Source organism: Nomascus leucogenys, chromosome 25, assembly GCF_006542625.1.
Source record: "Nomascus leucogenys isolate Asia chromosome 25, Asia_NLE_v1, whole genome shotgun sequence".
Taxonomy (NCBI): Eukaryota; Metazoa; Chordata; class Mammalia; order Primates; family Hylobatidae; genus Nomascus; species Nomascus leucogenys.
The window spans coordinates 27,237,099-27,358,994 of record NC_044405.1 but is presented as its reverse complement, the minus strand read 5'-3'; the positions used below and the strand labels follow the sequence as shown (position 1 = coordinate 27,358,994).

At 50.2% G+C, this 121,896-nt stretch overlaps 1 protein-coding gene across 5 annotated transcripts; it reads right to left on the bottom strand.

Annotated features, from left to right (window-relative positions):
• Window positions 1-903: 903 nt before the first annotated feature.
• Window positions 904-82,247, bottom strand: ABCG1 (ATP binding cassette subfamily G member 1). 5 transcript variants are annotated; one of them, XM_030806077.1, is made up of 15 exons: window positions 82,082-82,247; window positions 75,473-75,716; window positions 33,636-33,753; window positions 31,325-31,457; window positions 27,830-27,880; window positions 22,336-22,481; window positions 20,669-20,792; window positions 19,453-19,567; window positions 17,395-17,579; window positions 17,156-17,257; window positions 15,151-15,319; window positions 14,180-14,280; window positions 13,813-13,971; window positions 10,554-10,672; window positions 904-9,073 (listed from the first exon to the last, which is right to left on the bottom strand). In XM_030806077.1, exons 1-15 carry the CDS (start codon window positions 82,121-82,123, stop codon window positions 8,845-8,847), a joined length of 2,037 nt encoding a protein of 678 aa, XP_030661937.1. In that variant the 5' UTR covers window positions 82,124-82,247; the 3' UTR covers window positions 904-8,844. The 5 variants fall into 5 exon arrangements, with proteins under 5 accessions (XP_030661937.1, XP_030661940.1, XP_030661941.1 ...); XM_030806080.1 differs by lacking the exon at window positions 82,082-82,247 and adding an exon at window positions 81,340-81,504; XM_030806081.1 differs by lacking the exon at window positions 82,082-82,247 and adding an exon at window positions 81,340-81,504 and having other exon boundaries at window positions 17,431-17,579.
• Window positions 82,248-121,896: the final 39,649 nt, after the last annotated feature.

Here is a 121,896-nt window from a genome sequence, read left to right as displayed (position 1 = left end):
GAGTCCCCAAAGCAGAGTGCCCCTCGAGGGACCCTGTGTCTGGTGAGAATGCCCTGGTTGGGAGCAGCCTCAGGGAAGTTGGCCTGGCGTGGATGTCATGCTGGACGCGGGGCTGTCGGTGACCTGGGTCCCCTCAGCAGGTCGTCTATGAGGGACAGCTGAGTGGTAGGCGCATCTCCAGTGGCCAAGAACCCTCCCTGCTCACTAGATTTTTGCTCTGAGGCCCTGCAGGGCCCTGGGCTGTGACACAGCTGTGGAGGCTGGAAATTCTCCCCTCAGTCCTCCTTCTTGGGGGCTCAAGGGGCACCGTCATGTATTGGAAAGAGTTAAAGAGCCCTGGGGCTTCAAAGTTCCTATCAGCAAAATGGGACAATTGCAGTGGCTGTATCAGAGGGTTGCCGATGGCTGCAGAAGCAAGGTGCAGGCTGAGAAAGCTCCTGTGTGGTCTCAAATCCTAAATGCCTCTCCCTGAGGAAGGGAGAGCCATGGAGTGGCCAGGAGCCCTGGCTGGATGGCCAGGGTCTCACTTCTGCGTGCACCACCAACCAGCTCTGCGGCTTTGGCAAGTTGTGTAATATCCCTGAGCCTCGGTGTTTTTAACCTGAAAAGTGGGGCCAGTTGCGGCTCTCCAGCTCTGATGACGACGGTTTGATGAGATCGCACGTGGAAAGGTAGGGTACTGTGCCACCACGTGGTGTTCCATGGAGTCTGGAGCTACACGCATCCTTACCATCACTCTTATTTGTCTTCTTCACTGGAATCCATCATGACACTGAAGAGAGAACTGCTCCATTGACAGCAAGGGCGGGTAGGGGGAAAATACTAGATGCTCTACCAGACCTGACTCCCCCAGCAGGTCTGAGAGCTGGGGCTGTTGAAAGCAAAAGGAAAGAGAAGCAGAAATCTGAAAATAATGATGCTTTATTTGATTGACATCACATCATCATAAATGGCATCTAATTTCAGAAAACGAAGTTCAAGTCTGCAAAAAATGCATGTACAAATCTAAGGAGATAGGTCTACAGAAATAGACGCGTGGCTCTGTGGTCTGTAAGGTGGAGTCAGGAACCTCACATCCCCAGGTTCAATGTTCCAGTGGCATGAGACAACCAAGGAAACAGACACCCCAAAGAGCCGATGTTATTTTTGAATTTATATATATGTATATACATGTACATATGTAAATATGTTGCCTTCATCTGTAACAGTGCAAACCTCTCACAGCGTGCAAAGCAACAGTGTTTCCTACAGTCAAGTAACTAAATCAGTGAAAAGTTATCCACACAGCATTATAAAAACATTATATAATTACATAGCAGATATACAGATATATGTACGCGTTTGCACGCTGATTAGAGTTACTTGCATTGACTTTTGCTTTAGAATAACAAAGGAAAATCTTTAAATAGTTCTTCATCAAATAAAAGGTAACAATTTGTAACAGATTCAACTATGAACAGGTATTGCATCAATATGTCTACAAAAGAAAAACACAAATATATAAAAACAAAGGCAAAGGGGTCAGCTACACATATTAACTTACCAGACATACATGTTCTATTGAAAAACTGATCCCCATTCACACCCTCCAGGTGGGAGGATAAGACTATAAAAATGGGAAGTCCCCAGTGTGTGGGTGTGGTGGTCTATTTTATTAGCAATTTGGATCATAGGATGTTTTGCTACTGTTTTTAGTTGGCCAATGACATAATAGTGAGATACTGATTATTAAGCTTGGGAAGCTGGTAGGTCATGGAAAAGAGACCCCAAGATACACAATGACAGACATGTAAAAATGCAAAGGTGTAAAAATGAAATCACTGCCATGGTTACTACTATATTTTCAGATAAACCAAATTGTGGTACCATTCAGATTAGGTGACGTTCAGAGATCTCCAGGAGTCCATGGATATGGGGTTGTCAACCCTAAACCCACGTACTTCAAAATTTCCTAACCTTCCCCTTCAAAGCCAGATGCATTTCAACCCGCAGGAGGGGGCCCATTAGGGCCCCCCTGAGAGGCACGATTGTTTGGGTAACTTCCCCAGAGACGGACATGTCTGCTGCTGCCTCAGCTGCAGCACTCTCATTGGGCAAGCTGTTTTCTAGAAGCTCGTAGGCAGGTGCAGTGAGCAGTGAAGAGTCAAATTAATGCTGAGCGCCGGCACTCAGAGCTTCAGAAGCATCCTTAAAGGGAGATTTGTCTGGGGGACTAGAAGACTGGCCCCCACACAGGCCACCAGGGAGGGTCCTGCCTCACTGCTCGGGGGCTCGCCAGCCAGGCCTCAGCATCTCTGCCCCACTCACCAGCCCTCATGTTAATGGACCACATGGGTCAGAGGTAACAGCAGGTGGCTTACACATTTCCAGGGATCTGATCTCGTAACCTCAGGGACCATAAAATAAAAAGCATTTCTTACTGTGTGCAGTATCAGGCCCACGTTTAAAGTCATGTGCAAAGTTTAGGCCAAAGGCACTCAAAGTGATCAGCCAGATTCTCTCGTATGTTTGTTCAGTGCAGACACACAGACGATGGCGGCGTGCTATTGAGAGAAAACAGCTGAAGGTAATAATTTTGAGTTTTGCTGCTTTTTGGGTATGTGGCTTGAGCTCATGCCTTTCCCGAGATCTCGGGAGCTAGAAGACTGTCCCCAAAACCATGAACCCCAGTGAAATAAACACATATGTGCCCGTGGCTGTGTCCTCAACCTGGACCTGAAAGGCAGGTGGCCATGGGGGTGGCCTTCTGGAAAAGGGGAGGGGCTTGGGCAAGCTTAGCCCACAGCTGCAGAGAAGCCCCTCAGGGCTGGCTCTGCCAGCGGGTCCAGCACGCCCTCAAAATGCAGAGCCCTCATCCAGCCGGCAGCCCCTGCCTGTGTTTGCGAAGAATCAAGGTGCTTTTGTGCTTCTGTTCCTTTCTCTTCAGCTTTACAATGGCCATTCTACATGGAAAAGCCCCCAAACGGTGCCTCTATAAACAGTAACCCCTTGCCAGGCTGGAATGTGGTAGCCAGTGGCATGGACAATTTTCTCCTTTTGATGCCACGAGACTGTTTCTGAGAACAGGGAAGCCTCAGTGTCCTGACCCCAGCCTCTGCTCACATGTGTGTCATTCACATAAACCCCAAGCAAAGCAGGGTTCCTGGGTGGGCCTCGGGCACACTGGGGCAGGCCACACGTGTCTGTGTGAGAGGTGATTCCGGTTGGCCTGTTCAGAGATAAAACATAAAAAACTGGGCTAAGGCTGAACCCTTCTGTTTCCTCAAATATGGAAAAAGCAAATGGGCAGGATGTAGGATAGCTATTAGGAACTTTAGGCCAGCACAGCAGAAGGATGTGCGTGTGTGCCTGTGCCCACATTTCCTTCCTGCCCAGGACACGTGGATTTTAAGGACAGCCTTAATGGAGCTTGTAAGTGAAAATTAGACTGTGCCATGGGGGTGCAGGGTCTCTTACTTCTTCCCTGCTTCTGGTCCCAGGGAGGCTCCCCAAAAAGCTCAGCCCCACACGTGGACATCAGAAGCCCGTATCTTTGCAGGGGGCGATGATTTTGGAGGAATCTCCCTGACGGGACAGCCCAGGCACAGTGGCTCAGAAAGGATCGTGACTTTAACGTTACTGGGACCCAGGGCGGCCAGGCAGTCCAGAGAGGCTGGGCTTACCGAGGCGAGGGGGAAGCATAGTGTGCGTCGTGAGCTTGCGTGCACGCCTGGGGCAGCCTCCGATTGTGCCTGCCCGCCATAGGAGGAGTGCAGGGGCCACTGCAGGTGGATTCTGTGACCTCACCCAGCCTGGCTCTCTGCTCTGTGTCCCAGAGGTGGGAGGGAAGCTGGATTTGAAAGCCCGGTTCTAAGCCGCTGCTGTCCCGGAAAGTCCTCACTCTGAGGGTCACTGCCTGGCCGGAGCTCGGGGAACCACGGGCTAATGCAGCACATAACACCGAGCAACTGCTAGGCCCTGCTCACCTCAACTTTGGGATCAAAACCTCGAGAGGGGCTGCTTTCCCCACTAGCAGCTGCCTCTACAGAGCTGAGCCTGGGAGATGGGTTTCCAGCAAAGCAGAGTAAGGAAGAAGCTACGTCGCCCTGCCCCAGCTACTGCCCCAGAGCCCGGGTTGAGGGAGTCCCTGCAAGGGTGGAGAGGACCAAAGGGAAGGTGTGGCCCAGTGCCCTCCTGCTAGCCCTGCCGCGAGCCTCCTCCAGGCAGATTTCGAGGTCATGGCCAACGCCACGAGGCAGGAGGACATGGGTGAGGATTCTGGGAGAACAGAAAACACAAAACTTTAAGACAATTCAACATAATACATGAGCATCATCGAGAAAGGGCTCATCTACAGCCACGTCTTGGACCAGAACATGAGTGACAAATCAGTGCTCTTCCCAGAGGGACAACAAACGCATTCTAGACGCAGCCTAAGAATCCATCGACTTAGGAGAATGCAAAGCCAATCACTTGAAGCATCTGATGCTGAACACAGGTAAAAAGTTTTATATAAAATATTTTATTAGAGTCTTTATTCCTTAAAAGTATCTAACTTTATACACTCTGCACCTCCCCCGCCTGCCCAGTTGGGTTGTTTTGTCTAACGTTCATTGCGTTCTCATTCGGCTGGCATTTGACTAAAGCCTTAATGGGTTTTGACTATACTTTTCCCATCTGCACCACAGACCTGGAATGAGAGAGGTTTTTCTTTTCTTCTTGCTGTAAAGGCTGATTGAGGATTCAGAAGCTGGTATTCTATGGAGATGAGGGAAATATCATAGAATAATACTATCAGACACACGCCTGGAGCCAAGTCTGCACACCTGCATGTATGTGTGTGTCCACGTGCATGTGTGTGCATGTATGTGTGTCCATGTGTGTGTGTGCATGTATGTGTGTGCGTGTGCTTGCATGTATGTGTGTGCATGTGTGCACATGTGCTTGTGTGTAGGTAGACACATACACACCATACACACACACACACACCAGCCCCTCTAGAGCCTGAGCTAGTCCACAGGACTGTTGCAATAGGAGGAGCAGGCAAGGGCAGAGGACAGCCCCTCTCCATGGAGAGGTACCTGTCACGAGCACTCTGATGCAAGGCCACTGAAGGGCGTTAGGCCTGGGTTGCCCTCTCATCTCAGCCATCTGTTTGGTGACAGAAGGAATCACTGAATGAACAGCCACTAAGCTAGTATTGCACTTTATGCCTTACAAAGCATCTCAGATACATTCATACGCCATGAACAGGAGGCAGTAAATAAAACAGGGACTTCAGGGTCCAACTGGGCTGGAATCCCAACTCTGCTCCTTCCTCGTTCTGGGGCCCTGGGATGTCATGGAGCCTCTCCTCGCCTCCGTGTTCCACATCTGCACCATGAGCACGGCTAAGCCAAGTGGCCACGCGGTTCCCTCCCACCACACTGGAGGGCAAGCCCATGTTGGAGTCCCCTCCCCCTCACCCCCAGGGCCTGGGACAGCACCAGGCGAGAGGGGTGGGTCAGTAAGGGTTTGAGGAGTGGGCAGGGGACAGGGGGTTCCGAGGACATCCAGCCTAGTGCCTGGAAACAGCCACGAGGAAAGGTGCTCGGTGCACCAGAGTCGTGCCTTCTCTTCCCACTGCAACAACCAAGCCCGGTTTCTGCCCCATGGGTGTGGTCTGTCCCTGATGTCAGGCTGGGGGAATAACTTTTTATGGGTTTCTAAGATGAGTTTTCACCTCAAAGCTCCATGTACCATTTCCTGGTCCTGAAGGCGCCTCCCCCAGGTGATGTAATCCAATTCTAGCACCGACTGCATAAAACTTTGCACAGTTACTCCCCTTCCTGGGGACAGCTTCCCACTTCACCCACACAGGGAGTTTTGGAGAATTCAATCTCCAGTGGATATTCAGCCAGAGGAGAAGAAAGAGAGGCACAAAATGCTCTGGATGAGCATAAAGGCAAAAGGCCCCAGCAGTTTCACTGAAACCTCCATTTTCACCTCTACTAACCACTGGGGCGGCTGCCAATCCTTTATCCAAGGTTTAATCCTTTCTTCTAATGGAAGAAACTCAATCAGAGACAAAAGGAATATCTGGGTCAATGCATTCAGAAATTACTGAAACAAATTAGATTTGGGGAGTTGGTCTGGGTTGAACGTCCAACATGTGAAAGATAGCACATTGCCGTGTGCCTCTTAACCACAGCTAGTTAGAAAAGTAAACCAGTGAGTTGCTTGATGTTATCTTAGGTCATTGGAATAAGGCATTTTACCAAACTACCTTAACACAAAAAGCAGCGGGGAAATATCTGGGAAGGTAAACAATGGCATTTGAGCCAATGCTGCCAAAGGTTACGAGGAAAATGCCCAACCAGGGACCCTTGCTGAACCTGGAAGAGGGAGGCCGGCTGCGCCCAGGACAGATGCATCCTCTCCTCCCTTGGCAGTAGGCTTTCCTCCAGTCTACAGGGGAGGGCTGAGCAAAGCCATCCTGGGGCGTCGACTGCAGAATCCTCACCTACTCCACTTCACCCTTCAAAAAATAAACCCATGTGATCTCACGTATCCATTCCCTTCTTGCAGCCTAACAGCCCTCACGGTTCCTAAGCTCCTCCCCCTTAGAAGTACCCCCATCAAACTCCTACGAGAGTCATTCCATCAGAGGGCTTAGGTGCTCTCCGAAACCAGATTTAAAATCTAGAGGCATCTCACTGTTTCCTCCTGAAATTGATGAGGCACAGCAAACGAGACCAAGCTGCTTCTGGGGCAGGGCTGTGGGCCCCATGCAGTGCAGTTCCTGGCAGACACACCCCTATTAGGGCCACGAAACCACACCACTAATCCACAAGGGGAAAGGCTCACCTGGAGGGAATGGACATTTTCAACACTGACCTCACTCGATGTAGTTCTGAGCCATGAGCAAGGACTTTTGCCTTTTTCCAATTCTGCATTTCACCAGGCTATTCCTAGGTAGGTCTTCCCTATGTGTAATGTCTTACAAGAAGATCTGTTTTGAAATTAAATGAGGACTTTTTATAAAGGCTAAGTTTGATTCTGGTTAAAAACTTAATCTGGAAGGCAATGCCATATTTGTATAGAACAAGCACACTTAAAATTACACTTTAATATCTATCTCAATTGTGTTTACTATAAAAGGTCTAGCAGTAAAAAAGGAATCTCTAAGAATTAGCAAACTAAATCCATGTGTAAATAAAATTCAGACCCTTTTCATTCTTTCGAAGTGGGAAATAAGAGCTTCAGGGACATCACCAAGGAATCCCACCACCTTTGAGCTGGCATGGCCCTGGGCATGATGTACTGTAACTATTTACAGATGAGGAAAAATGTAGCTCAGAAAGGTTCACTGATTTGCCCACAAAAACACAGCCTTTCCATCGGAAGCCCTGATTCTAGGAGAATGATATTCTAGAAGGAGTAAACAATGGCATTTTCCTAAAGATGGACTTCTTTGGCCAGAATCACCCTCTCTGCATGTAGTCAAACTGCCTCTGAGAGCTGACAAACTCACAGGCAGCCTTGTTATGAATTCAAAGGCCACTTGACCTCCAGATAGGCACCTGTTCCTGCCCTAGCGGGATTTGACTTATGTGATTCAGTCATAGGAAAGAAGTGGTTTCCAATATGCAAAGTTTACACAGGCCTAACACTGAGGGGGGTGATGTGGCTGTGAGGTCACAAAACCCAGAGATGAAATCTCCCACCACTCGAAATGTGTTGTTTGATCAAGTTTCAAATGCCTCCACATGCTGACATCTACTGACTTCGTCCTAAGCCCTTGGATGCTGATGCCATCTCGTTGGCCTCCTCCCCTCTTGCACAGTTAGCCCATCTTTCACTGCTGGCCGCTCCTGCAGAGCCAACCCTCAGAGGTCGTGCCTGAATTTCCCTCAGCCCTGTTCTTCCAGGTTCACTGGAGGCAGCTGAGGTGATATAGGAGGAAAGGGAAGCTGTTTGTTTGTTTAAATCAACCTAGGCAAAACTAAGGTAGTCAGAAAGTTAGGAAGAAACAAACAATATATTTTGCTTAAAATAAGAAGCACGTGGAAAATGAAAGACTTTGAAAGAGTTGGCCAATGTCGTCTTACAATTTTTTGTATAGCTTTTAAAAATTTCTGCATGGCTCAGTGGAGATGGCGCCCACGTCTTCCCTCCACCTGGAACCTGCCTTCAGTCTTTCACAAGGGCTGTCTATGTATGAGGCCAGCTAGGTGACTCGGTGAAACCCCTCGCCTCTCTAAGCAAAGTACGTGATTTACCCTGAATCGTTCTTCAGCAAGTACTAAAAAGGTACAGTTTCTTAAAATGAATGCGGTTGATCGACTTTTGGCTTGCAAAAATGACTTCTCATTGGAAAAGAGACACACCTTAGAAAGATGAAACTGTGAAAAACAACAGTCATAAAATGGAATCGCTCCGTGCTCGGACTCTCTGCCCCGAGACATCTGCCTGCGCAGCCATCAGCTGAGAGCTGCTTGCAGTTCCCCATCCAGGACCCACGGTGCCTGGTGCTAAGGAGCGACTGGCCTGAGGAAGCCTCTCATCACCAGCTGTGTTGCAGTTTTAAATTCTGCCCCAGTTGTGGTATTTAAAATTCTGTATGTAAAAAAAAAAAAAAAAAAAAAAAAAAACCACCAACCTGCCTACATCTTCCTAGTTAAAGCTAGAAAGGGGAATGGAGAGAAGATTCAACCCAGCTGGGTGGAGCGGCTGAGCACCAGACACCCACAAACCCAACACGGTTCTAGGGGTTGGATCAGAAGAGTCTCTGTGTCGTCGGGCGGGCACAGGCTTGCCTCCTCGATTCTAGACGTACCCTCGGCCACAGCGTCTAATCTTCCTGTTTCCTGGCATTCAGGTGTTTTACCTCTCTGCCCGGATTTTGTACCTGAGGACAAAATAGGCAATGAGGCGGAGGGAGATGAAGAAAATCCCGAGTACGATGAAGTCCAGGTACAGCTTGGCATTTTCCACGTCCAGCTCCCGCAGGATGGCCTCTGACTTCTGGAAGTGGCACGTCTCGTCGATGTCACAGTGCAGATCTTCCCGGTCTAAGCCGTAGATGGAGAGGATGACCCCTTCGAACCCATACCTAGGAGGAAAGGCCGGGCATGAGGGAGGACGCTCTCCCAGCCAACCACGCCGTTGGCTGAAGGTCAGTGCTGTTCACCCTCCCTGCGATTCCCAGCTTGGCTGTCCTCCCTTCCCAAAGGGCCGCCCTCCCCAGAACACTTCCTCACCGCCCACCACCTTCTTAAGACAAACACGTGCAACAGCTCCACTACGTTTTTCTTCCAATTTTGTTTCCTCCAGAGCCCCCAGCGAGAAAACAAGTTGAATGAGCGGTACATATTCATTCCCTGGTGAAATGCACTGAGAAGTCTTTTGTTCACTTCAGAGGTTACATGCTTTCTAACGGTTGGAGGGAATCGTGGGCCGGCCAACTTGCAAGGACTGGAGAGCATTTATATGAAACATTCCTGCCCCCTCTCTCCCTCTGCTCCAGCCCTGCCCTGTCAGAACAAAAGCACTCATTTTGAGAAGAAAGACGTCGGTTTCTGATTTCGTGGTGGTGCAGCACACACAGATTGTCGAAACTCTGCACAAGTGCTTCGTCTTCTTGAACAATACACCTGAGTCTGAACTGACATTCTAGAAAAGAAGAGCTTGTTCCCAGCTTTGGATCTTAGTGTCACATGGAACTTCTGCAGCTTGGAAAATGGGCGCTGCCTCTGGTGGGGCCAGCGTGCCAACACCCCACTCCACAGAGAGCACGAAACCTTGTAGCTAAGGATCCAAGGCACTGGGCATTCTCGTTCCAAGATATTAGGATGTTTAAAAAGATGTTTAAAAATGACTTGTTTCCCACTAGATTTCTTTTCTTTTTTTTTTTTTTTTTTTTGAGACGGAGTCTTGCTCTGTCACCTAGGCTGGAGTACAGTGGCACGATCTCAGCTCACTGCAATCTCTGCCTCCCAGGTTCAAAGGATCCTCCCGCCCTCCCGCCTCAGCCTCCGGAGTAGCTAGAATTACAGTCACGCGCCACCAAGCCCACCTAATTGTTTTGTGCTTTTATTGGAGACGGGGTTTCGCCATGTTGGCCAGGCTGGTCTCGAACTCCTGACCTCAAGTGATCTGCCTGCCTCGGCCTCCGAAAGTGCTGGGATTACAGACATGAGCCACCACACCCAGCCTCCACCAGATTTCTTATAAAGGTTTTACAATCAGCACTTGTTAGAAGCACTGTTCACTTCGGGGAGGGAGAACGTTCCTAAAAGATGGAAGCGCTTCCACCGAAGGCAGCTCTCGGCAATGCCCAGAACACTTTGGCCTGCCATGGCTCTCCGGGTGTGAAGCGCTGGTTTGTGTGGCCTCCTGGTTTAGTGTGGGTGTGTTGGTGAGGGTAGGAGGAGGTGGAACTAGCCGGAAGATGGAAGGCATGGATCCTCGGATGTGTGATCTGCACTTGGCCAGCTGCCCAGAGTGGCTTTTGTGAGCCCCTCACGCTGCTGGAGACGGTTCTTTCCCCGTCACCCTCGGTCCCCACGCCACGCGTGCCCTGCGCCCGCTACCTGACATAGGAGATGTAGGACATCCACTGTAGGTACGTGGGGATGGTGTCGAAGCTGACGAAGAACCCCGAGAACAGGAGCACCGGGATGGCCGTCACCGGACCCACGAAGGTGGCCACCTGGAGTTGGGGGCACACAGGACAGATGTAGCAGAACCTGCAGCCTGGCCTCCTGCAGAGGAGGCTCGCCCGCCCCAGCTTCCCCCGGGCAGGGCAGGGCACCTTCTGGGCAGGGTAATGAGGGTGCTTAATGGGGCAGAAGGTGCAGCGTTTCCGAGGTGTGAGGTCACCATCTCTGAGGATGGTGTGCTGTGACGTGGCAGCCCCAGAGCCTCCTGCAGCCCAGGATGAGCTGGGACCCAGTGGATGTCCCCAGGCCAGAGAGGTGGGGACACACCCTCCTCAACAGACTGCTGTCTGCTCCTCCACAGCTGTCTCTGGGGGGGTTAAGTGCCTGGCCCGTGGCAGGTGTGTGACAGGCACCCCTTCGGTCGGGGCCCAGGGGAAGGACTGCAGCCTCCACAGGCGGGATGCGCGCCTGCCTGTCAGCACCTCCGGGAGAGCAGCCCAGAGACGGAACCAACCACCGCGACTCAGGGTTCACGGTGAGCACAGGTCCAGCCGGGGCACTGTGAGTGTGTCGGGGGTAGGATGGTGTGTGGAGTGTGTGTGTGTAGTGTGTGTGGTGTGTGTGGTGTCTGCAGTGTGTGGTGTGTGACGTGGAGTGTGTGGTGTGTGGTGTGGTGTGTAGTGTGTGATGTTTCTAGTGTGTAGTCTGTGTGTGCAGAGTGGTGTGTGTGCATAGCATGTAGTGTGTAGTGTGTGTTTGTGTGTAGGGTGTGGTATGTGGTATGTACTGTGTGGTGTGTGTATGTAGTATTTGTGTGTAGTGTGTAGTGTGGTGTGTCTGCAGTGTGTAGTGTGGTGTATGTGTAGTGTGTGGTGTGTGTGTAGTGTGTGGGGTGTGTGTGTGGTGTGTAGTGTGTAGTGTGGTATGTAGTGTGTAGTGTGGTGTGTGTGTAGTGTGTGGTGTGTAGTGTGGTGTGTGTATAGTGTGTGGTGTGTGTGTGGTGTGTAGTGTGGTGTGTGTATAGTGTGTGGTGTGTAGTGTGTGTGGTGTGTAGTGTGTGGTGTGTAGTGTGTGTGTGTAGTGTGGTGTGTGTATAGTGTGTGGTGTGTAGTGTGTGTGGTGTGTAGTGTGTGATGTTTCTAGTGTGTAGTCTGTGTGTACAGAGTGGTGTGTGTGCATAGCATGTAGTGTGTAGTGTGTGTTTGTGTGTAGGGTGTGGTATGTGGTATGTACTGTGTGGTGTGTGTATGTAGTATTTGTGTGTAGTGTGTAGTGTGGTGTATGTGTAGTGTGTGGTGTGTAGTGTGTGGGGTGTGTGTGTATAGTGTGTGGTGTGTAGTGTGTAGTGTGGTATGTAGTGTGTAGTGTGGTGTGTGTGTAGTGTGTAGTGTAGTGTGGTGTGTGTATAGTGTGTGGTGTGTGTGTGGTGTGTAGTGTGTAGTGTGGTGTGTGTATAGTGTGTGGTGTGTGTGTGGTGTGTAGTGTGTAGTGTGGTGTGCGTGTAGTGTGGTGTGTGTATAGTGTGTGGTGTGTGTGTGGTGTGTAGTGTGTAGTGTGGTGTGCGTGTAGTGTGGTGTGTGTGTAGTGTGTAGTGTGTGGTGTGTAGTGTGTGTGTAGTGTGGTGTGTGTATAGTGTGTGGTGTGTAGTGTGTGTGGTGTGTAGTGTGTAGTGTGGTGTGTGTGTAGTGTGTGGTGTGTAGCGTGTGTGGTGTGTAGTGTGTGTGGTGTGTAGTGTGGTGTGTGTGTAGTGTGGTATGTGTGTAGTGTGTGGTGTGTAGTGTGTGTGGTGTGTAGTGTGTGGTGTGTAGTGTGTGTGTAGTGTGGTGTGTGTGGTGTGCAGTGTGTAGTGTGGTGTGTGTAGTGTGGTGTGTGTGTAGTGTGTAGTGTGTGTGGTGTGTAGTGTGTAGTGTGGTGTGTGGTGTGCAGTGTGTGGTGTGTAGTGTGTGTGGTGTGTAGTGTGTGTGTGTAGTGTGGTATGTGTGTAGTGCGTGGTGTGTAGTGTGTGGTGTGTAGTGTGTGGTGTGCAGTGTGTAGTGTGGTGTGTGTAGTGTGGTGTGTGTGTAGTGTGTAGTGTGTGGTGTGTAGTGTGTAGTGTGGTGTGTGTAGTGTGGTGTGTAGTATGGTGTGGTGTGTAGTGTGTGGTGTGTAGCGTGTGTGGTGTGTAGTGTGTGTGGTGTGTAGTGTGGTGTGTGTGTAGTGTGGTGTGTGTGTAGTGTGTGTGGTGTGTAGTGTGGTCTGTGTGTAGTGTGTAGTGTGTGTGTGCATGTGTGCATGTGTGCTGTGTGCAACCGCGCAGACAGGGGCATCCCAGCCCTGGTCTAATTAGTGACCCCCGCGGAGCCTGAGCGCCCTAGGCAGGGGTCCTGGGGGTGGCTGAGCAGGTGCACTGGGGCTGACCTTGGGAGACATGGGTTGCAGCAGCTGGCATGGGCCTGGCACCTTCCTGCAGTGTCATCTTTGGTCCCATGGCAGCCTTGTGAGACGGGCTCCATGGCAATCCTCATCCAGGGTGAGGGCACCTGGGCCCTGGGGGCCAGGCAGCTGGCTCATGGTGGACTGGAGGTGACCCAGGAATACACTTCACCCAGCATGGGACCCTGGGGACCTCAGGTGTTCCCAATCCACCCAGGAGCACTGCTTTTGTCCAGAAGGACAGGCTCAGGCTGAGCGTCCTGAAGCCACAGAGGTGGAGAACCTGCAGGTGCATGTGAGTGGCAGGTGGGGGGGGGGGCAGGGTGGGCGATGGGAGGAGGAAGGGGCCCATGGAGAGGCCGAGGGGACCCCACAGAGGCAGTGATACATAGGTGTTGAGAGCTTGGCTCCCGAGCCAGCTGTGTGACCCCCTGACAAATCACTTTGCCTCTCTGGGCCTCAGTGCTCCCCTATGTAAAATGGGGCCCGCGCAGCACCTAAGCGTGGCTGTGCTTGGGGCTACAGGGGCTCAGATCTGGGAAGCGCTGGGAAGAGCGCCCAGCACGCAGTCAGCACACGTGAGGTTGCCTGCTGTGCGCACTGTGGAAGCCAGCTGATCCTGACCCCCGACAATGCGGGCCCTTCCCGTGGGAACGACCCCATCTACGAGGGTCAGGGCAGAAGTAGGGGAAGGGGTGGCAGAGCCCCTAGCTCAGGCCAAGGTGGCTCAGGGAAGCCCAGCCATCATGCCCTCACTCAGCGCCTCCTGGGCTGGCACCTGCAGGGACGTGGAGGCGGCTCCGATCAGCAGGCCCAAGGACTGTGCCACCAGGGAGGTCATGGTGCCCAGCGCGGCAAACAGCACAAAGCGCACGGCGTCGGACGGCTGCGACGTCATCCAGTACACGATGCTGCAGTAGGCCACCGGGAACATGATCTGGAAACAAGGGCCCGTCAGTCACTTCCCACCACCGAGGGCCAATAGCAAAGCTCCCGGGCAGCCAGCCCTTCCCCGCAGCTCCCGCCAGAGCTCCCGAAGTCGGGCCACGTCACCCTGCATCCCTGGCAGGCCCTCTTACTCAATATCAAGGGTGTACAGGAGAACTCTTGCCCCTGTTTCCAATTCCAGCCCCTGGCGAACACACCTGAAAGGGCACATCCGCCATGGTCTTGGCTAGGTAGTAAGCCTTCAGGCTGTACCAGTAGTTCAGGTGTTCCCGAAGAAAGACTCCCATCTCCAGGGGAACTAGGAGATAGAAAAGCAAAAAACAAGGGTCAGTGACCATGCGCAGCGAGCCCGTTTGACATCCCAACAGGCGACCTTGAGCTGAGCGGCTGGTAACCCAGCTCTGGCCTAGGGCACTGAGAGATTGAACAGAGGATGTGTTTTGCTAGCCTGAAAAATGCCACCCGTTTGTGTAACCTGAAGAGTCATCGAGTGGAGAATCAGGATGGGGAGTATATCTGTGAATACAAAGCATCATCTTAGTGATGAATGCAAGGATTCATGCCTGACCTTACTCTTCCTGAGTCTGCCTCTTCTGAAACTCGGCATGAATGTGTGCCTTCCTGTGAGCAAGGCTGCAAGCTGCTCTTGGAAATCAGGGGAAGCTCGGGGAAGAGGTACCTAGGGAGGAGCTGTTGATGCTGAAGTTCTGGAGAAGCAGCCTCTGTGTTCACTGTCAGCCCAAAGTGACCAAGGGCAGTCTCCTTGGGGACAAACTGGAATTGTGTGGAGATCCATCTAAGAGAGCTTATCTGCTCCCGAAGTGGGCTGTGCAGAGCCATCTTAACAACTGAACTAGGCAATGCTTAAGTAGTAGAGTTGGGGGGCTCCTAATTAGTGAATCTTTGAGAAATCTCCCTCCCATCAGCCTTCCATCATGCTTCAAAGTCTTCCATTCGGGATTCATTCTTTTGGCTTTAGTATTGTATTTTCTTATCTAACAGCAAATACAATACAACTTGCATCTGTCAACAAAGAAGATGATATTTTAAAAAAAACAAAAACATTGTGTTTAGAAAACTCATCTGTTGGTCAAGGCATGACTTCAGGCCCCCATGCTTGGGTAGGAATTGAAAATAAGGAAGAAGGGGTCTGCGGTCTGTCACTCACATGTCAGAACAGTGGGCATGAGGGCCGCGAACATGAGGAACAGCATAGAGAAGAAGAGGAAGCCGGAGTTGCTCAAGACCTTCTTGGCTTCGTTCCCGATCCCCAAGTACAGCAGGCCAATGAGGAGGCCGATCCCAATGTGCGAGGTGATGCGCAGGTGTGTCAGGACCTGGGGGCAGACCCACGTCTTACCCGGCGCATGCGCAAAGCCATCCTTGGCTCAGAGAACAACCCGGCTGTGGCCTTTGGAGGCATGTGACCCTGAACTCTGTGACAGCAGGTCTTAGACTTTATCCTGTCTTCTCCTCCAGAGAAACAAGCCAAACCCTAAAGCAACTCACATACACACACACACACTCACACACACACATACATGCCTGCTCACACACATATATGCACACATGTCAGGCTTTTGTTGTGTTAAAACTGACATAATTACTATCCTTTGTAAAAGATTGAAAAATGGAGAACAAAGGAAGTCTACCCTCAGAAGAGAGGAAAGGTAAAAACAATGGTGAGGGAAAAGTGGCTGTATCAGAGGCTCCAAGAACTCTGGTGTGGACTGCGGTGAGCCCCTCTGTCTTTCAAATTAGGTCCCAGAAGCCATGCCAGGCATTCAGCCACTCCTAAGTAGGTGGCCAGATTGTCCACTTCTCTGGTGGAATTATGGTTCCCGTGTATTCACCACCTCCCTCCCTCTAAGGAATTGTCCAGCCCCCCGCCCCAATCCTCATGATTCACAGTGCTTTCCTGAAGGAGAAATGGACTCGCCTACAGCCCTGGTTTCAGGCTCGGCCATGTGACTTGTTTAGGCCAATGGCATGTGAGTGCAAGTGATGATTTGCCACTTCCAACTGGAAGTTTTAAGGGCTGTCATTTGGTTTCTCTCTTGCACTTTTCCTTTGACATGATGAAGAAAGCCATGTCCAGATAGGAGCTGTCCCAGGATGAGAAGACTTATGGGACAGAGCCATGATACAACCCACTGTTGCCACCCCTAACACAAGCAGGACACAAATATCGATGGAGGGAGACACGTACATTATGGGAGTGTTTGTTACTGCAGCATTACAGTGAATGCTGACTATTGCAAATGGAAGAAAAGTAATTTGAAAGTTTGGTGATATGGTTTGGGTCTGTGTCACCGCCCAAATCTCACGTCAAATTGTAATCCCCAATGTTGGAGATGGGGCCTGACTGGATCTTGGGGGTGGACTTCTCCTTTGGTTCTGTGCTTGTGACAATGGGTGAGTTATTGCGAGATCTGGATGTTTAAAAGTGTGTAGTGCTCCATCCCACTTTGCCTTCCACCATGATTGAAAGTTTCCTGAGGCCTCCCCGGCCATGCTTCCTACACAGCCTGCAGAACAACGAGCCACTTAAACCTCTTTTCTTTATAAATTCCCCAGGCTCAGGCATCTTTCTTTCCCTCCTTTCTTTCTTTCTTTCTTTCTTTCTTTCTTTCTTTCTTTCTTTCTTTCTTCCTTCCTTCCTTCCTTCCTTCCTTCCTTCCTTCCTTCCTTCCTCCTTTCCTTTCCTTTCCTTCCCTTCCTTTCCTTTCTCCCTTTCCCTTTCCCTTTTACTTCCTTTCTTTCCTTTCTTTCTTTGTCAGATGGGAGTCTCGCTCTGTCACCCAGGCTGGAGTGCAGTGGTGCAGTCTCGGCTCACTGCAACCTCCGCCCCCTGGGTTCAAGCAGTTCTCCTGCCTCAGCCTCCTGAGTAGCTGGGATTACAGGCATGCGCTACCAGGCCCGGCTAATTTTTGTATTTTTAGTAGAGAGGGGGTTTCTCCACGTTGGCCAGGCTGGTCTGAACTCCTGGCCTCAAGTGATCTGCCTGCCTTGGCCTCCCAAAGTGCTGGGGTTACAGACATGAGTCACCATGCCTGGCCTCAGGAATTTCTTTATGGCAATGTGAGAATGAACGAACACATTCCGTCAGGACGAGTCTGAGAAAATGACCCACGGCTTCCCCAGCCACAGGAGAAGATGCGGGGCAGCCTTACCGAGTCTCTCATGATGCTCAGGAAGGTCCTCTTGAAGAGGATGCAGAACTGTGTGAGGCAGCTGGCAGAGAAGCTGTGGCAGCCTTCCATGGACGAGGAGTCCTGAGGACACACGCAAGAGCGGAGCGGGTGAAAGCCAGTCTGGAGCCGCGGCTCCTTCTTGCTCGGAAAGAGCTCTCATGCAGCAGTGCCCAGTGCCACATGCAGCCTTCCCCTGGGGGCTTCGGGATTTGCATTACCTTTCTCAACCCCTTTAATCGTTTTGTCTGCTTTACCTCTTCAGAGGGCCGGTGCCAAAGAAAAGGGTTCACCTCGGCATCACCCCCGAGGTCTCTCTTGTGGTCGGAGTCACACATGCCCTCCCGAACCGCTCTCACCAGCCGACTGTTCTGATCACCGTACTCGCCGGATGCAACCTCCATGACTGCAGGAGACAGGGACGGGGGTCAGCCCAGGCTCCAGGAAGGACACCCCAATCACCCAAATGCGAAAGTCGTTATCCAAGTGGGAATGTTTTAAAGTGATTACATAGATGCTGTGTGGCGGTGCTAACGGCATGACGTCAAAATCATTTATCAACCAGCGTGTGGCTCTCAAACCCCCCAGCAAGGCCCTTTATCATGTCAGGAGACGGGAAACGCAAACACACACTGTGCTGTCAGTGGTCTGAGAAGTAATGAGCTCCTGCATCTACCGACTGCTCATCCAGCCGGTACTTACTGAATGCCTGCTCTGGGCCAGCCTCCAAGATGGAGCTGGGGAGGGGAGCAGAACGAAGGACTCCTCCCTGAGGGACTCCTCCTTGAGAAGCTTGTGGTTTGGCAGGGTGTGAGGAGAGCCGCAGCAGTTCTACAAGATGGCAGAGAAGGATGTGCCCATCGCCACACGAGTGGCTGGCACCCTGGGGACTTGGAGGTCCTGGGACCCTCGACCTGCACCTCTCAGATCCCAGTGAGAGTCTCCTGCACCGGCCCTCGCCCCTGCTCCTGCCTCCAGCATCCCAATCATCACCTCCCCACTCCACCCGTGGACTCGCTCCCCTAAGGTCTCCCTCCACCTCGACTTCCTCTGCAGCCTGCAACTCCTTCCACACTCCTGTGGCGACTGGCCTCCTTCCCTCTGCCTACCTCTGCTTTCTCCCAACCCCTCTGCCCTCTCCTGCCTCTGTGTCCTCCCTGTGCAATGCCTCGCCTCCCACTCCAGTAACGTTCTTGCTAAGGCCCAAAGCTCCCCAACACTCTTGCCTTTTCCGCACTTCCCTCTGGCAGAGCCAGCTACCGGCTTCCTCCCAGTGGGTACGGGGGCCACCACACCTCCTAGATCAAGCCACAAACCAGGACACATTGGCCCCACCAGAAAGTCATCCTCAAGGGCTCCAAATGAGCCCACAGCACTGCCAGGCAATGTTTCCAGGCCCCTCTGGTCACCCACACCCTCAACGGTGGGCCACACTCCCCTCACCTCCCGCTCTCTGGTCGGACGACATTGAGGAAATGGAATCCCCAGAAGGGAACGCCCTCATCTCTCCAGGACCTCTCTGCATCCCCACGCACCGTGTTTCCTCTCCTTCCTGCCCGCCCTTCCCTCCAGGTTCTCACCTCCATGCAGGCTTCAGACCTCACCTCCCCTGCCCCACTCAGCAGCATCCGTTAGTGACCCGTTACTGATCTGTTACTCTTCCTTGTGAGCGAGCGCGAAACCAGAACCATAGCCCTCCTGGGGCTCCTGTCACCCCTTAAACCACACTCCCTGCACCCCTCGCCCTCTCTCCTCTCCGTCACAGCCTACTCCTTGTGAGTGAGAAGCACTTCCATGAACAGTGTCTCATGGAACACAATTTGGGAAACAGTGTGGTAGAAAATACGGAGTCCTGGGAATTGCGTGAATCAAATATTTTAAAGAAAAACGACAGATTAAGGCTGATGGCTGGAAGGCAAAAGAGGAGGGAAGTCCACCTGGACTGGCACCATGCACCCTTATTTGAAAAAGCATCTTTGCAGAGGTAATTAGGACTTAGGGTGGGCCCTGAATCCAATGACTGCCGTCCTCAGGAGAGGAGGCGATTAGGACACGGAGACAGGAGAGAGGCAGAGACAGGCTGGCCAGATGATTTTACCTAGCGTCTAGAGGAAATGAAACCTAATTTTTTTGTTCTTTAGAAGTGTTATCACTGGATGACACTTGAGCCATTTGTGGTAGTCAAGTGGTTTCTGAGTTGGGGGCGTCGGCTAAAAGTGAAACCCACAGAGGAGGAAAATCCCCTTCCTGTCCCCCGAGCTGCTCAGGACTCCGCTTACCAAAATCTGCTGGGTTGTGGTAGGTTGGGCAGTTCAGACCCAAATCCCTCAAATATGGCACAAGATTGCAGACTTTTCCCCGGTACACACATTGGCCTTGACTCAGGACATAAAGCTGGAAAAAAGGAAGGAGAAAAAGGGATCAAGCCCTGCCTTCCTCGGAAGGCAACCGGAGCCCTCAATCAATCAATCAACCAATCAATCAACCAATCAATCAGTCAGCCCCGCGATCAGCCACTTCCTCTCCTGAGAGCTTTACATCACCCCCAAAGGCCCTATTGACATCTGAAGGGAAAGCCATGATAAGCCAGGGAAGAATATTGCACAGCCAGGATGATTTGATTATATTGCTTGCTGTTTATTTTTCATGCTAACCCCCTGCTCAGAAAAAATTCTGGAGCTATACACATTTTATCCCTTTGTGACTATTTTCGCTTAGACTAATACCAAAACCTAAGTTTTTTTGTTTGTTCGTCTTTTTTTTTTTTTTTTTTTTTTTTTTGATACAGGGTCTTGCTCTGTTGCCCAGGCTGGAGTGCAGTGGCACGATCTTGGCTCAGTGCAACCTCCACCTCCTGGGCTCAGGTGATCCTCTCACATCAGCCTCCCCAGTAGCTGGGACTATAGGAGTGTGCCACCACACCCGGATAATTTTTGTATTTTTTTTTCTTTTGTAGAGACACGGTTTTACCATGTTGCTCAGGCTGTTCTTCAACTCCTGAGCTTAAGTGATCTGCCCACCTCAGCCTCCCAAAGTGCTGGGATTATAGGGGAGAGCCACCATGCCTGGCCAAAACCTAAGATTTATAAACCAAATGGTACTGTGCAAATGCTGTAACCTGTTATTAATTCTGGAAAACAAGTGTCCCCCCTCCCCCATTTTAACAAGGGAGGTGATGAAATTCTACAATGCTGGTGACACCCAGGATCCCACGACCGACCACCAGGACAGAGAGAGGACTCTGCTCACCAGCTTCCACTCCCCAGCCCCCTTCGCTGCATGTGGTTCCACAAGTTTCACAAAACCTGGCACTTAAATGCTCTCAAAAAATGAAGACACCCCACGAGCTAATAGAAGGCAGTGAGAACCCAGGGTCTGGTGTCATGAAGACACCCCACGAGCTAACAGAAGGCTGTGGGTACCCAGGGTTTGGTGTCATTCAGGCTGACCTGAGTGCAGCGGTGATCTGGCGGGGAGGGCCCGGGGCCTGCGTACCTGGTCGAACAGCTCGAAGAGTTTGGCGCTGGGCTGGTGGATGGTACAAATGATGGAGCGACCCCCTTGAGCGAGCCCTTTCATCAGCGAGACCACCTGGAAGCAGGAGGCGCTGTCCAGGCCGCTGCAAGTCAAGGGGCACCGTGAGATGCCTGTGGGCGGCAGGAACTAGCCACTGCCCCAGGTTCCAGGGGTCCAGGGAGTTCCTGTCCCAGAGGGCTTGGCATCAGGGGCTGCAGCTGCCGCTGCCCCGTCCCAGGCCGGGCTCTGCTTTTGCTGTTTGTTTTGCTACTCAGTGGCGGGGCATACAGCAGGGCTTTGCATGTTGCATTTTATTCCTGGTAAGAATGGAGGGACCCCAGCGAGCCTTGCTGCCAGAGTCCAGGACTGGCGGGGGGTCCCCACTCATCTGGGCGAGGGGGTACTTCACAACTGTCCAGGCAGGACAGAGGTTGGGGGGGGTCCCCACTCATCTGGACGGGGGGGTGGGGACTCCACAACTGTCCAGGCAGGCAGCTGAGCCTCAGGTGGTCTAGTGCTCCACAGTCACCACCCCCACTCCCCACCTCCCCACCTCCCATCTATGGGGCTGGCGATGGGGGCGTCACCCCATAGAAGGTGGCCTTGCACAGCCCAGGTGGGCTTTGCTCCAGCAGGTGTTTCACTGTCCAGCAGGGTCCTGGGGGGACCTCTCTTCTCCTTTCCTAGCCCTTCAGATCTACTCCTGCTCCCATCCCCTCAACTCTGAAGTGACAGGCCCAGGGGACAGTGTGTGTGTTGGGCAGTCCCCCGGAGCCCACCCATCTCAGGGCTTTCAGCCTGCAAGATGCTATTCAAGGGTTCATTGTGGTCTCTTTCCCTGAAGTATCTTATAGACACTGTGGGCTGGTACTGTGCAGGCCCAAGAGAAGAAAATAGGTGAGCCCCGCCATCCCACCGCCCAGAAGGCCGCTGTCACAGTGCTGTCAAATCTAGCTGGACTTTGGGGAGGTGAGTGAGTGGCAGAAATGAGACAACTTAAAGTCTGGCTGAAGTCACGTCAGGAGCAGCCTGGTTCCTGGCCACCCATCCTGCCTGGGACAACTGAACAGGACACATGCAGGAGTCAGGCAAGCTCAACCTGCGGCTGGGGGCACCAGAGCCAGGACTCCGGAGTAGTGATTCCGCAGGGAGCCGTGAACATAAAGGGCATCACGCAGGAAAAGGGTCAGAGCGCCCATGGGTATAGAGAGCTGGTGAGCAACTGAGGCAGGATTCTGTCCTGCAGGCATCTCTGAGCCTCTGATGTGCTAAACTGCAGGGTGTTCCCAGAACACACCTGAAGACACACCGTTTCCCAGGGCGTCCCATGACCTTGGCCTTCAGAGTGGCTAAGCCATGGGGAACTTGGTGTCATGGAAGAGATACGCATCGTGAAACGACGTTTCCCCCAAAGCCATACCCCCAGGGTCAACACATGCCTTGCAGGCCTGAGCACGGAGTGAGTGAGAGAGGGGGCATAAGTCAGCTCTTCTGCCCAGTGGTCCCAGATGGAAGGAGGAACCGCTGGGTGAGCTCACCTCACTCCCTCTGAGGCTACATCAGGATGTCAGGGTCACCTGGAAGAACTGCTGAATACAGGGGGTTCTTCCTGCCCCTGGACACCAGCCCAGATGCTCCTGCCTTACCTGGTGGGCTCATCGAAGAACATGACTGGAGGGTTGTTCACCAGCTCCAGCGCGATGGCCAAGCGCTTGCGCTGACCACCTGACAGGCTCCCGGTCCGCGTGTTGGCGCAAGACAGCAAGCCCAGCGCTGTCAGTATCTCCTTGACCTGGCGGCAACAGAACGAGAGACATTGGGAGCTGCCCGCCAAAGCTCACCGCCTCCCATGGCCCACGCAGGACGACCTGCCGGCCGCCCTCAGCCTGCTGGACACACCGTGCCTGGTCCACATGGAGGCCACGCAAGTCGAGCCCACTCCAGGCTGCCCGGTGCCAAGTGGGACAGGTGCCATTTCCACGTCAGCAGCCCTGATGAGGGACAGAGACTGCCCAGAGGCTCTGCACTGCCCAGAGGCTGTGCAACAGTGCTAGGGTCAGACACAAGGGCCTGCACCCCCATCAGTCATGTGGCCTCTGGCAGGTGCCCGGGGCACGTTCCTCACTGCTAAGCCTAGCCCCGTGCCCAGAACGGTGAAGGTGTCCAGTCAATACTTGATGAATGGACACATGAGAGGATGCACAATTTCTGGTGGCTTCTGCCCAGAACGAAGGGGAGGGTCGCTGTGATGGTTACTTGAAAGAGTGGATGCAGAGTGCACGGAGCAGCATGGAGTCCCCGGGGGCTGTTCCCAGCACTCTTGTCATCGCTGAGGTGGGCATTAAGGGCAAGAACACAGTCACACATGCCAGGGCTCTCGGGGAGGGGGACAGAGTCACTTTTGTTCTTGTAAATAGGTTTGACTTGAAAGCAAGGTCACTGAGGTGCCAGGAAGGCAACGAAACAGATCTGCAGTGCCCCTCAAAGCAGCTATGACCCACGGTAGCCACACCACGGCACAGGCTCTGGGAAGCAGGCTGCATGCCAAGATACAAGCAGGGCACTGTGCACGGAGCCCTCCCTGTCTGCTCCAGATTATTGATCCTGTATCGACTCAGGGAACACGAAGGTCAGCAGATTTCTGTGCCGGCTTGGTACTGCTTTCAGCCCCGGCATCGTCTCAGAAGCAGGCCCTGGATCAGCCACTGCCATACCTGCCTCCCTACCCTGGGGACAGCCCACCTGGAGCTCCCCCCAGCGTTCACCCAGCTATTGTCCCCACCCTGCCAGGGCAGCCCTGTGGTGGCCGGCCCCTGGGAGCCATAGCAAGCGGACCCTACTCCAGCGGCTCCTCCAGGGAGATGAAGTCATCCGAAGGGAGGAAGAACTCATAAGGAAGAAAATTTCCACTCTGAGCTTCTGAATTATTTATGCACGGTCAGTACAAAGTGCAGCCTTGGTGACACAAAGAACCGGGGCACGGCTGCTGGACAGGCCGGGGCAGGTGGCAGTACAGGGTCAGCCAACCTGGGCTCCAGCCCTGTCCTGAACCTCCTTGCTGATGCCCTCACCCCAGCCCTGGTGCTTCCACTGGATGCCTGGCTCTGAGGGCCACCAACCCAGAAACAGCTTCTGGAAGGCTGTCTGGAAAAGGCTGGTGGGTGGGGAGCGTGCAAGGGGGGCAGGGCCCTTTTCCCAGCCACGTCGACTGCTGGTCTTCCCAGGACGAGGCCTCCAGATCTTCTGGAACCACTGGGCAACGCTCTCGGCCGACTGAGTGGCTCTGGTGCTTCCAGGCTCACTGTGGGGGCCCCACACATGTGGCACATCCTCTTCTCTCCCTCCACCCTCACGGAGGGGATGCTGGAAGCAGAGGCTGCTGTGGGTGCCTTTCCCTCTGCACCCCTGCCCATGAGCTGGGCCCACCCCACTTCTTCCAGTGTCTGCTCAGGAGTGATGCCACCCAGATGGGTTCTGTTTTAAAGACTAGTCAGAAAGAACAAACAATGATCTCAGTTATTTATACATTTTCCCTAAACAAACAAACAAACAAAAAAACTGCAAGGCCGCTTGTAGCTCCAGCCCCCCCGGGACTTCCTGGCGGGCGCTCCAGGGAGGGTCTCAGCAGCCCAGGTTCTGCCCGTGGAGACCTCACTCCTGAGGAAGTGGCCTTGCTGGAGGGCTCTGGAGGGCTGAGGCTGCTTTGCTGGGAATCAAGGAAGGCCGTGAACAACACAGCAAAATTCTACGATCTTCTAGAACATTCCATTCCATTGTGTTTCCACGAGACAGAGAGAGAACTTTGACCTAGGTGCACATCAGGTGTTGGAGGGAAGTGAGTGAAGGCACGAAGTTGCTGCCATATTCTCCTGAAGCAAACCTGATGGTGGGCCCGATGGGGAGGCATGCACCTGTGCCATGGCTGAGGAACAGCTGGGTCTGCTGGTGAAGAGCATGTGCAGGACGCAATGTGGCCTCCAGGTCCTGTGGGGAGGGCTCTCTGCAGTGCTCAATCCAGCCGAAGAGGAATCTGAGGACGGCGCCAGGGGCTCACTCCTCAGGGATGATTCAGCCACATGAGCTGATATTTTTGCCCTTGTAAACCCAGTTGAAAATAGCTGGAGGCTCTCATCTGGGCTGTGTCTTAGGCAGGGCCCAGGCACCACGAGGACACACACCTATGGGTACCACCCGCCTTCGGGCCCCGTGTAGCTACTCCTGGGAGGCGCCTCCATTCTCCACCGACATGCCGGCTTGTTCTGGGTCTTCCGGCTCCGGCAGGCCAAGGGCCTGGCTTGCTGTGGCCTCAGCACGGAGCCTGCTGACCGGCACTCACCGTGCACCCAGCCCTCAGGGAGAGCGACTTTCACCAGCTACGGTGGAAAAGGCCGGTGACTGTCGCCTTATGCTGCAGGGAAGCAATCCCACAGCCCCTCCCATATGGATCACGTGGGCTCCATCGAGCTGAGAGACCTCAAAGAATCCATCCAGCTCGGGGTGCACTGCCCCAAAAGGCAGGTGGGGCCTGGCTTCCTGTCCCCACGTTACAGGCGAAGCTCGGCTTGGGGCACAGCAGGCAGTGGCCCAAGGCCATCCAGTGGATTCCAGGAGGCCAGGGTGGAGGGCTCCCCCGTGTGCTCAGCTCCACTTCACCCCACGGCCTCTCCGTGTTAGCAAGTCTCTCCGCCCTCCGCCTCCTGCGTCTGCTCCCCCCGCCTCTGGGGATCCCTGAGCCCCCCTCCATCGTCTGCTCTGTCCTTGGGCCTTTGGTTTGGGTCAGAGAGACAGAATTCCCCCTCTCCAGCGCCTCCCCCTCCAGAGCTCTCGGCTCCTCCTCCACGCCGAGCATCAGTGACCACTTCCACCGTCTCTCCTTAGAGCCCCTACAGCCGCCCCTCGGCTTGCAGGCCAGCGTCTGGAGGGGTCTTTGGGACCTCGATGGAGGGCTATCCGAGACAAAGAGATTGGATTGTGCTTCCGACACCCCATGAAAGCAGGGAGGCTGGGGGATGGGAAGGAGGGCCCTGAAAGGCGGATCCGGGGGCACTGCAGTCCTTCAGGCTTCGGGAGGAGCAGCTTCTTGAGTCTCCGGGTGGAAAAGCCTCTGGTTCGTGGGGGCCCTGCACACTCTTGCCGGCCTCTCCTCTTGTCCTGTAGCTGATGGCAAGGAGGGCCCAGGACTGGGGGTGGCAAAGCTGACCTCAGACAGGGAGAGTGGAGGTCGCCTTGGCTCAAGCCCAGGGCCCTGTTCTGTTGATTTGGGTTCATCTCCCATGGGAGACTTTGCCGAGACTCAGCTCTGACACCTGCTTTTCTCCGTGTTCTTCTGTGTGCCTGGAACTGAGGCTCTCGTTTGTTCCATTCACTGCCGTCACGAAGTTTCCACAACAGAAATTCCCACCTCAATTCTGGAGGCGAAAGTCTGAGATTGAGGGCAGCGGGGCTGGCTCCTGAGGCCCCTCTCCTGGGCTGGCAGATGCCGCCTCCTCCCTGTGTCCTCATGGGGCCGTCCCTCGGTGTGTGTCTGGGTCCTCCTCTCCTCTTCTTACAGGGACACCGTCAGACTGGACTGAGGCCCACCCATATGACCCCATTTGAACTTCATTACCTCTGTAAAGACCCGATCTTCAAATACAGCCCATTCTGGGTTTCTGGGGTGTAGGCTTTAACATATCATCTTTTGGGGGGAATTCAGCCGTAGCACTCATCTCCCATAACTTGGTATAAGTAACATTCTCGGGCTTGGGAGGTGGTGTGTGTGTGTGTGGGGCGGGGGGGTGGGGTGTCTACGTTACATTGTTTAGAAAATACTGTCCAGAGGGGGCTCTCGCCTTTCTGCCTAGACAATAAACTCATAAGGCTGGGTCTTCTCCCCCATGAAGGGCCAGGAACACATGTGATTTCCACATTTTCTTTCTTTTGGGTTCCATTCATCCATTTTCTTTTCAATCTCAGAATAAAAGAATTCCACACAGAACATTTTCTGTAGCAACAAAGAATTGTTTTCCTTCTCTCAGACATTAGGCTCTTTCCACCTGCACCGGGCATTTCACCCCCCAGCCCCAGTGACATGGGCTGAGTCCTGAGTTTCAAAGGCACAGCTGCTGGGGGAGGAGGAGCATTAAGGTTGTCCAACTCTTTTTTTCCATACCAAAGTGGTTTATATTTACTTAATATTAGCTATTACAGATGACCGGAGAGGGGAAAATGCCGGAAATAGAATTGCTATGACTGTTCCTCAGCATGTTTGACTCTATCCCATCAATCACTCCATTTTATACCAGAACACAAAGGGCTATGTCGAGCTATTGGCACTAACCCGGCAAACCCCACTCTCAGCCGCCGCCAGACTGTGGTCCTTTAAGGGTGTTGGGAGAGAAAGAGAATCTTATAGAAGGGAGGTTTCCCCAAATTCCATCTCACACTGAAAATCCCACCAGCACTAGCTGCAGTGGAGGGGAGGACAGTGGGTTTCCCGTGGAGGGTGTGTGAGTCCAGGCTGGTGGCCTCCTTCCTCTGTGTGGCTTTCTGCTGCTCCCCCTGGCTCTGCCCACCTGCATCTGACCCTGCTCCCTGGGTTTAGGAAGCCAAAAAAAAAAAAAAAAAAAAAAAAAAATGGCTAAAGGAATTAGAAAGTCTTCATCATCCTGGAAAGGTATTTATTTTCTTTTTTAAGAGGCTGGTTAATAACATGTAAGAACTAAATTTCTTCTTGCAAGTGTAGGTGGGTGGAGGATGGTTATTTTTAAACGAATGACTAACCATCCTCATTGTTATTGTCTTATAAGAAATTTAATATCGATCATATTAAACACTAAAAGGGGCAGCACTCTTGGTCTAACCCTGAACCTGGCATCTTCTGGTCCCATGAGTGCCAAGTCTGTTGTCCCTCACGTTACATTCTGACTCCTGAATCTGAGAATCAAAGCCATGGGCGTGTGCACCAGATCTGCCTTTCTTGGCCTCTGGCTGCCGCAGGCCACAGCACTCCCTGAAATGTCACCTGTCCCACACATGGAAGGCAAAGCAAAAACACATCAACAAACAAAAGCCAGTGCCAAAGTGCTCCGGCAGGCACACCTTCCACATGCACTTCATGCACTTTCTGGACCACTTGTGGGCCCCGAAAAACCCACTTACCATCTCCCTTCTGCCTTCATCCTTCTCCTGAAGCTTCAGATGTGCCGACACCTGCAGGGGACAAGGACAACAGTGTGGAAGCAGAACAGACGGCCATTGGCAGTGTTAGCCTCATGCCCGCACTGCAGGCCATGGTGCAGCTAGCCAAGATGCAGCTAGCCACGGTGCCACTAGCCACGGTGCAGCTACCCACAGTGCAGCTAGCCACAATGCCACTAGCCACAGTGAAGCTAGCCACAATGCCACTAGCCACGGTGCTGCTAGCCACGGTGCAGCTACCCACAGTGCAGCTACCCAGTGCAGCTAGCCACAATGCCGCTAGCCACCGTGCAGCCAGCTGATCACCATGGAAAACCCAAGGCGTTCTTGGCTTCTGATGCCCCCTGCTTTAACAATGGTAAGATCGCAGGAGAGCAGTCCATGTGTGATGCTTCCTGCTATCTCAGTTGAATTCTCTGCTGTACCCAAGAGACAAATCAGATGTGGGCCATTTAGAGGTAAGAAAGCCCCAGGCATCAGGGGCTTGGTGACCAGCCTGGGCGGAACCAGTGGTGCGAGTTAGGAATTCCACAAACCGCCTGTTAAACTGCTGAGGCTTGAACTTATCCACAGGGAGAGTCATTACAGCACAGGAATTTACGAGGGCGACACACCAGGATGCCGCGTTTTGTTGTTGTGTTTTTTGAGATCACATTTGCTAACACAGCACTGGGCTCCTGGCCCTGCTTGGGAAAACCCAGAGTAGATCACCATGCGCAGGACGGGCCTTGCTTCCACCCTCCTGCCTCCTGTGGCCTCGGGCAAACACGCAACCTCCATTTCCTCACCGGCACAACGGTGAGGTTAAGCTCTGTCCACCTCATTAGCTAGAGAAGTTGCTCTGAGGATCAGAGGAGAGGGTGAGATGCAGGGCGGTGGCAGGTTGGCGGGCGGGGTGTGAGGCAAAGAGGTCTCAGGCCCCAGAGTTGGACAGGGTCAGGCCCACGCTCCTGCCATGTGACACTGCCTGCCATTTCTCAGTCTGCCTGGCTGCAAGGGTGAAAAGCTTAAAAATGCATAACTGTGTCTGATGTGGGATCGGGACTCCGCAATGGGCAGCCAATATCTCCTCCGTGTGAGACAGGACCTTGAGTGGTGACACATACCATAGCCTCAAAGTATTTCTCCACGGCCTCATGAAATTCTCAGAATCAAAATCGTGCTGAATTTGATTGTGAAAATAGATCATTTCACAGCAGGTTCGGTGGCGAGGTTGGGAGAGGACAGCAGGAGTCCCTAGTGGCATCTGTGGAGAATGTAGCCATTGAGCTGGGGTCCCAATGAAGGGTCTCGAGCATGTGGCCATGGGGTTCATTCAAGAACTCACTGAGAAGCCAAACTCGGGCTACCCAAGACGCAGGAGCTGTTCAGGAATAAAGAGGGTGTGCATGGAGCTTGCACTTATGGCATATATGGAACAGTGAACATTAGGGTCAAGAAAAACTTCACAGCTGCTCTGCAGCATCTGTTTGCCAACTCCTCAGAGGTCCTCTGTGCCCCATCTGAACATCCATTTGGAGGCCAGGTTAGCAGTCAGGGCTCCATGGGGCATACACTGTCCAGGGAGGCTGGGCCCAGGGGAATGGTGTCCGCTCACCCACAGAACACACAGGACCAGGGAACACGAATGGGAACAGCCCCACAGGTTCCTCTGTTTCTGTTTCTCCACAAAGAAGTTTAGGGAGCAGATCATGTGTCTGTAAACGTAACCTGCTTTTCTTTGCTGAGCTGAGAACCCCTTGGCATTCCCCTTCACATGACACTCTCAGACACCATTGGGAAGAAGCTTTGCCCAACCCAAGTCAGGGTCTCTCCAGGTGGAAAACCAAGGCGAACCCCCATCTACTGACCAAAGCACAGAGCAGACCAAGCTGAGGATGTCCCCTAGGGTGTCAGGAGAGACATGAAGCCTGGGACTCTTCTTTTGCAGCAAACAAGGAGGAAGCAGAAATATAAACAGTCCCCCACATAAAGCCAGCCATGACTGGCAACTGGAGCTGCACACTGATTTTCAATCTCCTCTTAATGGGAGGATTCTCATGGCTGCCTCTGCTCACAGTTAGGCCCATGTGGTTTCAGTCACCATGTGCTGGGCCTTTAAAAAAAAAAATGGCCCCTGCTGGGCGCGGTGGCTCACACCTGTAATCCCAGCACTTTGGGAGGCTGAGGTGGGCAGATCACGAGGTCAGGAGTTCAAGACCAGCCTGAACAACATAGTGAAACCCCAACTCTACTAAAAATACACAAATTAGCCGGGCATGGTGGTGGGCGCCTGTAGTCCCAGCTACTTGGGAGGCCGAGGCAGAAGAATCGCTTGAACCTGGGAGGCGGAGGTTGCAGTGAGCTGAGATCGTGCCACTGCATTCCAGCCTGAGTGACAGAGCGAGACTCTGTCTCAAAAAGAAAAAAAAACAAAAAAAAACCAGGCCCTGGAAACCCAGAGCCATGGCACTTGGCTGGGTCACGGTCTGTCCAAGGAGCACAACCAGCTATTCCAGAAACCCAGGCAGAGGATACCCCCTGGACCCTTCTGTGGCCCCAAGAGGGGAAGATGTTTTTAAACTTCCGCAAATACTGAACTTATCCACAGAGGACATAAGTGAAGACACCGTGGGGAAGCTTACTAGGAGTGAAAAGAAACAGTGACCAAGTTGAATTGATTAGGCACCAACTGTATGCCAGAATTCTACCCCACCTTCCCTGTATTTTCCCTTTCAATATTTACACCAAGCCCGTACGGTCTTGCAGATGAGGACACTGAGGCTGTGAGGATAAAGCAGGTGCACAGCAAGGAAGCTGAGCTGGCAGTTAAAGGTGCGCCTTTGAAGGCAGACAGCTCTGGCCACGTGTGGCCATCAGCAGCCGTGTGACCCTGGGCTCCTGGCTTAATTGGGGGAAGCTCCATTTCCCACCCACTTTCTTAGGATGACCTATCTGGTGTGTGTAGAGCTATGTGCTCGGGGCCTGGGACCCAGGAGATGCTCGGCCACTGCTGGTTTCATTTTCCCACCTGGGAGGCAGGTGAGTCAGAGGAATAGACCCTTGGTATCCTGACCAAGGCACCAGGTGAGTGGGTGCTTGGGCCAAAGACAACGGAATGACTCAAGGATGGCCGACAGGAAGGAGAATCCCAAGCACTGGCCTGCAGGGGAAATAGGATGGTGGCTGCCCTGGAGAGGATCACCCAGGCCAGCCGGGTTAATAACCTTCTCAGAAACTTGACCCCAACCCTGCCAAACAAGGTCTATTAAACTCACAGTCTTGGGGGGTTTGGGATGATGCTGCCTGTCCCAACAGCAAGTCTGGTGTTAGAACTCCGCTGACCCTGTGCAGGCTGCGTGGCAGAGCCCTTGGGTCCCTCGCAGATGGGCATTCAGCCAGTGCTGTGTCTAATGTGGGGGCTGGGGACAGGTGGCAGGGGCGGGGCGGGGCGGGGCGGGGCGGGGCGGAGCTCACCATCATGGCCTCCTGCACAGTGAGGTGTGGCAGCAGCATGTCGTCCTGCATGATGTAGCAGGACACCTTCCGGAAGCAGCGCAGGTCCCGGGGCAGGCCGTTGATGAGGACGGCGCCCTTCATGCCCGTCTCCCTGCAGAGCCAAGGACAGGAGAAGCCATCAGCCGGGCTCCTGCTCCTCCTCCACCTCGCGGGGCAGCAGAGGGGAGCCAGAGAGGGGGGCTTGCCTCCCAGCATCTTCCCAGCTGGACCACTGGCCACAGGGACCCTGAGGGGCAGAAAGGGACCAGACCTCGCTAGTACTGCAGCAATCAGGAGGAAGAAATTCCACAGAGAAAGCGCCCGGTGGGAAGAGGAAACCTCACACAGGCCTCCGTGGGATGGCGTGTTTATTATACTAAGGGTAACGGCAACACTTTCTTGACCTACCAAACAAAGATACGCAGGGATGGTCCTATATGCGGCCGTGAGGTCGGGATGCACAGCCCCTGGATTTGTGGGGGTCTGTAACATTGTCTTCTGAACAATTCTGTGTGTAGCTCAGGCTGCACCCAACTGCCCAAAGGCCAGACCTCTGCAGACTTCAGGCCTGGGAAGGAGCACCAGCAGAGAGGGGCCTGGGGCCCGGACCGGCTCTGCTGAGTGGATGGCCCTTCTCCACCAGGGAGAATTCTCTCTGCTGAGCAGGCTGAGAGCCTCCTACGTGCTCATGTGAGGTGCACCAGGCACACTCATTCACTGGCTGGTTCATCAGCTCACTGCAGACCTACTGTGCGCCTCTGCCGCCTGCCGGTCTGGGAGCATCAGTGCAGCCTGGGAACTGGTGCGTGCCACAGGCAGTCTATATGCTATGCTTCTAAGGATCCAGTCTTTCTAGCCCTACCTCCTAGATGTTATGGAGAATAAAACAGGCGAATCTATGGAGACTAATGAAAGCATGTCCAGCTTCCAACTTTACTCAGCTTGTTACTATGACTGTGGGCCTGCGGCCAGGTCCCTCCTCTCCTCCAGGCACAGGCTGGACTCAACTGGCTTCCCCTGGATCCCCAGGTCTGAAGGCCCCATCCTGAGTGGCCTGCGCCAAGCACCCATACAGGCTGCCAGGAGCTGTGGGTGTATTGATGATCTGAGAAACAGCCACCCCTGCAAGAATACTCCACTCCCCTCTGGCCCTGCATCACTCTGAGAATTCAACTTTAACCTTTAGATGTGACTGTCACAGGCAGGAATTTGCCATAAGTGAGGTTTTTTCAAATCCCAATTTTCTGGCATTAAGGTGTAATTCAGAAGCTCTAAGGAAAAGGGTGATATTTGCCATTTTTTCAGTAAATGAAATTATTACTATTATTACTATTTGCCAAAGTTAGTAAAGAAAACCAATCAGACATGAAAATAACTGACTTTAACAGAGCATTTTCTAAACGCTTCTGAAGATTCTAATCTAAGTTTTCTAATCATTCCCACATGGATGACATTGGACACAATGGTCGCCAAACTTGTTTTTTTTGTTGTTGTTGTTGTTTGTGTTTTTGAGATGGAGTCTCGCTTTTGTCACCCAGGCTAGAGTGCAGTGGCACGATCTCGGCTCACTGCAACCTCTGCCTCCTGGGTTCAAGTGATTCTCCTGCCTCAGCCTCCTAAGTAGCTGGGATTATAGGCACTTGCCACCACGCCCAGCTAATTTTTTCTGTATTTTTAGTAGAGACAGGGTTTCATCATGTTGGCCAGGCTGGTCTTGAACTCGTGACCTCAGGTAATCCGCCTACCTCGGCCTCCCAAAGTGCTGCAATTACAGGTGCAAGCCACTGCACCCAGCTCAAACTTCTAAACAACTAAGACCATCACAAGCCCCAGCCAAACAGTTCTCATTCTCTTCCGAAAATGCCTTGTCTCTCTTCAACTTGCATTTGCTCCTGTTCTCTCCAAGTTCTCTGGCCACCCATCTCCCTGAACTCGACCTTCCTACCTCCTCCTGTCCCTTTAGCCAGGCTGAGCTCATCCAGGGTGCTGCTGTGGCCACTGTGCCCAGGGACCCCTCTCTGAGCATGGCTCTCCACCCATCACATGTCCCTTGGCAAGTGCAGCCTCTCAATGTCACTCTCTCCCCTGGACCCAGTTCCCTTCACAGATTCCAGAGCTTCCTGATCCCACCTTGTGCTCTGCTGAAGCCTGTATATACAGAGCATTAAGAAGCTACTGCTGTAGACCACAGCCTGCTCCAGGTGACGGGGCTGATGGAAGGAGCTCCACTGTTGCCATTGCTGGCCTGACACCCAGGTGAGAACTTTGCGCCCTGGGCAGGGATGCTCACCTGTATCCAGCCAGGATGTTCATCAGTGTGGACTTCCCGGCCCCGGAAGGACCCATAATGGCCACCAGCTCACCACTACTGAACTTCCCAGAAATTCCTTTCAGAAGGGTCTTGTATCCTGCAAAAAGCAGATCATATTCATATTCGTTTCATTTTGTTTTATCTCTATGCAGTAAATATGCAAATGTTCAAGTACACATGACCAAGGCCAAAGGCAACCTTTGACATGCATCATAGAAAAGGCTGCATTCCAGGGAAGAACATGAACTTCGTGTCTTTTGAGTTCCCTGGTCTACTTCTTCAACTGCATTTCACGGGTTATAATAATGATAATAATTACCAGCACGTGTGTAATGCTTTAGAGCTTACAAAGCACTTTCCCACTCATTGTCTAGTCTATGGGGAATCCACCATTTCCGTCTCAGAGTGAGGAAGCGATGTCCGGCAGACCCAGGTGACCTGCCCAGGCCCTCGGCCAGTGTGGGCAGAACCCAGCTCTGAGCTGCAGCACTACCAGCTTGCTCCTGCCCCGATATGCTATGCATGTGTCTGTATTAGTTAATAATTCACTTACTGCATCTACAAATTATTTATGCTTTATATATTTATGTAAGTATAAATTATGTATATATAATTTATTTATAAATAATCAACATATGATTAAATAATCAATATATTATTAATCCCTTAATTAATAATTAAGAAAGTTTGTCATTTTGCAGCCACACCAAACTGCTTTGGAATTTCTGCCAAGTATCCATCTGAGAGCTTTATAAAAGGGGAAAAGCTACACATCCCAAGCAAAGCCACATTAATTTTTTTTTCAAATAGACTGTTTAAAAGTGCTGTAAATAATAAAACAGAAGCAACTGGATGCATAGATAATGTCTCCCAATCCAGGGGCACTTCTCAGTGTAGTATCAGATCAGAAGCCACTGTTAAATGATCAAGAATCATGTGAATGCAATTTTAGCTCCCACATGTTTCAGAGGACCTAATGAGACAGGGACCCGTGGGGTCCTTGGCCCAGTCCCGTGTTTTAGACTTTCTCCCGGTCCCCAGCTGGGCACCCAAGCCTGTATGTTTCCAAGAGTCTGGCCCAGGGGAGTTTGCTCCCTGCCGTCTTCCTGTCTTTCGTAGACAGGACACTGGAAAATGCCGACCTGTCACCAGGTGCTGCCTTAATTTGGATGTGGAGTCCCTGAGGCCTTGTTTAGGGGAGTCAGAGAGCTGCGGAAGCCAGTCAGGAAGCTTGGGACTGCCACTCATTACAGACAGGGCGGTTGTCGCCCCAGGGAGGGCCAGGAGAGTCATCCCAGTGGGGGTAGGCGCACAGGAAGAAAGGGCTGGGGCTGGAGAGCAGCTCAGAGCTGCAGGTGAACCAGCTCGTACAACAGGACTGTGGATGACACAGCACTTGAGGCCTAAACAGATTAGCGGGGCTGGAGGAGGACTGGGAACCCCAAGAATAGCCCTTCTGCTGAGCCATGGGTGCCCCTCAGTGGACAGGCAGACAGAAAAGCTGGGGACCACAGAGACCCTTCCTCCACAGGAGCAAGCTCCCTGCACCACGGAGTACTGCAGCACTTCAGGGACCCAGGCCCCCGAGGACCCAGGCGATATCCCCAAGAAAGCACTAAATGCTGGGTACCTGCTAATTACCGTCTCTTGTCTATTCAGGGTGGAAGTGGTGCTGCTCCCCAGCAAACCTCCCTTAGGCTGTGTCCTCTCAAACTTATGAGCTGCCTGAAGACGCCCAGTCACTGAGCTCAGCAGCAGCCATCATCTGACCATGGCCATAACACACCTGAGGGTTCATGCCTCGGGCTCTAAGAAACCTCTCTCCCTCCGTCCAGGGCAGGCAGGGCCCACCTCTCCTTCTGGGCACAGCCTCTGAGTTCTCACCTTTGACAGTGCCCGGGGCTGACCCTCCATGCTGGGGCTCACTGGGGCACCCAATGATCACCCTGGCTAGAGGAAGCACATATAGGCTGCAATGACCCCTAGGACCCCAGGAACAGGACACAGCGTGGAGGCTGGGAGCATTCGGCCCTCTCATGGGGAGAGCACGGCAGGTGGTGTCAGGCTGGTCTTGCTATTGAGAACCACCAAACTGGAATTTGCACCAAACAGAGAGTGCATGCAACTGGGGCTGCAGGTGTCCACTCCACCTGGCCCTCATGGGGTCCAGCAGTGGACACAAGACCCAATTCAGGGCTGTACTTCTCGAATATTAGAAACTTGTTTTTCTTTCTTTTTTTAAAAAAAGACATGCATTTGGAATTGAAGAATCTTAAAAGTGGCTCTGGAAACAAAGTCCAGTAAACATTAGTCTGCCCTGCTGTGGGACAGCCCGGGTACAACAGCGACCTTGTGCAGGTCTAAAAGTGAGTCCCGGGCTGAGGGGCCCAGGAAACACCAGTCAGAGGCTTCCTGTGGTAGTTGGGTTTCCTGAGTATCCAGCACGCGCACACACACACACACACACACACACACACACACCCCCCTCTATTTATGTAAGGAAATCAGCCTCCCCGCAGAGCCCTGTGCTTGGTTCCCCTTACAGAAATATAAAGTGAAGATGCGACCATCCCGCCCCGCCTGCCCTACTTTCCCACCCCTGAGCTCTGCTCAGCCCACTTCTTGGCATAATGGACACGCACCTGCCTCCCTGTCCTTGTGGGCTCTCTTTCACAGGGTGCGCTGTCTTCCACTGTTTTTCTGGCTGGGATAGTGAGCGCCCAGGATAACAAGTGCAGAGACTGCCAGAGCCAGGCCCAGGGAAGGCCCATCAGCCCCGTGCAGGATGCCCAGGTTCAGTATTTGAAACGGCCAGATGCTAGCCCAGAGCAGAGCTTAGACACATCACAGACCAGATCAGAGCCGCAGACCAGAACAGACAGACCAGAACAGCCAGACCAGAACTTAGATAGAACCCAGACCAGACCCCGACAGAACCCAGACCAGACCCAGACAGAACCCAGACCAGACCCAGACAGAACCCAGACCAGACCCAGACAGAACCCAGACCAGACCCAGACAGAACCCAGACCAGACCCCGACAGAACCCAGACCAGACCCAGACAGAACTCAGACCAGACCCAGACAGAACCCAGACCAGACCCAGACAGAACCCAGACCAGACCCAGACAGAACCCAGACCAGACCCAGACAGAACCCAGACCAGACCCAGACAGAACCCAGACCAGACCAGAGCCCCAGACCAGAAACTAAATGGAACTCAGATAAAAACTGCAGACCAGAACCCGTGAGAGCGCTAGGCGGGCAGGGCCGGCCTCTGTGAGCCTGGGTGGAAGGAAGGCTCCACTCCCCATTTATCTTTAATCAGTGTCTGTTTCCCCCTTTCCCTGCACCAACCCTAAAGTCTTTATCAATTGCTGGGTTGTCTCTGAGCACTGCATGCTAAGAAGAAATGATGCAACTTAATCCTTTTTTAGGGGACATAAATTCATAGTCAATTAATCAAGGCAAAAAAAAGCCATAAGTTCAACCAGACTCCTCTGGGAAATGGAAAGAAATGAGAGGTGAGGGCCATCAAGAACCAGAGGAGATAATGGGGTCTGAGCAGGGCCCCAGGCGCCAGACACCTGCTCAGGAATTAATTCCCTAAGTGACACCAGCAGGCTACGTATCTTCTTGGGGCCCTAATGTCGACATCTGTAAAACAGAACCGGACAAGATGGTTTCTAGTGTAGTCTTAACTACCCTAGAAAGGAAGCAAGTGCTCTATGAGCCTGTGAAAATCCTTGCTCCTTAACACAAAATATGGGAGCTTAGCAAGGGGCACAACTAGCAGTGCCCGGGGCTGTGGTCATCGCCAGAGGACAGAGATGGGAGGATGATAGAAGAGTGCTCCAGATAGGGTGGCGACGGACTGTCCTTGGAGCCGCAGACCTGCATGATCAGAGAGGAGCAAATCCCTTGGGATATTCCAAAGACAACCCACAGAGTCTATCTCTGTCCCTTTTACGGTTTGTTCCCTAAGATGATGCATACTTGGGAGAGACGGGAACAGGGCAGGCTGCTTCTTCGGAGCTACTCACTATAAAAGGAGCAGTGGAAGCACCTTGATCCCAAACCCTCCTAATCAGACTCACCTTGGCTGAATTTCATATTGCAATTCTGTTGTTTTATCTTATTTTATTTATTTATTTTGAGACAGAGTCTCGCTCTGTCACCCAGGCTGGAGTGCAGTGGCGCGATCTCGGCTCACTGCAAACTCTGCCTCCTGGGTTCAAGTGATTCTCCTGCCTCAGCCTCCCGAGTAGCTGGGATTACAGGTGCGTGACACCATGCCAGGCTAATTTTTTGTATTTTTAGTAGAGACGGGGTTTCACTGTGTTAGCCAGGATGGTCTCGATCTCCTGATCTCATGATCCACCCGCCTCGGCCTCCCAAAGTGCTGGGATTACAGACGTAAGCCACCACGCCCGGCCTCATATTGCAATTCACAAATCCACTGTCAAAGCAAAACCAAGAGCAAGCCCACTTATCCAGGCTGAAGAGAGAAGAACCCTGTCCAGGAAGGGGAGGCCTGCAGATGAATCTCTCAAGCCACGAGGGGCAAGCTATGGCAGTGCGCGAGGGGGCTGCCTCACTAAGGGGGAGGCCAGGGCCAGCAGGACGCCGCTGACTGCAGAGGTGGAGAAAAATGTCTCCAGGCCATCCCGGCCTGCAGTCCTGAGCCAGCTCGCAGTCCGGTGTAGTGGACCAGAGGTGCACATCTGGAAAGCCTGAGAAGTCAACAGCGGTCAGGCCGCCCTGCGGTGTGTTAGAGCTGACCCCTTTCCAGGGCTCATCCTCTCACAGCCCTAGAGGCCGGAAGTCCTCACTGGAAGTGTCCTCAGGGCCATGCTCCCCTGAAGGTGCTAGGGGAGGACCTCCCCTGCCTCTGCCAGCCGCTGGTGCTCCAGGTGTTCCCTGATTCGTGGCTGCCTCCCTTGATCTCTCCTCTGTCTGCGCGTGGGCCTCTCCCCTGTGTGTCTGTGACTGTGTCCAAATTCCCATCTTCTTATCCAGACAGCTGTCATATGGGATCAGGGGCCTGCCCTACTTCAGCATGACCTCATCTTAACTAATGCCATCCGCAGTGACTCTGTTTCAAGTAAGGCCACATTCTTAGGGAGCAGGGGTTAGAACTTCAACATACCTATTTGGGGGACACAACTCAACCCACAGCAGAGCACAATGCTAGGGAGAAAGCGTCACCCGGGGCTGCTGCACTGGATGCGGCCTCCAGGAGGAAACTGACCTGTGAGTGCCGGAATGAGGGCCGTGAGGGCCTGAGCACTCTGGACTCTGTTACCAGGGGTGCAGCCCTGCCCGAGCACAGCTGCAGCTCCTAAGAACCCCTGTGTGCACTCGGAAAGATGGTGTGAAGCTGTCCTGCATGGGGATGGGGGGCCAGCACAAGCGAGCACCAACAAGCTGGCTCTGGTCCCAAGGAGCTCAGCCGAAGGGCCCAAGAGGTGGGCACCCAAAGTCCCTCACACAGTGACTCCAGAAGAAGGTGGCTCCGAGGAGCCTGCTCAGATCTGACTGTACTCAAGGAGAGGAGTGTGAGCCAGGCTGGCCGGGGAGCATGGCACCCTCCCACCCACTGTCTGCCACCACGGGCAGAAACCATGAGAGCTAGTGGCCTCAAGGCCAAAGATGGAGTCCTGATGTTGTCAAGGCTTCCCAAGACCCAACCCTCCCTCCCCGTGCACGTGCCCCCAGTCAAGACCCTGGAGAGCTCCCCAGAGCACACCAACCAGCACCCCAAACAGCGCTCCTCTATCCCATCTCTCCTGGTCCTCCCCTTTCCCCATGTGGCCATCTCTCCCCCACCTCCTTCCCTCTCTCCTCTGTCTCCCTCTCTCTCCTCTATGTCTCTCCCTCTCTCTCTCTCTCTCCACCTTCTCTCTCTCGCCCTTCACCTTTCTTTTGCCAGCATCCTCTGAGAAGTAGGAACCTCACCTTTCCATCTCTAAACATTCGGCCCTGGCCCAGTGCGGATACTCGAATGGCACTGAATGGATGGATGAATGGATGAATGGATGAACAGATGGGTGGATGGATGGATGGACAGACAGATGGATGAATAGATGAATGAATGGATGGATAGATTGACGGATGGACGGATGGATGGGTGGATGGATGGACGGACGGATGGACAGAGGGACGGACGGATGGATGGATGAACAGATGTTTAAAAACCATGCAGATGAAGCATTTAGTAATGTTTACAATTAAGTGAATACTAAAGAGTTTCCTGAGTTATCGCCTCCTTCAGAATGAGCCACTTTTAGAACATTAGAGATTCAGAGACAGCCTGTGCAGACATCCCGAATTCCAGTGATCATGAGTATAAGGAGGCAACGTTGGAATGAAGCTGCTCCTCCTAAAGGCCAGCTGGCCAACCCCAAACCAGGCACCCCAGATGAGCAGGGCATCCGACAGCCGCCACATGACGCACGTCTTCTTCTGCTTCCGGCTCTGTCACTGCCCTGGAGGCCCTGAGAATGTCAGCTCCATGAGGACGTGAGCAAGACCAGCTTCTTGATTATCATGCCCCACGAGCCTGGAATGGAGCCTGCATGACGGTTACTGGAAGGAAATGTTCGTGGCACTCACAAGACAGGAAGGGGCTCTTGGCACAGATGAACCTCGAGCAACACCCCGTCTCAGGCAATGCCGTGGCCTTGTCTTCTCTTCCCACACCTCCCTTCTGACGGGACAGACCCCTTTGGGACCAGAGCCATCAGGCAATGCCCAGAGGCCACTGCAGGCCCAGCCGCCTGGCCCCTCCCCACAGTCTAAGGGCAGGATCAACCTACTTCAGGCATTTTTACGGGGTCGCTGGCTCCCTCTGTCTTGTGTTACATAAGCACAAACCCCTCCCCAAGTGGGTGAGACAGAAGTCATCAGGAAACCTGCAGCCAATGGCCATGGAAATGTGCCTGCTATGTTCACTTCTGAGTAATTATGTTTTGCTGTAAATGTGCCTGTTGTGTTCACTTCTGAGTAATTATGTTTTGCTGTAAATGTCGCTGAGGTGTAGAAAATACACAGAAGTGCGCGGACTGTAAACACACAGCTTCACGTGCTTTTCTAGAATGAACACACCAGGGTCCCAGCCCCCAGATCAGAACTGGGACGTGGCCCGCTCCTAGGAGCTCCCTCACGCCCCCTTCCTGTCACTTCAGGGATAACTACTTTTAAATCTAAAGTAAACCCCCAAAGGTGTTGATTTTTAAACAAAGAAATACAACTTTTCCAAAACAAACAATAAAAAAGACAGTTTCCTCCCTTGGAAATGAAGGCAACATTCCCTTGCCCATGGAAAAATCAAGGCACCTTTCTGAGATGGAGATTGCCCCCCAGTAATCCCGTGAGCCCTGTTAGCTGCTGTGGCTGGGCTATACCACTTGCCAGACAGCCCCTGGGACAAGGTGGTTCGGGTCTAGAAGGAATTTCAGGAAGGCAGTGAATGTTTACATTTCCTACATTAGCTAACAGTGCTTCACAAAGAGAACCGATACCTGTCAACTGTCAACACCTAGGAAGAGTCAGGGGACATGGCGACATCGCTCGGGGCTGGGAGAGTTTTCCTCACTCTGTAGAAATGTGCCCTTGAAGGAGGCACAGGCAGAGCCAGCCCAGTCCCCGGACAGAGGCCATGAGGCACAGAACTGGCCTCGCCAGGCCAGAGCTCACTGGGGTGGGCGTGGCGCCAGCCTTGCTCCTGTCACTCCGCTTAGGCCTCACAGCAAGCGAGTACTACGTCCTTCTCCATCTTTTACAGGTGACATACAGAGCTTGGAGAGGGTTAATGACCTGCCCAAGGCCACACGGTAGGTCAGCAGAGGATCCAAGATTCCAACCCCTTCTGCCAAACCTGGAGGCGGCTCTTGCACCCGGGGCCATCAGTGCCTTTGCCAGGCCCCGCAGTGCGGTTCCCAGCTGTTCCCCTCCTCTCTCCCTCCTCCTTCCCTCCTCCCTCCCTCCTCCTCTGAGTGGGCATATTCTCATTGAATCAATACAGTCAGCTCAATCCAGAATTGTGCATTTAGTCTGATATTGCATGAAATATTGAACAGAGGATCAGAAGGAATTTCAAGCCTTTCCCCTTATAAAGAAGAAACCCCGTGGGTCCCCTAAGGCTAAGAATACCACCCAGGTGTGGGCAGGGTAGCTCGCAGCGCTGATGCAGTGAGATGCTCTGAAAGCTACAGCTGTAAGCATTCCTATGCCCATTCAAAGAGATCGTCACTTGTGCAACTGACCTTTATCTTTCAATTTATTTTTCATTCCACAAAACATCCTCATAAAAAAGGAGAATTCTTGCCAGGGTGTGGGAAGGTCTCCTGTCCTTTGGGGAGGACTCAAGCCCTGTTTACATGAAGGACTCCTTGCAGCCTCTGCTAGGAAGTATCCTTCCCCAAGCCAAATGCATGCTCCCTAAAGCTTCGTGTGAGAAAAATCTCTCCTACTACCTGCCCAGCAACCAAGGGATCTGAGCACCTAGGGAACCATTAGCCCCCCAGTCCTGGTTACCTGCAGAACATAATAAGCAAGTGACTAGCTCACTCTGGTTTCACTGAACGAGCTGCAGTTTGGAAAGGGGTCGGCTGCCTCTCCAGAGACCCTGGGGAAGATGGGTCATCGGGTTTTGTTTCCCAGCAGCACCAACAAAGGCGTGTTGTCCACCTGCACCGGGCTGGGCTGAGACCAGGTGAAGGGGGCACCGGCAGAGAATCAGGGCCTTGTTTTGTGGTTGTCCAAATGTCAAATGTCACTCTGATATCTCAGCGTTCTGACCTCTCCGTGAGTTAAGTACGCCATTAACATAGCTGTGGATAATCAGCAGGCACAAGAGGCCGTCCTGTGTTTACGGAGCTCCGCGGCCGAGGCCGCCGCGTGTTTCGCCATCCTTGCCCTGTTCACTCACCCTCCAGCTTCCCGAGCGGGCCGGGCCAGGCAGGACATTCCTCTTCCAAGCCAGAGCGAGGCAATGCATCTCTTCACAAGCGGGCAGTCCCGGATGTACAGAGGGATGCTCGCTTGGGTTTCAGTGGAGAGAGGGGGTGGGGAGCTGCCCAAGCTTCCCCAGGCCCCTGTGGATTCTGTGCCCCTTCGACCAGGCCAGGGAGTCTGCGATGGAGTTTCCTACCCTGCCTGTCTGTTTTCTCAGGAGTCATCCTCTCTCATGGGAGAAGATGCCACGCAACAACCGGCCGCTCCCATCGCCCCACATCCAGGAGGTCAGCTTTCCAACCGCAAACATCAAAACACTGCCACCCCGGCCTGAGCACAGCAGGGTATCTGAAATCCCCTCACAAACTCACAAATGCCTCTGTTTAGTAAACATGCAGCCGGCAGGACTCCAAAGCTGCCTGGGGGGGGGCAGGTGGGGGTGGGGGAGAGGGGGAAGGGGACAAGAGCACCCCCCCCACCCCCCGTACTAGAAGAATAAAGAGGGTAGAAAATGGGAGAGAGGGGCCGGGCACGGTGACTCACGCCTGTAATCCCAGCACTTTGGGAGGCCGAGGCGGGTAGATCACGAGGTCAAGAGATCGAGACCATCCTGGCTAACATGGTGAAACCCCATCTCTACAAAAAATACAAAAAATTAGCCGGGTGTGGTGGCATGTGTCTGTAGTCCCAGCTACTCAGGAGGCTGAGGCAGGAGAATCGCTTGAACGTGGGGGGCGGAGGAGGTTGCAGTGAGCTGAGATGGTGCCACTGCACTCCAGCCTGGCAGAGACAGACTCCATCTCAAAAAAAAGAAAATGGGAGAGAGGGAGGCACACAGCTGTGGGGCCGTGGGGAAAAGTGGGTAGCTCATGGGGGAACAGAGGTGGGGTTTGCTTTCTGGGTCCTTGTTCAGTTTCTGGGGTGCCTCTATTTTCTTTCCTTCCTGCTAAGGGATATTTTCCTCTCCTTGGCTCCTTGGCAGGAGCTGGGTGGGGCTGAGTGCAAAGACTGAGAGGGGAAGTAAGAAGTCCATCCTGCTCCACTGTCACCTCTAATGCCACCAGTTGGTGTGCGTCTGGTGGAGGGGTCACTGGGGAGTTGGGGCCCTCCCATGCGGCTCCTCTCCTCCCTAAATAACATGGTTTTAGATACTCTGGTGAGCTCTTTTGAAAATCTTTTCAACTTCAAAAGAACCCAAACAAAATCCTGCAGAGGGAACCCTGGGGAGGAAGACTCTGCCACGCTCAGGCTCCCCGGCTCGTGTTTCACAGGTGATGAGCCCCTGGCAGGAGCAGCAGCGTCATGGGTCTCAGCATCTCAGGCCCCCTCAAGAGGGGCCCTGGCCCCAGCCGGGCCACCATTCAGCTGCGCAGTGGAAGCTGGGTCCTAGACATGCTTGGCGCCCAATGCCACCTGCAGGGTTGAAGTGAGCTTCTCCTCCGAATGCCTTTAGGGCCACGTGACCAGCTTCACCCGAGAAGCAACACAACGCATCCTCACCTTCCTCCACGGGATCGCCAGGAAAACCCCAACCATAGGCCCTTCCTGCCCCATGAGCTGCTGACAAGACTTTGCCACTGATAGAGACCACCCCCAGGTGACGGGGCCCTCCCTGGACTTGGACTGACCACGTGCAGGATGCTGCACTGGCCTGAAGAAACCAGCAGGGAAGGGGAAGACCAAGCCAACACCACCATCCAACCCACAGCTGCTGAGCCTCAGGGCCGCTCAAGCCTGGGGGCCTTCTTTCTCCCGCTGTGCCCCTTTGCCATTGGCCTCTCTCTCCCCTGCTCTTTTCCTTTCTTCCATCCAAAGGGAGGAGGCAATGGGCTAACGAGAAAACACCCCAACTCTGCCTCTTCCTAAACCGTGACCTGTGGCAAGTGGCAAATCTGTGAGCTGCTTGCCCTCAGGTATACACCCATCATCGAGTAACTGTGTGGATTACGTGCATGTGCAAATGCCCACTGGTTTGCAAACACGTGGCTCTAGCAATCCTGTCAGTTTCTATCAAATGAGTGACACTTAGGAAACAAGGTAATGGCCAGCTCCTCAGAAGCAATGCCACTCCATTTGCCTCCATAGCCTGAGGGTCCACGTGATGACTCCAGCCAGGGAGCCTCAGTCAATGCACCTTGAGTGGACGGTTGGATGGGGGCATAATGACAATGCTTCAGCCCTCTAGGCCAGACATCGGCACCCTTTTTCCCTGAAGAACTGAATCACAGACATTTTAGATTTTGCAGGACACACAGTCTGTCACAAACACTGAGCTCTCCAGTTTAGCAGAAGCTAAAGCTGCCACCTGTACATCTGTGGCTGTGGCCACTGCAACAAAACTTCACTTACAAACTCAGGCGGAGCACAGATCTGGTCTCCAGGCTGTGCTTTGCTGACTCTGCTCCAGAACTTTGGAGCTGAGCCCAGCACCAGCGACATCTGGGAACGCGATGTCGTCTCTCTCACACCAAGTTATGACTCCCAGGCAGGGGCCTTTGCAAGGTGGAAGAAAATCCAGCTAAGGCTGGGGATGCACCCTGTGTTCTTGGGGGAAGACAGGGCATGAGAACAGGACAACTGAGGCAGGTCTGAGAGAAAGGCAAGCTTGGATCACCACCAGGAACAAGGGAAAGGACTGACTATGCCCTCAAGGAGCCCCAAATCCTACGGTTCTCCAGAATTCTGGAGTGAACGACTCAAACTCCCCTCACATGAGAAGGTTGATTTGTCAGCTGATAAAGAAAGTTCTGGAGCAGCTCCCTCCCCGGTGCTTCTAGACACCCACTGTGCCCTCCTAATTAGGGAACAAAGCTGCTGCTGGTGGCACCACCCAGAGCTGCAGCTTTCAGAGCCACCTGCAGGGGGCAGCCCTCATCCCGAGTCTTAGAGCAGCTGCCAGCAGGCGCCCTGCTCCCCTGAGAGGCAGAGGAAGACTGACCTCGGCTGTTCTTTAGTAGAATGCTCTAGAGGAGGATTAATGGAGGGATGGATGGAGGGATGGATGGAGAGGCTGATAGAGTGGATGGAGATATGGGTGTTTCCAAAATTCAACCGGGTACACAGGGAACATATTCGAGGCAACCCCCAGCTGCAAATCCCAGAGTGAGTTTCAGGAGTGCAGCATTGGGGACTCAGGGTGTGGTGAAATCTGGACGGAGAGAGGGATGCATTGAGGGATGGAGGAAGGGATGGAGGGAGGGATGGGGGGATATGGAAGGTGGGATGGAGGGAGGGATGGAGGGAGGAAAAGAGGAAGGGATGGAGGAGGGATAGAGGAAGACATGAAGGGAGGGATGGAAGAGAAATAGATGGAGAGATAAAGGGAGGGATGGGTGGAGGGAAGAATTAGTGGAGGAACAGATGGAGGGATGGTTGGAGAGGCTTATGGAGTGGATGGGGAAATGGGAGGAAGGATGGATGAGTGGAGGGATGGATGGACAGGCTGATGGAGTAGATGGGGAAATGGGAGGAAGGATGGATGGAGTAAATGAAGGGATGAGTGGAGGGGGGGATTAATGGAGGGATGGATGGAGAGCCTGATGGAGTGGATGGGGAAAAGTGTGGAAGGATGGATGGAGTGGATGAAGAGGTGAGTGGAGGGATGAGTGGAGGGATGGATGGAGAGGCTGATGGAGTGGATGGGGAAATGGGTGGAAGGAGGGTGGAGAAGATAAAGGGAAGGGTGGAGGGATGACTGGAGGGATGGATGGAGAGGCTGATGGAGTAGATGGGGAAATGGGTGGAAGGATGGATGGAGTGGATGAAGGGGTGAGTGGAGGGATGAGTGGAGGGGAGGATTAATGGAGGGATGGATGGAGGGAAGGATCTTCATGAAGCTCAGTCTGTTCCTGAAGAACGCCTTTTCTATCATGGGCCACGTGGTGCGGGGAGACCTCTTGGGACTGTGTATGCAGTTCAGTGGCCAGTGTAAGCACATATTCAAGTATGACATTCTTCTTTGCCACACATTTCAACACATTCTGATTTCTGGAATATTTCATCCACTATGGAAGGCAGTAAGCATCGTAGGAATGTGGCCAAAGTGAGGAGGCTGGCTGGAGTCTGGAGCGCTCAGTTCGGTCCTCCCCCAGGGTCACTGCCACGCCCTACACAGCTGTCTCAGCAACATGCTTTAGGACAAGAACGCTTCGGGTGGAGGGGGAAAGGCCCCCAGCATGTCCACTCCCACTGCCAAATGAGCTCCAAGTACATCCTGCTAACACTGTTTGTAGTCACCAGTCCTGTATCTCTATTATAGCACCAGGCAATGGAACAATAACTCAGGCCAGATGCTGCAGAGGCTGCGGGTGCAACAGATATTCTACAGACTCTAACCCAGCTGGGTTCCCAAAAAGTTGCCTGCAAATTGATTGACTGGAATCTCCTGGGAAGCTGTGAGAAACACTTCTGATGGAATTGGCCTGGGGCATGACCCAGGTGACTCCAATGGGCCCTGAAGTTTCCAAATCGGCTCTAGAGTTCTGCCTCTAATTAGCCGTGTGACCTTGGGCAAGTTCCTTGAGTTTTTAAAATTTGTTTTCTTCATCTGGTAATGGGCATGAAATGAGTACTTAACCTTAAGGGTGTCTGTGAAGACCAAACAAGAGAATGTGTTTGAAATGCCTCATATTGAGCCCGGCATATAGAAAATGTTTAATAAATACTGGCTTCTGGAGTTGCAATTAGAGACAAAACATCACAACAAAAGGCATGCTGGAAAATGCAAGCAGTGTGAGAATGACGGCAAGAGGGGTCTCTCTTCATTTCAGGGAGTGACAGCTGCGCTGACAGAGCCATGTGAATTAAGAACCCTGACTGGGTCCTGGAGCCTGGGGAGGGCAAAACTCCCACCAAGGAGAGTGGACCTAAGGCTTAACATTGCAGACCCGGTTCCTTAAGCTCGTGATCATTTCTGAAGAGCCACAGCCTATGCCTGCAATGCTCCCAGATCCCTCTGAATGCAAAGAAGCTGTCAGTCTCTGGGAGAAGCAGAAAGGGCTGCCTGGTGGGAACCCTGTCCCCAGCACTCTGAGAGCTGACCTGTGCCTGTAGAAACTGTGAGAACTGCTTTCTCTTCATGGGTCGGTGTCCCAGAGAATGCAGACGGGATATTTGTTGTGACATTATTTCTCATCACCCAGGCACACAGGTGACCTGGAGCCACAGCCATCTGTAGCCAGTACACCCAGCCAGGGTGTGGTTACTCTGGGGCCTCTGGATACTCTGGCAGGAAGGTGTGAGTAGGGACCAGGTGCAGACACCACAGTCTGGCCAAGAGAATGGCGGTGCAGACAGACTAGCCTCTCCTGACCATGTCCCGGAGCCCCATCAGAGAGGGCCCACCGTCTGTAGACTCTGGGCAAAAGTTGGAAGACCACTTCCTGGCGGGAGGGCAGGCAGGTAAGTGTTCTGCCTGTTGCACTGCTAGCATCTTTCTTGTATGGGAAACCACTTATGAGGTTTAATCTGCCTAATCTGCCTAAATGACCGCAGCAGCCCTAAAAGGGAGGTATGTCACGCCCAGGTTTCACAAGACAGGGAGAGGCTTGGGAAGGTCACGAGCCTCACCCAGAGACCCTTGGAAAGAAAGTGTGCACACCTGGATCCAAGTCAAAGCACCTGACTCCCAGTGGCTCCCCCTAACGGCTGCCACTGCTCTAGGGGCTCCCTGGCTCCAGCTGGTTCACCTTGGGGACACAAAGAGATGGGCTAGAAAACAAAGTGGACATTTGTTCAATAACAAAAATTCCCAAAGACTACACTATCAACCATAGCCCCATTCTCTGCAGAACTCACCAGTTAAGAAGGAGAAGGCTCAGGGTGCTGTTCCCTGGGAGCCCGAGAGGCCATGGCAGGAGAACTGGAGGGATTTTTGTTGAAAGTCAGGCCACATCCCCTCTAAACAGGTGAGGGGCTTGAGCATGGATTAAAGGGAAAGTCAACACAAATAAAACCAGGAGAAACAATGAGTGTGGGCTCTAAGAGCTGCTCTGTGATTTCTGTGAAAACATCCCAGCCCTAAGCGGGGAAGAGAAGAGCTCACAGCTGAAATTCTAACTGGCGTTTCAGCCTCCTCGTGCGCTCCTCCTGCCTATTACAACTGAAGGGGCCCTTGGTGAGTGCGTCTGCCTTGTACGCACAGTGTGCACACACACCCCATGATACACACCCACGCCATGCCCACGCCGTGTGCACACAGGCACACACGCATGCACACACACCCACACACGGACACGTGTGCACTCACACCATGCGCTCAGACACACATCACATACACGTCCACCCATACACACACGTGCATCATGTGCACACACACCATGTACGCACAATCATATGCGTGCACAGACACACCATGTACACACTATCATATGTGGGCACAGACACACCATGTACATACATCCTGTGTGCACGCACACGCCCCCTGCACACCACACCCCACAGGCTGACTAGTTCATCAGATCACTAGCAACGGGGCCCTGCCCCTGCGCAGGTACTGAAATATAACTGGAAATCATTTACATCTGCCTGTCAGGCATGAAGCATTTTCCATCCCTGCGGTATTTTTATACTTCTAAAAGCAGAACTGGTCTTTTTCCAGGCTTCTAAACCTGGCTGGAACAATTAAGAATAAAATCCTTCCCATTATTTAAATTATGCCAATAGCACCAATAAGGTTGCCAAATGATCTCCAAGTCTCACATCAACCTCAATCTGAAAACTACACAGCAGGACCCAGTTTCCCCACCCAAAGCCGTGATTTTTCTTTGGATGCCAACATTGATGGGATGAGCCCAGCTGCGCTACACTCCCTCCCCTCCCCCTCGCTCCCCATTCATCTCAGCCCAGAGCTGAAAGGGGCTTCTGCTCAGAACGGGCTGTCTTGTTCTCCCAGATCCCTCTTCCTCCCTCTCCAAGAGAAAGCTCAAGGCAGAAAGGACAGAAATCCATATTCTATGACATCCAGTGACATTTCCTTTTTACTCTACTTGTTTCTTCCCCCTAATGCCTAAGGGCCTTCTCATCGACTGCCTCCATTTTCGTGATCATGTGGCAAAGCCACACGCTGATCAATCCTCTTGCTTTTTGCACCTTCTGAAACAGGAAGGGGGCTTTTGTGCCAAGAAGAACAGGAAGAAGGTCTGGGAAGTTGGGCTTAATAACATCAAAATGGATCTCAAAACACACATGAGGGATTCTAAGTCACAGGGAGCAAGAATTGCTCATAAAATGAAGACAGTATCATTTGCCTACTAGTGTGCAAAGAACAGGCCACCCCTCCCTACCACCCCTCAGTGAGTGTGGGGCAGGAAGCCCACTCTGGCGCCAGGAGAACAGCTGATTTAATTTGTCAGACTATGAAAACCTGCCGCTGGATTTCGAACAGATGCTGTGCTCTGAAGTCGACTGGATGACAGGCAAAGCTGCAAGCATCTATGTGGTTTCTCTGAGCATGACTTTAATGGCCTTAACATGGTCACCTGACCACAGCCAAGGATTGTTTTCTTGTGTCATCCTGGTTCTGGGGTCTCCCCCACATTCAGCATTCCCCATCCATCCTTCTGTCCGTTTCTCCATCCCTCCACTGCCCCCAGTCCCTTTCCTTCACCAGCCTCCTCATCTCGTGGGGTTCATCCCTGCCCCTAACTCTAGGCTGCAGCAGCTGTCTCCTTCCTGCCTGCTTAGATCAGATATTTTGAACTGTGCTATGCACAGCTCGGCATCCCACAAGTCACATCAATAAATATCGTGCAAAGGGGGTGGTTACATCAATAAATATCACCAAAATGATGTTCAGTCTCCCTTAGGCACCCCAAGGAGGCACTCAGACCCCAAGGAGGCATACATGACCTCCTCACTTCCCTATAATCCCAACAGTAACAGCTGGCAGGTCCATTGACCTCACCCCCAGTCCTACGGAGGGTCCCCTGACACTCCTTCAAAGCCGAGTTACCCTGCAGACAAGGGGAGCAGTGGTGCAGTGATGTCAGGGTAATCTCAGTGGAGTCCCTCACAGGCAGTTTCCCTTTAGGGTTCCCTAGGAAACAGAGTGTCATGGGGGTCATACCAGACCTTCCAAGACCCTCGCTCTCTAGGAGGGGCTGCTTGCCTGGGGGTCCAATGGCATCGTGACTGCCTCTGCCAGATGGGTCTGGCCAAATGAAGGCATTTCTCCATACCAAGACCCAAAGCAGCTCTTGACAGAGGCTTCGGGAGAGAAGCAGAACCCACAAGATGGAATGCACATTCTTCTGTACCTTGCTGAATTGTACCAAGCGGGGTCCCAGCTTCCCCCCAAACCACACGATGGCTGGGATGATTCTTCCCCACACTGGTGCCGGCTCATCTCTGATCTGGTTCTCGGATCTGCTCTGGGCATCTGCCTTAGCTGGAGCTGCTGCTGACCTGGTCTTTATGTTTCTGCCCTTTACCCCAGCTCTGCCAACTTCTGGCATCTCCGGCTGAAAGGATCCTCCCTGGATGCAGGGCCAGGCAGGTGCAATCCCTGGGAACAGCCTTTGTCCCACCAGCTGCTCCAAGGCTAGCATCTGGATCTTAGACACCTCGCCCACTGCATCCTGAAGCTCTGACCATGTCCATCCCTGTGTGCTAATGTGGCATCCAGGCGTGCTGGGACTGGGAAGGCGAGTCTCTCCTGCCAGGTGCTCTGCAGAACACACAGGCGGCAGCTGCTGCCACGGAACTTCTTCCCACTGCTATTCTCAAGCAGCAGCTTCCCCAGGCACCAGAACCTCACTCATCCCAACACCACCTGGGCAGGGATGACATCAGGGAGGAGGGCTTCCCTCTGATGGCTTTCCTAAACCTGCTTCCAACGGGGGTTAAAATCCAAGTGGGGAACCCTCAAAACGCCAAACCCAAGAGGTGGTTGCTCGGGAAGTAGGAAGGAAGGCCAGGCAATGGGAGGGTGACCCCCAATCTGCAGTCACCAGGCCAGGAAGGTGCCCCTTGTCCTTCCAAGCACCTTTTCTGTGATTAAAGGTTTATTTGGGACACATCTCCAAGCCGAATGACAGCAGAGTCACCCCCACTAAAGAAAAATCATAGTCCAACACCAACCAGAAGCCAGAGACCATCCAAAGCAGCCACGGCTGAGTCTCAAACAGGACAACAAAAGAAGTGTCCCTAACCTGCCCCAGCTGCCCCGCGGCCCTGGCTTTGTGTTTCTCTGTGCTCTCAGGCACCCCAGCCCCACACACTGGCTCGAACTTGGCCCATCCACACACAGACATTAAGGAGCTGGGTTCTGCTTAATGACAGCCATTATCGCTGCTCTAATATATCAAATTACTATCCTCCCAAACCCAAATTCAAACTCTGAAAGAAAAAGGAAAAACAAGCAGAAATCCAGCACAGGCACAATGGTAGGTACAGGGAGATTTGGAAAGCTTCCAGAAGCAGGAGTTGGCTGACAACCACGAGGTCTTATCGCTCTCCCTGAACATTTACATTACCGAGATTTCTGGAGAGAATGACAGCCAACAGCTCCTTCTTGTCCAGGCAATGGCACAGATGCTCTCATCAAACCCTTGCCCCCGTGCATGGTCACATCCAAGAAGCATTGCGGGGAGAGCTTCAGAAGCAGCGGTTCCATTTCCACAGCTGGGATTTCCAGGAGCCCAATGGCATGGTCAGGGTGGCTGCCAAGCAGAGGGATGCCTCTGAACCCAGCTTCCTGAGCTTCCCTGGTCCTTTCAGATTCGATGGACACGGAGACGATGCCACATGCAAGCCTTGGCCCTCGGCTCTGCGCTTGTCTTGTAAAGTAAAGCAAGGACTTCGGGACTGCACATGACTTGGGAGGCCCTCCCCTGCCCAAGGCCAGTGCTGGCGTGGCCTGCCTGGGAACAGTAGGGGCTCCTGTGGGATTCTGAGGGTCTCCCAGCTCTCTCTGAGTGGGCCCCCACTTTCTCCCTCCAGGACCGACTGTGCCTAGGCCTGGGGTTCAAGGCCTTCTTTCCACAGTTGGGCCCTTCCAGACCCGTTTCCCATTCCCCCTGCCTCGGCTCCACTTCCCCCACACCAGGCTGGTCTGGTCAGGGTCTCCCAAACATGCGTTGGCCGCTGCCATTCATCCCATTGAGAAGGACCACCCTATCCACATCCCAACCTTGTCCTGCCCGCTCATCGAGCCAGTTTTCTGGCCCCAAGAAGCAAGTAAACTTCATACCGTGGCTGGCCACAGCTCAAATCCTACATCGAGTCCTTATTCATCGTCAGACTTAAGACAACTTAGTGTATATCGCTGAGCCTCTGTTATCTCATTTGAAAATTGGGGTAACAACACGTACCTCCTTCCACCTGGTGCTGCTGGGGAGACAAAATGAGATCAGGACTGTGAAGCATTTGCCACCTGGTTGGGCCTCCATGAATACAGGTCCTCCCTCTCCTGCCCAAACCTAAAGCAAACCTCCTTCCTCCAAGCACTAGGGCCATTCACATCTATCTGTTCAATTTGCAGACTCATCATTTTACCATCAGGAGAGTCAAAACAGTAGGGCCTGGAGGCAAACTAGTCACGTCCGAATCCCACTTCCCACCTGGGTAGGTCACCGACCGTGGGCCTCTGTCATCCAGAGGAGATAGTGACAGCCCTAGCTCCTCACAGAGCTACGGTTGGGCAAGTTCATGTCTGCTGGGCGCTGAGCTGTCCCTGTGTTCATTTCTGTTGTTGCCTTTGTGTTGTGATCTTTGCCGTTCCTGCCAGCAATACCACTTAGCGCTGCTGTTGCTTCCCTTCATGTGACTGGTGGGTCTCTCCCAAGCCGATCCTCGCGGGGTCTGGGGACCACCTTACTATACCCTGCACACACTCCTTGTTGGGCTCCTGACCCCAGCCTCCATGCCAGCAGCACAGCGTGCCAGGGAGGAAAGGGGTAAGTGTAAGAGAGACAAAGCATGTTTGTGTTATGTTCCGATCAGTGAAAATGAGATTCAGAAATGGCCCCCATGGAGGGTACTGCAGGAGAGACCCTGACCTCATGCAGGTAAGTCCTGTCCACTGGCGCTCACTGTATGTGTGACCCAAAGAACTAAAATCTCAATGACCACGAGCGGCCACCAGAGGAGGCCTGCAGGGAGGCTCATGGGTGGCCCCTGACTCATTCCCTGGGAGGCCCCAGCCCTGTTTTCAGGGTTCTCCTCCAACAGGCTAGCTGGACTGTGCTCCTCCATGTTTGGGCACCACTGCATGCGGCTGCCTATCCCTGGGAGCCTGGAGTCCCCCTCCATGCAGGATACCCACAGCAGCCACGGGAAACCAAAGACCACTGAGGCACCGGGCAGGGAATGGGAATTGAGCTGGGTTTGGATCTGGCTTCCACCCCCTCTATAATGCCTTCAAAATAAGACTGGAAGCACCAAAGTCCCCAAAGAGCTGGGTCCACTCTGCTTGTCCCCTGGGAACATGGCTTCAATGGGGTGTGCCACCCGAGGAGAAGGTCAACACACCCAGCTAGAAACCCTCAGTTCCTCCTCCAGTCTTCATCTCTCCTCCTGTCCCCAAGAGTCCTCAGTGGTTTAGACTTAGAATCCTTTAAACGCCCCCTCCCCCTGCACCCCCATATGTTCACACGTGACCCAAGACACACAACACATGGGCCCCTTCCTCACCCAGTGAGGACTCTTCATCTCCCTTTTTTTTTTTTTTTGAGATGGAGTCTTACTTTGTCACCCAGGCTGGAGTGCAGTGGCGCCATCTCGGCTGACTGCAACCTCTACCTCCCGGGTTCAAATGATTCTCCTGTCTCAGCCTCCCAAGTAGCTGGGACTACAGGCGTGCACCACCATGCCTGGCTAATTTTTGTATTTTTAGTAGAGATGGGGTTTCATCATGCTAGCCAGGCTGGTCTCAGACTCCTGACGGGGTGATCTGCCTGCCTCAGCCTCCCAAAGTGCCGGGATTACAGGTGTGAGCCATTGCGCCTGGCCCTCCCTCTCACTTCTTTACAGCTCCATGCTGTCTTCTTACTTTTTTGATTTCAAACTGCCTTACGTTTACAAAATTGTGATGCTGATGATGACAATAGCTGATGCTTATATAGATCTACTATGCCTCAGGGCACAGTTCTAAGCTTTCGCATACATTAACTCACTTAATTCTCAACACATAACTCATTTAATTCTCACCAGAACCCTGCAAGGTCCATATTTCAATACACCCAGATGAGAAAATTGAGGCACCAGAGACCTAAAATAATCTTCCCCAAGAGCCGTAGCTAGTAAGCAGAAGCGAAACTGACCAGAAACAGAACCTAAACTGAGTGGTCTGGCTCCAGAGTCCACCCACAATATGACACTTACTTTCTGTGCAGATCACTTGCTTGTGAGATGTGAGGAAGAAAAATAAATGAATAAATCAATGAAAAATAAATGTGCCCACGAGCTAGCCAGGCGGTAATCTCAGCAACACACCCCAGGCCCGGCGCCCCTCCCTCATCCCAGTCCCCTGCCTTCACCAGATGTCCCCACTCTCTTGAATGGTATTATATCCTTGTTTTTCTCTATCTTGCACCACGTTTGTATTGATCCTTTAACAATTTTGGTGACTTTTGAATGTTTTGAAGTTTTTAGAAAAGGCATCGCATTGCATGTGTTCTAGGAATTGCTTTTTCTCCCTCCACGTTATCTTGTCCATGAGATCTGTTCTTGTTGATGCCTGTAACTGTGCTTCATTTCTTTTCTGGGCTCTATAATATTCCACTGTGGGACCAATCACAGTTTGTTTATTTGCTCTTCTTTTTTTTTTTTTTGAGACAGGTCTTGCTGCTCTGTCACCCAGGCCAGAGTGCAGTGGTACAATCATGGCTCACTGCAACCTCAACCTCCCTGGCTCAAAAAGTCCTCCCTCAGCCTCCCAAGTAACTGGGACTACAGGTGTGCACCACCATGCCCAGGTTTTTTTTTTAATTTTTAAAATCTTTTTATTTTGCAGAGGCAGGGTTTCACCATGTTGCCCAGGCTGCTGTCGAACTCCTGGGCTCAAACAATTCACCTGCCTCGGCCTCCTAAAGTTCTGAGATTACACGCGTGGGCCACCGCACCTGCCTGGTTTATTCACTCCTCTTTCAATGAGCATTTGGGTCATATCCAGTCTCGTTGTTGTTATGAACAGTGCTGCTGAGAGCGCTGTATTCAGGTCGAAGTGAAAATGCTGGGCCACAGAGGGTGCCCATCTTCAACTCAGCTTCATGAGGCCAAATGACCTCTGTGGCGGCTCCCCCAGCACCCCCCATGGGTGGTGTCTCACAGTCTTCCTTGCTCCAGGGTTATTTAGTTTAGATAGAACTGCACTTCGCTTCGCTTCTCTCCACCACTGCTGTCTGGATAGGGCCCCAGGAGTCCTGCAACAGACACATCTCCACTCTCACGCCAATCCTCTAATGCGGCCCCTCAGCAACTACTATCTTTCCAGATTTTACACAGGAACTGGCTGGGGGATAAATCAGCTGATGACAGAGATCATGACAATCTTACTGCAGTTTGAACAGGTTTAACAAATAAGCACAAAGAAACCTAATCTTCTTTATCCTCCTCTCTATGCTTCCTACCACTTTTCTTTTGCAAAATGTTGCTCTCTCATGACCATCTTTGCTTCCTTTTCTTTTGTATAATATAGTGACCTCAGGCTGCCACAGGAAAATACCACAAAATGTGCCGTCTCACCATTCTGGGGGCAGAAGTTCAAAATCGAGGTGTCTGCAGGGCCACACTCCCTCCGGAGGCTCCAGGGGAGGGTCCTTCCTTGCGCCTCCCAGCTCTTGCTGGCCCCAGGTGTCCGTGGGCTGTGGCTGTGTTACTCCAACAGCTGCCTCCATCTTCATGGGGCTGTCTCCTCTACATGTCTCTGTCTCTTCTCCCCTGCATCTCTGTGACTTTTTCTCCTCTTCTTCTCTTGTAAGAATATGTCCTAGGATTTTGAATCCATCCTAATCCAGGGTGGCCCCATCTGGACATCCTTAACTTAATCACATCTATCTGCAAATTGACCTTTTTCTGAATAAGGTCACATTTACAGGTTCTGAGAGTTGGGACACGTACGTACCATTTTGGAGGGTCACCATCAACCCACTACATCGTAGTCACCAGTCTAGTCCAAGATCTCCACCCAAATGCTTCCCAGAAAGTCCATTTCCAAGACTGCCCATCACCATACTCTCCCGTTACCTAAATTCTAAACACCACACCCGCTTAGTTCTCCACCAACTAACTGCCTTTGTGCCCCTGGGTTCTGCCCCTCCCTGTGGCCTTTTCCAAAGGCTGTGATTTCTCCAGAGATTCTCATCCTCCTCCCATTCCTATAACCCTTCTCTGGGCATTATTCACTGTCTTAGATAACCCCTGCCTGATAGTGAGGGCTCCTTGTGTCCCTATCAATTATAAACTCATTGAGGGACATGCTATCTTTACTTTTTCTTCCCCAAGACTGAGCAAAAATACTTTGCTTATAACAGATAATAAAAGTTTGTTGAATGAAGAAAAGATGCTTTTTCCCCATAATGAAAATAGAAAAAAGAATTTCAAATATTTTTATCCTGAAAATTACTCAGAGAAAGACACAAACTCACCGAGAAACAGAAAAAGGACCAGCTAGAAATTGTTTCTTGGAAGTTCATAATGGTTCATATATCTTACCTTAGTCACGTCTAACTTGAAGTAAAACAAAGTTTCTTTAGAATAGTTTTAAAATCACAGTCAAATTCTAAGTCTTGTGGCTTCATTTTAATTGTAGGATTTTTTTTCTTTTAAAAACTTATCCCAGTCTGGTTGCCTGTAACAGACACCTCTCCACTCACACCAATCCTCTATTGCAGCCCCTCAGCAACTACCATATTTCCAGATTTTACACAGGAACTGGCTGGGGGATAAATCAGATGATGATGGAGATCATGACAATCTTACTGCAGCTTGAACAGGTTTTACAAATAAGCAGAAAGGAATCTAATCTTCTTTATCCCGCCCAGGTGATATTGCAAACTAGCACACACACACACACACACACACACACACACACACACACACACACACGGTATTAAAATACGGTTCTGTGAAACAGATTAAGATAAAAATAAAATCTGCACTCTCTTAAATAATAATATAAATTGCCGAATCCAGGAACTTCTGCCCTGTTCCCTGGCGTGCAGCATTCCACCACCCCCGAGGAGGTACCCTGGAGGACATGAGCTTTTACTCCCATCCCTGCGGAGGGAGGGGCCGACGGGCTCCCCAAATTCATAGTGCAACTCGTGAGACACCACCTGGCCCTGCTGTCTGCATCTCTGACCACCCAGGTTCACAAGGAAAGCTGACTTTGAAGGCCTGGGAGCGGTGAGATGCTGAGGCCGCCTGACTGTGGAAGAGCAGGCCCCTCACTCCTGCCTGCAATGCAAGTGTGGGTGACGCCACCTCCTGCTCCAGCTTTCCCAGGGCTCAGGGTGGCTCCCACGTGGCCATCAACTCCTCTTTACTCTAATTCAGCAGTTCTCAAAGTGGGATCCCTGGACCAGCAACAGCAGCATTGCCCCATACTTACCAGACACGGAACCCTGCCCACCCCAACCCTGCTCACCCAGATCCCCGGGGATGCGGCCCAGCCACCTGCATTTTCACAAGCCCTCAGGGCCGTGGTGGAGCTCGCTTGATTGCCTCATTGCACTTCAGCCTCTGAAGGCACAAAAACCAAAAAACACAACAAACAACGATATGGTTCAGTGCCCTGGTTCACGGTCGGCTCTAAAGGACTGGGAGGTGGAAAATGTGAAACAACACAAGAGCCGGAGCAGAATGAATGTGCCCTAATGGCCAGCGTTCTCCAGCAGCCAAGTCACTCAGCCACCTCTCATCATGCTCCTTCCGCCCTCCTCAGTGTCGCCACTTGGTTCCAGATACCACACATCTATAATACAGCTCCCTCCTCCTCTCTCATTGTGCAGTTTGAGTTTTTGTTTTGTTTTGTTTTTAGGGACAGAGTCTCTGCTGTCACCCAGGCTGGAGTATGCAGCAGTGCTATGATAGCTTACTGCAGCCTTGAACTCCTAGCCTCAAGCAATCCTCCCCCCTCAACCTCCTCGGTAGCTGGGACTATAGGTGCACACTACTATGCTCTGCTAATCTTATTTTCTGTAGAGACAGCATCTCGCTATGTTGCTGAGGCTGGCCTTGGACTCCTGGGCTCAAGCAGTCCTCCTGCCTTGGCCTCCCAAAGCATTGGGGTTATAGGCCTGAGCCACTGTGCCGGGCCCATTGTATAGTCTTTTTAAAAAGCCAATATTTCCCAAAGGAAACTCAGAAAATCAAAATACAGTAGTAAGAACTGCACGTGCTTTGTAACTTTGCTTAAAATAAAATGTACTGGAGTCTACCTTGTGGCTGGCCCCATATGCTTTAGAAAGGGTGTTCACTGTTTTGTGCTTTCAATGGCAGGCATATTTGTAAAACAAGTAACCAGGCCGGGCGCGGTGGCTCACGCCTGTAATCCCAGCACTTTGGGAGGCTGAGGCGGGCGGATCACGAGGTCAGGAGATCGAGACCATCCTGGCTAACACGGTGAAACCCTGTCTCTACTAAAAATACAAAAAATTAACCGGGAGAGGGGGCGGGTGCCTGTAGTCCCAGCTACTTGGGAGGCTGAGGCAGGAGAATGGCGTGAACCCCGCGGGGCAGAGCCTGCATTGAGCCGAAATTGTGCCACTGCACTCTAGCCTGGGCGACAGTGAGACTCTGTCTCAAAAAAAACAAAAAAAAAAAAACCAAAAAAAAACAAGTAACCAAAAACACCATGGGGAGTTTTTGTTTGTTTGTTGTTTTTTTTTTTTTTTTTTTTTTTTGAGACAGGGTCTTGCTCTGTTGTCCAGGCTGTAGTGCAGTGGCATGATAATGACTCACTGCAGCCTCAACCTCCTGGCCTCAAGTGATCCTCCCACCTCAGCCTCCCAAGTAACTGGGGCCACGGGCATGCACCATGCCTGGCTTTTTTTTTTTTTTTTTTAATAGAGATAGGGTCTCTGATGCCCAGGCTGGTCTCGACCTCCTGCCCTCAAGCAATCCTCCCGCCTCAGCCCCACAAAGTGCTGGAATTACAGGTGTGAGCTACTGCACCCAGCAGGGCATTTTTAATACAAGAGACTCTCTTAGGAAACAGTATAAAATTATAAACACCCTATGGATTTTTTTTTTTTTTTTTTTTGAGACAGGGTCTCACTCTGTCACTCAGGCTGGAGTGCAGTGGTACGATCTCAGCTCACTTCAACCTCTGCCTCTCGGGTTCAAGTGATTCTTGTGCCTCGGCCTCCTGAGTAGCTGGGACTACAGGCATGCACCATCATGTCCAGCTGATTTTTGTATTTTTAGTAGAGATGGGGTTTCACCATGTTGGCCAGGCTAGTCTCAAACTCCTGACCTCAAGTCATTCACCCGCCTCAGCCTCCCAAAGTGCTGGGATTACTGCCCTATGGATTTTTAAACTCCTCACAGAAACACACTCTGATGCATTTCCCCGTTTCTGTTTATGACGAGCTCACGGATGTCATGGGGAAAAAAGCATCTCCACTGTGCACTTGGTTTTTACGATAAATGGATGCTGAAAGCAGCCAGGGTCATCTCCATCAGAATCCTGACAGGCAGTCACGTCTGAACGTGGCCAGTGCTCTCACTACGTGTCTGTGAAAGTCAGAAGGATAAGATTCCCAGAGACCAACATGCCATTCACCAGGACTGCTGACTGTCAGGCCAGAGTGTCCATTCCAGATCCCAAGCCTCCTGGATTCCTTCAGAGGGTCTGCCCATGCCCTGAATTCCTTCCTAACTCCCCACCTGTGCCCTCGGTCCCCTGGGTGGTGTGGGAACGCACATCTGGTGGGTGTGAGCAAGCATGGCCTGTGCTGGTCACGCCGTTTACTCTCCCAGAAGATGGACAGTAGGGCTTAATCTGGTCCAGGTCATGAGATCTGGCTGGCAGCCTCCACCATTAGACAACCTCCCGAGCTCATCAGACTTTTCAATTATGCGGCTTCATTCTAATTAAAATTAACTTTTTGGCTGGGTACGGTGGCTCATGCCTGTAATCCCAGCATTTTGGGAGGCCAAGACGGGCGGATTGCCTGAGGTCAGGAGTTTGAGACCGGCCTGGACAACATGGTGAAACCCCGTCTCTACTAAAAACACAAAAATTAACTGGGTATGATGGGTGCCTGTAATCCCAGCAACGTGGGAGGCTGAGGCAGAAGAATCACTTGAATCTGTGAGGTGGAGGTTGCAGTGAGCTGAGATTGCGCCACTGCACTCCAGACTGGGTGACAAAGCCAGACTCCGTCTCAAAGAAAACACAAACAAACAACTTTTAAAGCCATAAGTGTGAAGGCAGTAAACATTTTAATGTTTCAAGTTCACTGAAAAGGGCCACGGCCCTAGGCAGTCACTGGCTGTTTCACATGATCTCGAAGAGCAAACAGGAGGAGCCAGGGGTCAGCTGGGCTAGGCTTGGTCCTGGGGTCCACCTGTTGGCAGCAGGAACTTGAACTCATCGCCCACCTGTCTCCAGGCCATGGTTTCCTCACTGATAACATGGAAGCAGTACCTCGTGTGGCCGTTGGAGACCCAGCGTGGCAGGCACCGTGGCCTGGCATAACACTGGGTGACCCGGAGGCTGCAGCCGCCCTCATCATGCCACCTGCCCTCCTCTCCTGCCTGTCCCAAGATGAGCACACACAACATTCTCCAGTGCCCTGCAGAAGGCACCATGGGCTCCCACAACCATGGCCCAGGGAATGAAATGGCATCGTGCTCCCTTTCTGGGGCTCCAATTTGAGTGGTGAGATACTTGAAGCCTGGCAATCACCAGACACCCAAAAATGACCAAAGGGGAACCTTCCGGAGCTTAGGCCCCTTGCCCAGCTCGCTGATTCTGCAGAGGCCACGTGACAAAGGCTCATCACCCAAGTGGTGTGAGCATCTACGACACAGAGTAGATGAGTAGTAGCCATTGTATTAGCCAGCGGCCAGGCCCCGGAAGGTCTTCTGCCCCAACCGGAAGCTGGCTATAGGAGCATGGGTCACCAAAGACACACAAAGGCAAGGTGTAGCCCAGCCAGGGGACCAGTGTGGGGCTCTGGAAGCAGCTACCTGGGTCACCTCTTGGCTCTGCTACTTACAGCCCCATGACTCCAGATGAGGCCCCTACACCTCCCCTCGCCCCTCCACTCTCGAAGGGCAGCAATGAGGCTCATGGGAGCACATAGGTGTGAGGCTCTGAGCACACTGCCCGGCACCTAGGAAACACTAAATCAACAGTGGCCACCAACTATATCCTTGCTCTTTCCCTTTCATTTCTAAAGCCTAAGGTATCAAGCCACACTTCACATTTAGAATGAGAACTAAAAGGCTTTGATCCAGCTTAGTGATTCTAAGCTATTATGATTTTATTACATCACATATAAGAAGGGTAGCCATGGTTTATTAAGTGCCACACGCTGGTCACAGTGCTTCATAGGTATCAAGCTATTTGATCTAATAAGATGGATATTTTTATTATTAATATTTCCTTTTCATAGGAGGGGTAAGTCACCCAGTTGCCCTGCTAGTAGGCAGTGGAGCCAGTTCTGAACCCAGACTGTCTTACTGTGGAGCCCACATTCCTGAGCTCTATCCTATACTGCCTCCTCCTTTGCTGAGGGCATTTGGCTAAAAAGTACTACACCTGGAATCATTTTATTGAAAGAAATGGCGGGAGAAAGAAAATTTTAACTAAGCTCCACATATAGTTCAATTCATCTTAACCTCCTTGTTACATATTAATTTAGAATTACCACAAAGGAGAGTAAGTGCATTTTCTATAAAACTACAACATTAATGGATTTACATTAAATATTTGCAAATCCAAGAACAACGTTCACGACCTGCCAATGGGTGTGAAACCGTGGCTCCCACCAACCCCAGAGCTGCTGCCACCTCTCCCTGCCACGAGCTGCCAACCAGAGCAGTGGGCACAACATCCTCAATTTTCAGTCATGACCATCTAGCCACAAGACTAAAACACACAGGAGCTGATAGCATCTCACATCCTCCTAACATAACCTGCATCAACCTCGCCCGTGAGCCAAATTCTGAAGTGTAATGTTGCTTGCCAAGCTTTGTTTCAATGGTGGAAATTTCCATCCAGTAACTCACAAATGTAGATACTGCAATATAAATAGTTCAAAGATGCAAAGCTTGTCATCCAGCGATCTGAAAGTACTTGAGAGATCTCTCAGAAATAACAAGACTGTTACCTGTCTTGTACACGCAAGTACACAAGTCTCAGGATAGAGGGATTTAACGTGTCTGAAATTAGTCATAATACGAGCCATGAATAAGAAACCAGGAGAAGTCTCAGAAAAGGAACCACACAAAAATTCTCTCGGAGGACAACTCCAGGGAGCATGTAGCCCGTCTTGGGGGAAAGCAGAGAGCTCAGGGTGTTGAGATTCGAAATCCCCATTTTGTGTAAGAGACGGCACTCTCTGTGCTGCCCGGGCAAAGGCCCTCACTGCTCCCGACCACAGCATCTTCCTCCCTCAAAGAGAATGGGGAGAAAACCTGAGCGCAGGGTTGCTCTGAAGACAGAGCAAGTTACTGCTCACAGACTAATAAATACCAAGCTAATACTATTATTATTAGAAAGAGGAGTATTTGGCTTCATGAAACTAAGAACACAAAAATCAATTTTTAGCACATTTTGACCTGTAACATTAAAATACCTTGAGCACTATTGTGTGCCAGCCCTGGCTGTAGTGATGACTTCTGCTATTCCTCACTCCAATCCTCTGAGTTTGGCACTCGGATCAGCCCTCTTCTGCAGATGCAAACACTGAGGCCCAGGGTCACATGGTTAAGAAGGGGTGGAGCTGGCATTCAAGAGTAGGCTGCTTGACCCAGAATCCAGGCTCTTACCATTCCCCAGCCACCCCTCTGCCCATCCACGGTGCTGTGAGGCCAAAGAAACAGCCTTCAGAAACCACCTGCGTGAAGCTTAGTCAGAGGTGGCTCATGGGTTTGACATAGCAAGGGAAGATCAAAACAGCCCAGCATCTCAAGGCTCTTGGTTTTCCTCTCTACTTCTTGTTTTCCTCTCTACCAAGCTGTCTTTGAGGGTAAAAGTATAGGCTCTTCTACTGTGATTTAGCTTCTTGTGATTCCATTCATTCATTTGCATGCCAGCTCTGAGCCAGGCACTGGCTGGGCAGCTGAGACACAGGGGTAACTTTGGAAGCTCAGAAGAGAAGCACAAAATCTCATGCTGAGTGCCATAATCCCATGATCGTAGGGGCAGAGGAGTACGAAGGTAACCAAGAAAGACTCTCCTGGCCACAGGGTTAAGGGTGAATGAAGGAAGCCTTCCCCTAGCCTGGGGAGATGAGGTGGGTTCTTGGTAGAGAGAGTGGCCCAAAGAAAGCATAAATGCTAGAATGACAGGCAGTTCAGCCTGGCTAGCCCATGGGGAGTGGCTGCGGAGACACAAGGCTGGGAGAGAAAAAGGGCTCCAAGAGAGCCCTGCTGGCCAGGCTAAGCTCTTTGAAATTCATATTCTAGAGACTTAGCCAACTCAGATATTAAGGTATAGTTCTCAAGAAGCACAGAACGCCCCTGGGAAGAGAGAAGGTGACAAAATGATGCTGCCCATTTTCCTCTCTAAACCAGATGAAATTTAGAGAAAGCCTGCTGGGTTTGGGCTGGGGCACATGGCACATTTATGACAACTGAAGGGGAGGAGGCCTAGAGGCACAAGGCTGGATGGCCTCCTGCTTACACCATTCAGGACACGGCCATTTTCTGGACAAACTCATTTGCAGGTCTTCAGAAACAGGAAACCCGCAGCTTCTGCTGTAATTCTTAATGTGACCACTGTTAAATATGAAACTTAGTGAAAGGACTCCTCCCTTTTTCACCAGACTTTTGTGTAGAGTACATTCTCATGTTAGTGACACTCATCCTTACTGTTTTTAGTAAGGTAACACCATAGTTATCATAGATGTACCCTTCCTTCCTGTTGCAAAGGTTTTCATCCACCACCATCTCTGGTTTCCTGTGTCCCCCCATTGGCTTAGTGGGTTTAGGCTTGGAAACTGTAATTTCTATATAGGCTTACAGAAATGCCAGCTCCACAGTCACAAAATCAAATAAGCAAGCAAGCAATGAAAACCCAAGACTGCAAGGAAAAGCAAGCCCTTGGGTCTCTTTGCATTTGGTCAGGAGCCCAAAAGGTCGAGCAAAGCGTCTGAAAGACAATGTTTAACATTTCACAAAACACCTAAATTATGCCCAAAGGAACTAGTCCCGCCGGGTGTCCAGAGAAGGCCCTGGTCTCCAGAGACACCAAAGCGTGGCACCTACGACTCCACCGAGGTGGCCCCAGGCCTTGCAGATACTCGAACAGAGTACAGCTGGTGGAAATGATGTTTGTTATCACACTTGTGGGTTCACACACAAAAAACTGTAATAGATGCCCTGGAAAACACTGTGTGAAGTTCAGCTGTCATCTGTCCTTGCCTCTAACCTGCCCAGGGTGGAAGTGACTCGGCAGGCAGCCGGGAAGCGTGACCTTGCAGCATGATCTCCGGATTCCAGCCGGCTTAGCGGAGCCAACGCTGCAGATTCCCAAGGGCAATTCCAAGGTTCCAAACCCCACCCTGGCCATTTTTCAGTGCTGACCCCAGAGAAGCCTCAGACATGCTTGGATCAACCCCAGGAGGCCCTGGCTCCCTTACAACTTCACCCCACACTGTCAGCTAAAAACAAAACCAGCACGTTTTATAAGGAATCAAAAATCAACTGTCTCCTAGGAAAATTGTGCCACCTGAAGTAAAGACCTGTAAATCAAAAATAAAACCCAAAGGCCCCCTGCAACCATGGGGATGGACTCCCTCCTTGGCCAGGGCACTCTAGAATTTCCCCTGAAAGACTGGTTCAGGCCATGACGGGAAGTGGCAGTCCGTCCGACATGCCTTATCGTAACCTGTAACATTAACATCAACACAGACCTTAAGTCTGATATGAAGCATTTACAGTCTGTTCTCTCTCAAGCCTGCTGCCTGGAGGCCTCATCCGCATGATACAACCTAGGTCCCCACAGCCCCGTATCGCAACCCAGACATCCCTTTCTATCGATAATAACTTAACCAATTAGAAAAAAATTTAAATTTACCTATAACCTGGAAGTCCCCCTTTGGGCTGTCCCACCTTTCCAGACGGAACCATCTTAAATATTGATCACTGTCTCACGTCTCCCTAAAGTACGAAACCAAGCTGTTCCCGACCCCTTTGGGCATGTGTTCTCCGGGTCTCCTGAGGCTGTGTCACGGGCCATGGTCACTCAGGAAAAATCTCTTTAAATGTTTTAGTTTGACTCTTCGTGGGCAGACCTCTCTGATTTAAACTGGAGTCTGGAAGATTCCTGCAGTCCCCCGACGCTGCTGAAGCCACAGGGGCGCAGACCCCACACACCCGCGGGTCGCTCCCCTGCGGACGTCACACCAGCATTTGCGCGCCATTTCCATTCCCGGGGTCTCCCAGTCACCGCTCAAGCCTGAATGGAGCGCAGGCCGCCCCGGGTGGCAACACCTCCACCCTCAGGTCCACACTGGCGACCCTACCTACTGCCAGCACTCTCAGGCTTCCTGGACCGGTGTTCCTGGACCTGGCGAGGAGAACACCAGCACGCGCGGGGCGCCGGGATTTGCATGGCCCGGGTGATCCCCTACGCATGGGGCCGCCCCTGTCCCAGGGAGGCTGCGACCCCCGCTCGGGGCTGCAGCTGCCTCCTCCTGCTTGGCAACAGCGCCGGGCGCCCGCAGCCAATCGCGCCGCTCCGCCGCGGAGGTTACTAGCGAGCGTTGACCGGTAGTAACCCCGGCGCGGGCGGTGGCGGCGGATGGGCGGGCGCTGCACACGCGCGGCAGCGCGCACCCGCCCCGCCCGCACCTGCGCGCGCGAGGGGCTCCGGCAGCGCTGTTTTCTCCCGGGCGTTCATTTCCGGCAAGGGCGCGAACGTCACCCTGGGTCCACAGGCCTGCAGAGTCAGCACCTGCACCAGCCAGAGAAAGGACGGGCTTTTTTACTCAGTATGGAGAGCCGCCTGCGTTAGAGCTGACACTCAGTGGGCAGAGCCCGGCCTTCCAGGAGCCTGCACATCACCACGGGCCAGGATGAATCCCGCCCTGGGAGGGAACGTCTGGGTGGAGGCCAGGTGGCCTGATAACCCCAGGGCCAGGGTGGGCAGAGGTGTCCAGTGCAGCCCCCAGCCAGGTGCGGGGAGCTCCGGACAAAGGACAGGGGCCAAAGATGCCCCCATACCTGCATCCATGAAAGAATTCCCAGAACAGGTGCCCCAGGAGGAGAGGCTTTTTGTAGCTCCTCATTGTCAGCAGGGTTTGGGGTTTATGTCTTGGGTAAGGAAAACTCAACACAGCTCATTTTATTACCTGGGTCTGAGCGATTGCAAAGAGATGAGTTCTCAGTGGCGCTTATAGGGGCAGGGAGTTGGGACTCCAGGTGTTAAGTCCAGTCCTGGACCTGCCCGCTACCTGCCAGCGGTCCTGGGCAGGCCCTCGTTCCCCCTCCACCCTCCTTCCCTTCTGGAGAAGATGTCCGTACTGATGTGTGTCCCATGCCGCTCCCCAAAGGCTCAATGAGGCAAAGCGCCAAATAAAGCAAACACGATTTGCTCAGTAAACACCAGTTATTTTTAATTAAAACAACAACAACAACAAAAAACACTTCTCCCAAAACAGTGGGAGGAGAGAAATAACAACTGAGAAATCCCATAAAAACTCCTGCCAAAAGGTTCACTTTCAAGATAGGCAGTTGAGATATCAGAGAGGGGGACTTTTTTGGTTGGAAGGCACCAAGTTGCCTTATAACAGTAAAAGAAACAGAAAGAACGTGACTCAGGTTCTGCCCTTCCAGCGGGTTTCACCCTTATCAGTTTACAGACAGCAAGAACCGTCCAGCAGGGGCGCCTGCCCACTGCCCTGCACCCTGCGGATGCCGCTGTGATGCCCACCTCCCAAAGCAGGACTCTGACCTCATTTCCTGCAAGGGCCATGTACTTCTTATTTCCTCCTCTCGAGGTAGCTCTGGATTGTAATGTATTTGGTTATTGTTCTATACTTGGCTGGGCTTTTCCCCTTGATTTGTGAGCTCATTTCAAGACCAAGATTAACTTGGTCTGTGGAGTTTCAAAAAACAGAACCTGGATCCACAAATGAACATTGCTTAAATACAGATTTCAGCTCAACAGACAGAAGCATTTTCTAAGAATGAGAGTTGTGCAAACATAGCCTGGCTGCCTGGGAGGTGTCAGTTCCTGGTTGCTGGAAGTGCTCAGACAGAAGCTGGCTGTCCCTTGTCAGGAATGGTGCAAGAAGGCTCCCTTCACGGGGCAAGAGGGCAGGCTATGGCAGCACGACTCCTTTTGGCTCCAAGATTTGGACTCTAAATATAGGTCTCAGCTGGACGTAATCACAGCCCTGAAGTCACCCTGGTGTGTCTTACTTTTGACACCAAATGCCATTTACCCCACAGAGCACGGAGGTGACAAACAGCACACAGCTGACAAAGTGGGAAGTGAAACTCTTGGCTGCAGGTCAGACTGGATCTCTGCAGGCCTACCCGCCACCACTCATGACTGAAAACCCATCTTTTTGCCTTTTCTCACAATGTGAGCAAAAACAGTAGGCACTGGGTACATTTTATTTGAGAGTAAGCTTTCCTGTGCAGGTGTTGGAACTTCATCAATGGAGTTTGATGGAGAATGCACCTCCATGACAAATCCTTAGTTTTACAGTTTAGTCCTTCAAGATATATTTAATCTGACCCACATGGTTTTCTTTGTTCATAGCTAATCTGTTGATTCTAGAACTGAACTCAGAAAGAGCAGGTGTATGGTTACTAAACATTTTTTTTCCTGCCAATTTATAAACAAAAGAAACGGTGTCATGTTCAGCAAAATGTCACCTTTGGTTATTTCTTGGACTGGTGGATTAGCTTCTGGTTTATAGGGAGGGCCTGCATTTGAGAACGTGAACTTTTCAAGATACAAGCCTATTCAAGGCGGTAGAGGAAGGCAGGGGGGCACCCACCATGCAGGTGAAAATGATTGTGGTAAGAACATCCTCCAACAGTTAAACAGTGACACCAACCCCCACGGAGCAGAGCACAGTCCTACAGAGTCGCACTGAAGGGGCCAGATGGTTCAAGAACAGGAGCACTCTCTGGGAAAATGACAAAGTATTAACATGTCCAAATAAAGAAACTGCCAACCTGAGGGTGGCAAAGAGAAAAGGAGACCCCAAGGCTAATGTTGGCAGAGCCATCTGAGCCTTGTCCAAGGAGGCTGCCACCGCTAACAATGCCACACTCAGGAGTCACACACCCAGATCCCAGGCCCCAGCTGGTGAGGGTTTGGTTTCACTTGCAACGTGCTCACAGCAAGAGAATGTGCTGGCTGGAGGGGAGCATCTAGACCCCTTGGATATGAAGCCTGTCCAAGAAAGTAGCAAACCCCTTTGGTCTTGCACGTAGCTGCTAAACATTAATCTCACATGAATCTGCTGTGAGAGTTGGTCCATTCTTAACATTTTTTCAAAGCCTCTTTGGGGCCCTGTAAGGCAGAGGGGTCAGAACTGTGCCAGAAGACCTCATCACCAAAGGAGTGCTACCCCTCAGGGCCTGAGTGGTAACCCACCCACCTGGGGGCCACTGAGAACCTAGGAACTGGCCCCAGCGGGGAAGAGAAGGGTTCTCCAGTCCTCTGAATTCTCCAAGGCAGACTCTTTGTCAATACCCCAGCCTCAAGCAAGCCATCCCTGCAAGCGGCCTGGGGCCACGACGCTGCACCAGGAATCAGCTGTCACCTCCATTAAAGGCAAAGGACTAAAAGAAATATCCTGTGGGCCCACAAGAAAGCCCACCTTAGCATAACAGCCTCAAAGAAGCACAAAAGTAACTCACTCATGCTAGGGGACTATCCATCCCCCTTCAGCCTGAGCATCTGCCCCTCTCAAAACCCCTAGTGACAGCATCTCCACACTCTGCCTTTAACCGGGCTGCCTCCCCTCCCTGTTCTAGCAGGTTGGATCAAGTCACCAGCACTTGGTTGGAATCCAGTCTTCCCTTAATGGAATTCCTGAAAGGATTTATTAATGGTGCCTTCCATGCACTTTAGCTGGCTTATCGTTACAGGCCTTGTGAAATGGCTATAGAAATTAAGAGAAAGCAATCCTGAATTTGAGAAAGGTGTCCAAACGCATTTTTATAGCGTAGAAGCAAACCAATACAGATAATCTGACTTGGTGCTGCCCAGAATATTTAACCCCTTCCTGGGTTTTGGCAAGGATGAAGCTGGAGGGTTGGGTTTCAAAGCAGGAGGCGACGTTGCATTCCATCGGAGTGTCACCATGTGGAGGCCATGGCCTGACTGCAGATAGGAAAGAAAACGCTCTAAAGCCCCAGATATGACTATGTTTGTTCTCAACCTGAACTTCGCCTCAAGGTAATCTTGGGAGGTAAATTTGATTTCTGAGAATTGCTTCACCTGTTGGAGAGAAAGCACGCCATGCACATCAGCCTCCCCTTCCTGGTGAGGAGAGGGAAGCTGGAGCCTCTCCAGAGGGACAGGAAATCCCTATGAATGGCCAACGGCCGCTGACATCCAAGCAGGCCAATTAAAAGGAAAATACATCAATTTACAGCCAAGGCAACCCCAAACCATTTCATAACATGGGGCTAGGCACAGCTGTGCCTTGGTGGTCCAGTCTTGTGCCCATGTCAGAGTTAAGCACTTGCTACGCTCCTTTTTGGCCTGAAATCCCACAGACCTGGTTCTGAGTTCCTTCCTCCCCACTCCTATGACCTTGGTCACGTCTCTGAGCCTCATGTCACAGTTTTCCACAGGAAGAATGCACAGATCCTTCCTGAATCAGCCCCATGAGCCAAATGGATTGAAGAACGGCCATCATTCAGTCAACTACTCGTGGAAACCGCCGGGATCTCCTGGGGGATGGGCAGTGTACGAGTACCCAAGCATTCCATTTGTTCACTCTGGCCAATCACACCCTAATAAAGTGACACCCTTGTGTGAATGGGCTCTGAAAGCAGCTTACAATAAAATCTGCTCATCCCCATCATCTTTACCTAAGAAGAATTTTATTCTGTGAATTTACTCTTAACCACATTCCTAAGTGTTCTCAATGTAGTGTCTACTTTGTAGGAAGCAAAGGCTGCTTTCAAAAGAGTCACACCTAAGGGTGAGGAGGAACAGCTAAACCAGATCACTCTGATCTGTCCCCAACACAGTTTGTGTGACAGCACCAAAGCTGATATTGTTCCGAGCCATTTGTCCCATCAACACAAGCTACGTGAGTGAATTCCTTGAGGGAGAGTAATTACTGTATCCGAAGCTGGGGAAATTATCCTTGGGGTGTACTCCTCTCTCCTGAGAATAGTTCCTCTCACAATTATGTTCTCTACTAGGAATCTATTATATGATCTAGTTTTCCCTCCAAAGACATCATTAATCATTTGGTGAAAATGCAACTACAATTGAAAATACAAGATGTTTTGTTAAAATGCCATATTCAATGCTTAGTAATCGTCAAGCTCAAAAATTTTAAAGAATCAGTGCCTGGCATCTCCTTCTTAAAAATACCGCTACTGTTTCCCGCATTGCCTTTCTTGTAAGGATTGTGAAGCTCTCCTTCTTTAAAATAATTACGTAGGACTTCATAAAGTTATTCTGGTCACAATGCTCAGCTTTGCTAGGGCATTGTATGTTGAGTTTGTAACGCAGCACCATGTTTTGGGGGAAATCACGTGAGAAAAAGTCTTTCCTGGAAACAACTGGAGTGGTCCAGTGTCTTTGTAATGGGAAAGAACTTGGACTGCGAGTCAGAACAGCTGGGTCCCAGCCCTGGCTCTGCCTTTGAGTGAATCAGCTCTGTGCCTGAGCTCCTGTTTCCTTTGCCCTATTGTGAAGCATGGGACCAGGCACTTTCTTTCTTTCTTTTTTTGAGACGGAGTCTCACACTGTCACCTGGGCTGGAGTACAATGGCAGGATCCCGGCTCACTGCAACCTCCGCCTCCTGGGTTCAAGCAATTCTCCTGCCTCAGCCTCCCGAGTAGCTGGGATTACAGGTGCCTGCCACCATGCTTGGCTATTTTTTTTTGTATTTCTAGTAGAGACAGAGTTTCACTATATTGGCCAGGCTGGTCTCAAGCTCCTGACCTCGTGATCCACCCGCCTCAGCCTCCCAAAGTGCTGGGATTACAGGTGTGAGCCACTGCGCCCGGCCGGAACCAGGCACTTTCAAAACTGCTTCACTTCTTACCTTCGGAGATACCTCCCCAGCAATGCCAGGACATCCAGCCTCAGTGTGATCATTACAATTCACTCAGTGCATCAAACTGAATTTTTAAAAGCTGAAAACAATGGACTTGATACAGACAGCAAAATGAATACACTGAGAGCAGTCAGAGAAGTAGCCCCTGACCCAGCGTCACACTTGGAGTCGCACAGAGATGATGCCAAATACAAACTCCGCCACTGTGAGAAGAGAGAAATGCAGAGCGAGGCTAGGCTCTGACTTCTCGGCCTAACCTAATCATGGCTGGGGACTGAGACCACCGCCAGCAATCGGAGGGACAAAAACAGGAGTGGGAGGAACCCATGCATGGGAGGGGCAAAAGAGGCCGACTTGGAGGACCAGCAGTTGCAGAGGGGGACCAGGAGGGTGGTGACCCATGTGGGTGAGGTCCAGTGGGATACAGCTCCTCCTGCAGCCCCAACACAAGATCCACATTTAATGCGCACTGTTATTGATTGTCCTGGCTTTTAGTTGGGGAAATATGGTACCCACGTTTGGAGCCAACTGGATGCAGCACCCAAGAGCAGGCTGGTGTTGGGATAACAGTGGGCACAGAGAGGGCTTCTGCAGCTAGCACACTTTGGCAGGAAAAACTCTTCAGCAGTGGCAACCGAACCACCAACAGCAGGACGCCCTGTGGGCACCAGAGCCTCCAGGAAGAGCTCTGCTTCCCTACTGGCTGGATGGACCCTGGCACCCCATAAGGCCCTGCACTAAGCAAGGCATGGCCACCGTGTTGGAGTGCACAGAGCTAGAAATGGCTGCCCTCATCCCAGCCCTGCCCCTCTTGAGCCCAGGAGCATGGGCAAGTCCCTTAACCACCTTTGCCTCAGTTTCCTTTCTATTCTGTGTGCTGGAGTGATAAACCATCTAGACTCTGAATTGCCGGCATGAGGAACAAAGGAAAGGATGGGGCATGCAGGGGAGGAGGAGCAGGGAGAGGGAAGACAGACGCAGGTGCTGCTATGGCTGGGGAGGGCAGTGGGGAGGAAGCCAGACAGCAAAACTACCCTTGGCCCCTGCAGAAACCAGCAGCTGGAACACACCACACACATCCTGTCTGTCAACCCCTCTGGCTCCACCCATTTCTGACTCATGGGCAGGTCCCTCAGGGGCCCATTTTGGGCTCTTCCCCTGCCTGAGCACACAAGGTTACTGTAGGGCAAGTCTCTATGTGGTGGCCACCCCACCCGGGCTGCGCTTCTAAGAATGGACAGTTGGGTCTCCTCCCTCACTAAGAGCCATTAGCAGCTGGCTAACTGTGATGATTCATGTGATCAGTTTAAACACTTGGAGAATATAGGGGTGACAAGTCACATACTGGGTGATGTGGTTTGGCTCTGTGTCCCCACCCAAATCTCATCTTGAATTGTAATCCCCACGTGTCAAGGGAGGGACTGGGTGAGAGGTGATTGGATCATGGGGGCGGTTCCCCCATGCTGTTCTCATGATAGTGAGGGAGTTCTCATGAGATCTAATGATCTGAATGTGTGTGGGTTCTTTTGCGCTGTCTCTACCCCACCCCGCCCATGCCACCAGGTAAGACATGCCTTGCTTCCCCTTCACCTTCTGCCATGATTGTAAGTTTCCTGAGCCCTCCCCAACCATGCAGAACTGTGAGTCAATTAAACCTCTTTTCTTTAAAAATGACCCAGTCTCAGGTAGTTCTTTATAGCAGTGTGAAAACGGACAAACACACTGAGTAGGGGAGCGATACTCTTCACTTGCAAACACTGGCTACACCTGTGTGCCAGGCTTATGCCAAGACATTTCAAACCCAGATGCCACCTGGTTTCAGATGTCTTCATTTCTGCATTACAACCCATCTTCATTTTACAAGACACCCTTCCCAGCATTTTCTACCATCATGACAACATTTCCAAGGCCACACGTAACAGACGGACAGGAATTGCTCTATGTTGCTCACTGCTTTGCCATAATTTGTCTATATAGACAAATGAGGCCAAAACATGACACGGTGTCCTGGTTTCTTGATACATTTTTCTATAAAATATTTCTTTAAGTTGAGAAGGAGAATTCTAGAACCCTATGTTGAAATTTCAACATGTTCAAAGGAGTGGGCCTACATCTGAGCCTGCCACAGAGCTGCTTTCTTAACAGAACAGGCTGGTATGTTCTGAAAATGCAAGTATCGCATCACAGTGCTATCTAGTTGTCTGTTGAGAAGGTACCGAACCTGTTTCTGCTTGTACAAACACAGACATACAGTTACCCAGCCACCAACTGGGCTTGCAGGTCCCAGGGACCAGTCTGTCAAAGCTCTAAAATTGTGATTACAGTGAAGACGGGACTGCCCATGCCAAGGGTCTCAAAGACTTAGCTTCAAGAGGGTAGAAAAACAAAAAGAAGATAATAGGGAAAAGAAGAAAGACAGCTGAAAATTTAAAATGTGAGTCTTGGTTGGTCTTTTTCAAAATGAAAGAAGGGCTGAATCCAGTTTTAAGTTCAAAGTCCTAAAATATTAGCATATTCCAGGGGTACCTGAGTCATTTGTATTGTTCCAAAGTCCTCCCAGATTTTCAAGTTGCTTTCCATGATTCAATAGAAACTAGGGACCACGGTTTCTTGATGAAGTCTGACAAGTCCTCTGCCTATCAGCTCCCCCAACCCACCTGTCTGATCCACTTAGGAGCAGACAATGAGTGCTTGGAGCAGAAGGAGATGAATGATAAATTCCACCAGAAGAAACAGATCAGGCTGGAAAAAAATCACACCAACCCAAGGCGGCATTAACTCCGCAAACTGTGAAACTCTAGAGCTAGGGAAGGTTGCTGAGAAAACTCAAACTACCACTCATCAATTCCCTGTAACATGCAACAAGCTGGTGGCAAACTCCTGCATAGTGTGGTGTTCCAGACACCTCCTAAGCTCCGTCCTCTCTGTTTTTTCTATTTTTGTGTATACAGCTCATTTCAACAGTTTAGTTTTCTTTCTAGCCTACCACGATCACCCACAAAAGAATCCTTTCAAGATGGGTCTCTGGAGAGGTCAGTCTAGGTCACTGGCCACTTTTTAACACTTCACGCTTGGGAGGGGGCACCTGTCTCCCATTTTGCTCTGGGCGGTTGAAAAACAGTTCCATCTTGAAAGATGGACATGAACAGCATCCACAAAAGAGGACTCTCTGAGCACATGCCAGAAACAGGCACACTTTGACACCCATCAATCTCTGTGAAATTCTCCATGATGACATCGCAGAATTTCCGAGCAACCATGAACTTTGAGATCACCAAATCCAACCTGTTCATTTTATAGGTGAGGAAAATTCAGGCAGAAAGCAATACAATAAATTGACCGCAGCAGTGACGGCACTGGGAAGAGAAGCTCAGCCTCTCCACCTCCAGACCCCGATTTTGCCCAAACAACCTGTTGCCTCCTTCAGAGGCTCCTCCCAGCTTGATACACAAAGCAGCCGCCCTCCCTACCTTTCTTCCTCCACCAGGGTCCTTCAGGAACCGAGTAGGAAAGGTCCCTGAATTCAATGTTCACAGCTGCCCTCCGAGGCAAGGAGGAGAAGCGCTGGGCTTCCGTGAGGTTATTATCTACTTTTTTCAGATGCCCATTCAGCAGGTCCGTCTCAGCGGCCTCCATGTTGCTGGACACGACCTCATCCACCGAGACACACACCGACTTGGGCTCCGTCATCTCTGCGGAGTAACTGCTGGCATTCTAGAAAAACCAGAGGAAGCAACAAGACCTGTTATAAGCTGCATCAAGAAAAAGAACATGAAGAGATTCACCATGAGGCTCAGGGTCATTGGTTATTAATAGCAACACTTCCTCCACTGCAGGAGTGCCTTTGGCCCTAGGAGAAACGTGCCTACCTAGAGGAATTTGTCAACTCCATCACATTTTCTTCTATTAAAAAATGCTTAAGGTAAAGTGTTACGCTGATCTACAAGTCTTACTTTGGAATCATCAAATCTAATCATAAGACTATAATCCATGAATCATCACTTGCCTCAAAGAAGAAAACACTGGCCACCATAGGCATTGATCTATTTACAGTCCCCTCATTTTAAAAACCTCAATAAAGACACACCAGGTGCCTAAGAAATAAAAAACCGAGAAACTTATATTTACACTGAGCAGTTTTGTGCCTTTCTCACGTAATCTCATAAAAATGTCTCAGGAGCAATGACATCACCTGAGCTGCTGAGTTTTGTGGGGATTGGCCTTTGTATTTTGCATTTACAATTTCCAAACCACTTGCAAGTCTACTCTCTTGCTACCTCCTCATAATAGTGCTGAAAAGTTGGAATGGTTAACATTTTTTAATATGTTAGACAAACAAGGAAACTGAGACATAGACAATTTAAGGACCATGTTCCAGGTCTCACAATCAAATGAGCAGCAGAAGTTATCCCAGAATTTAAGCCATAAAAAAAAAAAAAAAGATAGGTGTTCATTTCACTGCATCATGAGAATACCTAATCTTTTGTAGCTACCATTGGCTTTTAAAGCTTCCATTGGGAGTCAAACGAACTGTAACCGATTGCCAAGAACCCAGAAGTATCTATGCAAAGAAAGAAATATCCTTTTTTAATGGCCTGGCAACCGTGAGCAAATCAATAAGCTTCAGGTACCTTCAAACCACAGAAGAAGCCTGGGGGAGCAAATTGCTGTGCTTTTTCTTGCTGTCTTCCAGGTCGAGAGAGAACATCTCACAGTGCCAAAAGCACACACACACCCCTCCTGGGCATATTCTACCTCTGAAGTCTTTCACGAAATCAAAACTTAGCTCCTGGGCCATAATATTGTGTGGCTAAAACTAAAGGTGCCGAGTGAAAATCTGACAAAGCTGAGCTTGGTCTGCTGGTCCTGGGCATGAGGTGTGTCTTGGATGCCAGCGCAAGTGGGTTCCCGCATTCCTGAGCAGAGCTGGGAGGGTGTATGTGTGTCTGACAAGGGACCCGCACTCCTTAGGGGTCTGGTGTGATGATAAGATGCAGACTCCAAGGGAGCGACCCCGAAGCCTCCTCCCAGCTGGTCCCAGTGCCCCTGTAGCAGGGCCTCTTGGAGGAGCTGCTGCGCCATGCCCCTCAGCCTGCCCTCTGGGGTCCCATGCTGCTGCCCCAGGTGTTTAGAGCTCACTTGGATTCCAAAAGAGCCCCAAAAGCACCAAATCTGGGCTTTGGAGGGGGGATGTCAACAAAGCTGTGCGACAAGACAATGTGCTCTAGGCCTGGTTCCCTGTGTCCATTTCCATCCCCACCTTGCCACACAAGTAAAGACACAGAATGTGCTGGGTTCTACCCAATCCTGCTGGCAGACGTGGGCTCTGCCACGCGACCCCCGATGGCTGTGTGTGCAGTTGAGGGTAAGGCCTAGGGGGCTCGAGCAACTCCTCTCCCACTGTGGGTCCTCTCCACCTCCACCCCAGGAGGCCAGCTGCCATGCAACATCTGCACCCTCTCCCCAGGCACCCATTGCAGGTGTGGGGCCCTGCTGAAGCCCAGGGACAGGTGCTTCTTTCTTGTGGCTGAAGCCCACACTAATACAGGGTGAATGGCCACCACACCACCCATCTACATTATCATGAGAGCCTGACTTTCTCTGCTAGACTCACTATCTGCTCACTCACTCACTCTCTCACTCACTCATTCACTGGACAAACTGAGCACCAGATAAAGCCCTGGGGTCAGCAATCAGACAGACAGACATGGCCCGTGACCTGGTGAGCTCAAGTTCAAGATCTGGCCCCAGGCAAGAAAACAGGCAAGTAATTACAATAGCTTAAGGCAAGAGCCAGGCGGAAAGCATAAGTGCCACTAGATTGTTGAGAAGCTCAGTTGTGCTTCTTGATGCCGTGGTTATTTTCCTCTGGGCAGTCGCCTTGAGGACTCTTGGTGAGTGCATTTTCCCCATGTGTGCCTATGATCTGCTGCTTTCATTTTGAGGAAGACCAACTAATTACAATAGGTCAAGCCAAGAGCCAGGCGGAGAGCATGCTATGGTTAACTCAGAAGGTATATCTAATGCAACACAGACCCTGAGATGGGGAGATGCAGGACAAAGTCTTTCTGCAGAAATAGAATCTTAGCTGAGTTTAGCACGGTGAGATGGAGGGGCGCTGGCTCCTGGTGGCCTCTGCTAGGGAACAGCATAGACAAAGTCCCACCAGCACGAGACAGTGAAGTGTTCCGAGACCTGTAAGAAATGCGGGGGCTGGAGTGTGGATTTGGGCTGGTAGGGTAGCAGGAGAGTAGGGGGCTTTAGAATAAGATGAGACTAGAGGGACAAGCGAGGTCCCCATGGGGAAGGGCTTGCCAACTTGGTTAAGGGTTTTGCATTTTATCTAGAGATCTTTGGGGAGACCCGAGGGATTAACAGGACCAGAACTGCAGAAGAGTCTCCTGCTGTGAGCCAGGTGGGGTGATGGTGGCCTGGATCCGCTGGTGGTAATGGGGCTGAAGGCAAGGGGACAGGCCAGGAGGATAAAACTGGGTGACTAAACTGATTTGGGAGTAAGAAAGAGAGAAGCCAGAATCAAGCACTTGCGATGTAAAGTATTAAATAGTAATGGCTCGTGCATGCTAGGTAAGTGATTATAAACAGTAGTGTTTATTGATCCAGCAATTACCATGTGCCTATTAAACTCTAGCCTATATAGTTTATGCCTCTTATTACCTCCACAACTCTAACAGGGATGGGGCGCTGGGAGGTGGGATGAACATCTCCAGTTCGGAGGAGGTATCGGAAGCACAGAGACATTGTCTGACTTGCTTAAGACCCCATGATTAGGGCGTGGACAGGCTGGGGCCGTGCTCTGAGAGGCTTCCAGGTCTGAGACCACAAGCCTCTGTAACGGCCCTTGACTATTGCTTAGCCTTCCACGGGTGAGTTGTGGGAGTTTCGGCATCTTTCAGCCCTTGTCCATTATAGGAAAATCCACACCAAGGAAATCATACAGCCCCACCCCCAAATAAACCAACAGCAAAGCAATGCATACAGTTGACCACCTTTCCTCCACAGCGTCTAACAGCCTCACCCAATTAATAAGACCATGAAAACTGTGTGATGCGAGGCAGTGGCCTGTCAATCCGAAATAGACCAGCTCTCTGGAAACACATCCTCCGATGAGAGCTGCCGGCAATGTAGGTTACAGCGAGTTTCTCCTTAGCCTCTTGAGCTCATTAAAATTAAAACACATGCATCTTCTCTCTTCATTTTTTCCTTTCACTCTTCCTTTCCCTATCCTACTGAAGCATTGTCTTTGACCTTCCCCCACCCCCGCACCCGGCCACATACGATTTGTGCTGCACAATACATTGTAAGTCATAGTAAGTTCATTCATAGATGTGGAATGCCAAAGAGACCCTGTTTGGATTGTTCCTGGCTGCTGTTCATGGGAATATTTTCCTGGGCGCTGAGCAGAGTGGCCTGTGATTGCAGTTTGAATCCTGGGCAGATAGCGATGCCTATTTAGCTGGGGAGGCTCTCTAGCAGTCAGTAAGCCACCCACAGGCCATGGTGAGCCACATTCACTCCATTTCCACCAGGAACACAGAGGCAGAAACTTTTTCTCCCAGCATTAGGAGGAAATCAGGAAACAGGAAGAGGAGCCAGTCAGCAGCACAGTTAGCATGCAGCTGTCTTCTCTCTTTGGTTCACTGCTGCCAGCCTTGGTACCCACCTAAGCACCCTAAGCACATAAGAGGAAAATGCACTGACCAAGAGCCCTCAAGGCAACTGCCCAGAAGAAAATAACCAAGGCATCATACCCCGAACTGAGCCAGAGACCAGATCACACTTGAGGGGTCACTCGGAATCCCAGAACACCTCCAAATACCACCCTCCCACCGGAAACATTTGCCACCCCTTGCGTGCCCACCGAACTCAGGGGCTCCAGCATGTTCCCCCAAGTGCCTGGCTCACCCCCAAGTACCTCCTTTGACTCACAGCTCAGAGGGTCCACACCAGGATGGACCCCAGGGCAGGGAGGTGAAGGAAAAGCAAAGCTTAAGATCCTGGGTATGCCTGAAGGGCTCTTTGTTTACCACTTGGCCAGAATTTATTTTATTTTTAATTTATTTTTCTTTTAACCCTACAGCCCCCAGAATTCCCAGGTAGTCTCTCATTCAAGGACTAGCCGGGGCCTAACTCTGCTTAGCTTCTACCATCAGACTAGTGCTTTCAGGGTGGGACAGCTGCGCATGAATAGAAATGTTTAAACTGTTTTTAAAGTACCAAGTTTTCAGAGAGGAAAATAATTTTTGAAATAAAATAATGTTCTCCAAAACAATGAGCCCAGCCACTACTGTCTCCACGTGATAACAAGACAGTTGAGCTCTGGGGGATGTATCAAATCATAATATAACATTTTCTTAAAATCTTGGTATTAAAAATCTGTACCTTAAAACATCGGATTCATTACTTTTTCACATGTCCATTATAGGAAAACCCACACCAAGCCACCTTTGCAGCTCTGAAAGGAATTCAAGAGTTAACTAGCATCTAATACAAGATCTATAACTTTCTCTACCTGCAACTAACATCAGTAACCTCCTTAATTTTCCATGGTCAACCTCATTTAGGAATCCTAATAGATGAACAAGTGCAAAAGGCAGAATTTCCAAGTGTTACCCAAAGATTCAACCAGAGAAAAGCAAGTGTCACCGGGAAGGAAACGGCTTTTCCGTTTTGTTCACTGCCTCTTCCACGTAGAAGCCACACAGGGAAGGCAGGGCCTCCCAGGGAGGGGAGTCAGACTGCGGGTCTCCCGCCCGGGCTCTCCCCTCCTCCACCCACCGCCTGGCCATGTCTGCGGCCCCATTCTATCGTTTACACAAAATCATTATATAATGAGCTGGCGAGGCTCCTTATGTTCTACAGTAACCTGTTTGGAATCATAGGATGCAGTTGTCACAGCGGAGCATGCGCAGAAACCTGGCTACGTTTTTTTTTTTCCCCCTCTTGAGCTCAAGGCAAGAGGTAACTGTCGGTCAAATCCTGCTGAGCTCTGCTGACTTCAAATACAGGATGCTAAAAATGAAATACAGGGGAGGGGCGGGGTGAGCCCCGGAGCGTGCCATGCACTGTGGGCTTACAGCTCGGGGAAGTAATATCAGGGTAGTAACTACACAGATACACGGCGTGGAATACGGAAGACTTTCCGTTTGTACTTTAGCTACCTATACGATGTTGGTGTGCTGTGCTGGGCGTAGACAAGAAGGGCCCTAGGATAAGGTGAGGTGGGTGGCTGGGGGCCTGATGATTGGTTTGTTGTTTGTTCCTAATGCCAGAAAACCAGAAAGGGAGATTCCTGACCACCCCTGGGAACAGCACTTACAGGAACTGTGTCCAGCAGTGAACTCGCCGACATCCCGCCATCCCTCTCCGGAGCTCCGGGAAGTGAGATGCGCATCCCTGTCCCCACCGCATCTCTCTCTCCAGCGCGCGCAGAAAGGCGGCCGGCAGGAATCCAGGCTTGCCCCTCGCGGGTCTCCCCGGTCCTTCGCCGCCCCCTCCCCGAGTGGGTCTGGGAGAGGCTGTCCCCGGGAGTGCAGTCGCAGGCTCCGGCTCTCTGGGGGCAGCTTCCTCTTTTGTTCCCCCAGACCTTGCCTGGCGTTCCTGGGGATGGCGCGAGAAGTCCCCGGTCCCCAAGCCCACAGCCGCGCGAGCGGAGCTGCCCCTCTTCAAGTCCTCTCTTCCCTCCGGCCCAAGATGCGGCCCCTCCCCACTCCCCAGGGCGCTCCGGGTCCCCAGCGCCCCACGCCCCTCGCCCAGAAGCCATCAGGTCATGGCCATCGGTCCAACTTGTAGGGCTGCTCGCTGCCCCCGCCCCACTCCCGGCCCCTCCACCTAGTCCGTGCTCTCGGCCGGTGCAAGGGGCATCCCGAGGCTCTAGGTGGCCCGGACGGAGGGGTGGGGGCAGAGATCCGAGCGGGGCGCCTCTCTAGGGTGCCCTGGGTCAGCGCCCAGAGGACGCGCTCCAGGGAGGGGTGTCAGGTCGAGCTTGCGAGTCTTTGTGTGTTTCCTGCTCTCCTTGAAAATAAAACCGTTCCCGGCGGACGAAGGATGCACTCACTCACCATGGCGGTGCCGACCGAGAAAGCGGCCATCAGACAGGCCATGCCCCGGGGGCGGCGGCGGCGGCGGGGACGAGGTTTGAGCTGCGGGGCCGAGGCTGCGCTGGTTCCCGGCTCGGCCGCTGCGCGAGGTGCGGGCTGCGCTCGGGCTCCGGCTGGGATCCGGCTCGGGCTCTGGTTCCAGCGCGCCCGGCCCCGCCCCGCCCCGCGCGCGCGATTGGCCGGCACCAAGGGGGCTGGCGGGCCGGCAGGTGCGCGTGCTCTTGTTTCGCTCCTGCTGGGGGCGGCGGACCAGGCCCCCTGAAGCGCAGGTTCCGGGAGCGGCCCGAGCAGAGGCCTCGCAGGCGCCATGGGAACCCCCTGCCACCCCGGAAACCCCGGGTCCCGAACTCGCGGGGGCTGGGCCAGCAACGGGTGAGGCTGCGGGGACACCCGACAGACGCCGGGGTTCCCAGGCTCGGAAATCCACTGCCTCCAAGCCTCAAGCGGCTCTGTGATGGGGCCGAAGAGGGGGCGTCCAGGGAGGGAGGGTGAGGGCCAGGGGGCTTCCTTCTTGCTGCTGCTTCTTCCCTTCCCCGCTCCCCACCCCGACGGTGTTGGGCAGCTCTCTGCCAGGTAGGAGCTTGAGGACTAATGAAGAGGTAACCACTCCAACACCCCCCACAGCACCGGTGTGGGGTGACCCCTGGCAGTGAGGCAGCGTGTGCACTCACACATGTAACACTGCTGTGCGTCAGCCATGGTGCTAAGTGCTGGGTTACAAAGGGGTGCTGAGTGAAGTTGCCCAGGCCTCTGCCCTCTACTCATCCCCGAACAAAAAAAGAAAAGCCTCATTTTCTGCAGACAAAGGTGTTTCCAGAGCCGGGTTCAGAACCTGGCCATAGCCGTGTTCATGAAACTGTATAAGGAATAACACCAGGGCACCCTCCCATGTGGCCCCAGGCTGGAATATCGGATGGTCCAGCATCTCTAAAGCCCTTATTATATGTAAGTGGGGCCATTTCCTGGTATCCATGGTGACAAGGAATTCTTTACTCCCAGTCTCAGGCCCTAATGCTTTTGTTCAGTTGTTTGCATGTTGGGAGGAAAAACAGGAATGCATTTCTTTTCATTTCCAGCACACCTGGGTCCCCCCTCCCAACCACACCTCAGATGAGCCAGGTCTCTTGTCTTTCTCCTCACCTAGAAAGGAGGCACAGGTTTTTGTGCCAGGCAGGTGGACTTCACACCCACAGGTCAGATGACTGTAACCAAATTCTGCCGCTCAAATCGAAGGAGAGAAAGGAGACACAGTTACGAGTTTAAGCGGGAGGCCTTGCCTATGTCTGAATGGTGTTGTCTCAAGAGTCATCCAGCCGGGCGCAGTGGCTCATGCCTGTAATCCCAGCACTTTGGGAGGTCAGGAGATCGAGACCATCCTGGCTAACATGATGAAACCCCGTCTCTACTAAAAATACAAAAAAATTAGCCGGGCGTGGTGGCGGGCGCCTGTAGTCCCAGCTACTCGGGAGGCTGAGGCAGGAGAATGGCGTGAACCCGGGAGGTAGAGCTTGCAGTGAGCCGAGATCACGCCACTGCACTCCAGCCTGGGCGACTGAGCGAGACTCTGTCTCGAAAAAAAAAAAAAAAAAAGAGTAGATCCATTACCTTGATTTTACACTTGGCTGAGATGAAGAAATCTGACTGCTGTGTTTACCAGGTGCCACTACCCGGAGGCCCTGTGGTGCCTTAAACATACACCGCAGGGAAGCCAGCAAAGCTTGAGTGTGTTGGGAAGAGGATTCAGATCCACAAACCTAGGGCGCGTTTACTCCAAAACACAGAGAGGAAAAGTGCCTGATGGCTGGAGACGGGGACTGGTGCCCAGCTCTGGGACCCACCTTGCTCCAGGAACACACAGGCCCTGCAGCAGGAGAGGAGGCACAGAACACAGCCGGGGAGGAACGGTCCATGTGGCCAGGGCAAGTGAGGGTGTCTGCAGCGACATAATTTCAGTCCAATATCCATCCTCCTCACTTCCAGGAATGTGCCCAGAATTTCCTTCTAGACATTCCCCCTCTTCTACCTCCCCCCAGTTCTCTGCCCCAAGATTTATGCGGGATTGATCAACCTTCAGCTCGAGAATAGGCAGTTGGCTTCAGCCGGTGGATGGCCCCCATCCAGCCTGGCCGTCATGGCTGGTCCGGAACTGGAAGTGTGAGGCAGTGCTTACTGGGCTGCTGGGAATGGCCAGGGGGATGGTGTGTGGAGCATGAGGATGAAGTCAGAGAGGGAAGACGCTATGCCGGGCCCTTGTTGGCTTTGGCTGCTGGATTTTCTGTTGCAGGATAAGTGAAAGGGTCCTCACTTATCCATCTGTACAGTGGGGTCAAAATCCCCACCACGTGGGAAATAAGGCATGGCAAGCACTTTCTACCATGCCCGGCGCCAAGCAAGCATCCCACTCTAGTCCCTGCTGTGTTCCCCTCCAGCGCCCAATCGGGGAAGCAGCCAACAGTAGCGTAGCACAGATCTGTGCTGTTCCTATCAAGGCTCTTGGTTGTAAAGGACAGAAACTCCAACTGGCTTAAGCTAAGTACAGAAAGGTTCGGAGTGCACTGGTTTCAGGACTGCTGGGACCAAAGATCTGTACACTACTCTGTCCTCAGCCCCGGGTCTCTTGCTGTCTCCACGGCTCTGGCCTCCCCAGGTGGTTTCCCCTCTGGCAGGCTGTCTCCGCATGGCCCCCCAGCAGCTGCAGGCTTGCTCCTGCCACCTGGCAGCAACCACTGCATCAGGGGGTTGCCAAACCCTGATGGGCCTGGCCTGGTTCACATGGGATGAAATGAGAAGGTTAACCCCAATGGGACCCTGCAGAAAGACTGGGCATGGATGCCCAGCCAAGACCTTTCAAGGCATTCTAAGTAGAACCCTGAGGATCAACCAGGCAAGGGGAGCTCTCGACAGGACAAGCTTAGTCTCAACCCCAACAGAAATTTCTGCTAAGGCATTGCTGACAGGCGAGCCCTACTGGGCCTGATAATTTCCAGTGGGGAGCTGCTTCCTGTCTCTATTAGTCCATTTTCACACTGCTGATAAAGACATACCTGAGACTGGGCAATTTACAAAGGAAAGAGATTTAATGGACTCACAGTTCCATGTGGCTGGGGAAGTCTCATGATCATGGCAGAAGGTGAAAGGTATGTCTCACATGGCGGCAGACAAGAGAGAGCGCTTGTGCAGGGAAACTCCCCTTTATAAAGCCATCAGATCTCATGAGACTTATTCACTATCATGAGAATAGCACGGGAAAGACCTGCCCCTATGATTCAGTGATCTCTGACCAGGTCCTTCCTTCAACATGTGGGAATTATGGGAGCTACAATTCAAGATGAGATTTGGGTGGGGACACAGCCAAACTATATCACTACCTCAACTGGCAACCCACTCCATTATTAAGTGTTGTCACCATTAGCAAACTGAACCTGTGTCTGATTGGACTCCCTGTCACCCTGACTGCTCTGCACACCACAGCAACATGGAGTCACTCCCCAGAGTAGGCCCTGGCCAGCCAATGATGGCACCAACATTCTTTCCAGACCCTTGTTCTCTGGACCAGATGCCCCCAGTGTGGCTTCCTAGAAGATGCCCTTTTGTCCCACTTTCCCCTTCTCGGGATGGGTGCCAGTTCCTAGTGTCCCTCATGAAATTCAGGGCCACCAATGAACACCTATTTAGTGTGATCAGGACAGAACAGGCCAGGGTGATGTGCTCCTTCCCTCTAGAGGGTCTGCATCTATTAGCACAGCCCATGTTGGCCTTGACTTGCAGCCAACAGCATCACCCAGTCGACTTCGAGTGGAGTCAATGGAAGTCTAGGTCTGTGGGAAGAGAACTCTTATTCCATCTGGCCTCCCCTATGGTGTCACATTTTAGGAGTGTCTGATTTATTTCTGTGGACTTCCAGCTGCTAAGGCTGAACATGAAGGGGAGAAAGGGGCACCCCGAGGACTTGGCCTCTGGCGTGAGGATCCTGCACTTGGTGCTTGAGAGGGTGGGTGCAGGGGAGTCACTTGTCCAGGTGAGCCTGTGGTGGGGTGACCCTTTGTCCCTGGTGAGTTTCTGCAACCAGCCGGGCCATTGGGGTGAGACTGGCTTGGTGACTTGAATTGCCCCATCTTCTGCAGGACCCCAACAACAGGTCTCTGAATCCCTGGTTCCCCTGCAGATCCCTCTGCTTCTCCACATGGGCCGAGGCCCGTCTGCACGCAGCCTGCCAATGTGCACACAGACCTGACCTGCCTGCTGTGTCTTCGGCTGCCTTGTGCTTCACTGTGTGGCCGGGGACATCTCGCTCACTTGACACCTCCCCATTTCATGGAGGAAAATGAAAAAACAAAGAAAGCTGTCCCTCTGCCCCTTTGCCCAGCTCCTCTCTGCGCCATGCCCACTGCTGCCTGATGGCAATATGAAGTATGACAGTTTATGGGATTTTTTTTCCCCAAATTCTGGAAATTGGGTAGGAGAATGGGGAGGAGGCTGCAGAGAGATGTTTGTCTGCTTGCCTGCTTTTCACAACCCAAATCTCTGACTCTGAAGATAAAAGTTCCCAGCCAGTTAAGAACAGAAGATGCTGCCCCAAGTGTAAGTAGGAAAGAGGGCTTGTGGCTGTCCTGTCCGACAGTGGTGAGTGATGTGAGGGAGGGAGAAACAGGGATGAACACCGTGCCCTTGGCATCCCAGGCCGGGACAACACAGCAGGTGCCCATGCTTGAGACGTATCCCTGTGGCGAGCTTGCCTTGGGCTGGGCCTGGAGATCTCCCTTCTGGTCAGCCTGGCCCTGGCCCTGTTGGCTTCTCTGACCAAGGGAAGGAGAGAGTGTACATGTGTCTTAGTCTATTCTGGCTGCTGTAACAAATATCTTAGACTGGGAAATCTGTAAACTACAGAAATGTATTGTTCATAGCACTGGAAGCTGGGAAGTCCAAGGTCAAAGCTCCAGCATCTCTGGTGTCAGGTGAGGGCCTGTTCCTCATAGATGGCACCTCTGTGTCCTCTCATGATGGAAGAGGAAGAGACGGGCCCTCCAACCTGTCTTATGAGAGCTCCACCCTATTCATGAGGCAAAGCCTTCGTGAACTAATCACCTTCCAAAGGCCATACCTCTTAGTACTATCAGAGTATTGATCGCACTGAGCATTAAGTCCCAACAAATAAATTTAGGGGGAATCCCAACATTCAGGCCATAGCATTCCACCCCTGGCCCTCCAAAATTCAGTCTTCTCACATGCCAAATATGTTCATTCCATCTCAATAGTGCCCAAAGTCTTAAATCGTTCCTGGCACCAAATAAAAAGTCTAAAGCCCAGAGTCCCAGCTCCACATCATTTAAATCAGTTGTGAGTGGGACTCAAGGTAAATGTCCTCTTGGGGCAAATTCCGTCAGCGGTGAACTTGTGAAGTCAAACAAGTTATGTGCTTCCAAAATGCAAGGATGGGGCAGGCACAGGACAGACATTTCCATCCAAAAAGAGAAAAATAGGAAAGAAGAAAGGGATAACAGGTCTCAAGTAAGTCCAAACCCCAACAGGGCAAAAAGGATTATATCTTCTTTGACTCCATGGTCCCACCTTCTGAACACTCTAAGGAGGGACGTAGGCCCCCAGGGCTCTGGGTGGCACCTCCTACATGGGTTTGCTGGGCACAGCCCACACTGCAGCTCTTATGGGCTGGAGTCTCCTGCCTGTGGCTCTCTCAGGCTGGAGGTGCACGTCAGTGGCTCTGCTAGTCTGAGGTCTTCAGGTGGCCCTGCCCCCACACCTCCACTGGGCATTGTCCTGGTGGGGGCTCTCTGCAGTGGTTCTGCCCCTGTGGCAGTTCTCTGCCTGGACCCCAAGGCTCTCCAAAGCGTCCTCTGAAATCCAGATGGAGTTAGCCATGCCTCCATAGCTCCTACCCTCTACACACCCATGGAGATGGCCCTGCACAGATGCCCAAGGTTTGTTGATTGTGCCCTCTGAGGGAGACACACTGCAGCAGGTGCTGAAGCACTCCAGGCACCTCTGTGGGCACAGTTCTGTCCCCCAGACCTCAGCACCCTGGGCCTGTGATGGGAGGGCAGCACCAATAACCTCTGAAACCCCTTCAGGGTTATGCCGTCACTGTCTTCATGCACAGCACCTGGCTTCTGCCTGTCCATGTTAATCTCTGCCTGAAACACTAGTTTGGCTACACCCTCAATCTCCCAAACATGCTTTTTTTATTCTTTACAGTATGGTCAGGCTGAGAATATTCTGCAAGTTCTGCCTCCCTTTTGACTATAAATTCTGTCTTTAGGCTGGGCGTGGTGGCTCATGCCTGTAATCCCAGCACTTTGGGAGGTCAAGGCGGGCGGATCATGAGGTCAGGAGATTGAGACCATCCTGGCTAACATGGTGAAACCCCATCTCTACTAAAAATACAAAAAATTAGCCAGGCGTGGTGGTGGACACCTGTAGTCCTAGCTACGCAGGAGGCTGAGGCAGGAGAATGGCATGAACCTGGGAGGCGGAGCTTGCAGTGAGCCGAGATCGTGCTACTGCACTCCAGCCTGGGCAACAGAACAAGAGTCCTTCTGAAAAAAAAAAAAAATTCTGTCTTTAATTGATTTCTTGCCTTCTCACATTTTACCATAAGCAGTGGAAAGAAGCTAAGCAGTGTCCTCAAGACATGGTTTAGAGTGTTTCTTCCACCAAATATTCAAGTTCATCCCTTGCCACTCTGACTTTCACAGAACATGAGGACACACACAGTTCAGCCAAGTCCTTTGCCGTCTGTCACAAGGATGGCCTTTCCTCCCATTTCCAGTAACACGTTCCTCATTTCTGTCTGACACCTCAACAGAGTGGCCTTTATCATCCATACTTCTATCAGCATTCTGATCACAGCCACTTACATAATCTCGGAGGCTCTGTGTCCTCTTCTTCTTGGCCCTCACTAGGATCACCCTTTATGTCCACTCTTGGCAGTCCAGGCCTTTTGAGCCTGTTCCTCTAAACTCTTCCAGCCTCTGCCCATTACCCAGTTCCAGAGCCTCTTCCACATCTGCAGGTCTTTGTTTCTGCAACACTCTGCTTCTTGGTACCAATTTCTGTCTCAGTCCATTTGGACTCCTATAGCAAAATACCTTAGACTAGGTAACTTAAAAACAACAGAAATTTATTGTTCACAGTTCTAGAGGCTTGGAAGTCCAAATTCAAGGTGCCAGAAAATGCAGTGTCTGGAGGCCTGTTCCTCATAGGTGTGCCTTCTGTGCCCTCCCATGGTAGAAAGGAAAGGGGCTCCTTTCAACCTGTTTCAAACCATTTAATAAGTTCGTCAGTCCCATTCCTCATGGCCTAATCACTTCCCAAGGACCGCATCTCTTTTTTTGTTTTTGTTTTGTTTTTTGGTTTTTTTTTTTAAGACAGAGTCTTGCACTGTCACCCAGGCTGGAGTGCAGTGGCACAGTCTCGGCCCACTGCAGCCTCTGCCCCCCAGATTCCAACAATTCTCCTGCCTCAGCCTCCTGTGTAGCTGGAATTACAGGCGCATGCCACCGTGCCTGGCTAATTTTTTTTTTTTTGTATTTTCAGTAGAGATGGGGTTTCGCCATGCTGGCCAGGCTGGTCTTGAACTCCTGACCTCAGGTGATCCACCCGCCTCGGCCTCCCAAAGTGCTGGGATTATGGGCGTGAGCCACCAGGCCGGGCCCAGGATCGCATCTCTTAATGCTGTCACAATGGGTATTAGGTTCTAACATATGAATTTGGGGAGGATACCAACATTTGGATCATAGCAGGGAGAAAGAAAGGAAGGAAAGAAGAGAGGTAGAGACAGAGAGAGAGGAAGGAAGGAGGAAGGGAAAGGTGAGTGGAGAAAGGAGGAAGAACAGGTGCGGAGGCAAACCATGCCTTAGCCCTTCAAGTGGAAGCCTGGGAAGGTGGGTCAGACAGAGAGACCATGTCATCAGGGAGGGCAGCAGCAGAAGGCTGGTTGGATACACCAAATAGCAACTCTGTGTGTTGGTTCATTTGAAAGAAATGGGAATGCTGAGGCCAGGTGCAGTGGCTCACGCCTGTAATGCCAGCACTTTGGGAGCCCGAGGCGGGCGGATCAGGAGGTCAAGAGATTGAGACCATCCTGGCCAACATGGTGAAACCCTGTCTCTACTAAAAACACAAAAATTAGCTAGATGTGGTGGCGCATGCCTGTAGTCCCAGCCAGTCCAGAGGCTGAGGCAGGAGAATGGCATGAATCCGAGAGGAGGAGGTTGCAGTGAGCTGAGATCACGCCACTGCACTCCAGCCTGGGTGACAGAGGGAGACTTGGTCCCAAAAAAAAAAAAAGAAAAGAAAAGAAATGAGAATGCTTAATCTCCACTGTTTGTTTCCTATTTTGCTGGCACTCTTGACTTCAATGGTATCCTGTCTCCAGCATCCAGATACACTCCTTCGCTTCCTCTATGTGAGCCAGCCCAGCTATAGAGAGGACCCCTTCTTCACCAAGCGCACACAGCCTGTGGGAGGTCAGTGCAAAGGAGGGGCCATGAGATGAGGGAAGTCAAGGAGGCGAGGGAGGTGCAGGGTGGAGGGAGGGGGCGGCAGATGCTGGAAGCTACGGTGGCAAGACAGATGATGAGAGATGGTTTCAGGGGAAAAACTGCAAGTAGATATTTCATAGATTAAGTTGACAAGACAAGTTAAGTATTACAGACAGATTCCTTTTGTTTTCTTCCATTAGCATGGAATCAAGAGTGGCTGGGAAAGATCTAGGAAACCATTTCTTCAAACGAAGAAAGAGTAAATAACATCTGGCCACAGGATGACCTGCAAAGTTGAAGATTAGGACAGCAGTCTCAGAGACAGACACCGGAAAATTACTGGAGGCCTCCTTCCCACAAATAATTAAAAGCTTCCCATCACACCTATAACAGATCCCTGCTAGGAAGTAACTGGAACCACTGCGTACCCCACGTTTCCTCCAAGGAACCTCCCACTCCTGACTCCGTATAGTCAACCGTAGAACTCAACCCTCACCTGGAGCCACCTAGAACATTCCATCCCTCTGGCCACTACTGATGTTCTGGAAAAGACACACAACCCAGCAGGGCCATCAGAATTCTCACAGGGACTTCCTGGACCCTAAGAGGGAGAGGGTTTCTTTCCCTATTCCCTTTTGGCATTGATGTAAGGAGAGTGTTTGGCTAGGAATTAAGTAAACACCCCCAGGGAAGTAGAGCCGGAGATGGAGGAAGTGACAAAGCCCTTTCATCAGCCCTTTCATCGCTGGAGCCCCTACATCCTGCCCTCCCGAGTTCATGCCCATTGTCCTTCGTTGGCCCTTCCCAAGTGGCTGGGCAACCATTTTTAACTTTTGATAAGTGCTGGGCCCCAGAGCCAGATGGCAGCTCTTTAAACAAACTCGTTCTTCTCAGTGTCCCTGTGACCTCAGCTATTAAGTGGGCTGATGATCGATCCTGTTCGCCTCAGAAGACTGTTTCAAGGATTAGAGGTGTCAGCATTTGAAAGCCATGGCCGGCACATAGTGTGCCTCTTATAAACGCTGCTGCTCATTATTATTATTCTTTGTTACAGGATCCTCTACTCTCCCTTCTGACCTTGAACTAGTATGAATTAGATTTCAGTCACTTGCAGCTAAAAAGTCTTGATTATGATCATCAGTTTGACGAGGAAGTTAAAAGTCAGAGGCCCAAAGCCACTCTATGAGAAAATCCTTACAAGGAGTTTCTAGATTGACCCTCTAACCCTTAGCTTTTTCTTCACCCAGTATATGCATTATCTCTCCAAAGAGATGATAAATTCCAGCATCTCACTAATATTGCTTTGTTCCAACATCATTCCCAGCATGGATCCTAGCTGGAGTAGGTGCTTAACAAAAACCATGAGTTATGTTTGGACAACCTCAGATGCTTTTGAAAATGTTGTAATGGCATGATTGCATTTTGCCTCAGAATGCCCCGTGGGGTAGGAGGGCAGGTGCCATCGCTGGACCCTCATGGGTTTTACACTTTCACACCAGGCACCAGGCAGCCCACATTTTGCTGTTTCTATCAGTCAGATGATCTGTGCCTGGGCCCTCAGAGGCAGCTCCTCCACGCCAAGCCCAGGTCAGGCCCAGATCAACTCTCCACGGCTCCAAAGGCCACAGCTCAAGTGTTCAGTGGACTCAGCCCCCTGATCACCTGAGCATTAGTCCTCTTGCCTCCCTGAGACCTCTGAGCTCTCCTGGTGCCTGCAGACTCCACAGCTCCCCTTTCCAGGCTCTGAGACATTTCTCCTGACCCTCCTGCTTCCCTCCCCCAGAACGCCAGCTCTGCATTCCTCCCCTCCAGGAGGGCCTGGGGCAGTCATCTTGTGGAGCCTAAGCTTTCAAAAACAAAAGTTTGATTAGAGAGATTATCTTCTGCATGCCTGGAAACTTCTGCCTCAGGTCCTGGAACTCCCTAAAGGCTTTAGGAGAAAAACAACTCATTTTAAAAAAGAAAAAAAGACATGACTACTTTTTAAAGGGAGGGTAAAATTGCTAGAGCAGGGAAAATTAACATCATAAATTATCTCAGTAAATTATCCTGCTACATGAAAATAAGAAAATGGAGACTCCATGAGGTTTGTAAGCTGCTTCGGGCCATAAAGCCCAGACAAGGATCCAGGTCTCCTGGCACCTGGCTAAGTATCTTTTCCACATGTTCACTGCTATCAAGTATTTATTGGGTGAAGAGGGCAAATCTATTCCAAATGGGCAGATTTCTACAAGGAGCACAAGTTCAGTCTGTTCAAAGTCATAGGACAGGCTTGTGGGAAGACGGAATAGACATATTTTTCCCTACTCCTCCCTCTAAGCACAATTCAAAACCTTGGATATTACACAGAGCAAACATAAAGAGACTCTAGAAGATGGGGAAAGGAAGGCAAACCATCCAGGGTTCTTGGGACCCAAAGAGCTACACTGTGGTGAGGTCCCTGGATTTTTGTTTTGCATCATATATCCCAGATTTTGAGTTGAAGAAGCTGAAAACATGACACGAGGAGGGCAGATCGCAACTGCTCAAACAAAATTCAATACTTAGGTGTAAATGTAACAAAACAGGTACAGGACTTGTATGCTAAAACCTACAAAATCCTGATAAGAGAAGTAAAAAAAGAACTAAAGAAAAAAGGAGAGAAATACTGTTTATAGATTGGAAGACAACGTAGTAAAGATATCAGTGATCACCAAAATACGTATGTTTAATGCAATTGCTATTAAAAATCCCAGCAAAATTTTCTGTATATATAAACAAGAGTAGTCTAAAATTTAAAGAAAGGCCAAGGAGTTAGAATAGTTAAAACGATTTTGAAAACGAAGAATAAAGGAGGAGAAATCAGTTTACCTGATGTCAAGACTTATTTTATAGCTACAATACTCCAGACTGTTTGCTATTGGCAAAAGGACAGACACAAAGACCAATGGAACAGAATAGAAAACCCAGAATCACACCCACTCAGAGATACAAAGCAAATCAGTGGAGGAAGGACGGCTTTTCCAGCAAGCGCTGCTGACACATTTGGGTATCCACGGGCAGAAAAAAAGAACCTGTACTTAAATTTTCTTATATAAAAGTTAACTCAAAATGCATCATAGATGTGAAATAACCTTTCAGGGAAAAAATATTAGGAGGAAATCTTTAGGATACGGAGCCAAAGAGTTCCAAAAGCATGATCCATACAATGAAAAATTGATAAATGGGACTACATCGAAATGAAAAGTGTCGACTCTGAGAAAGACCCTGTTAAGAAGACGAAATGTGTTAATAACAGACCAGGAGAAAATATTTGCAAATCTCATCTTCAACAAAGGATTAGGATTCATGATGCCTGAAGAACTCTCAAAATTCTCAAATATTCTACATCTATGATGCATTTTGAGTTAACTTTTGTATAAGAAAATTTAAGTCCAGGTTCTTTTTTTCTGCCCATGGATACCCAAACGTGCAGAGCAGTAGGCAATCCAAGCCACCGAGCCGGCCTCACCCCCATGGCCCGGCTGGCTGCACATGCTCACCAGGGGCCGTGGGCAGCCCTGCAGCAGGCCCACCTGAACTTGTGACTCCTCTGCACCCACCATCACAGAAACCGAGTGCAGGATCCTCACACCGGACCCCAAGTCCTCAGGGTCCCCCTTTCTCCCCCTCATGTCCTGGGCTCTGACTCATTCTCACTGCATCTCCCAAATCCAGGCAGCTCACCAATATTTGGTGTCTGACTGGTGTAGGTCACAGATACTTTACATCACAGTTTGAGTCAGAAATGATTGCTGCCTGAACTAGGAGACATGGCTTACATTTTTCTTAATCTACATCTAGTTAATTACACTTATTCCATATGTTTATATTTAAAAATATTTTCTTACTAGAAAGCATTTTGTCAGTGACTTACCCACAAACATAGGTAGTCCAGCTGCTGCCCTCTGAGGTGACATATATTTATTTTGCAATTAATAAAGGGAAGAAGAAACTCCCTTAAGTGGGACAAAATTTCAGTTTTCACCACTGCAGGCATGTAAACCCCCCCAAACTACAAATGATGATTCAATGTCTGTGTAATGCTACAGGGAGGATTGTTTTAAAATCAGCATAATGCAATTCCATGTGTAATAATATTGCCTAATGTAATTGTTACTGCAGAAAACAGGAAGTGAGCGGGGTTACTAAAGGGCAGTTCTGTTTCCTCCCAAGTCACTGGGCATAAAACAGCACCTAGTACCTGTCCACAGAGGGACCCAAGTGGGAAAATCTACCCATCTCTCACTTTTGGTGAGATTATAAGTTTTACATTCGTGAACATAATGGAATTTATTTTTTATAACACACATTGAAAACAATTATGGCAAAAACTGAAATTCCTCCGGGTCTACAGTGTACTAGTTTTAGGTAAATCAAATTTTCGTCTAGATTAACTTCAATGACATCATATCACAATACCTCTAGCCAATGATTATTGCAGCAAAGTGGGGGAAAGTGAGCTGGTGAAGCCTCTGAAATCTCAGCCCTGGAAGGGAGCTTAGCAGAAACCTGGTAACAAGGACGAATGGGATGGAGGCTGTATTAGCTGCTCTGTGCTGAGAACTCTATCCATTAACTCACTTAATCCCCATCACAGCTCCATGAGCCAGACACTGTTATTATTCACAATGGGGAAGTAAGGCACAGATTATTTTACTTGCCCAAGGTCACAGCAAGAAAGTACCCAATTCCAGAGTCAAAACAGGTGAGTGCGGTTCCAGAAGCTGCCCTTTTTTTCCTTCCTGTAAGGACTTACTTCCTTTTTAAGTAAAGTGCACAAATCTTTCTGTAAAGTCTGATGAATATTACATGTCTATACACCTGTATATTCACCATCCAGATCCTGATATAGACCATCTGCATTGTGTAAAAATGTTCCTCTTCCATTTCCTAACCAATTAATATCTCTGCAGGTAAACATTATTCTGGCTTCAATTACCATAGATTAGCTCTGTTTATTCTTGATCTTTATATAATTGGAATATAGTATTACTACTTTTGTCTGCTTTCTTTCATTCATATGTTTTGTGATTCATGCATGTTGGTGCTTGAATCAACCTCCTGGGCCCAGGTGATCCTCCCACCTCAGCCTCCCAAGTAGCTGGGACTACAGACGTGCACCACCACACCCGGCTAATTTTTTGTACTTTCAGTAGACACCCGGTTTTGCCATGTTGTCCACGCTGGTCTCAAACTTCTGAGCTCAAGTGATCTGCCCGCCTTGGCCTCCCAAAGTGCGGGGATTACAGGCATGAGGCACCAGGCCCAGCTCTCTGCAGTTTTTTAAAGTTTTCAGGGTTGAGCTCTTGTTCATCTTGAGTTATATTTATTCTTAAGTATTTAATATTTTTTATTTTATTGTAAATGATATATTTTAGTCTTGCTGTCTAAATGTTTGGTGTTAGTCTATAAAAAATAGTATCAACCTTTGTATATTGACTTTATAACCTGCAACCTTGCTAAGATGACTTGTTTCTGCTCTAATCTTTATTTCCTTCTTTCTGCTTGCTTTGGGTTTAGCTTGCTGTCCTTTTTCTAGGTTCTCAGGAGGAAGTTTAGGTTATTTATCTCAGATTTTTCTTTAAATACAGGCATTGGCAGCCACAGATTTGCCTCTCAGTGCTGCTTTTGCTGCGTCCCGGACCTTTTGGTATGTGGTGTTTCTATTTATTTTCATTCATTTTAAAGTATTTTCCAATTTCCTTTGTGATTTCTTCTTTGAACTATTGTTTATTTAAGAGAGTACTGTTTAATTTTCACATTTTAGTGAATTTTCTAAGATGATTTATTAATGATAACAGTTGATAGATTTGTTTAGAGATAGTTTGACTATGTTGTGCCTGAGTGTAATCCTTTAAAAACTTATTCATCTGGTTTGGATCTAATTTCTTGACTCTGTGGGTTGCTGTCTTTCATAAGATTTAGAAAATATTTATCTGTTATTTCTTCAAATCTTGCATCCCCCTGTCTCTCTCCCTCCCTCTCCCTCCCCACTCTCCTCCTTTCTCTAGGACTCCAGTCATACCTGTGTTGGCATTGACTATATCAACATAATGTTCTGTTTTTACCATTTTTTTTCTCTCCATGATCTGCTTTGGATATTTTCTATTGATCCGTCTTGAAGCATATTAATCTTGTGTTCTGCTAAATGCAGCCTGCTGTTAAAGCCATCTGCAATACCCTCATGTCAAATATTTATTTGTGCTTCTGGAATGTTCGTTGGTGACTTTTGCAGATTCCAGTTCTCCACTGGGCTGCTCTCTGCACCCCTCGTGTCCATCTTTTCCTCTGTTTTTTAGCATGTTTACAAGCATTACTTTCCAGTCTTTGGCTGCTCACTTCCTTCTCTGGAGCATGGCCCCTGAACACACAGCCGTTTCCAGAGGGGAGGAGGTGAGGCTGGCCTCCCACAGCTGCGCTGCCTCTCACCCACAGCCTGCTGCTGGGGTCAGCTTTGTCTTCCCACGTGTGCATCATTTCTTAGAGTCCCCAGCATGCCATTTCCAGGAACCAGGCCAGGAGCTGAATGTTGCAACCCATCTATAATAACAGCAATGCAATCACCCAAACTGGTGAGGTCACCGGCCTGTGACTGACAGTCGGGGGTGTCTTTCCTTTTCCACAAATGACTTGGGAACCTGTCTTGGGCAAATCACGTCTATACATAAAAATTGTTTTCATCATTTTCTTGAATCAGCCCATCCACATCCAGCAGGACATGCCCTTCAGCCACTGCTCTCTGGCCACCTACCTCTGGGTACACTTGGATTTCTCAGCTCCCCCCATAAGAAGTTGTGACTCCCCCACCCCCAGCTCTCCTGAGGGGCCTGAGCCCCTCAGAGGAGAGCAGGACCCACTTCTGAGACAGCACCTTTCCTGTAGCCCGAGATCAGTGCGGCTCCCTTAGCTGCTGGCGTTGTCTGCAGGCCTCTCCGTGAAGCCCATCATGTGTGTGGTCCGCCCATGCTCCTGCAGCGCCTGCCCTTGGCTGGCTTCTGTGGCTTCTCCAGCTGGGGCAGCTGAGGGTGCCAGCACCTCTAATGAGCGCCTCAGGTGGGAAAGGCCTGGGTGTGGGGCTGCCTGGAGGTGACCAGCGCCTCCAGCCACATTAACTCGCTTTAGGGTGCTTGATTCACTCCTGAGAGATGGAGGGTCAAACACTGAGGGTCTCTGTTCTCTGTTCAAGCCACTGTCCTTTCCTGTGTGGCAGCCGAGTGTAATGACGGGGCATTCCCAGCACCTGTGAGCCCAGCCACAGCATCACAGACATGGGGAGCAGAGGGAGGTCCTTCCTTCCCTTTGCTCCATTGCCTCAGGCACTGGGATGATGGCACGTGTCTCTCCAGCCCCGGGTATGCAGTGTCCTTCTTCTCAAATCCACCTCCTGTCCCCCTGCAGGGACCTGGCCCAGGGGGTCTCCAGCTCCCGGAATCCCTCCCCCCAGCCCTTTCCCGATTATCTAACTCCATGCCCCTCCTCCTGCCTATGGCAAGGCCCACAGCCTGGGATCCCTCAGAGATTCTGATGGGGTGAGACTGGGCATCTTCCCAGGTGATTCAAGTCTGCCTCCCAGGCAGAGAATGCCTGAAACTGAATGTGTGCACGAATCGCCCAGAGCTTGCCCAACGCACTGGCCACATTGTGGCTCAATAGGTCTGAGACTGCACATTTTGTTTTTATTTTTATTTTTTGAGATGGAGCGTCGCTCTGTCGCCCAGGCTGGAGTGCAGTGGTGTGATCTTGGCTCACTGCAACCTCCGCCTCCTGGGTTCAAGCAATTCTTCTGCCTCAGCCTCCCCAGTAGCTGGGACTACAGATGCCTGCCACCACGCCGGGCTAATTTTTTGTATTTTTAGTACAGACAGGATTTCACCGTGTTAACCAGGACGGTCTCGATCTCCTGACCTCATGATCTGCCTGCCTCAGCCTCCCAAAGTGCTGGGATTACAGGCATGAGCCACTGCCCCCGGCCAAGGCTGTACATTCTGAACCAGGTCCTTGGGTCTAAGTGCCCACAGCACTTCTGTATTCCTTCTTGAAAATGGTATCATCATAATGTCAGCCCTGGCAAAGCGTGCCAACTCCTTCCCTGTCTGTCATGAGCACCTAACCCTCCAGCCCCACCCACACTGGCCAGGCCTCCCTGCCTCTTGCACAGTGACTGAGTGTGATGCCATCACAGTTCTGAAGCCAAGCTGCCCTGTAGAATTACCTGGGGTGTGACTGTCACCCCTGACCCATAAGGCGGGAGCTTGGGGTGTGGGATCCAGGAACAGTGGACTCCAGTGGGTGACCAGAGTTGAAAGCCATGCCTCGGGTCAGTCCTGAGCCACTGGAGGTGGCGACGCTGATGGTCAGTGTCCTCCTTCTCTTTCACAATGCTTTGCCAGTCCCCTTGCACACATACCTCAGGGGCTTTGCACCCCTGCTGCAAGTGGCCATCTGCTTTCCTAACCTGGTCTGTTGGTCTAAGCCCGTCAGGCTGCCCTCACTGCCGGCCTCACCTGCTGGTGCAGTCTGAGGTCACTGCAGGCAGGATTTGTGTATGAGCTCAGGCCACGAGGACGAGGATGAGGGTTTTGCTTTGTTTTTTCCTGATGAACCACAGGATAAGAAATGATTCACTCTTTGAAAAATACGCTGCAGACTATTTTCTTGCTCTGCTGAAAGCTCAACAGGTCTGAGAAGAACCACAAAACAGCGAGGAGACTGTGGTGTGGAGACTGTGGCGTGGAGACTGTGGTGTGGTGGCTGGCTGGGATGATGACAGGCAAGGGAGCGTCTGGCCTGCGGGGCTTCACCCTGCTGGAGCACCCTGGGCCGTGCTGGGAAGGGCAGGGGCTGTGTCTCTGAGGGCACCCCCGAGCCTCCTGCGGGGACCTCCTTTGGTCACCACCCCTCTGCATCTTTGGTGTCCTTGAGCTCGGTCATCCTCTCCTTACCTTTCAGAACCTGCTCTTGGCATCTGAGACCAGCTTTTTGGCCCTTGCTCCTCTCAGGGGCATTTGCATTCAAACTGTGCTGCGTGTTGTGGAACTGTGTTCTGCCATTTAAAGCCATTCTGGCAGCAGTGGAGGAAGCTGTCTAATGGGGGGTGGGGTGGTGTCAGGTACAAGTCCTGGAGCAAACATGGTCCTTTCCATGTAAAGAACTTGATGAATAAAGAATAATGAAGATAATGACAATTAGCGTTTTTAGCATTAAAAAGATGTCATTCTCCAAAGCAGTCTTTTTCAAACCACTGAGTTGTTTTTTCTAGTCCTCCTGGAGTCTATATTCTAGAATATTCTGGGCAGGAGCCAGGGAGAAAGCCCAGGAGAGAGCAGGGTAACTGCAAATGCCTTCGGTGGGCAGAGCAGGCTGAAGCTCGGAAAGGGAGAGCTTGAGATGTGGGGGATGTTTCTTCTTAATAAAAATAAGGAGAGGTTTGATAAAGGACCCTGCGGGAAGTCTAGCAAATCTGCACCGGCTTGATGCCCCTGTCCTTTTCAATTCACAGAAAGAGCTGCCCTGATCGCTGACTCTGGCCCGCTTCCAAAAAGAGAAACTGGAAAGGTGTTAAAAAAAAAAAAAGAGAGAGAAAGGTTTGGGAATAGGAACACAAAGAAGGAAGCCAGGGGAATTGGATTTGACTGCAAGGAGGCAGAGGGGGTGGTGTGGGAACAGGGAAGGCAGGTCACTAATTATTGCACATGGTGGTTTCTGTACAATAGGTGTGGGGAAAGGGTGGGTAAGTGAGGGAAGAAGGGGACAGCCAGGTCCAAAGACAGCGAACACAGGGCCCAGTGGCTTCACTGCTTTGCCCTGAGGCCAGCTGCGCTGCCCTTCCATACTCGGATCTTTGGAGAACCTACCCAGGCATTGTAATTTAGTGAGCGGGCATGGCGACGAACCACAGTGACGTGTGAAGGCGTGCCTGGAATGTATACCCCTCTGTTTTACTGGACAGTGCGGGCGAATTTGTCTGCAAGAACAATAACCCATTTTAGATATAGCCCCTAGTGGGAACCCCCCTCCCGGGAGCTTAGACTTGGAGAGAACTGGGCTCCTTCATGATTTCATTTGTAAGCCTGGGAGGGCTTGAGGCGAGTGCAGACTGGCCGCACCTGCTTCCTCAAAGATTTTCACTTTCTGCACTGCTGTTGGCCTTGTCATGTTAACAAACGTCTTGGGCTCCGGTGGCCGATGAGTTCTGGGATGTACGCTGCTGTTGGCAGTGGGATGTTTATTGTATGTTTTCTACAGAGAAGCAGCTGCTAGGATGAGGCCTGTCCACAGCGGGCCAGGTAAGCATGAGCTGGGACAGAAAATGAAATAGCGCCATCAAAACTAACATAGAAAGTCATGTTGGGGCAGAGCATTTTGCTCCCCAACACGGGAAGAGGGCTCCTAAGAGGTTCCCAACTGTCAGCGGCAGAATCCTACAGCTACAACACCTATTAAATAATTGCAGGATGTGGAAAACGGAAAAACCACATAAAAATATCTCACGTAGCTGGGGTTGAAAGGCATATGTGTGTAGTAGGCTGCCATTCGTTATAAATCACAGACTGTTGTTGACCAAATCTCAAATCTGCTCACCAAGACAGTCCAGGTGCTGCCCACATGGCTGGGGCAGTCCCAGTGGCCGCAGGAAAACCAAAAGGCCATTTGTGCATCATGGGAGCCGAGAGGACAGAAAAGCAAAGCTAGTCAGTGCCTCCCCAGGGTCCAGAGGGTTTTGAAGGCAGTAAGTCGGACAGCTCGGGGTCTCGATGAATGCGCCTCCTCAGTGTGCTGTGAACCTCCCACGGTCACCGCTGGATGTGGACAGCTGTTCCCTACCTTCAGGTCTCCAGCTGATGGCAAGGGGTCTGGGGATGGAAAGCGGAGCTGAGTGGCGTGGGTTGCACAAGGTGGCATGGAACACCTGGTGTATGGGGCCACAGAAAGCTCACCTGCTACCTGGAACCCATGAGGTCCTGAGCTGTTCAGGGCAGTGGGCAGGGCCCTTCCAGCAGAGCAGAGCCAGAGGCGGCCAGGGACTAACAGTGCGATTCCGTTTCAGCCTTCCTGGCTCCTGGCTGCGCTCTTTAAAAGTCAGACTGGGGGCCCTGTGTACAAATGTGCCCTGATAACAAAGGTTTTGTCTTTAGAAACCATTGAAATCTTAACTTAAAAACTTTGAATATTCAGATCTCTTTATAAAACCTGATGGAGCACTGGAGACAGGATCTTTAAAGTTGCTGGGGCTAAAAGCCCACCTCCTCCTCAGCCCCAGCTCTGCAGCGGGTGCCCTGGCAGCTTGCGGCAGCCGCCACTGTCCACTTCTCTGGTCTGTGGGCAGCGCAGACCATCCTGTGTTGGCAGTCCCAGGCGAGCCAGTGCTTTCGTGGGCTTATTGTTCAGAAATTAGAATGCATTTTCCCATCTGTGCAAGGGTGAGTTTCCCAGCCCAGTCCATAAAAGCCTGTTTTTGTTTCATTTGTAAATAGATTGCCTCATTATTTGGTGATTCCTCATGGTACCAAACTGTAGGACTCAGTATAGAGAGTTCTGCAATGCTGTGGGTGTTGGAAAAATATTCCAAATTTGGCCCCTGGCCTCCAGGGCTATAGGCTTGGTCTTCCCTTCACACGAGATCTCTGGCAGCCCACACGCCACAACCACGCAGGCACTGAGGAGTCCACTGGGATCCAGGTGGGGTTTTGTGCAGGGGCAAGTATGGCCCAGCATCACCGACAGGGTGGTTCTTAGCCAGGGGGACAACCCCAGGGTCGAGGAGGTGAGATGGAGATGACAGGATATTGGTTAACACAGTCATTTCTGAGGGTTGAGACCTGAGAGCTCCGATGGCTTCTAAACTGTGGAGCAAGGGCTGATGAAGTGAACACCAACAGAGCTCCTGTCAGCACAAAGGATCTCACCTGAGGAGGAGGCCATTCGGGTTCATCTCACACGCCCAGTCCGATCTGCCGGTAAGGCCGTCACTGCCTTAATTCCTGTGGAGCCAAGCCCATACTCAGCGGGGCCTGAGGCTCTGATTGATTAGTGATGTCTGCCACGGAACAGGGCAGGGATACTGTGCTGGGAATTTGCCAAGCCTGGCCACATCTTCACTGGGAAAGTCAGTACCTGCCATACTTTTAGAATTCCCCATGGAAAAATGTGCTCTTAAATGCAAGCTGAATTCCCCATGGAAAAATGTGCTCTTAAATGCAAGCTGAATTCCCCATGGAAAAATGTGCTCTTAAATGCAAGCTGAATTCCCCATGGAAAAATGTGCTCTTAAATGCAAGCTGACACTTGGGTCATTTTCAGAAGTCCATACTGGAAGCATTATTTGTCAAGGATTCTACAATTGGGCACATAAATCTAAAAATGTTCTATGCCAAATGGCATCTATGCAATGTCAGGGAAAAAGCAGGCATTCATGTTCTGGGGAAAAGGTTTTTTTTCTGTACACAAAACTAAGTGTAGTCTAGAGAGCTGAAATCACTAGTTTTGAAAAGTTGAATGTTTCCCACTTCAGTGTCCAGAAAAACTTAGTGACAAAGTATATTTACAGCCACTGTGTATTGCACCTGAGTTGTTTCTGTAATTTTATATTGCCATACTTCATATCTCTTCAAAGTTGTATAAACACTAATATATTTTGGGACATTAAATATTGTCAACTGATTTACAACATAATTTAAAAGATGTATTATAACTGAAATGTAACAATTCAATCATTCTTTTTTTTTTTTTTGAGATAGAGTTTCACTCCTGTTACCCAGACTGGAGTGCAGTGGCACAAGCTCAGCTCACTGCAACCTCCAGCCCCTGGGTTCAAGCGATTCTCCTGCCTCAGCCTCCCAAGTGGCTGGAACTACAGGTGTGCACTGCCACGCCTGGCTGATTTTTTGTATTTTTAGTAGAGATGGGGTTCCACCATGTTGGCCAGGCTGGTCTCAAACTTCTAACCTCAGGTGATCCACCCACTTCGGCCTCCCAAAATACTGGGATTACAGGCGTGAGCCACTGCACCCGGACCAATTGTTGCCAATTTAAAGTGTTTTTCATCCATAACTGTCCCCTAAAATGATAGGTGTCAGTGAGTCTGGGAACTTCTCCATAAGCAGTTACTGAGAGGCAAACAAATGATTAAAGGTCTCAAGGGGAGTTTCCTGGGTATTCTAGGATAGCAGAGCATCCTTTGCTAACTGCAATATTCATGCCGCCCCATTGCAAGAGCGTGCACCATGGCACAGCTCATCTCAGAGGCTGAGACAGGGAACTGTTGACCCAGAAGCATTCACAGGGCTTGCGACCTGCTTCCCAGCAGATGCAGGTGTTGGGCCTGGGGCTCGTGTGGGAAGGACTGACTTCTGAACCCACAAACATCAACTTTCCACTGAAATCCACTGCAAAATGTTCGTGCCTGCTAAATTAAACAAAAAAATCTTTTTAGCAACATAACTGAGCTCAACCAATATGAAGCAACCGTATGTAGGACATCTCTTTGAATGAAGGAAGGAATGAATCAATGACGAACAGATAGATAAAGAGATAGATAGATGATAGATACATAGATAGGTAGGCAGAGAAAGAGATGATAGATTTCTAAATGAGTAAGTGCCTCGCCCAGCCCCCTTCTCCCTGGGCTATATCTGACTTCCGCTCGTGGTTTCCATCTTAGCCCACAGCCAAAGCTCTTCCTGGTTGCTCAGCCTTAGAGCCACCTTCTTAACTACTGGCTGTGTCGCTGTTGCAGCCTAGGCTGTGTGACTTGATCACAGGAAATACGCTGGTTTCTCTTTCTGGCTGAGTTGTTGCTAACACTCCTGCAGCCCTTCTCTAACTGCAGAAGAGAAGGAGACAGTCAGCGAGGCCTCCACAAACTCTAAAAGCCTAGCGGTTCCAGACTGTGGGTGGTGGACAGTTTCGTACTTTCTCCCAAGCAGATGTCTGTAAACTGCTTCCATTATTATGAAAGCAGTAACTACCTGTTACCAAGTGACTGCCCCGTGCTCAGCACTTTACTCTCAGGACAGCCTGGCACTGTGGGGATTATTTGGGGTGGCTTTGCCAGGACTGGGAAGGAGGGGAGAGGAGTTCCTGGAACGCGGGAATTTCAGTGCTAAAAACAGGACAAGTTGGTCACTCCAAAGTGATTCCCATTTTCCAGGTGAGGTAACTGAGGCACAGAGGAGCCCCTGGCTTCTCCAGGGCACACAGCCAGTGGGGCAGCTGACTTCTGACCTCGTTTACTCTGATTCTAGGGCCTGTGCTAGGAAGCGTGGACTTCCTCCTACGTGTTCTTATCCACATAGAACTGTCCAGTTGTCTTTCTCAATGGTCCAGACACAAGCTTTCGGGCCCTGGGTGAACCGCGAAAGACATAAGGAACAGACATGAGCTGCAGCGTTCAGCCCTCCTGTGGGAAACCCACCTGTCCCTGCTGGGGTACACACACCCTGAGTCAGCTGCCCCCACCAAAGGATACCTCCCAACCTCCCCCAGCTCTCACCTCTACACCAGGCCTCCCCTCCAAGAGCACGACCCCCACCCTGCTCAAACTCCTGCACCTCCTCTGACCCAGGGCACTGCCCCGCCCATGCCAGAACAGACCCCTACCCTGCTCAGCCCACCTCATGATTTTAGGACCAAATTATTCAGAAAACAAAAAGAAGCGGAAGATCTCTTTCGAAAAAATAGGATAAATTATAACAAAATAAAGATATATGAAACAATGCTTCTAGCCTTTTTCACTCCCAATGCACGAATCAGATACTTAAAAATTGGGTGTATTTCTGCTATGGACTCCCAAAATCCCTGTGCTGAACCCCTGATCTCCAATGTGGTGGTATTTGGAGGTGCCACCTTGGGGAGGAGATAAGGTCATGAGGGTGGGGCTCTCATGTTTGGATTGGTGCCCTTATACAAAGAGAGAGACACCAGCATGTTCATGCTCTCTCAACCCTAACCACAGGAGGACACAGCAAGAAGTCTTCTGTTGGCCAGTCATGAAGAGGGCCCCCACCAGACCCTGACCCTGCCACCACCCTGATCTCACAGTTCCCAGGCTCTGGAACTAGGAGCCTGTTGCTTATGAGCCACCCAGTCCCCATGGCAGCCTAAGCTGACTGAGACAGAAAGTGGCCCTGAGGAGTGGGATGCTGCTGTAACCAAGACCCACAAATACGGATGCAGCTTTGGAGCTTGGTGATGAGTGGAGGCTGGAAGAGTTGGAATTGCTCAGAGCAGTGGCCAACATTTTAGCATCCAAGAAACAAAATAATTCTTTCAAGCACATGGGACCAGGTTAAATAACTGTAAATAAAGTTTTAAAAAAAGTTTCAGCAAGTTTTTAAAATTACCACCATTCAGAGCACTTTCTCAGACCTCAATGCAATTAAGTTAGAAATCAACAATACAAGCACTTCAAAAGTATGTTAGAAATTAAGGACCGGGTGCGGTGGCTCACGCCTGTAATCCCAGCACTTTGGGAGGCTGAGGTGGGCGGATCACCTGAGGTCAGGAGTTTGAGACCAGCCTGACCAACATGGAGAAACCCCGTCTCTACTGAAAATACAAAAGTAGCCGGGCGTGGTGGCAGGCGCCTGTAATCCCAGCTACTCAGGAGGCTGAGGCAGGAGAATCACTTGAACCCGGGAGGTGGAGGATGTGGTGAGCCAAGATCATGCCATTGCATTCCAGCGTGACTCCGTCTCAATTAAAAAAAAAAAAAAAAGAAAGAAATTAAAATGTCCTCTTAAATGACTCTGGGGTTAGGAAACGGCAATTTCTAACCCAAGAATCATTTGGGTTAGGGGATGCCAGCTCCACCTGAATGGATGGATGGCAAGAACACGTCATATTGTCATAGATGAATATTACCCCTAGAAGCAATTAAAAAATCAACAAATCCAAAAGTGGGTTCTCTGTAAAAACTAATAAAATAGACAAGCATCAGCCAGAATGACATAGAAAGGGAGGGAGGGGACAGAGAAGACGGAGGGAGAGGAAGAGGGAGTAAAGAGAACAGATTATGACCAATGAGAATGAAAAGGGGATTTAATAGCAGTGAAATTTAAAGCACATCTATGAGATACTATGAATAACTTTGTCCAATGAACCTGAAAGCAGCAATGGAATGGATCATCTTCAGAAAAGTAAACATCACCAAAACCGAATCAAGAAGAAATCAAACACTTGGAAAAACCTATAACCATTAACATACATTGATTTGGTAATCAAAATTCTCCCACCTCCCTAGAGAGCCTAGACAGAATTTCAGATGAGTTTTTATCAAATCCTCAAGAAATAGATTATCTTCATCATACACATATACATATATATGTATGCTATACATACATACATTAGCATTTATAAAAATGTTAAATCTTTCAGAATCCCTGAAATCAAGTTCGAAGAGTATTGGTAGAACACTATTCTTCATAGCAACGCTTTTAAGATGCTAGTATAAGTTTAAGGGAATATACATGTACAATTCAACCAAAAAGATTTAATATCTAGACTATATAAGAAATTCAGGCCAGGAATGGTGGTTTACACCTGTAATCCCAGCACTTTGGGAGGCCAAGGTTGGAGGATTGCTTGAGCCTAGGAGTTCAAGACCATCCTGGGCAATAAAGTGAGACCAAGTGTCTACAGAAAATACAAAAATTACCTGGGTGAGGTGGCTTGCACCTGTAGTCCCTGCTACCCTGGAGGCTGGGGTGGGAGGATTGCTTGAGCCCAGGAGGTTGAGGCTGTAGTGAGCCAAGTTTGCACCACTGCACTCCAGCATAGGCAACAGAGACCCTGTCTCAAAACAAAACAAAAAACTGATATTTGAAATATGCAATGGATATGAATAGAAAATTCACAGAAGAAACTCAGATATCCACCAAACACATAAAAAGATGTTCAAATTTGTCAGTAAACATGGAGCTGTAACTTAAAACAATGACAGACCATGTCACACTCGTTCACATGTTTAGACGTTTTGAGCCTGTCGACAACAAGTGTACCCAAGCATGCCGATAACAGGATTTCTAGCACATTTTTGGTGGAGAATAACATGGTACAACCACTTTGGAGGGCAGGTTCATGACATTTGGTGAATTTGAGGATGTGTATCCTCTGTAAGCTGGTCCTTTTAAGGGTAAAGGAAAGGATGCAGGTGCTCAAGATTACAAAATCAGTGCATGGCAGTGCCCAGCTCCATCCAGGGCTCTGCTCTGCCCATTAGGCACCCCTGCCTCTCAAAACAAGGAGATTAATCATGTGAGATGATCAATCTCTAATGGCGTTTGGACATTTTAACAAGTCCACGTTTTGTTCACCCTCATGATCTCATGGTTTGTTTTCTCATACTTATAAGAAACAAACTTCCAAAGTGTTTAATCCAATTGGAAAATCTAATCATCAAATGTTAGCTCCTTGAGTGTGTCAATACAAGGGATGTCAATATTACAAGCAGAGAAGAACAAAAACAAAACACTGGGTGTATTTTTAGCTTTAATGTTAACACAAAGTATTCAGTGTAATCATGTGAGAATGTTTCCAAGAATATTTCAACCACTTAAAAACGGCCTGTTTTCTAAAAAGAAACCAAGTGCATTTTGCTGGAGGAAATCCATGCTTCTATGAAGTCAAATTGGATTGTTCCATCCTATAAGGGCTGAATCACATAAGGGGCTGCTTTTAAATGATTTCTCACCAATCCTGCCCACGTGTTTTGTGTCCCTAAGATTTTTAGCTGGAGGAACGTGGAGGCTGGGTGCAGTGGCTCACACCTGTAATCCCAACCCTTTGGGAGGCTGAGGCGGGTGGATCACCTGAGGTCAGGAGTTCGAGACCAGCCTGGACAACATGGCGAAACCTTGTCTCTACTAAAAGTACAAAAATTAGCTGGGCGTGGTAGCAGGTGCCTGTAATCCCAGCTACTCAGGAGGCTGAAGCAGGAGAATTGCTTGAACCCGAGAGGTGGAGGTTGCAGTGAGCCGAGATGTGCCATTGCACTCCAGCCCAGGCGACAAGAGAGAGACTCCGTCTCAAAAAAAAAAAAAAAAAAAAAAGAAGGAACCTGGGAATCCTCATTCCCAGCCCCTTTCTCCAGATGAGGAAAATCCTCTGGCTTTTCCCCTATTTCACTGTGAGTTTGAGGTTAGGCTTTGGTGATCGTGTCTCCCCAGTCACCTTGTGATCCTTCTCAGCTCTGGGAAGCACACTGGCAGCCCGGCAGGAAGGCTCCGGTGAGCCTCAGTTCTTCCAGGGGATGCACTGGTACCTCAGTGTTGGGTTTTGCATGTTCAGATCTTGAATCTTAAAGCACGCACCATTTTGAGGTTCCACAAAGAGACACCAAAGCAGCTGCACTGTCTCCCGCTGTGACTGTGTGGCCATCAAAAAACCCCAGAAGGCTGTGGCAGCTGAGCGGGTGTAAGAGCAGGCTGGTGCTGGGGGTCCTGTGAGCTTCAGATCTGTGAGGGCAAGGTGCAGACCCGGGAGTAGAACAGAAGGAAAATACCTTTGGAAATCTTGAAGCAGGTCTTGAGTTCATTCAAAAGTGTTTATTGGGTGCTGGCTAGGAAGGCACTGTGCAGAATCCAAAGCTCTGGAAAATTTGGTCCCCAACCTCGAGTTGACAGGCTAATGAATGGAGCTAAGTTCTGTGCACTTGCACACACACGCTCAGACACATGAACACGCATGCCCACTCGAGCATCCAAAACATGGCCAACATTTAAGCAGCATTTGATCAAGTGTCCATGTTTTGCAGAAGCCCAAAGGAGACAGAACTTGCTGTGAGATGCAGCAGGACGCCTTCTAGATGGAAGAGGGAAGTGTGTCGTGTCTATATTGGGGTTAAATCTGCAAGCATCACACACCCACTGTATGTAGCGAAGAAGCCACTCAGCGGATGGCCAAGTGAGCAAAGGAGCAAGGTTAGGTTCCCTGACTCTAAAGATCTAAAGTGGTTTGTTAGTGCTTCATAAAGCCAACTTCAAAACTGTGGTTTGAGGTCATTTCTTACTAAAATAATCAGATTTTAAAAATCCACATGGTAGCCAAGAGAAAACAAGTGGAGCCAAGAAGCAGAGAAGCTTCGAAGGGAAGATGGAGTGATCGGGAGGCTTCTGTGCAGGCAAGTGGCCTGGGTGAAGGGGTGCAGACAAGCGCTTGAGGGCCACTGGGAAAATTCATTCACATTTTTAAGGCCATTGCCAGGAAGAGTAAGGACATCCATGGAGCTCCTCTGCAGGAGACATTTCTGGCAGGTTGAAGGTCAGTCTGTTAAGCAATTCAAATAGCCAAGGACAGTACGTGGAACAGTAGAAATTGCCAGGACTTCCAGTGTTAAAAAACTCACTACTCAGAGGCATTAAGGGATGACTTCGCTAAATCTCTCGAAACTTTCTTTCCTTCCTTCCTTTCTTTCTTTTTTCTTTTCTTTTTTTTTTTTTTTTTTTGACAGAGTCTCGCTCTGTCACCCAGGCTGGAGTGCAATGGCGCTATCTTGGCTCACTGCAACTTCCACCTCCTGGGTTCAAGCAATTCTCTTGCCTCAGACTCCCAAGTAGCTGCGATTACAAGCTTGCCACCGCACCCAGCTAATTTTTGTATTTTTAGTAGAGATGGGATTTCACTATGTCGGCAAGGCTGGTCTTGAACTCCTGACCTTGGGTGATCCACCCACCTCAGCCTCCCAAAGTGCTGGGATTACAGACGTAAGCCACTGTGCCTGGCCTCTCAGAATTCTTGAAATGGAGTTTGAAATGTATATTGCTAGAACAAATGGCCTATATACGAAGAAATAAAGCCAGACTAAAAGCTAAACACAAGGCAGTAACAACAGAGACAGCAGGCAACGAGGTTTTAAAATAAAACAGTGTACAGTTATACATTTATGTATTGAGACCCAGCCTTGTTCCAGGGAGGATTAGGAGGGTATCATTGGCGTTATTCGTAGGGCTGTCAAGATTAAGGTCATTTAAGACATGAACTAAGGGCCAGAAAAACAGGGGCTGGTGAGTTTTGTGTGTACAGTACCCTTTCGTGTCTTTCTGATGTCAACCAACCCCTTTTCCCAAGAGGGATCGTTTCCACCTGGCCCAGATGGGGCTGACATCTTGCCAACCATATGGTCCAGACCTGACCAATCAGAGCACCCCACCTCCTGGCTATGGTATTGGTTTAAGCCCCCTCACGTGACTCAGTCTGGGCCAATCAGACTCTCTCCTGGCCAGCACTGAACCAATGGGAAAAGCTCTCTCCCTTCATCGATGTGTTGCACCAAGGAGAATGTGAAACCCAAGGGTCCACCTGCCTCCTCTCCAGCCTGGCCCAGAAAGCACCTTTGAAAGGTAAGAGGATAGGAAGGGGCTGGGAGAGACTAATGACATCATTAGAGCCTGGCCAAGGGCCACTTGGGTGCACTCTGGACTTTGCATTTGTGTCAGCCAAGGGGCTCCCTGTTTTGCTTAGGCCGGTTTGAGGCGGCTGCTTCTCAGACTAATACAGCCTTTAACCATAATGGGGTGATAAACGGCATTTTAAAGAAACTACAGCTAATAATTCCCCAAAATAGAAACAGAACCGGCTGCTAATTCAGGCCACCGAGAGAGGAATGAGGTACATTTTAGAGGTGTAGAGAAACCTTTCATTTATACATTATTTCTCCAAACTAGCTCTCTGTGTCTCTCTCCTCTCTCCCACCCACACACACTTTAGCGAGTGTTATGAGATGAAACCAATGTTCTCAGGTGCTGGAATGTCATTAAATACTCCAGAGTAGTCATTAACTAAATGGTACCTGATCATTTTGGAAGAGTTCATGGAACTTCTAAAACAATACCTGGCTTGCTTTCTTAGAGTAGTTTTTGAATTGGTTGAATTAGGCTGAACACTTCTAGAAAACTCTAAGCTCTAGGGGCGATGGCCTCTTTAAAGGCAAAGGAGATACTGACCCTATCTTCTGTGATAGAGTCATTGGGGGTCTTAAATGATGATCTGGAATGTTCTGGAACAGATGGGTTGCCTCTCCTCTTTGATGAGCCACATGGGGTGTTTTCTGCGGAAAAAGTCCTGTCCCGATTCCCCTTGGAGGATCTCCTGGGCTCACTGCCATTCCCTGGGCAACCTCTAAACGAGAGGTCCCCTCTCCCATGCCATCACACCTGGCAGGTCTCCACACTGGCCAGGGCCCAAATGGACCGAGAACAGGTTTTCTCACGGGATCCTAGCCTTAGCCTTCAAGCTCAGAGAGGTTCTGGGTTCCAAGACCCCCTGGATGCTGGGAGCCCCGGCCACTAATTCAGCGGGTCACCACTGCTCAGCTGGCCAGGGTCTCACCCACGTGCTCAGAGGTGCCGGCGCTTCTCAAGGCATGCCCTCTCCTCCATACCGCCACTGCTGCCCTCTCCGAGAATGCGGGTGCAAGGGAGACCACACCGGCCCAGGAGTCAGAAGACCCCTATCGAGGCCAGCTCTGTCTCGGCAAGGGTCGAGGGAGGGGTGCATGGGACCTTGGCAGGCCACAGAAGCTCACTGAGCCACAGTTTCCCCATGTTTAAATGAAGGCAGTAGCCGAGGTCAGTGGTTCTCCACCGCCCACCGCCCAAGTCTCGGGAGAACAATGGGGAGGTGATAAGAGGCAGAGCCATGAGCCCTGCCCCACTGCTACCTGCGGCTCCACTTGGATCACTGCGCAGCAGGCCCCTGGGCTACAAAAGAATGCCTGAACCGCCATGGCGCATGGCCTTCAAGGGCTTGCTGGTTCCGTGATGCAGTGGCAGGAGGCATTTCTACATGTGTCCGATCCATACATGTGTGGGAAACACGGAAGCACATTGAGAGCAAATGCTGATCACTTGGCGGAGACCTTCCTGCCTCCCTTAGCAAGTCACCCCGTCGGTCTTCTATCAGAGTCACGGATGACAAAACCCACCTCTCTCCATCAAAAATGCAAAAGAAATCCGTGCTCAATAAATGAAACAGGAAACAGGAAGGCTGTTGAACTTAATTTTAATTTTACATTTGAAAGAAAATTCTTTAGCTTTTTAAATAATGTTATATATACCTTAAAGATCCCTCTATGAAATAAGTCCTCTTCAATAGAAAGTTAAAACTAGCTGGGGGCTGGGCACAGTGGCTCATACCTGTAATCCCAGCACTTTGGGAGGCTGAGGCAGGCGGATCATCTGAGGTCAGGAAATCGAGGCCATCCTGGCTAACACGGTGAAACCCCGTCTCTGTTAAAAATGCAAAAATTAGCCGGACCTGGCGGCGGGTGCCTGTAGTCCTAGCTACACGGGAGGCTGAGGCAGGAGTATCTCTTGAACCTGGGAGGCGGAGGTTGCAGTGAGCCGAGATTGCGCCACTGCACTCCAGCCTGGGTGACAGAGTGATACTCTGTCTCAAAAAAAAAAAAAAAAAAAAAAAAACTAGCTGGGGAGGGGAGAGTATTATTTTATTATTTTTGGTTTTTTGTTTATTTACGTAGAAACTTTTATTAAAGCACATTGTGAACATTTTTCTAATCATTCCAACATTCAAGGATTAAAAAATTAGAGAAAGGTCAGTAAAGCAGAGTGAAGTATAACATAATGCTATCATTGTTCTGAACTCAAAATGCTAGAAGAGAAATACTTCCACATCCTCATTTTTAGAACTGAGAACACTGTTGTACACTGCGAGGCAGCTTTAACTATTCCTGTGGCACACAACCGCTTTAGAAAGCATTTGGGGTATGACTTTAAAGCTCTAGGCATGAAATTTTTATATCCCAAACAATTAACACCCACATTATTAAGTATTCAATGCTCCACTTTAGTTGCAGAGAATTATTTGCAGTTGATGCTGCTGCTAAGATGTCTCAGTTTGCCCAATGAGATCGGGAGCAAGCATCGGCTCTGGGACAGCTTCCAGGCCCAGCTAGAACACGGATCCAGAGTGACCCACTCTCTGTTTCCAGACCCCACCCACAGTCACATTTGTTAGTCATACAGACACACCCAAGGCCTCCAGACACAATGACGCACCGAATACGGCCACGTTCAGCAGCTCCTGGCAGGCAGCCAAACATAGGGTCCACCTGAGTCCTATTTGTGACTTTTAAAAGTCTGTTTTTTTTAAGGCACTCTGTGATGGTCCATGATTTCCTCTTTCCTTTTGCCAAATTTTAAATGAGAAGCTGAGCATTGAGAGGTGAGGACAGAGGGGAGGAGGCGCACATAAAAGTTATCAAGGGGGGCCGGGCGCGGTGGCTCACGCCTGTAATCCCAGCACTTTGGGAGGCCGAGGAGGGCGGATCACAAGGTCATGGGATCGAGACCATCCTGGCTAACAGGGTGAAACCCCGTCTCTATTAAAAATACAAAAAATTAGCCGGGCAAGGTGGCGGGCGCCTGTAGTCCCAGCTATGCGGGAGGCTGAGGCAGGAGAATGGCGTGAACCCCGGGGGGCGGAGCCTGCAGTGAGCCGAGATGGTGCCACTGCACTCCAGCCTGGGTGAAAAAGCGAGACTCCTTCTCAAAAAAAAAAAAAAAAAAAAGTTATCAAGCGGGAGGGTGCTTATCTGGTTGCGTGTGCTAGAGCCTGCCCCAACCTGCGTGTGGTATGTGTGTTTCCGCAGGCTCGTCATTCCTTCATTCAGTCAGTCAGTCACTTGGACAGTCAGGAAATCAGTGATGGTACAGCATTTGTTGACCTCCTGCCGAGCGCCAAGCATTGTGCTAAAGTTACGAGATGAATAGATATTGTTTCTACTCTCAAGGGCCTTATTGTCTAATGCAAGAGAAAGACAAATAAATAATAACAGCATAAAAATGCTGCAACTGAAGTACAAACTGTACGTTCTAGAAGCAAGAGGAAGAAGCCGTGTAGTTGCTGTGTCATTTTGACATCTTATGTTCATGATATTTGTATTTAAAAATTATTTTTCCATTAAGTTGTGATTGTAAAAGAAGTGCTTAAAAATGATGTGGAATGTATTGTAGGATTCATGTGTATCCTACATGTGTAAAAGTAAAATGTATGAAAACAATAATACAAAGGGAGGGTGGGGAAATGAAAGTACACAGTTATAGTTGTAAGGTTCTTATACTACATGGGGAAGGAGGTGTCCTGTGATTTGGAGATGGCCTGTGACAAATGAAGATGCCCTAGAGCCTGATACTAAAAAGCAACAGAGCAACCACTAAATAACAAAAAAAGTACAACCAACAAGCCAGTTATGGAGATAAGATGAAACACTAAAAAACACTCAATTTAAATTTTAGGTTATGGGTATTTTACTATGATTTAAAAAAATACTGAATATTCAATTGATCAAAACAGGAGAGGAAAAATGGAAAAAGAAACAAGCAAATGATGGGACAAATGAAGCAAATTACAAGATAGTAAACTTAAGCTCAACCACACCCAAATTATCTCACATATAAATGGGCTAAGCACTGCAATTAAAAGACAAAGACTGTCAAACTGGATAAGAAAGCACAGCCCAAATTTATGCTGTCTACAAGAAACTGACTTTAAATCCACATAATGACACAGATAAAGATTAAAAAAATGAGAAAAAAATATACCATGCATATACTAGCCATGAAATTAGCTGGCATAGCTATGTTAACATCAGGCAAAGTAGACTTTAGAACAAGGAATATTACCAGGGATAGAGAGGGACATTTCAGAATGATAAAGGAGGAAATGTATTATGAGGATATAACAATTCTAAATGTGAATGTACCTAATTATAGAACTTCAAAAATACATAAAGGAAAAGCTGACAGATCCCAAAGAAGAAACAGACAAATCAGCAATTAGGGCTGGCAATTAAACATTCTTCTCAGTAATTGATAGACCAAGTAGACAGGAAGTTAGTAAGAAGATGTTCCTTACTCAGGAACAAAGTACTAGCCACTACCAACCTGCTTGCCCAATTCACAATTACTGACACTCCACCCAACTACTGACAAATAAAAATACATTCTTTCCAAGTACATGTAGCATGCTTACCAAGATAGACCATATCCCAGGCCACTAAACAAATCATAATACAGGTAAAGTGGATCGAATTATGTAGTATTTGTTTTTTAACCATAAGATAATTAAACTAGGAATCAATAAGAGAAAAATATGTGGAAAATCTTTCAAGTATTTGGAAATTATAACACACATTTAAATAGCCCATAGGCTAAAGAAGAAATTACAAAGGAAATTAGAAAATATTTTGAATTGAATGAAAATAAAATCACACCATATCAAAATTTGTGAAATGCAGCTAAAGTAGCACTTAAAGGGAAGTTGATAGCATTAAATGTTTATGTAAGAAAAAGAACAAAGGCCTCAAATCAATTATCCATATTTGCAACACAAGAAGGAAGAAAAAAGTAAATTAAACTCAAATTACAGAAGAAAGAAAATGATAAACCTAAGGGTGGAAATCAATGAAACAGGAGACAAAAAAGGAATAGAAAAATCAATGAAAATAAAACCAAGTTATTTGACAAGATCAACACAATACATCTCTAGATGTATTAATAAAAAAATTTTTAAAAAGGAGAAAAGACAGAAGTCACCAATATCAGAAATTATAAAGAGGACATTACTATAAATACTACAAACTTTAAAAGAATGATTGATAAAGGAATATTATGAATAACTTTATGCCAATAAATTTGACAAGTTACTTGAAAAACATTTCTTGAAAAACACAAACTACCATAGCTCACTCAAGAAAAAAATCAATAACCTGAATATTCCTGTATCTATTAAAGAAATTGAATTTGTAGTTAAAAGCTTTCCTCAAAGAAAACTGTAGCCCCAGATGGCTTCATTGGTGAATTCTACTAAACATTTTAGGCAGAAATAACATTAATTCTGCAAAACTCTTTAAAGAGCTTAGCATTCTTTTTTTGTAGAAATTGATAAGCTGATCCAAAAATTTAATATGGAAATGCATAGGACCTAGAACAGCCAAAATTTTTTGGAAAATGAATAAAATTAGAAGTCTTCCACTACATACTTTTAAGGCTTATATCAGGACATTGTAGTATGGATATAAACATAGACATAAAGATTCATGGGACAGAGAGTCCAGAAATATACCCTCAATTAATTGTTGACAAAAAATGCTAAGGTAATCGAATGGGGGAAGGAGGGATAGTCTTTCCAACAAATGGTACTGGAACAACAGGGGGTCCATATGAGAACAAGAAAAAGGAACCTCAAACCTTCCCTCAGGACATATGCATTGAACTGTATACTTGCAATGGGTGCATTGCTGAATGTGCAAATTACATCTCAATAAAGTTAATTTTTTAAAAAGAGCTATTTTTAACCAATTCACTGATTATTCCAGTGTTGTTATTTGTGTATTTGCTCACAGATGAATGTTTCAAGACTATTATTCTTAGTCTTACTCATCTGTGAGCAAATACACAAATGTTCACAGTGAGCGAATACACAAATATTGATACACAAATGTTCACAAGAACATTTAGATGACAAGAATTCATCTACTCTTTTTTTTGTTTTGTTTTGAGATGGAGTCTCGCTCTTGTTGCTCAGGCAGTAGCGCGATCTCAGGTCACTGCAACCTCCACCTCCCAGGTTCAAGAGATTCTTCTGCCTCAGCCTTCCGAGTAGCTGGGATCACAGGCGTGTGCCACCACGCCCGGCTAATTTTTGTATTTTTAGTAGAGATGGGGTTTCACCATGTTGGCCAGGCTGGTCTCGAACTCCTGACCTCAGGTGATCCACCCACCTCGGCCTCCTAAAGTGCAGGGATTACAGGCATGAGCCCATCTAACTTTTTACTTTATGAAGGAAGATACATGATCTCTGAAAAGCACATGCGAAAATCATCAACATCAGGAAAATACCCATAAGCCACAAAGAGATCACAACAGAATGGCTAAAATTAGAAAGAATGGCAACACCAATTGTTGGGAAAGATGTAGTATGACGAGAACTCTCACACATTGGAAGGCAAAATGGCACAGCCACTTTGGAAAAATGTCCAGCAGGATCTTATAAAACTAAATGTGCAACAGCCCCATGAGTTAACCTCCCACTCTTAGATATTTACCCAAGACAAGTCAAAGCAAATCCTGGACTCAGCTTGTGTGTCTGTCACCAAGAGAGCGAATTGACAAGCCATGGTGCATTCATACAATGGAGCAATACTCATCCATCAAAGGCTTGGCCTACCATTGCATGCAACAGTGTGATTCTCAGAACACCATGCCATGTGAGAGAAATCTTACACAAAAGAGCACAGACTGTGCAACTCAATTTATATGAAGGTCTAGAGCCAGCAAAGCTCATCCCCAGGGAAGAAAATTCAACACTGTGTTTGCCTTAGTGGTTCCATAGTGCCTGGGAAAGGTCACAGGGGATTCTCGGCTAATGTTCTGCATTGTGAGAGAGGTTTGGATGAGACTTAAAGGTTATGCACATTGCTGTTTGTAAATTTTATTTAAAAAAATTAAAAAATTATAAACTCATAATGAACTCTAATTAATGATATGCATGCTGAAGCGTTTGCCAAGTGAAGCGTATTGGTGTCTAAAACTTACTTTAAAATGCATCCGAGGCCGGGCGCAGTGGCTCAAGCCTGTGATTCCAGCACTTTGGGAGGCCAAGGTGGGCGGATCACGAGGTCAGGAGATTGAGACCATCCTGGCTAACACGGTGAAACCCTGTCTCTACTAAAAATACAAAAAAAATTAGCCGGGCATGGTGGCGGGCGCCTGTAGTCCCAGCTACTTGGGAGGCTGAGGCAGGAGAATGGTGTGAATCCAGGAGGCGGAGCTTGCAGTGAGCCGAGATCGTGCCACTGCACTCCAGCCTGGGCGAGAGTGAGACTCCGCCTCAAAAAAAAAAAAAAAAAAAATGCATCCGAAAAACCAGTGGATTTGTTGACAGAGGAATTGACAAATATGTGATAAAGCAATAATAGAAAAATGTTCATTTTAGAATCTAGGAAGAGTTTGGTACACTTTTCTATAAAGGGCCAAATGCATATTGCAGATTTTATGGACCAGACAATCTCAGTCACGATGGCTGGACTCTTCCTTCGTTGTTGCAAGAAGCCAGCCACAGTCCCTATGCAAATGATGAGTGCGCCTGGGTTCTGTTGTAAAATAAATGCAACTTCATTTATAGATGTCGAAAGTTGAATTTCATATAATTTTTATGTGTCCCAACATATTTTTTCTTTTGACTTTTTAACCGTTTAAGAACAGAAAAACCATTGTTAGCTTGCAGACCATATAATAACGGGTAGTGGGTGAGCTTTAGCCCATGGGCTATAATTTGCTGACCCCTGACATAGGAGGAGGGCATGTGGGTATTTCTTGTACAATTCTTTCAACTTTTCTGTGTATTTAAAACATTTTCATAGTAAAATATCAGGGAAAATACAAAAAGAAATTAAATACATTACAACAGTTATTTTCTTTAAAGTCTCTTACTAGTATTGTGGCCCTACACGTACCTCACTGTATCTCCCACAATTTTCATCCTATGCACGTTGAAGCACCTTTTTGGTACATAAATATTTGTAGTTGGGACATATCTGTTGTCAATTGCATTCTTTATTATTCTAAAGAACCTATTCTGGTCTTTCTTGGTGTGTTTCTCCCTGAACTCAGCCTCACCTGACATTAAGGATACAAATCCAGCTTCGTTTCTGTTTGAGGCTGTCCATCCCTTCTTCGCCCATCGTTTCATTTTACAAGCTCTCTCAGTCACAGAGCTTTAGGACTCTCTCCTGGACAGGCACGGGATTGAGTTTTTGATTCTTCTATTTATCTCATTTATATTAAATGACCTGATGCGTTTGATCTTGGTTCTCTCGTACGTGTACATGGGACACTTTCTCTTTTTATAATAAAAAGGTACAACATCAACACACAGCTTCCTCATCGTATGGTTTGCTAGGTAATCCTTCATTCAGCCACACATCCTCCACATTTCAGAACCAACACAGGTGCAGGTGCCCCTCTGCCTGCACATGGACCTCATCTCCCTGCTGCATAACAGCTTTTGCCTTCGTGATGCGATCCTTCATGGCCTTTTCTGAAATGTGCGAATGCAAGATTCTGTCTCCATTTCTTCCTGCACCCTTGCTCCGCCCAGGCTGGAGTGCAGTGGCGTGATCTCGGCTCACTGCAACCTCTGACTCCCAGGTTCAAGCGATTCTCATGCCTCAGCCTCTCGAGTAGTGGGGATTACAGGGTCCCACCACCACGCCCGGCTAATTTTTGTATTTTTAGTAGAGACGGGGTTTCACCATGTTGGGCAGGCTGGTCTCGAACTCCTGACCTCAGGTGATCCGCCCACCTCGGCCTCCCAAAGTGCTGGGATTACCGGCATGAGCCACTGGGCCCGGCCAGCTACTGCTTTTGATATCTCTTCCACCTCCATGACTTGAGGTCTCACGTACACCCAGATTTTATTACACATAGAGCTCATGTTTCTTATTCCTCTTGTTGTGTGCGGGTCTTCCTAGATGTTAAGGGGGAAATTCTGCCCTTAGACCACTGTTTTTGTTTGTTTTTTTGAGATGGAGTCTTGCTCTGTTTCCCAGGCTGGAGTGCAGTGGCGGGATCTAGGCTCACTGTAACCTCTGCCTCCCAGATTCAGGCGATTCTCCTACCTCAGCCTCCCCAGTAGGTGGGATTACAGGCATGTGCCACGACACCCAGCTAATTTTTTGTATTTTTAGTAGAGATGAGGTTTCTCCATGTTGGCCAGGCTGGTCTCGAACTCCTGACCTCAGGTGATCTGCCCCCATTGGCCTCACACAGTGCTGGCATTACAGGTGTGAGCCACCGCGCCCAGCCTAGAACACTGTTTTTAAACTGAAAGTCTTGCTGTGTATTTTAAATGAGCTTTAATCATCATTAATAGTCTTACTGAGTTTTTTTTCTATTTAAGAAGAAAAACAGATGTTTTCCTTATTCAAAGAGAATCTAAAGCCATTCTTTTATATTGCTGCTGGGTTATTAAAACAAGTTAGTCCATAGGTTAATGTAATATGGTTGGTAAGTAAGCCCAATTTCCTATAAATGAACAAAGCATGAGTAAATGTAATTTCTCCACACAAGTAAGTCAAACAAACATCATAGTCTCCAGGTTAAAGTTATAAAACATAAACCATCTGAGTTTGAGTGGACTCTCATAGGGAGATCACTTGGAATAAGTGACTGTTTCATGACGGCAAGATGCATAACTAGTTTTAAGTACAGTTTCCCAGAAAACTAAAGGTCTTTTCGTTCTCTGCCACTGTTCTACACGTTTCAGCACAGTCTGCCTATCTAAACAATGCCAGACACGTCCACACTGGGACTCGAACTCTCAGATGCACTTGTCTTGCACCTCCGCTCCCAAACATTCTCACTTGAGTGTCCTTGCAACTTCTGGGCTCTGGTGCCAGCCATAATTTTACCCAACATCGAACCAAGATCTGGGGGTCAAATTAGTTTGTTTCTTTCTCCTTCCTCTGGCCACAGTTGCCTGACTTTGGACGGCTGCCTTTGACCCTGTGTGCAGGCTTAGAGGTTGTCAATCAAGGAGCTCCACCTCCTGGCCAAGTGTGGGGCTGGGACACAAGCCAGGCCAAGGAGACTCTAGTTTGAAACCCAGATCAGGGTGATGGAGGGATGGAGGTGAAACTGTCAAAAGCAATTCCTCCCAGGGCAGTGACCTGCAGACTCAACTACCTGGATCCCCACAGCTGCCTGGAAACTGCTCTTTCTTGGTTGGTTCTTTAGCTATTGCCCCGGTTCCGAGTTCCCACATACCCTGGCCTCTTGGATTCTCAGCCAGATCCATATTCTGTGGCTTGCAACCAAAGACCTTGACTAGCTCCTCTGATCACTAGCCCCATTCTAAAACCCAGAGGCCCATGCCAGACCCTGGGTCAGGGTTAAGGGTTCTCCCAGGTGGTCTGCAGGTTGGTAGGACAGGCTTTCTAATTAGGTCAAAGATGGCTTAGAAATCCAGGACAGGAAAGTCAGGGGCATGGCCACCGTGAGGAGAGCCCAGGGACCAGAACACAGGGCAGAGAGTCCTGAGTCAGGCAGGATGCTACCACGGGCAACAGGAGGTGGGCACATGAGATCTCTTATCTACTCTTCTTTTTTTCATTTGTTTTTTGTCTTTTGAGACGGAGTCTCGCTCTGTCGCCCAGGCTGGAGTGCAGTGTATCTTATCTACTCTTCTTATAATAATTGTCTCAAAATAAAAAGATTTTAATGGCAGAAGTCAACAGGCTCG

Coding starts and splice junctions, on each gene's coding strand:
- ABCG1 (XM_030806080.1), bottom strand. CDS start 81,414: ATGCGCATCTCACTTCCCGGAGCTCCGGAGAGGGATGGCGGGATGTCG. Junction 13,972..14,179: donor TGGCGGATGTGCCCTTTCAG/GTGTGTTCGCCA, acceptor CCTTGTTTCCAG/ATCATGTTCCCGGTGGCCTA. Junction 10,673..13,812: donor CCGCCTCCACGTCCCTGCAG/GTGCCAGCCCAG, acceptor CCCCAACTCCAG/GTGGCCACCTTCGTGGGTCC.